General features: G+C 46.4%; 2 protein-coding genes across 2 annotated transcripts in view; both read left to right on the top strand.

Moving 5' to 3' along the window:
• guca1b (guanylate cyclase activator 1B) overlaps positions 1-6,506 on the top strand; it is an 18,596-nt gene extending 12,090 nt beyond the window's left edge. Inside the window, exon 4 of the mRNA XM_072278965.1 lies at positions 6,379-6,506. Within this exon, the coding sequence (XP_072135066.1) occupies positions 6,379-6,506 (128 nt within the window). The remainder of the gene's footprint in view (positions 1-6,378) is intronic.
• Positions 6,507-35,477: 28,971 nt separating this feature from the next.
• On the top strand, positions 35,478-97,730 carry LOC140210119 (uncharacterized). Its single transcript, XM_072278963.1, has 5 exons — positions 35,478-36,191; positions 68,708-68,817; positions 75,881-75,974; positions 79,208-81,329; positions 96,520-97,730. Exons 1-5 carry the CDS (start codon positions 36,092-36,094, stop codon positions 96,620-96,622), a joined length of 2,529 nt encoding a protein of 842 aa, XP_072135064.1. The 5' UTR covers positions 35,478-36,091; the 3' UTR covers positions 96,623-97,730.
• The last annotated feature ends 29,496 nt before the right edge of the window (positions 97,731-127,226 follow it).

Genomic DNA, 127,226 nt, shown 5'->3' with positions numbered 1-127,226 from the left:
GGTGGAGTAGACTCAATCAGACAAATAGTCTAATTCTGCTCCTATGTCGCATGGCCTTATGGTCTAAAGAGAAAGTGATTAGTGTTGTGCTGGTTGGTGAACTGAATTGTAGAAGGGAAATCACTGTTCCTGATGGTAATTGGAGGATGTCATTGTGCAGGGACTGTGATTGGAGGATGTCATTGTGCAGGGGGACTGTGATTGGAGGATGGCATTGTGCAGAGGGATTCTGATTGGAGGATAGCATTGTGCAGAGGGACTGTGATTGGAGGATGTGATTGTGCAGAGGGACTCTGATTGGAGGATGGCATTGTGCAGAGGGACTGTGATTGGAGGATGGCATTGTGCAGAGGGACTGTGATTGGAGAAGGCAGCATGGTGCAGAAGAACTGATAGTGATGGGAGAAGTTGTGGTGCAGAGGGGCTAACTGTGACTGGAGAAGATGGTGCCGAGGGATCGATGGTGACTGGAGAAGACAGCATGGTGCAGAGGGATTGACGTAGCAGCACTGCTGAAAGGGTTGCCTAATGTGAGTAGACAAAACAAGGCAGCTGAACAAAGTGGGTGTGGAACATGGATTTCCCTGGGTCCAGGTTCCAACTTGATCTCAGACACTGTCTGCGTGAAGTTTGCATACTCCCCCTGTGACCATGTGGGTTCACCTGGATGCTACGGTTTCCTCCGATGTCCTGCAGAAACAGGAACAGCTTCTTCCCCTCCACCATCTGATTTCTGATTTAGGAACAGCTCCTTCCCACTGCCATCAGGTTTCTGGCTGGCTGCATCACCAGCTGGTATGAAAGTGCCAAGGCAGAGGATCAGATAAAGTTGAGGGTTGTAAACTCAGCCAGCTCTATCATGGGCACTAGCTTCCCCACTAGCGAAGAAATTTTCAGAAGGCCAGGCCTTGCAAGGCAGCGTCCATCATTAAGGACCCCCGTCTCCCAGCACACGCCCTCTTCTCATTGCTACCCATCAGGGAGGAGGTACAGGAGGCTGAAGACCCACACTCAACGATTCAGGAACAGCTTCTTCCCCTCAGCCATCAGATTTCTGAACAGTCCATGAATAGAACCTCAGTACTTCGTTCTCTTTTTGAGCTAGTTATTTCTTAATATATTTCTTCTTGCAAATTATTATATCTTTTATTGCAGTGAACTGCTTCTGCAAAACAATAAATTTAATGACATCTGTCAGTGATTATAAACTGGATTCTGATTCAGACATGATCGTAGATAACCTGACAACTGTAATTACTACCTAGGGCGGTTAAGTAGTAAAAATACCAGAAGGGAGTGTTGTCGGGGAACTGTGAGAAGGCAGGGGTCGATTTTGCACATCAAGGCCCATTCAGCCAGAGCCATGGATCTGAGAGACCTCTGGGGAAGTTGAGCAGGGCTTGGTTTTTACCCAGCACCTTTCTGATGGCAGGTCATGAAACTGAAGCATTGACTCCTGTTTCTCTCCGAACGGACGCCGCCTGACCTGCTGAGTGTTTCTACCGTTTTCTGTTTTTAATTCAGACTTTCAGCACCCACAGTTTGTTGATTTTCATTGACTTGAGTGTAAGAGCCTGCCAAAGGCAATGTGGGCGGAATGTACTTTAAACTCTCAAGTGTAAAAGTTGTTGGGAAAATTACAAACTCCAATTCTGAGAGAAAGAGAAACAGATTGAGTTTTAAAAAAGAACTGAGTTTTATAAACAAAAACAACAGGAACTCCACGCCCTCCGCACTAATCCTAACCTTATTATTAAACCCGCCGATAAGGAGGGTGCTGTTGTAGTCTGGCGTACTGACCTCTACCTTGCCGAGGCACAGCGACAACTTGCAGATACCTCCTCTTATTTACCCCTCGATCGTGACCCCACTATGGAGCACCAGGCCATTGTCTCGCACACCATCACCGACTTTATCCACCCAGGGGATCTCCCATCCACTGCTACCAACCTTACAGTTCCCACACCCCGCACTTCCCGTTTCTACCTCCTACCCAAGATCCACAAAACTGCCTGCCCTGGCCGACCTATTGTCTCAGCTTGCTCCTGCCCAACCAAACTCATTTCTGCATACCTCGACACAGTTTTATCACCCCTTGTTCAATCCCTTCCGACCTATGTTCGTGACACTTCTCACGCTCTTAAACTTTTCGATGATTTTAAGAACCCTGGCCCCCACCACTTTATTTTCACCATGGATGTCCAGTCCCTATATACTTCCATCCCCCATCAGGAAGGTCTCAAAGCTCTACGCTTCTTTTTGGATTCCAGACCTAATCAGTTCCCCTTTACCACCAGTCTGCTCCGTCTAGCGGAATTAGTCCTTACTCTTAATAATTTCTCCTTTGGCTCCTCCCACTTCCTCCAAACCAAAGGTGTAGCTATGGGCACCCGTATAGGTCCTAGCTATGCCTGCCTTTTTGTTGGCTTTGTGGAACAATCTATGTTCCGTGCCTATTCTGGTATCTGTCCCCCACTTTTCCTTCGCTACATCGACAACTGCATTGGCGCTGCTTCCTGCATGCATACAGAACTCGTTGACTTTATTAACTTTGCCTCCAACTTTCACCCTGCCCTCAAGTTTACCTGGTCTATTTCCAACACCTCCCTCCCCTTTCTAGATCTTTCTGTCTCTGTCTCTGGAGACAACTTATCCACTGATGTTTACTATAAGCCTACTGACTCTCACAGCTATCTGGACTATTCCTCTTCTCACCCTGTCTCTTGCAAAAACGCCATCCCCTTCTCGCAATTCCTCCATCTCCGCCGCATCTGCTCTCAGGATGAGGCTTTTCATTCTAGGACAAGGGAGATGTCTTCCTTGTTTAAAGAAAGGGGCTTCCCTTCCTCCACTATCAACTCTGCTCTTAAACGCATCTCCCCCATTTCACGTACATCTGCTCTCACTCCATCCTCCCGCCACCCCACTAGGAATAGGGTTTCCCTGGTCCTCACCTACCACCCCACCAGCCTCCGGGTCCAACATATTATTCTCCATAACTTCCGCCACCTCCAACGGGATCGCACCACTAAGCACATCTTTCCCTCCCCCCCTCTCTCTGCATTCCGCAGGGATCGCTCCCTACGCAACTCCCTTGTCCATTCGTACCCCCCATCCCTCCCCACTGATCTCCCTCCTGGCACTTATCCGTGTAAGCGGAACAAGTGCTACACATGCCCTTACACTTCCTCCCTTACCACCATTCAGGGCCCCAAACAGTCCTTCCAGGTGAGGCGACACTTCAGCTGTGAGTCGACTGGGGTGATATACTGCGTCCGGTGCTCCTGATGTGGCCTTTTATATATTGGTGAGACCCGACGCAGACTGGGAGACTGCTTTGCTGAACATCTACGCTCTGTCCGCCAGAGAAAGCAGGATCTCCCAGTGGCCACACATTTTAATTCCACATCCTATTCCCATTCTGATATGTCTATCCACGGCCTCCTCTACTGTAAAGATGAAGCCACACTCAGGTTGGAGGAACAACACCTTATATTCTGTCTGGGTAGCCTCCAACCTGATGGCATGAACATCGACTTCTCTAACTTCCGCTAAGGCCCCACCTGCCCCTCATACCCTATCCGTTATTTATTTTTATGCACACATTCTTTCTCTCACTCTCCTTTTTCTCCCTCTGTCCCTCTGACTATACCCCTTGCCCATCCTCCGGGTCCCCCCCCCCCACTTGTCTTTCTTCCCGGACCTCCTGTCCCATGATCCTCTCGTATCCCTTTTGCCAATCACCTGTCCAACTCTTGGCTCCATCCCTCCCCCTCCTGTCTTCTCCTATCATTTTGGATCTCCCCCTCCCCCTCCCACTTTCAAATCTCTTACTCACTCTTCCTTCAGTTAGTCCTGACGAAGGGTCTCAGCCTGAAACGTCGACTGTACCTCTTCCTAGAGATGCTGCCTGGCCTGCTGCGTTCACCAGCAACTTTGATGTATGTTGCTTGAGTTTTATAAATCTCGCCAAGCAGCGGCCCTGACGTGTCAAAGCTCCCCCTGCTGCTGCGAGTGCAGAGGTGCAGGGCGATCGGGTGCTGGTGAACTGGTTTACACTCAATGCTGTATGTCTCAACACTCAGTTTCTACTTCATTCGGTACCTCCTGTACCTCCTGTACTTTATAAGGTGGCCACTGAGTATGCATTGGTATCGGTTTATTACTGTCACATGTATACATTCTTGCATGCTGTTCATACGGATCAGAATCAGAAGCAGGTTTAATATCACCGGCATATGCCGTGGAATTTGTTAACTTTATGGTAGCAGTACAATGCAATACATGATAATATAGGCAAAACTGTGAATTACGGTAAGTTAAATTAAATAAGTAGGGTAAAAATAGAAGTAAGAAAGAAGTGGGGTAGTGTTCATGGATTCAACGTCCTTTCAGGAATCGGACGGCAGAGGGGAAGAAGCTGTTCCTGAATCGCTGAGTGTGTGCCTTCAGGCTCCTGTACCTCCTCCCTGATGACAAGAGGGCACACCCCGGGTGATGGGGTCCTAAATGATGGATGCTGCCTTTTTGAGGCATCACTCCTTGAAGATGTCCTGGATACTACAGAAGATAGTGCCCATGATGGAGCTGACTGAGATTACAACCCTTTGGAGATAACTTTGATCCTGTGCAGTAGCACCCCCCGACCACACCATACAGTGATGCAGCCAGTCAGAATGCTTTCCATGGTACACTTGCAAGTGTTTTTGGTGACATAGCAAATCTCCTCAAGCTCCTAATGAAATTAGCCACTATCTTGCCTTCTTTACAGCTGCAGTCGGGACCAGGTTAGGTCCTTAGGGACACACACAAAAAATGCTGGTGGACGCAGCAGGCCAGGCAGCATCTATAGGAGGAGGTACAGTCGACGGGGTCTCGGCCCAAAACATCGACTGTACCTCTTCCTATAGATGCTGCCTGGCCTGTCGCGTCCACCAGCATTTTTTGTGTGTGTTGCTTGAATTTCCAGCATCTGCAGAATACCTCGTGTTTGCATAGATCCTTAGAGATATTGACACCCAGGAACTTGAAATTGCTCACTCTCTCCACTTCTGATCCTTCCACAGTCCATTGAGGTAGAACAAGGGAAAACAATGACATCATGTAAAATAAAGTGTGTGTCTTCAACCTTCTGTATCTCCTCCCTGATGGTAGAAATGACAAGAGGGCGTGTCCCTGGATGGTGAGGATCCTCGGCGCTGAACGCTGCCCTCTCGAGGCAGTGCCTCTTGAGGATGTCTCTGACGGCAGGGAGGGTTGTGCCTGAGATGGAGCTGGCCGAGTCAACAACCTTCCCCGGCCCCTCGCAGTCCTCCACATTGGAGCCTCCACACCAGGCTGTGGGCAACCAGTCAGAATGCTCTCCACTGGACATCTTCAGACACCTGCGAGGAACAGCAAGACGGCAATCCTCGCTGAGGAAGGGCCCAACACACGTAGCATTTTAGTTTTGCTAAATATGACAAACCGTAGATCCTCATCCACCTCAACTCTGAACTGATTTCACAACGGACAGGCTCACTATCAACAACTCTACAACTCTCGGTCTCAGTATTATTTATTTACTTTTTGCATGATTTGTCTTCTTTTTCGGATTGGTCAGTCCTTGTTTATGTATAGATTTTCATAAATTCTGTTGCACTTCTTTACTTCCCTGAAAATAGCTGAAAGAAAATGAATCTCAGTGTGTAGTAAGTCATGACAGAATGGTGGAGCAGACTCAATAGGCCAAATGGCCTAATTCTGTTTCCACGAGGAATTCTGCAGATGCTGGAAATTCAGGCAACACACATCAAAGTTGCTGGTGAACGCAGCAGGCCAGGCAGCATCTCTAGGAAGAGGTACAGTCGATGTTTTTTTGTGTGTAATTCTGTTTCCTATGTTTTTTGGTAAGGCTGGATTATTTTAAGACCATAAGATGTGGGAGCAGAGTTAGGCCATTTGGCCCAATGAATCGGCTCTGCTATTTCATCATGGCTGACCCATTTCCCTCTCAGCCCCAACCTCCTATCTTTGCCCTGTATCCCTTCATGCCCTGACTAATCACGAATCTATCAGCCTCTGCCTTAAATATACCCAAAGACAAGGCCTCCACAGCCATCTGTGGCAATGAATTCCACAGATTCACCACCCTCTGGCTAAAGAAATTCCTCCCCACCTCCATTCTTAAAGGGCACCTCTTTATTCTGAGGCCGTGTCCTCTGGTCCTAGACTCTCCCAGCATAGGAAGCATCCTCTCCACATCCACTCTATCAAGGCCTTTCACCATTGGATAGGTTTCAATGAGGTCCCCCCTCATTCTTCTGAATTCTATGAAGTACAGGCCCCGAGCCATCAGACAGACTTCATATGACAATTCTGATGCTTTCCTTTCTCCAGGCCACCTGTCTTTGGATGAGTTTATCGATGGAGCTCGCAAGGATAAATGGGTAATGAAGATGCTGCAGATGGACGTGAATCCCGGTAGTTGGATTAATGAGCAGAGACGGAAAAGTGCTTTGTTTTAATCGTGCAGTAAAATGCCACAGGATTTGACAAATTTGTAAGCACTTAGATGTAGGAATATATAATACAAGCAGTGGTTAGTTGGTTGTGTAGAATACTGCAAGTCCAGTTCATTGGCGAGAACTAGGCCCTCGAGTCGCAGGGTCGCCTGTTTCAGCCGCCCAGGAGAAGCGACACCGGAGGAGAGCAGAGGTCTCTGTGGGCCTGCTGGAATCCCTGCTGGAATCCCGCTGGTTTGGGGGACTGGCCCCTCCCATCGGTGCCGCACCCCCCAGTATTTGCTCAGTGCTGCCCCTCCAGTGTTCACTTGATGCTAACCCTCAGTTGTTTGCTCGGTGCTGCCCCCCAGTGTTCGCTTGACGCTAACCCTCAGTTGTTTGCTCGGTGCTGCCCCCCAGTGTTCGCTTGATGCTAACCCTCCATTGTTTGCTCGGTGCTGCCCCCCAGTGTTCGCTTGATGCTAACCCTCAGTTGTTTGCTCGGTGCTGCCCTCCAGTGTTCATTCAGTGGAAGAACAAGCTGGACCAGGATAACTTACCATCAATCTACAACAGGCCATGCCACGCAGAGACTTGGGCTATATTTTTTTTTCTATGTGACTGTATGTTTTTCTGCTGTCCTTGTCATATGTGCTATTCATGCTATATGCTATGTGTTGTGGGTAATGTGATTTACACCTTGGCCCTGCAGGAACACAGTTTTGTTTGGCTGTATTCATGTATGGTTGAATGATAATTAAATTTGAACTTAAACTTGATCCACCTAACACACCAATTTTTTTTAAAGAAATGTTCCTCTTAGAAACTCTGTGATGTGGAAGAGGTGAATCACAGGAAGGTAAATTCATTGATTTCTTTTAGTGTCTTTTGAGCATACATGTATGCAGCCTTATTAAACACATTCTGTGTCCTGGTTCTGTTATTCTGTTACCATGGTCACTAGTGTTAAGGCCAAGCAACCCTCTAGTATTGATCTTTTGTTAGTCTGAGGGGCAATGCGAGGAAATGGGTTTTCTACTTACAGAGATGTTCTGTCGAATAGTCAAAGCCTGTACAATTGTGGAAGCAATGGTTTAATCAGGGCTTTCTAAGGACAGTTGGATTACCACTTGAGACAGAATCTTCCTGACTGGAGAGAAACGGAACTGAAAGGATTGCTCTACTGGGAGCTGGAACAGGAACAGTACTGAATGACCTCATCCACTGTACTGCAGCAGTGCAAAGATGATTGGATTTTATAAAATTGTTATCACCGTCAACAACTTTGAAAAGCATTGAACCCGGACACAGAACTACAGATACAATGACATGGGCCTGTCACCAAAGGTCTTCATCACTTTTGAAAAGGATTTTTAAATTTTGAAATGTAAATCACATGACTGCACTCAGTGAGATGATGGTTTGGTGATATTGATGAATCAATAATCTTTCTGACCTCCCTGAGGACCACAGAAGCTGCTGCTGGGCCCCATATCATTGACTTAGTTGGAGGTGACTGAGTTTTGTGAATGAACGTGTACTTTGTTAATAAAATTAATAAAATGTTTTTTTATGACAAACGAGCATTATTTTCATCTGTGGATTTGAATCTAAAGATGACTTGTGAACTTCCAGGCCCCCACAGTGAGTGAGAACGCCATTCGGCCCTCTGACCTAACTCTCCATCAGCTCAGGCCTACCTCCGCCCGATATCCGCTCAACCATCTTCCACATCCTTGATCCCTTCTCAGCAGGAGTTGGTGTGATGCTGGTAATCACAGTCCAAGTTCCCCATCTCCAGATGTCCTCACCATGCCTCCCCCTCCTCACCCCCCTTCCAATGTCCTGCCTTACCCCTACCTCCACACCTCTCTCCTCTCCTCCTCTCCCCATCCTCCATGCCCCTCCTCTCCACTCCACTCCCCCAACCTTCCCTCCCCTCCATGCCCCGAGGAATAGAGACAGCAGAGAAACAGGCTCTTCGGCCCATCTAGTCCATGCTAAACCATTAGCCTGCCTAGTCCCATCGACCTGCACCTGGACCATAGCACTTCATACCCCTCCCTTTCTTGTACTTGGCCAAGTTTCTCTTAAATGTTGAAATTGACTCTGTGTCCACCACTTCCTCTGGCAGTTCATTCCACACTCTTGCCACTCTCTGAGTGAAGGAGCTGCCCCTCTTGTTTCCCTTAATCGAGGCAAATGCAGAAGGTGAGGGCCAGTTGCCTGCTTTTTTATCACTGGGGGGTCACTCTGCTGTGGAGAGGGGAGACTGCCTTTCGATTGCTGGGGGATTGCTCTGCTACGGAATTGTGATATTCTGTTACCCAGGTTTCTGTGGTTTGGACTATACACCTTTCTTTTAGTCTAATAGTTTTTTATATTCTGTGGTTTCCACCTGATCTCTCTCTTTTTTTGTGTGTGCGGGGGAGTAGGATTTGGGGGTCGATGTGCTGCTCTGTTTTTGTTCGTTCTTTTGTGCGGGGAGGAGGGATTTGTTTCGTGGCTGTCTGCAGGAAGATGAGTCTCAGGGTTTATTTGTAGTATTCATGCTTTGATAATAAATGTACTTTGAAAAGCTCTCTACTTTGATATGCCACAACACACACAAAATTCTGGAAAGCAGTGGCCAAGACCCTTCACCGGGACTGGGAAGAAGGTGGGGGTGGGGGTGGGGAATGAGTACAAGTTGGCGGGTGATAGGTGAAACCAGGTGAGGGGGAAGGTGGGTGGGTGGGGAAGGGGTGAAGAAGTAAGAAACTGGGAGGTGATAGATGGGGAAGGTGAAGGGCTGAGGAAGAAATGATTTGATAGGAGAGGAGAGTGGATCATGAGAGAAGGGGAGGAGGGAGGGAATCAGAGGGAGGTGATAGGCAGTCGAGGGAAAGAGAAGGGGTGAGATGGAAAACAGAATAGGGAATGAAAGGTGACAGGAGGGAGAAGGGAGTAATTTCTAGAGGGTGGAAAAATCGATGTTCATGCCATCTGATTGGAGGCTACCCAGACAGAATATGGGGTGTTTCTCCTCCAGCCTGAGTGTGGCCTCATCGTGGCGGTAGGGGAGGACGTGGACTGACATGTCGGAATGGGAATGGGAAGTCTAATTGACATAGGTGGCCGTGGGAAGTCTCACCTTTTGTGGCGGATAGATCAAAGGTGCTCGACTTTTATACGGCATCACCTTGAAATCTTTTTGCTTTCCTAGTTACTGGCGGAAGCTGCCCGGCCAGTGTACTGTGCGTCATGTGTGAGTACAGCCAGGTCCCGCAGACTGACATCCCCCTCACATTCACAAAACTACGGGACAGTGGTGTGGTCATCAAGCGCGATCGCTCAGTGGTAAGCACATCGCTTTACCGTGCCAAGCACCACCGATATGGGTTCAATCCCCGTTACTGTCTGCAAGGAGTGTGTACGTTCTCCCTGTGACCGCAAGGATTTCCTCTGGGTGCTCTGGTTTCCTCCAACATTCCTAAGACATACAGGACAGGGGTAGAGAGTTGTGGGCGTGCTATGTTGCTGCAGGTGAGACTTGCGGGCTGCCCAGCACAATCCTCACTGATTTGATTTGAGGCGGACAATGTACATGCGACAAATAAAGCTAATCTTCCTGGACTGGAGGGTGGAGAACATCAGGAAGAGGATCATGAAGATATCAGAGATTGAAGATGCAGCTGTCTGGAGCCAAAAGAAAAGCAACAACAAATTGCAGGAGGAGCTCAGTGGGTCAGAATTAGAATCGACTCAGACATCCTCTGTACAGACAGATGGATGGTCTCATCATTTATGAAACATAAATAAACTTCCAGAAATAGTAGGGGACAGAGGGTCCAGTGAGATGGAGGAACTGAGCGAAATACATGTTAGTAGGGAAGTGGTGTTAGGTAAATTGAAGGGATTGAAGGCAGATAAATCCCCAGGGCCAGATGGTCTGCATCCCAGGGTGCTTAAGGAAGTAGCCCAAGAAATAGTGGATGCATTAGTGATAATTTTTCAAAACTCGTTAGATTCTGGACTAGTTCCTGAGGATTGGAGGGTGGCTAATGTAACTCCACTTTTTAAAAAAGGAGGGAGAGAGAAACCGGGGAATTATAGACCGGTTAGCCTAACGTCGGTGGTGGGGAAACTGCTGGAGTCAGTTATCAAGGATGTGATAACAGCACATTTGGAAAGCGGTGAAATGATCAGACAAAGTCAGCATGGATTTGTGAAAGGAAAATCATGTCTGACGAATCTCATAGAATTTTTTGAGGATGTAACTAGTAGAGTGGATAGGGAAGAACCAGTGGATGTGGTATATTTGGATTTTCAGAAGGCTTTTGACAAGGTCCCACACAGGAGATTAGTGTGCAAACTTAAAGCACACAGTATTGGGGGTAAGGTATTGGTGTGGGTGGAGAGTTGGTTAGCAGACAGGAAGCAAAGAGTGGGAATAAACGTTGGAATTTAGAAGATTGAGGGGGGATCTGATTGAAACGTATAAGACCCTAAAGGGATTGGACAGGCTAGATGCAGGAAGATTGTTCCCGATGTTGGGAAAGTCCAGAACGAGGGGTCACAGTTTGAGGATAGAGGGGAAGCCTTTTAGGACCGAGATTAGGAAAAACTTCTTCACACAGAGAGTGGTGAATCTGTGGAATTCTCTGCCACAGGAAACAGTTGAGGCCAGTTCATTGGCTATATTTAAGAGGGAGTTAGATATGGCCCTTGTGGCTACGGGGGTCAGGGGGTATGGAGGGAAGGCTGGGGCGGTGTTCTGAGTTGGATGATCAGCCATGATCATAATAAATGGCGGTGCAGGCTCAAAGGGCCGAATGGCCTACTCCTGCACCTATTTTCTATGTTTCTATCAGTAGCATTATACTGTTTACTTTTTAAACTTGCGTCACAAATGTACCTTATGCTAATTGTCAATTATTAGGAATTTATTACCAAATTAACAAATATTTTATTATTTGTTAATTTATTTGTGGTGATATCACTTGTGTTGTATGTACGATTGTGCATCTTGGTCCGGAGGAATGTTGCTTCGTTTGGTATATCTATCTGGTTGAGTGACAATGAACTTGACACTAAATCAGGATAATTGTCCACTGGCTCAGAAACTGCTATTAATTGAGATACAGTGAGGTGTAGACCATTCCAGCCCTTTGAGCTCCACTGCCCAGCATTCCCCAATTTAATCCTAGTCTAATCACGGGACAATTTACAATACTCAATTAACCTACTAACCCATACGTCTTTGGACTGTGGGAGGAAACTGGAGCACCCGGAGGAAACACACGCGGACGCGGGAAAACGTACAAACATCTTATGGGCAGTGACGGGAATGGAACCCGAGTCACCTGTACTGTAAAACATTGTGTTAGCCATGCTGCCCTTTTTTCTTAATGAGAGAAGTCAAGACTTTAAACATCACTCAGGGAATTTCTAAAATGGCCAACTGTGAGGCTCTGTTCAAAGTTCAAAGTTCAAAATACATCTGTCATCGAAGTACGCAAACTATATGCAACCTTGGGACTTGTCTTCTTACCGGCAGCCACAAAACAAAGAAACGCAACAAAACCCATGAAAAAAGACCATCAAACTCTCAATGTGTGAACAAAGGAACAAGTCGTGCAATAAAACAAATAAGTCTCAGAACTAAAGTTCATGAAAGTGCACCTGCAGCCCCAGATCCAGTTCATTGCAGCAGCCGCGCCCGGAGCCCGTTAGTCGTAGGCCACAGCTTCTGTTCCGCGCAGAGACGAGTAAACCTCATGGAGCAGCGAGCTGAACGCCGGCCCGTCCCTCACCTCTGACCCCGACACCTCGACCATTTCAATCTGCTCCTGCACTTAAATCAGCCAAACATCGGCCTGTGCCTCACTCTCGGGCCCCGGGCCCCGGACCCCACCACCTTGATTTGGCTTTAATACAAAGAACGAATAAGATGAAGAAAGACTACGGAGAGCTCCTCGAAAATGATTGTTGAGGGGAGCGTTTGATGGTTCTGGGCCTGTACTCACTGGAATTCAGAAGTATGAGGGGTGACCTCATTGAAACCTATCAAATGTTAAAAGGCCTTGAAGGAGTGGATATGGAGAGGATGTTTCCTGTTGTGGGGGAGTCTAAGACCAGAGGGCACAGCCCCAGAATAGAGAGGTGTCCATTTAGAACAGAGATGAGCAGGAATTCCTTTAGCCAGAGAGTGGTGAATCTGTGGAATTCACTGCCACAGGGGCTGTGGGGGCCAAGTCATTGAGTAGATTTAAGGCAGTGGTTGACAGAAATTCTTGATTAGTCAGGGCGTGAAGTGACACGGGGAGAAGGAAGGAGATTGGGGCTGTAGGGAAACAGATCAGCCGTGATGAAATGGAGGAGCAGACTTGATGGGCTGAATGGCCTATTCTGCTCCTTTATCTTCAGGTAATGAATCAGGAAGCGTAAGTGGTGTGGCACTACGGTTTCGGGTTTTTGTCAATTCCTAGACACATTTCCCGTGCACTGATCCTTGCTGCATACAAAATCCTCCCCATTTCTCCTGTAGTGTCATAAGATTACAGCCTCTCCATTGTGTGAGACTCTACGGTATATTACAGCATCTGGAAGACAATACTCCAAAAGGTCAGGCACGCCTGGATTATACATAAACACAACAACACTTAATCCTTTCCCATGGCCCACACAATGTGTTATGGTATCATCACGCAAGAATATCATCTAGCACTTTGTACTCTCGATAATAACATGCCTGAGATTAATAAACATTTGTTCCTATTCAAATACTAGTTACCAAGTTTCATTTAAAATGTACAGTATATCCTGTACTATTTTTCAAATTTGCTTAGGGTAAAATTTACCAGGATAGAGTTACCAAGTTTTATTTTAATCAGAGTATAATTGTGGAGGGAATGAATACTTAGAACTACATGGAATATAGAGCATAGAATATAGAATATGGAACATAGAAAAATACAGCACAGTACAGGCCGTTTTGCCTACAATGTCGTGCCAACCTCTTAACCCGCTCTAAGATCAATCTCACCCTCTCCTCCCATATAGTTGTCCTTTCTTTTACATCCACGTACGTCCAGGAGACTCGAAGAATCTCTTAATCACCCCTAACGTACCTGCTTCTGCCACCACCCCTGGCAGTGTGTTCAATGCACCCACCAGTCTGTGTAAAAAATTTAACCCTAACATCCCTCTACAATCACCCTACAAGTAAGCCCCCTTGTATTAGCCCGGCAAACACTGAGAAACTACAAGAAAACAGAGTCAGCTAATGCCAGAAAATTTTACTGAACAATTACATGCATAGGGGAGATTATATAAAAATACAAGTAAGCAACATTTGTTTATTACGTGCCGTGTCGTATGACAAGGGCGATCATGGTCTTCCCATGACCATGATTGTTCTTGGCAAATGTTTCTACAGAAGTGGTTTGCCATCGCCTTCTTCTGGGCAGTGTCTTTACAAGACGGGTGACCCCGGCCATTATCAACACTCTTCATAGATAGTCTGCCTGGCGTCAGTGGTTGCATAACCAGGACTTGTGATACGCACCAGCTGCTCATACGACCATCCATCGCCTGCTCCCATAGCTCTTGTGATCCTAATCGGGGAGTAAAGCAGGTGCTACACCTTGCCCGGGTTGACCTACAGGCTAGCAGAGGGAAGGAGCACCTTACACCCCCTTTTGTAAAGATGCATTTTCACCCCGCTACCATACAAGCATAGGAAAGTTAAAATACAGTCCTACAGCCCAACCCAACACTTGGGACTCCTCTAGTCCAAAGGTCTTTGTGGATTCAACAGGTGCCTTGTCCAACAATGAACACCCTGTTCCTGCCTCCTTACGATATGTGTTATAATTTTACTTCAAGAATGTTCTCTAATGAACTCGAGAGGAATTTGGAAAGAACACAAAAGCGAGTTAGACCTGTTTCTGGTTTCATGCACACCCCAAGCTCAGCACAGAATCGGAAGGAATGCAAGTGAACGGCTGGACTGGGGGGTGTGTGGAGAGAAGAAGCACCTCTGGTGCTGCAGGAGGGAAAGGAGGTGCCTGGGGTTGACCGGCGGAGAACATACAACAGTACAGCTCATTAAAAGGAGGCCCTTTGGCCCGCTATGTTCTGCCGACCTTACAAACCTTCTCTAAGATCAATCTCAAACACAAGAATGTCCGCAGATGCTGGAAACCCAAAGAGACACACACAAAATGCTGGAGGAACTCAGCTGGTCCGGCATCATCTCTGGGCCATTTCGGTCCAAGTGCCCCGCAGAAGGGTCTCAATTCTGCCTGACCTGCTGAGTTTCTCCGGCATTTTGTGGGATTTGCCTAAGATCAGTCTAACCCATCCCTCCCACCTTCACTTTTCTTTCATCTCTATACCTTTCTAAGAGTCTCTTAAATGTCCCTAATATGCCAGCCTCTATCGCAGCCTCTGGCGGGCTGTTCCACACACCCACCATTCTCTGTTGAAAGAATCTACTACCGACACCGCGCCCCCCCCCCCGTGCTTTACTCCAATCACCTTAAAATTATGGCCCCTCATGTTAGTCATCCCCACCCTGGGAAAAAGCCTCTGGCTGTCCATCTGAACTACACCTTTCAAGCCACCTGTCATCCTCCTTCTCTCCAAGGAGCAAAGCCCTAGCTGACTGAACCTATTCTCGTAAGACATGCTCCCTGTCCCCGCCACCCCCCACAGGGAACAGTGCGGAGAGGAGCCTTCATCAGGACAGATCCAACGGAAATTGGGAGATAGGTGGGGGTGGAGACAGTGGGATAATAGAAGGATAATAGAATGGAGGGTATACAGGAGGAAAGCTGGGAAAGGAACTGACAGCTGGTGTTTTGCTCCAAAAAGTAGAGGGGGGAGGGGTGACAGAGTTGTGGATAATCAGACGATGCCCTATTAACAAGAAGCAGCCGTGGGGTCACCTGTTGTTGCCACCCAGGAAAGGAGACACCAGAGGTGGTGTGGGAGAAAGCAGAAGCCTCTGCGGACATTGTTGGAATCTGTCCTGGGTTGGGAGATGGCCCCACCCATGGGTGCGGCTCTCTGGTGTTCGCTCGATGCTGATCTCCAATGTTTGCTCAGTGCTGCCCTCTAGTATTTGCTCGTTGCTGCTCTCCAGTAGTCGCTCGGTGCTGCTCCCTAGTGTTCACTCAGTGCTGATCTCCAGTGTTCGCTAAGTGCTGATCTCCAGTGTTCGCTCAGTGCTGCCCCCTAGTGTTTGCTCATTGCTGCTCTCCAGTGTTTGCTCAGTGCTGCCCTCTAGTGTTTACTCAGTGCTGATCTTCAGTGGTCGCTCAGTGCTGCCCCCTAGTGTTTGCTCATTGCTGCTCTCCAGTGTTCGCTCAGTGCTGCCCTCTAGTGTTTACTCAGTGCTGATCTTCAGTGGTCGCTCAGTGCTGCCCTCTAGGGTTTGCTTGTTGCTGCTCTCCAATAGTCGCTCAGTGCTGCTCCCTAGTGTTCGCTCAGTGCTGATCTCCAGTGTTTGCTCAGTGCTGCCCTCTAGTGTTTGGTCGTTGCTGCTCTCCAGTAGTTGCTCGGTGCTGCCCCCTAGTGTTCACTCAGTGCTGATCTCCAGTGTTTGCTCAGTGCTGCTCCCTAGTGTTTGCTCGTTGCTGCTCTCCAGTAGTCACTCAGTGCTGCTCCCTAGTGCTCATTCAGTGCTGGTCTCCAGTTTTCACTTGCTGCTGCCCTCTAGTGTTCACTCAGTGGAAGACAAGCTGGACCAGGACAACATCCCAAGCACCATCAATCTACAGGCCATGCCAGTCAGGGACTTGGGCAATATTATTTTAGTGTGACTGTGTGTTTTTCTGCTATTGTGACTATGTGTGCTGTGCTGTGTGCTGTTGGTACTGCGCTTTGCAACTTGTTCCCAGAGGAGCGTTGTTTCATTTGGCTGGATACATGTCTGGTTGAATGATAATTAAAGTTGAACTCACTCCCACTTCCCACAGAACAATAACATGACCTCCTAATTTCCAAGTGATTTATCTGCCTGAGTTTACAATCACTGCTGAAGAGAACCCAAGAGACATTTTAAATAGCGAACCATTATCGCTGACTCCCTCCCTCACTGGGCCGGGACAGCACACAGAGAGAGAGCAATCATCCACTACTGTGTTCTTAATGTCAGGGCAACACTGTTCGATTTGGGTCTAAACTGCTAGATCAATTGTTGTTTTTCTTCCAGTTTAATATTATGTTTTCTTCTGTGTTTTTAAATCCCTTGTTCATAAATGTTCAGGAGATTTTCAGTAATTTGTAGTACAGTTGATTCTGTATTTTTGCAGTTTGTCTGTGAGCCTGAGATAACATTTGCAGCTAAGTCAGGCCTGTTCCTCATTTCACAGGCTCTTCTTATCAGAGAAAACATCCTTATCGAACCAGCTGCACCTAGTTTACAGCAAAAAGAGAGAACATGGTCTGCAGTCCTGTAGTTCTTGCCTTCTCTCCTTACTTGCCTTTTCCTTTGGCTTGTTACTGGCTGCTGTGTAGTACAGGCTGACTCTGTCTAGAATAAACACCAAATAAAACAGATGAAACCCTCGGACATTCAGCTATGGCCAGTGACCTGCCGTGACCCTCGGCAACCCTCGGAGACCCTCGGACTCTCATAATCCCTTGGACACTCAGTAACTGTCAGACAGTGGCCATCAGACCGTCAGTGACACTCGGTCCCTGAGTGACTCTCCACGATCGCCAGACACTCAGAGACCCTCAGACCCTCAGCCTTCCAGACCCTCAGACCTTGGGTGGTTATTGGAACCTAAGTGATCCTCAGAGACCCTCAGTGACCCTCGGACACGTCCCTTCCCCAGCCACACCCGCAGCCTCACCGCCATCTCTGCGACCACAGGATGGGGAAAGCTCTCCCATGAGTCCTGGCCCTCTACACTCCATTTGGTTTCCCCCCACCCCATTGTCCTGTGCTTGAAAAGACAGGAGACGTGGGTGTGCTCTGGGCAGGGGTCTGGAACTTTGGATCAACTGGACAGTGTCCAATCCTGGGTATGTGCACGTCACCCCTCCTCTAACCATGGGGAGTCACTGAGCTGTTCATCCAATGAGTGCTGGTGGGGGATGAGGTGGGTGCACAGCAAGATCCCACACAAGGCTTGGGACGGTGGCCAATGGCAGGTGTCTGAAGAAAAACTCCATCCCAACTCCAAATGGCCATTTGGCCCCAAGTGTCCATGCCAGCTTCCCGCCAGAGCACTCCCATCAACCCCACCCCCTCCTCACGCCCCCCCCCATGACCCCTGTAACATTCTCTTTCTCATGCATATGCCCGACAGCGCCACACCCTGGGGGTAACTTACAGCAACCTGTCTGGACTCTGGGATGTGGCAGGGAATCAAGGCACCCTGGGGATCCTGACCAGACAACGCCCAAGGTCAGAATTGAACCTGAGACAACAGAGCTATCGGGCAGCAGCCCCCATCACCACTGTGTCACCCGGCACCTCTCCGAAGCTGGTCAGCACTTAGCTTTAACATCTCACTCTCCGAGAGCACGGAGCTCCCTCTGTCCCGTCCCGCACTGGAGGGTGAACTCAGGTTCTGGTGGAGTCGCTGGACGGTCCTGGGCCCACCATGTTGAGGATCAGGGAAAGGTCTGACCAACACATCCAATCCTGACAGGCTGCCCTCTTCTCTAAATGCTCAATGCATCGTAATTCATTTCCCATTTCCACACCGATATCTCTGTCCAGGGCCTGTTCCACTGCCAAACTGAGGTCAGATGCAGATTAATGGGGTAACAACTGATATTCTGCCTTGGTATTCTCCAAAATGAATCAGGAACATTGTATTTCTTTAACTTCTGATCTCGGAATGAAAGCAACAATCTCTCACTCAACACCTGTAAAATTAAAGAGCATTTCAGGCCAGGAGAGGAGGGTGAACCTGCACCACGCTACACTGGGGGAATCGACAGTGGAGAGAGAAGCACTGGCCTTAAATTCCTGGGTGTTGACATGTTGATTGACCTGTCCTAATGGATTATTCATTGTGTGATCATACTTTGTCGGCATATATCATCTTTTATTAAGACTTTCACACTGTCAACTGCCAGGAATGTCAAACAGTGAAGGGGTGGTTAATTGGAAAAACTGAAATGCAAATTCTCCTTCTTATTATTGACATTTGAAATGGGCGGTGTAAAATTGGAACCTACTGCAGGTGGTAGTAGGAAGTAAGAAGCTCGAGCAAAGCCAGGCAGGGGCTCAGCACATCACGGAAGCCAGCCTCCCCCTCCACAGGCTCCTCTCACTGCCTCAGTGAGCCCAAATCAAAGACCCACCCACCCGGAACATTCTCGCTCCTCCCCTCTTCCATCGGTCAGGAGGTGGAAGCTCCCGGATACACTTCATCTCCCCACCCCCATGCATTGCCACTTTACACTGACACTCCACACCTCATACCTGCACTGACACAGTCACTTACACAATACCCTAAGTGTGGCCTGACCAGTGTCTTATACCAAACACTGGTGCAACCACTCAGCAAAGAAACATAGAAACATAGGTGCAGGAGCAGGCCATTCGGCCCTTCGAGCCTGCACCGGCATTCAGTACGATCATGGCTGATCATCCAACTCAGAACCCTGTACCAGCCTTCTCTCCATACCCCCTGATCCTTTTAACCACAAGGGCCATATCTAACTCCCTCTTAAATATAGCCAATGAACTGGCCTCAACTGTTTCCTGTGGAAGAGAATTCCACAGATTCACCACTCTCTGTGTGAAGAAGTTTTTCCTAATCTCAGTCCTAAAAGGCTTCCCCTTTATCCTCAAACTGTCACCTCTCGTTCTGGACTTCCCCAACATCAGGAACAATCTTTCTGCATCTAGCCTGTCCAATCCCTTTAGGATTTTATACGTTTCAATCAGATCCCCCCTCAATCTTCTAAATTCCAATGAGTATAAGCCTAGTCGATCCAGACTTTCATCATATGAAAGTCCTGCCATCTCAGGAATCAATCTGGTGAACCTTCTTTGTACTCCCTCTATGGCAAGGATGTCTTTCCTCAGATTAGGGGACCAAAACTGCACACAATACTCCAGGTGTGGTCTCACCAAGGCCTTGTACAACTGCAGTAGTACCTCCCTGCTCCTGTACTCAAATCCTCTCGCTATAAATGCCAGCATACCATTCGCCTTTTTCACCGCCTGCTGTACCTGCATGCCCACTTTCAATGACTGGTGTATAATGACACCCAGGTCTCGTTGCACCTCCCCTTTTCCTAATTGGCCACCATTCAGATAATAATCTGTTTTCCTGTTCTTGCCACCAAAGTGGATAACCTCGCACTTATCCACATTAAATTGCATCTGCCATGAAATTGCCCACTCACCCAACCTGTCCAAGTCACCCTGCATCCTCTTAGCATCCTCCTCACAGCTAACACTGCCGCCCAGCTTCGTGTCATCCACAAATTCCCTCATGTAAGCCATTAATGTTTGTTGTAAACAACTGGGGTCCCAGCACAGAGCCTTACGGTACCCCACTAGTCACTGCCTGCCATGGGACATCTGTAGAAACTTGCTGAAGTCTTTGGTAACTTAGCAAATCTCCTTGATCTTCTACTGAATTGCAGCCACTTGCATTTTGATTTTTGTTTTGTTCTGTTACAGTTGTGTGTGGAATGATCTATCTGGCTGGCAGCTTTTCACCCTGTCTCAGGGCTTGTCACTGTAATAAACCGATTTCCAGTCACCAAGTAGAACAAACTCAGCTCCTACCAGTCTTTTCTTCATAACTGAGGCGTCCAGCCCAGCCAACGTGCTGGTGGATCTCCTCTGCGCCGTCACACCCTTCCTGAAGAGATCCTGCAGATGCTGGAAATATTGGGCAGAGCACTCTAACGGGCGGCATCAGCATCTGGTATGGGGAGGGGAGGCGGGGGGGGGCCACTGCACAGGTTCACAGTGAGCTGCAGAGAGTTGTAAACTCAGTCAGCTCTATCATGGCCACTGGCCTCCCCAGCATCCAGGACCTCTTCAAGGAGCAGAGCCTCAAAAGGTCTGCCATTAAGGACCTGGTAAGATGGGGGCATGCACAGGCGCAGCGGCTCCTCGTGGGACAACCAAAGGTGCTTTTTTTTTCTCTGTTAAATGTATTTTTTACGATCTCAAGACGGTGCTGGGCTCCAACGGCTTCGGATGCCGCAGGTCTAGGCCATTAGTGAGCTGCTGTTGATCAGAAGAGCTGGCCGGGGTGTCCAGGGTGTCAGGGGAGCTGGCCAGTGTTTCAGAACTAGAGCCCGAGGAGTCGGACTGGGTTTGGATAAGCTGGCCTGGGCACAGACTGCGTTGCTGCCTGCTTCTCAAAGCCATTGGAGTTGGTGCCAGAAGGCGGCAAACGGTGTAACCATGGGTGATTGCCTTGGATCTGATTGCAAGACCCTGTGTGGACAGTGATAACGCTCGACGCTGGGGGCCTGTTTCCCTTGTTTGGCGGGACGACAGGCAGCATGGGAGCTGTGTGGTCTGGGTGGTAGCGGGGACAAGGCCTCGAGCCCGGAGGAGAGACGCCAGAGGCAGTGTAGCATGGCGTCTGTGCTTGGTTGGCGGGGTGTGGTGAGGTCTATACAACTGGTGCTGCCCTCCAGTGTCTGATCAGTGGAATGACAGGCTGGCTTGCAGCAGCTGTACACCGGTGGTAATCTGTAAAAACAACCTGCGGGATGTGTTGCTCGGGGTCTCGGACTAAATATCTGCTTATTTTTGCATGTCGATGTTTTTTTTTTGCTCACTGCTTTGAATGTGCTGTGTATGTTTTGCACCTTGGCACCAGAATACGCTGTTTCATTCAGCTGTGTCCATGTATGGCTGAATGATAATTAGAAGTGATTTTTTAAAAAAATAGATTTGATTAGGACATGCCCTTTTCTCACTGCTACCATCAGGGAGGAGGTACAGAAGCCTAAAAGCACACACTCAACAACTCAGGAACAACTTCTTCCCCTCTGCCATCCGATTTCTAATAGGCATCCGTTAGTCTCGTGAGACCATGCATTTGCGCCTTGGAAGGTTTCCAGGGCACAGGCCTGGGCAAGGTTGTATGGAAGACCAGCAGTTGCCCATGTTGCAAGTCTCCCCTCTCCACGCCACCGATCTTGCCCAAGGGAAGGGCATTGGGACCCATACAGCTTGGCACCGGTGTCGTCGCAGAGCAATGTGTGATTAAGTGCCTTGCTCAAGGACACAACACGCTGCCTCAGCCAAGGCTTGAACTAGCAACCTTCAGATCACTAGACGAACTCCTTAACCACTTGGCCATGCGCCACATTCCTAAATGGACATTAAACCCATGAACACTACCTCACTACTTTTTTTGGATTAACTTATTTAATTAAACATATCTTACTGTAATGCACAGATTTTATCATTATGTTGCCACATAACAACAAATTTCACAACATAAGCCGATGATATCAAACCTGATTTTGATTCTGAGAAACTCAGCAGGTCAGGCAGCATCTATGAAGGGAAATAACCAGTTGATACTTCAGGCCGAGACCCCTCGTTGGGACTGGAAAGGAAGAGAGCAGAAGCCAGAATAAGAAGGTGGGGAGAGAGGAAGGAGTACAAGCTGGCAGGTGATAGGTGAGACCATGTGAGGGGGAAGATGGATGGGTGGGGGTGGGGGTATGAAGCTGAGGCTGGCAAGTCCAGGAATGGAGGTCAGTCAGAACTTCAGATGTTGGATTTCAGCAGTCCCTGAGATTAGAGGTCTGACTAGGTCTGGACGTCGAAGGCCGAGAGCATGGGATCCCAATTCTGAGTTCCGTGGACCCCTTGCTTAATGGTGTTGGTCCATGGCATCAAAAAGGTTGGGAAACCCTGGTCTAGATGTTGGAGGTCCAAAGGTGGCCTGTGCTGGGGTTGGAGGACCAACACTGACAGGTCCAGAGGTCGGGATGTCCTGACATGTTACGGGGTGTAGGAAGGGGCTTATTTTGCGGTCGTTGTGTCGGTCTTCTTGTATGTTGGCTGCGCGTTGGTCCACTGAACGTTATGTTGGCGTCAGGAAATGAGGAGGCACTTGTGGGCTGTTCCCGGCGCATCCTCAGACTGTATCGGTTGCTAACGCAAACAACGCGTTTTGATTCTTAGTGGCGGATGCCACTGTCTTAAGGCATCACCTCTTGAAGATGCCCTCGATGGAGGGGAGGTTTGTGCCCGTGATGGAGCTGGCTGAGCTGACACCTCTGTGCAGCCTCTTGGAGCTACCACACCATGCACGATGCACGTCCTCCTCGGTACATCTGGAGAGACTTGCTAGAGTCTGTGGTGGTAGATTCATTCCCCTCAAGCTCCTGAGGAGATGAGCCCACTGTCGCATTCTTTGTAATTGCAGCAACGTGCTGGGCCCAGGATAGATCCCAAGAGGTGTTGACACCCAGGAACTCGCAGCTGCTTAACCTCTCACTGCTGACTCCTCGATGTGGACAGCTGTGTGTTCCCTCGACTTCCCCTTCCTGAAGTCCAGAATGAGTTTCCTGGTCTTGCTGCCAGTGAGTGCAAGGCTGCTGTTGCGAGCTGATCTACCTCACTCCTGTACCCCTCCTCGTCACTATCTGAGATTATACCAGGAACAATGGTGTCATTTACTCAAGGCATTTGTGGTATGTTGTAATGAATAACCTTAATGTAATAAATTCATTATATTCTCCTCTATCACAAGTGTGTTTAAAGCCTGTATGAAAAAATTCAAAGTAAAGTAGATGGTACAGTCAGTGGGTGGAACGTGAATGCCACAGTTCCAGTGAGGGTTCTTCCACACTCTCACCAATTGAGTCAGTGCATGACAACATGAGCAACATAACCAGGTCACCCCAAGCCCAAGGCAAGCAAACAAAATCCTTCTCCTTCCCCGAGCATTGCCCTGAAGGATCTGAGAGGGCCTGTTCTCTCGGTGCTGCTGCGAAAAGCTTTCAATGATTTGGGGTGTGGAGAAGCCTGTGTGGGAGGCGTGTGTGATCTTGGTTAGAGAGGAGAATGGCATGCACCTCAACAGGTCAGACTAAGGAACACGCAAATCATTGTGAAGTGTTGCACAAAAAAACATTGTTTCCGATGGATCAAAGCAGGAACACAAGGAAAAGCTGGGGTAGGCCATTCGTCCCCTCCGTCCTGCTTTATCATTTAATATAATTGCATCTGGGTTTTTTTCTTACATTCATCAGGTTCCTGAACTGACTTGAACTCTCTTTCAGCAGCAGAACTCTACAGATGACCTCTCGCACTATCATGGACTTCTCTCAGATTGTGTTTTCTTTTGTAATAATGTCTTGTAGTTTGTTTTGTAAAGTATAATTTATGTTGATTTACACTCTGTTTGAACCCACATACCCGAGACGCTGTTGCAAGCTTTTCTTTGTACCCGTGTCTCACTGTATCTGTACAGTGTACCTGTACCTGTGTCTCACTGTACCTGTACCTGTACTTGTGTCTCACTGTACCTGTACAGTGTACCTATACCTGTACCTGTATCTCACTATACCTGTACCTGTGTCTCACTGTACCTGTATCTGTGTCTCACTGTACCTGTGCTTCACTGTACCTGTACAGTGTACCTGTACCTGTGTCTCACTGTACCTGTGCACATGTCAATAAACCTGACTTGAGTTCACTTTGCCTCAACTTTCCTGTACAAAAAAACAAAACCTCATAATATCCAAGAGTGTACTCAGTGACTGAGTCCCTGAAAGGTAAGATAAAATAAGATAGGCTTTATTTGTCACACATATAGTACTATGTACATATATATAGCCAGGATGCCTAAGAGTTTTGCGTGGTACTGTACTTGTCAGTGTGGAGCAGAGAGTGAGTTTATAAATTTGGAGGGAGCAAAGGATGTTGGGATTGGCGAGGGTGGAGTGCTGTGGGAGGGGTGTGGGACAGGGGGCAGAGAAGGAGTGTCTGGTGGGGGGGTGGTGATGTGGGTGGAGACACACCCACCCCTGAGACACCAGACAAGGTCATTTGATTTCAAACAATTGGTTTATTGATCGCTACAGAATGTCTCTCTGGTGCTTCCCACCCTCTCCCCTCTCCCTTCTCCTTTTCCCAACCATGATTCCCCTCTCCCTGTCCCCTTCCCACTCTCAGTCCACAATAGAGACTCAGATCAGAATCAGGTTTATCATCACTCACATCATGTCATGAAATTAGTTTTCTTTTGTGGCAGCAGGACAGTGCACTACATACAATTACTACAGGACTGTGCAAAAGTGGGAACCGGAGTATCCGGAAAAAACCCTCGTACAGACTCCTTACAGATACCATCGGAATTGAACCCCAAACTCTGACACCCCGAGGAGCCGTGATAGCGTCACGCTGACCACTACGAAGGCTTATTCTGGCGCCTTCCCCTGCCCTTCCCAGTCCCGAAGAAGGGTCTCGGCGCGGAACGTTGACGGTTTGGTCATTTCCATGGATGCTGCCTGACCTGCTGAGTTCTTCCAGTACATTGCACGTGTTGCCATCAAACACTCTATACACAGTTTCAAATTAAAATGCCATTATTACTGTTTACAACACACTCCAGCCCCTGAGGGGAATTTTTACTCATCTCGGTCCTGAGCAATGAAGCAAACTATGTGAGTGTGAGACTCCCAGTTGTAGATACTACAGCAAGGGGAATTAACATCTCCCGATCTACCCTGTCAAGCCCACCAAGAATTCTGACGCATAGTGGGATCACCTCTCGGCCCTCTAAACTATTGGCCCAATCTGCAACGACAAAGCCACTACCCCTGAATCAGTCTTGTGGCTCTTTGCTGAACTCCCCCCATCACAACACAGGTTGTGAGTCCGGATACCACTCTCCTCTACAGTGAAACCTATTCAATATTGAAAGGCCTGGATGGAGTGGCCCCCCAAGACGTCCACAACCTTGTCATGGGGTCTGGAGACTCGATGACCTGGAGTCAGGCAGGGCCCTGTGCTTTGGCTCTTGGCGGGATCACCCATGCCAAACAGGTCAAAGGTCAGAGGCCAGACCAAGAGTGGTCCACCGGGGTTTCAGCTCAGGGCTAACAACCCCGAATGGCCAAAAACAAATTGTTACAGAAACAGCAGTGAAGAATCCTTCCGTACAGACAGAAATGGAGGACCTGCATTGCTGCCCTAAACACCCGAGGCATAACGGCAGCAGGAAAAGTAAGTAGATAGAGTAGACATTGAGGGGATGTTTCCTATTGTGGAGGAAACTAGGACCAGAAGGCACAGCCTCAGAATTTAGAACAGAAATGAGGAGGAATTTCTTTAGCCAGAGGGTGGTTAATTTTACATATTTATATATTTATTGAGATACAACGCTGAATAGGCCCTTCCCGGCCTTTGAGCTGTGCCACCCAGCAATCCCCCGATTAAATCCTAGCCTAATCACAGGACAATTTACAATGACCAATTGACCTACCAACCAGTGTGTCTTTGGACTGTGGGAGGAAACTGGAGCTCCCAGAGGAAACCCACACGGTCACAGGGAGAACGTACAAAGTCCTTACAGTCAGCGGCAGGTGGTGAGTCTGTGGAATTCATTGCCACAGATAGCTGCGGAGCTAAGTCACTGGATTTATTTAAAGTGGAGAGTCACAGGCTCTTGATTAGTCAGGACATCAAAGGTTGTGGGGAGGTGATACGGGAATGGGAGTAAGAGAGATAATGAATCATCCTTTCCACATCTACCATGAAATTCAGATACTCCCCAGAGCCCAGCAGCCCAGGGCAGCACAGTAACATAGTCATTAGTGTAAATGTAAATCAGTTCTGGTGAAGACGATGAAGAGTATTGGCCTGAAACATCGGCTCGTTATTCCTTTCCATAGATGCTGCCTGACCTGCTGAGTTCCTCCAGCGTTTTGTGTGCTCTTTAAAAACAGAGCTTTATTTTGCTTTCTCAAATATTTATCTAGCTCCCTCCTGAGACCCTCTTGAACTCTTGTCCACACCACACTAGACAATGCACTCGAAATACCAGCCACTGAATCCTGTGGTCTGACATGGGGCCATTCAGCCCCATTACTTCTGAAGGTAGCTCGATGAACATGGGGTTAAGCAGTTGTTTCCAATTGTAAAGAGCATCGAGAGCTCAATTACCCTGCGAGGTTGGAAAACTTCCCTGCAATCCACAGGAATGTTCTAATTAGTTTAAGATGGGAAGTGATTAAGTAGAAATTCAGTTCCCAGGCCCAAACTACCCACTGAACACCATGTAAACAAACTAACCCACACAAAATGCTGGAGGGACTTTTAAGATGCTTGGAAGCAGTTACAGAGATGATGTCAGGGGTGAGTTTTTCACACAGAGAGTGATGGGTGCATAGAATGCACTGAAGGCGGTAGAGCCAGATACAATAGGGTCTTCTAAGAGACCCTTAGATAGGTGCATGGAGCTTAGAAAAATAGAGGGCAATATGGTCAGGAAATTCTAGGCAGTTTTTAGAGTAGGTTACATGGTCAGCACAACATTGTGGGCTGAAGGGCCTGTAATGTGCTGTAGATTTCTATGTTCTATGTTCTAGGAACTCAGCAGGTCAGGCAGCATCTATGGAGAGAAATAAAGTGTGTATTTAATATTTCAGTAATGTTGGAATAATCTTTAAATATATTGTTGATTAAGCATTCTTTGTTTGTTTAAATAATTCATTATAGGTTATATGTAAAAATAAGTGAATTAGATACCTCATGACACTACCACGTGATACGTGCACATCTTGCTTTAAGTAAAAACAAAGCACATTACTTGGCTCCCGGCTCTCTCGTTTTCCTTTCAGTTGGTTTAAAGCTTTAAGGTTACAAAATGCAGCATAAAGAGTCGAAGTTTCGGGCTGAGACCCTTCATCGGGACTGGAACGGAAGGGGGAAGTCACCAGAGTAAGAAGGTGGGGGGGGGGGGGAGGAGTACAAGCTGGCGGGTGGTGAGTGAGACCAGGTGAGGGGGAAGGTGGGTGGGGGGGGGAGGGGAAGAGATACAAGCTGGTGGGTGCTGGGTGAGACCAGGAGAGGGGGAAGGTGGGTAGGAGGGTGTTTATAGAAACAAACTGTTATGAATCAGGGTAAATGATCAGAACGTTGCACTGATTTCAGATGTGAGCATTTTTATTCCTAAAATGCCCAGAGGACATTTCTCTTGGACATCAGGAATAAGGTCATCCCATTGCATACCACTTCCCCGAACAGGTTTTAATTTACATCTGAATAAACTTTATTCGTAATGAAAAATTATTTGCAAGAATAAACTGCACAATGTCTTTCCATTCTTACATCCATAATCAATGCATTAAGTCGTGTCTTGTTACATTCCAGAAAACCAAGAGGACTGCAGCCACTTGCTACAATAATGTAGAACGACACCTCTTTAACTGGGACACCATGGGGGTTCTGGCACAGGCAAGCACAAGTATTTTTAGAAGCATGTTTCTCTTCTAATAACTCAGTAAACAAGCATATCAAAATAGACGCCATCTACTAACCCATAAGAGCCAAAGAAATGTGAGCCAAAAGAATTCAAAGGTCAACTGAGGGAGTAGCCAGTCAGGACTGAGGCAAGTAAAAGGGGGCCTATATAAAGGCAAGCACTCCCAGAGAGAAACACCATCAACTGTTCACTGACTGGTGATGAAACGTCTGCAAGCTAATTGCTAAGCTCGGTGAACACCTCAATGTCAAACACTGTTACAATAATTAAGGGACCTCCTCATTTAACCCAGCCCCTCACTCTCCGGCAGCACAAGGACCCTGCACTATTGCCCTTCCCCACCGAGCCTTGCGATGGCCGCAAGGAGCTTCAAGCCGTAGACACATACTGCTGACTGGCACCAGACCAGGCTGCCCGCGTACGTGCTGAGGGATGCACTTCCCTGAACAGGTTTGCTTATCTACTTTTTGTAATTAATACAGGTCACGTAGTCGCATCTCTTATCTGCTTTCGATTTAGAACCAAAACCATTGCGTCCAGGTGAGCTGTTCCTCAGAGAGAAGACCTTTCCACCTCCAGGAATGCATCGAGCATTTCATGCACAAACACGGTTTTAAATTCACCTGAAAATTTCATCAGCTCTATATCTAAGCAGACCAAAGTGATGAATTCGGAAGAATGGCTTTAAATTCACCTGAAGATCTCATCAGTTCTATCAAAGAAGGCCAGGATGATAGTGAAGGCACATCAGAAGGACAATGTCATGATAATCTTTGGGGATTTTAACATGAAAGTGGATTGGGAAAACTAGGCCAGTACCGGACCTCAAGAGAGAGAGTTTGTTGAATGCCTAAGGGATGGCTTTTTAGAACAGCTTGTTGTTGAGCCCACTAGGGGATCGGCTGTGCTGGACTGGGTGTTGTGCAATGATCCGGCTATGATAAGAGAGCTTAAGGTTAAGGAACCCTTGGGGAACAGTGATCACAATATGATCGAGTTCACTTTGAAATTTGAGAAGGAGAAACTAAGTTCCAATGTGTTGGTATTTCAGTGGAATAAAGGAAATTACAATGGCATGAGAGGGGAACTGGCCAAGGTTGACTGGAAAGGGACACTAGCAGGAAGGACAGCAGAGCAGAAATGGCTGGAGTTTCTGCGAAAAATGAGGGAAGTGCAAGACAGATATATTCCAAATAAGAAGAAATTTTTGAATGGAAGAAGGACTCTACCGTGGCTGAGAAGTGAAGTCAGAGCCAAAGTAAAGGCAAAAGAGAGGGTATACAAGGAAGCCAGAGCTAGTGGGAAGATAGAGGATTGGGGAGTTTTTAAAAACTTGCAGAAGGAAACTAAGAAGGTCATTAGGAAGGAAATGATGAATTATGAAAGGAAGCTGGCGACTAACATCAAAGAAGATACTAAAAGCTTTTTTGAGTATATAAAGGGTAAAAAAGAGTTGAGGGTAGGTATAGGACCAATAGAAAATGACACTGGAGATACTGTGATGAGAGACGCAGAGACGGCAGAGGAACTGAATATGTATTTTGGATCAGTCTTCACAGTGGAAGACATCTGCAGTACGCTGGACATTCAAGAGTGTCAGGGAAGTGAAGTATGCACAGTGAAAATTATGACTGAGAAGGTGCTCAGGAAGATTAATGGTCTGAGGGTGGATAAATCTTTTGGACCGATGGAATGCACCCTTGGGGTCTGAGGGAAGTAGCTGGAGAGATTGCAGAGACATTAACAATGATCTTTCAAGAATTGATAGATTCTGGCATTGGACCGGATGACTGGAAAATTGCAAATGTTACTCCGCTATTTAAGAAGGATGGGAGGCAGCAGAAAGGAAACTATAGACCTGTTAGCCTGACATCAGTGGTTGGGAAGTTGTTGGAATCGATTGTTAGGGATGAGATTACAGAGTACCTGGAGGCACATGACAAGTTAGGCCAAAGTCAGCATGGTTTCCTGAAAGGAAAATCCTGCCTGACTAACCTACTGGAACTTTTTGAGGAAATTACAAGCAGGGTAGACAAAGGAGATGTAGTAGATATGGTGTACTTGGATTTTCAGAAGGCCTTTGACAAGGTGCCGCACATGAGGCTGCTTAGCAAGATAAGAGCCCATGGAATTACATGCTAGCATGGATGGAGCATTGGCTAATAGGCAGAAAACAGAGAGTGGGAATAAAGGGATCCTATTCTGGCTGGCTGCTGGTTACAGGGGTTGGTTAGGACAGCTGCTTTTTAGTCCCATGATTTGGACTATGGGATTAATGGATTTGTGGCTAAATTTACCAATGATACAAAGATAGGTGGAGGAGCGGGTAGTGTTGAGGAAACAGAGCCTGCAGAGAGAGTTAGATAGTTTCGGGGATTGGGCAAAGAAGCAGCAAATGGAATACAATGTTGGAAAGTGTATAGTCATGCACTTTGGTGGAAGAAATAAACAGACAGACTATAATTTAGATGGGGAGAGAATTCAAAATGCAGAGATGCAAAGGGACTTGGGAGTCTTTGTGCAAGATACCCTAAAGGTTAACCTCCAGGTTGAGTCGGTTGTGAAGAATGTGAATGCAATGTTGGCATTCATTTCTGGAGGTACAGAATATAAGATCGGGGATGAGATGTTGAGGCGCTATAAGGCACTTGTGAGACCACTTGGAGTACTATGTGCAGTTTTGGACTCCTTATTTTAGAAAGGATACACTGACATTGGAGAGGGTTCAGAGAAGATTCACGAGAATGATTCCAGGAACGAAAGGGTTACCATACGAGGAACGTCTGGCAACTCTTGGGCTGTATTCCCTGGAGTTCAGGAGAATGAAGGGGGATCTCATAGAAACATTCCAAATGTTAAAAGGCCTGAACAGATTAGATGTGACAAAGTTATTTCCCATGTTAGGGGAGTCTAGGACAAGAGGGTGCAACTTCAGGATTGAAGGACGTCCATTTAGAACAGAGATGTGGGGAAATTACTTTAGTCAGAGGGTGGTAAATCCGTGGAATTTGTTGCCACGAGCAGCTGTGAATGCCAAGTCATTGGGTGCATTTAAGGCAGAGATAGATAGGTTCTTGATTAGCCAGGGCATCAAAGGGTATGGGGAGAAGGCAGGGGAGTGGGGATGACTGGAAGAATTAGATAAGCCCAGGATTGAATGGTGGAGCAGACTCGATGGGCTGAATGGCCTACTTCTGCTCCTATATCTTATGGTCTTATGGTCTTATGATGAATTCTGAAAAATGGTTTTAAATTCAGCTGAAAATCTCATCAGTTCTAGCTAAGCAGACCAGGGTGATGAATACAAAATTGATTTTGGTGTCACTCATTCCATGTTCTCTCAGAGTGATTAGTTATGGCTGTCATTTGGCTGGTAACTTAGAAAACGTTCTAATGATCTGAAGACACAAGCTGATCCTTGACTCAGCCATTGGTCATTAAAAAAATCTTTTATGAAATAAATATGCAATTTAAAAATTCCTCTGTCCATAATGGTGACAGTGAAATTATGGAATTAGCTGAAAAACAAGCAAGTAGTGGAAATTAAAACTAACGAAGAGCCTTTCATAAGACCTTAAGACATAGGAGCAGAATTAGGCCATTTGGCCCATTGAGTCTGCTCCACCATTCCATCATCATCCTTATTGTGTGTAATGTTGCCATTCGATCATGGCCGATTTATTATCCCTCTCAACCCCATTCTCCTGCCTTCTCTCTGTAACCTTTGATGCCCTGAACAATCAAGAAGCTATCAACTTCCACTTTAAATACACCCAATGACTTGTCCTCCACACTGTCTGTGGCAATGAATTCCCCAGATTCATCACCCTCTGGCTAAACAAATCCTCCTTGTCTCTGGTCTAAATGGACATCCCTCTATTCTGAGGCAGTGTCCTTTAGTCCTGGATCTACCTACTATTAGAAACATCCTCTCCATGTCCACTCTCTCTAGGCCTTTCAATATTCGATAGGTTTCAATTAGATCTCACCTCCCCCCCCCACCCCCCCGCCACCATTCCTCTAAAATCCAGTGAGTACAGGCCAGGGCAGTTGTGTTCATTAATGAGGGAGAGAGCAGAGCACACATCAGCACAGAAGTGGTTTGCCATTGCCTTCTTCTGGGCAGTGTCTTTACAAGACGGGTGACCCCAGCCATTATCAATACTCTTCAGAGATTGTCTGCCTGGTGTCAGTGTCGCATAACCAGGACTTGTGATCTGCACCAGCTGCTCATACGACCATCCGCCACCTGCTCCCATGGCTTCACATGACCCTGACTGGGGGGCTAAGCAGGTGCTACACCTTGCCCAAGGGTAACCTGCAGGCTAACAGAGGGAAGGAGCGCCTTACACCTCCTCTGGTAGAGACGTATCTCCATCCCGCCATCCAAATCTATAATATAATCCCGTTGTTGTTTTCCCTTGTCCTACCTCAATCCAGTGTTGCTCTGAAAGGATCTGTCAGGATGGCCAAGGTTTTTAATGTCTATTTTCTCCTTGGTGTTTACTGGAGAGACTAACATCAATGCCAAAGAAATAAGAGGAATGGGTAGTGAGGTCTTGGAACATGTGCATATTGAGAAGAACGAGTATTTGGAGCCTTGAAGTGCATTAAGGTGAACAAATACCCGGGGTCTGACCGAGTAGAATCCCAACTTTCCGGAGGCCCGGGAAGAAACCATGGAGGCCCTTGTAGAGATATTTACTTCGCTGTTGGCCTCTGTCAAAGTTCTAGATGACTGAAGGGTGGCTAATGTTGTTCCATTATTCAGTAAGGGTAGTAAGGACAGGCCACTTGTAGGGAAGTTATGGGAGGGAATTCTGAGGGTCGAGATCAATCTTCAATTGGATAGTAAAGGCCTGATCAGGAATAGTCGGCAAGCTTTAGTGTGAAGGAGGCCATAACTTTGGAGTTTTTGAAGAGATGACTAAAGGGTTACCTTTAGGTAGAGCAGGAGGTGTTACCCATATGGACTTTGACAAGGTCCTGCATGGGAGACTGATCAGGAAGGTTCAATTGCATGGGCTCAGGGCGAACTAACGAGGTAGATTCAGATTTGGCTCGATGATAGGAAGCAAAGGGTAATGGTTGAAGGGTGATACTCTGACTGGAGGCCTGTGACTAGTGCGGTGACCCAGGGGCCAGGGGACCTCTGTTATTATTTATGTAAATGATTTGGATGTGAATACACCTGGAAAGATCAGTACGTTTGCCAATGACACTCAACCAGAGGGCACAGATACTAGATAAGGGATGAGAGATTTTAGAGACCCCAGTGGCAATGTTCACTCTAAGGTGTGCATGCACACACATCTTTAGCTATTGTGCACAAGGGAATTTAAACCGTGCTCAAAAGGTTGTCACCTTCTACCTCGTTGGCATGTTTAGTATATTTCACGATCGTACATGATCCCACTTCCTTTTCCGGTATCTGATGCGGACAGTGCTGACAACGTGGAGTTTGTGATGATTTGTCTGCAGATTTTAGAACTGGTGTATTTATACTGATTTTATTGAAAATATTATTGAATCACCACCTCAAATTCCAAAGAAGCAAAGGGTGTGAAGTGCAAAAAACTGCTAGTTCATTTAAAGCGGAATGACTCAATGAGACAGTAGAAACCGCTACACTGAAAGTTCATGAGGTCAGGAACATGCAGCTGTGAGAAATATTTCTGTACAAAACAGAAGCTGGTGCTACCCTCATGGATTGTCGTGATGCAAAAGTTGCTGGAGAACTTCCAGCGGGAAGAAGTGGAGTGATATTTGGAAACTTGACATCTTAAGGCATCGTTTAGCAAGCAAATCACATACCGACGGTGTGCAAAAGCTCCAGCTACAGGCCTGCTGTGTATGTTTTGTGAGAGTGCAGATGAACGAGGGCGAAAACAATCAAACTCAGAGGAGATCAACGTTTTTATTAGCTAGCTATTAAAATGAATACATCTATATATAAAATTCAGCGCACATATATTGCTGTCTCTGGGCAAAAAATTTCACAGCTCAGGATTTTTGCACACACTGGTCATTACAAATTATAGAGGGAACATTACCAAGAGGAAACTTCTTTGCACAGAGGGTAGTGAGTACCCAGAATGAGCAGCCAGAGGAAGTGGGTACAATTGCAACATTGAAGAGTCATTTGGATAGGTACATGGAGGAGAGGGGCTTGGTGGGCGATGGGCCAAATACGGGCAACCTGGATTAGCAGGGAGGAGTTGGGCCGAAGGGCTGTAATACTCTGTGACTCGTCCAAAATAATGCTTTACACTGTAGCGACAGAACTGCAAGAAGTCTTAGACACACATATATATAGATAGCGTGCCTAAGACTTTTGCACGGTTCTGTATTTGTCAACATGGAGCAGAGAATGAGTTTGTAAATCTGGCGGGAGCAAAGGGTGTTGGGAATGGCAAGGGTGGAATGCCATGGGAGGGGTGTGGGACAGGTAGCAGAGAAGTGCCAGTGGCAGGGGTGGCACAGGTGCAGACACACCCAGCCCTGAGACACCGGGCAAGGTCATTTGATTCCAAACAATTAGTGTATTGATCATTACAGAATGTCTCTCTGTTGCTTCCTGCTCCCTCCCCTCTCTCTTCCCCTTTTCTCAACCACGATTCCCCACTCCCTGCCCCCTTCCCACTCTCAGTCCTCAATAGAGACCCAGATCAGAATCAGGTTTATCATCACCCACTTATGTTGTGAAATTTGGGGTTTTTTTTGGGGCAGCAGTGCAGTGTAAATCATAAAATGACTACAGCACTGTGCAAAAGTCTTAGGCACATATATACAGTATATATAGCTTGGGTACCTAAGCCTTTGCACATTACTGTGGATGCGACAATGCTTATTCGCCACATGTACATTGAAACATTGCAACACACAGTGAAATGGATCATTTTGTGTCAATGACCAACACAATCTGAGGATGTGGTGAGGGCAGCCCGCAAGAGTCACCAAGTTTCCAACACTGACACAGCATGCCCACAACTTACTAACCCTAGCCCGTAGGTCCTCGGAATGCAGGAGGAAACCAGAGCTCCCGGAGGAAACCCACACAGCCATGGGAGAATGTACAAATTCCTCACAGAGAGCAACAGAAGATGAACCCCAGTCAGTGACCTCTGGTGCTGTGAAGTGTTATGCTTTTGTGTAGATAAACCCATCCCAAATTATATTAGATTTCCAGCATCGATGTTAATTTCTTTTATCTTCTCCCCTAACAAAGCCATATTGCATACAGTACTTTAATGGTGTCCATAGCCTGTGTATGCAGGTACGCCCAATAACTTATCATCCTACCACCCAGCTTCACCTATCACTTTCCAGCTAGTCCTCCTCCCCCCTCTCTGGAGTCTTCCTGCTTCCTTTCCAGTCCTAAACGGTCGTGACTCAAAACGTCGACTGTTTATTCCTTTCCATAGATGCAGCCTGACCTGCTGAGTTCCTCCAGCATTTTGTGTGTGTCGTGTCGCTCTGCATTTCCAGCATCTGCAGACTTTCTCCGGTTTTTGACTAATCCCTGCCCTGGGAGGGTGGACAGACGTCAGGCGCTCACTGTCCAGGGCAGGAACCGCTCCGGAATCTGGAGTATTCTCGGAGATGATCACGCTGAGCCATCTCGCTCAGAACTCTGGAATGTAGACGATCAGGTCCCCGGCTGGTTTCCCCAGCGCTCTCCGGTGTCGGCTGCGAGGGGGCAGTGCAGATACTGTACCGTGCAGCTCAGAGGCGAGTGGCGTCGTCAGAGAGGCAGGCACTAGGACACGCGAGTTTAGAGAGGGCGGAGGAACAAGGTAGTTTTCAGGGAGGGGAAGGGAAAGGTAGTTGAAAGAGAGGGGAGGCTGAGTTTAGAGAGGAAAACAGTCACGGAGAGCGAGTTTAAAAGGGAGGGGAAGAAAGAGTGAAGGAGATTGCCGGAGATTTCAGAGGAGAGAGACTGAGTTTGGGAGGGGGGGAGAGCGAATAGAGGGGCGGTTTAGGGAGAGGGAGACGGCTTAGGGAGAGAGTGTGTTTACAGAGAGCTGAGCTGGCGTGAGGAGGGAAAGTGACTGACTGACGGGCAGGCGAGGTGCGCTGCAGGTGCGGAGGGACTGGTTCGCGTCCGGCTCCGGCTCTGGTTCTGGTTCTGGTTCTGGAAGCGATGCGCTGCAGCGCGGACGTGCGGCGATGAGAAAGTCGGGGCCGGGAGAGACCCTGAGCCGGCTGTTGCGGAGGCGGAGCTCGCCCTCGCTGTACACGGTGGCCCCGGTGTCGGACCGGGAACCTGGTGAGTGGAATCCGCCCCCCGAGGGTGGGGAGGGTGGGCCCGGAGCGCTGATGCGAGTTGCGGGGTCCCGGGGAATGCGGGGTGTGTGTGTGGGGGGGAGGTAGGTGTTGCGTACCGCGGGGTTTCCGTATCGCGGTGTTCCCGGGGGGGGGGTGTCTCTGGGTTTATGACGCAAATGGTGTGTCTGATTGGTATCGCGGGGTTCACGGCGCAAGTGAGGAGGATTAACTGCGTATTGCGGGGGGATTTGCATGTCGCGGGGGCCCCTGCACGGAAAGTTTACATGTTGCGGGTCGCCGGATCCCGGCGATCGAAGTGTCGTAGCCGGGTCGGTGGCTGGAATTTCCCACACGTTTTATCTCGCGGCCGAATTTGCGGTGGTCGCCGAGTCCGCTCGTTGGACGAAACTCCCCCCTGTTGGTGTCCGGAGACTCCCTTTCCCTGGTCTGTCCGCTGTGTCCCACGGGGTCTGCCTGACCCCTTTCCCACCCAACCAAAATTTCACTTGAAATAGATAAGGCGTGCATTTTTATAGCGCCCTTTTACGGCCTCGGTTTTCTCAGATTTGTACCGCCCAGGACTACCTACAAAATCTAGCCACTGTTATAATGAAGCGTACGTACCAGACTACAAGTCCATAGCAAGCTCCCAGAGTTGGACTTTATAGTTTGAAGATTCATTGAAGGGGTGGGTGTAGGTCTCCGTAAATAAGAAAGAGGTACTGGACACCTCAGTGGGCATACAGATGGGTGAATCCTCAGGACCTGGATGTGCTGGCGTTGGAGAGGGTGCACAGGAGGTTCAAGAGAATGATCCTGGGAATGAAAGGGTTAACGTATAAGGAGTGTTTGATAGCTCTGGACTTGTGATCGCTGGAGTTTAGGAGAACGGTTCTGAGGGTTCCCCCTCAGCCGCCAGACTCTTGAATCGAAGGGGATAACTTCACTTGCTGCATCATTGAAATGTTCCGACAACAAATGGACTCACTTTCAAGGACTCTTTCATCTTCTCAATATTCATTGCTTATTTATTTATTATTACTATTAATTTATTTTAGTATTTGCACGGTCTGTTGTCTTTTGCGCTCTGGTTGAGTGCCCAGTTGGTGCCTGGATTTCATTGATTCTATTGTGATTATTATTCTAATACTGTATGGGTTTATTGAATAACCTCACAAGAAAGTGAAACTCAGAGTTGTGAATGATGATAGAACATAGAACATAGAATAGTACAGCACAGTACAGGCCCTTCGGCCCACAATGTTGTGCCGACCCTCAAACCCTACCTCCCATATAAGCCCCCACCTTAAATTCCTCCATATACCTGTCTAGTAGTCAATTAAACTTCACTAGTGTATCTGCCTCTACCACTGACTCAGGCACCAACCACTCTCTGAGTAAAAAACCTTCCTCTAATATCCCCCTTGAACTTCCCACCCCTTACCTTAAAGCCATCTCCTCTTGTATTGAGCAGTGGTGCCCTGGGGAAGAGCCACTGGCTATCCACTCTATCTATTCCTCTTATGATGTGCGGGCTTTGATAATAAATTTACTTTGCACTTTGAATCATGGGGGGTGGGACGGGATCTCATTGAAACCCATCAAATAGTGGACATGGGAAGGGTGGTTTCCTACATTGGGGCAGTCTAGGACCAGAGGACACAGCTTCAGAATAGAAGATGTCCCTTTAGAACAGAGATGAGGAGGAATTTCTTTAGCCAGAGACCGGTGAATCTGTGGAATTCATTGCCTCAGATGACTGTGGAAACCAAGTTATTGGGTCCATTTTGAAATGGAGATTGATAGGTTCTTGATTAGTCAGGGTATCACAAATTACAGAGAGAAGGCAGGAGAGTAGGGTTGAGAGGCATAATAAATCAGCCATGATGGAAAGACAGAGCAGACTCAAAGGGCCAAATGGCCTAATTCTGCTCCTATGTCTTATGGATGAAATTTATTGCACACAGCTATGGGAAATAAGGGAGGAGATTTCTGGGGCTCTGTTTAAGATGTTTTAAATCCTTTTTGAACACCAGTGAGATACCAGGTGACTGGAGATTCAGATTCATTGAAGCATACAGTGAAATGTGTTGTTTGTGTTAACAACCTACACCCAAATATGTGCTGGGGGCAGCCTGCAAGTGTCGCCACACATTCTGGCGCCATCGTGGCCTGCCCACAATGCTTGGTAAATCAGTGCAGAGCACAACAAGCAGTAAAACAACAACAGCAAAATGAGCCCCTTTATGTACACACACTGTCCTCCTATTCCAGGACAGGTCCAGACTCCAGGCTTCCAACATCAGGTTTGACTTCCACACCTCTGATCGACCGTCGGGCTTCGAGGATGGCAATACGGCACCACTTTGCAAGTAGGAAAAAGCCTGATGACTGTAGTAACATCAGTGATAGGGAAGGTACTGGAGATATTAATGATCTCTTGGGAAGGCAGGGACAAACAATGTGGCTTTGTGAAGGGCAGATCTTGCTCAGTAATTTGGTTGAACTGTTTGAAGAGCAGACAGATGTTGATGAGGGCAGGGTAGTAGATGTGATCTACGTGGACTTTGGTAAAGCCTTTGACAGCTACCACGTGGGAAACTGGTTCAAACGGCTGGGACCAATTGGATCCAGGTCAAGTTAGCAAACTGGATCCAAAATTGACTGGGCAATTGACAGGGACAGCACGGGAGGGAAGCGGTTAACGGTTACCTTAATGCTGTGACAGTGGTACGGTAGTGTCGTGATTAGCATGACGCTATAACAGTGGTACAGTAGGGCAGCAGTTAGTGTAATGTTATAACAGTGGCACAGTTGTGGCTCGCATAACGCTGTAACAGTGGCACGGTAGCGTAACACTACAACAGTGGGGCAGTAGTGTAGCGGTTAGTGGCTAGCATAGCGTTATAATTGTGGCACGGTAGTGTTTAGCTTGTCACTATAACAGTGGGACGGAAGTGGTTAGTGTAACATTATAACAGTGGCACAGTAGTGAAGCGGTTAGCGTAATGTTATAACAGCGCCAGTGGTAAGATCGGAGTTCAACTCCTACTGCTCGCTGTAAGGAGATTGTATGTTCTTCCTGTGACTGCTTGGATTTCCTCTGGGTGCTTTGGTTTTCTCCCACATTCGATGGAGGTACAGGTTATGGTTGGTAGGTTGTGGGCATGCCATATTAACACTGGAAGCGTGCCAACTCTTGTGGGCAGCCCCCATCACATCCTTGGACTGTGTGGGTCATTTAGAAACATAGAAACATAGAAAATAGGTGCAGGAGTAGGCCATTCGGCCCTTCAAGCCTGCACCGCCATTTATTATGATCATGGCTGATCATCCAACTCAGAACACCGCCTCAGCCTTCCCTCCATACCCCCTGACCCCTGTAGCCACAAGGGCCATATCTAACTCCCTCTTAAATATAGCCAATGAACTGGCCTCAACTGTTTCCTGTGGCAGAGAATTCCACAGATTCACCACTCTCTGCGTGAAGAAGTTTTTCCTAATCTCGGTCCTAAAAGGCTTCCCCTCTATCCTCAAACTGTGACCCCTCGTTCTGGACTTCCCCAACATCGGGAACAATCTTCCTGCATCTAGCCTGTCCAATCCCTTTAGGATCTTATACGTTTCAATCAGATCCCCCCTCAATCTTCTAAATTCCAACGAGTACAAGCCCAGTTCATCCAGTCTTTCTTCATATGAAAGTCCTGCCATCCCAGGAATCAATCTGGTGAACCTTCTCTGTACTCCTTCTATGGCAAGGATGTCTTTCCTCAGATTAGGGGACCAAAACTGCACACAATACTCCAGGTGTGGTCTCACCAAGGCCTTGTACAACTGCAGTAGTACCTCCCTGCTCCTGTACTCAAATCCTCTCGCTATAAATGCCAGCAAAACATTCGCCTTTCATTTCATTCGCCTTACCATTTCACTGCATGTTTCCTCGTTCTGATGGACCTGTGAAGAATAGTGCTGATGAATCAGTGCCAAGATGAGGAGCAACACTTTATATTCCGTCTGGGTAGCCTCCAACCTGATGGCATGACTATCAATTTCTCCTTCTGGTAATAAATGTTTCCCTTCCCATCCCCTCTTTTATTCCCCACTCTGGCCCCTTGCCTCTTCTCACCTGCCTTTCACATCCCTCTGGTGCCCCTCCTCCTTCCCTTCCTCCTACAGTCCACTCTCCAACTATTGGATTACTTCACCTGCAGCCCTTTACCTTTCCAACTCTTCACCTATCACTTTCTGACTAGCCTCGTTCCCCTTCCTCCACCTTTTTATTCTGACCTCTTCCCCTTTCCTCCAGTCGTGAAGAAGGGTCTCTGCCCGAAACGTTGACTGTTTATTCATTTCCATGAATTCTGCTTATCCTGCTGAGTTCCTCCGTCATTTTGTGTGTGCTGCTTTGGATTTCCAGCAGCTGCAGAATCTCTTGTGTTTAAGAGATGTTAACAGTTTGGAGTGTAGTATTAGGATAGAAAGAGATGTCGATGCGTTGGTGAAAGGGGCTGAGAAATGGCAGATGAAGTTTAATCCCGACGAATGTAAGGCAGAACATTTTTGGAGTACTGATCAGGCCATGATATATATCTTGAGTAGTAGATTCTTGGGGAGTACTGAGACATTGAGAGACCTTGGAGTACATCGATGCTTTATTGAAAAACCAGTGCAGGTAGATAATGTTTTGTAACTTCAGAACATTAAATTAATTCAAAAAGAAGACTCAGGAGTCCAAAATGTGAGCATAACTTCGTTACTTTAAGTGAGGTGCACGCGTGTCACATGGTAGTGTGATGACTTATGCCATTCATGTACTTTTACGTGTAATCTGTAATGAATTACGTAAATGTATTGTTTGATTCTTTGTTGTTTACAAGATTACTCAAACATCAAGTAGACGACAGGTAACAGTGAGGAAGTCAGATTCGGATTGATCTATCACATGTACATCGCAACATACAATGGAAATGTGTCATTTGCATTAACAACCAACACATTTAAGGGGGCAACAACAACAAAATAAAATATCAGCAAAACAAGCCCCTTACCCACCCCCCCCAACTCATCCACTCACTCACACATTGAGTCAGACCTCCCACTCTAGAAGCCTTGGACTTGCACGGACCTCCAAGCCCAGGACTCGCTGGCCTCCACCCTCAGTGCCTGCCGAGCCGACCTCGAACCTGGATTGACATGGACCTCCGAGCCCAGGACTCGCTGGCCTTGGGGGGGTGGGTGGTGGGTGTTTACCAGCCACATGCCTCCTGTCCACCTTCATTAGTTGGGACATGCAGTACAAGAGTAGGCAGGGTACGCTGCAACTTGATGAGACCTCAGCTGGAGAACTCCGCACAGTTCTGGTCACAAGGATGTGACAGCCGTGGAGAGTGTCTAGAGTCTCACCATGACATGGCCTAAAATGGAGCAGTTCAGATATGAGGAGATTGGAGAGGCTGAGTTCATTCCCCTTGGAGCGGAGGAGGGTTAAGAGGGGATTAGATTGAATTACATAAAATTGTGAGTATAGGTGGGTTGGGCCAAATAGCCTATTTCTAGGAGTCTTTGACTCTGACTAATTAGCGATGCCCAGGGAACTCCCTGCAATCTGACATAATCCTTCGAGATCCACTGTGACGGACTGGAGCTGGGTTTACATAGTTAATCTCTGCCGCTTGCATCTCATTCTCCGGTGTATAAGGGGTACTCTGACAATGTCATCAACTCGAGTTTGCCGACTCTGCCGTTTTCCAGAATTTCCCACACGGGAGCTCTGCGTCAAGATCGTTTAATTAAAGCGAGTTTGGAGACTTGATGAAGTCGTTAATCCTGAGAGGTTAGTTTTAATAACCTGGGCAGCCTGTTCTCTGGAAATGACATCACGGAGAGCGGGAACACACAAATCGGCAGACGCTGGAACCTATAGCAAAGCACAGTCTGTTGGAGGAGCTCAGCAGGTCAAGAAGCATCTGTAGAGAGGGAATTCACTTCAACCTTTCAGGTCCAGACCCTTCATCTTTACCTCTGTCCAAATGAAGAGTCTCGACCCAGAATGTCAACCATCTGTTCCTTTCACAGATGGCACCTGATTTGCTGAGTTCCTCCAGCAACTCCTGTTTTCTTTTTCGCTTTGGGAGAAGTTTAATAAGGAGTGTTGAAGGTTAAAGATTAGCTTTATTTGTTGCACGTACATTGAAACATACAATGAAATGTGTAATGTGCGTCAAATCAAATCTGCGGGGATTGTGCTGGGCAGCCTGCAAGTTTAGTGAAGAGCTTACCATGGGTGAGTAAAGTTAGTGAACAGACCTCTGGCCTGGACAACTTTCACCAAACCAGGAGACTCCTCAATCTGACAAACACAAAATGCCGGATGAACTCAGCAGGTCAGACAGCATCCTTGGAAGTGAAGAAGCAGTCTGAAGTCTCCAGTCCTGGTGATAGCCCTGTCATTCCCTCGGTAGCCTCCCTGTTGTAGTACGGCGACCAGACCTGCAGACACGACTCCAGCTCTGGCCAACTCTTGTTGCCTGCCGATCTAGACATGAGCCACAACCCAACAGGAAGATGCTTAAGGCAAAGCACATAAAGTGCCAGAGGAACTCAGCAGGTTAGGCAGCATCTATAGAAATGAATAAACAGTTGACTTTTCAGGGCGAGATTCTTCGGGACTGAAATGGAAGGGGAAAGACACTAGAATAAAAAGGTCGGGTTGGGGTGGGGAAGGAGGATAGCTAAAAGGTGATAGGTGAAACCAGGTGGGTGGGAAAGGTAAAGGGCTGAAAATGGAGGACTCTGATAGGAGAGGTGAGTGGAAGAAGGAGGGTACCCAGGGGAGGTGACAGACAGGTGAGAAGAGGTATGGGGCCAGAGTGGGGAATAGAAAAAGAGGGGAGGGGAGAGGGAATTTTTTTTACGAGAAAGAGAAATCGATATTTATAGCATCAGGTTGGAGCACTTTTTGGTCAGGCTTTGACTGCCAAAAGCCGCTTTAATGATTGCAGTGTCAGCTTCATAACGTGCCAATATAGTGCTCAAATATTTCCCAACAAACTCTGCTGAACTTGACCGTGGCGGCACAGTAGCGTGCTGGTGAGCACAATGCTTTACAGTGGCAGGTTCAATTCCCACCGCGGTCGGTAAGGAGTTTGCATGTTTTTCCCGTGACGGCGCAGGTTTCCTCCGGGAGCTACAGTTTCCTCCCACAGTCGAAAGATGCACCGGTTGGTAGGTTAATTGGTCGTTGTAAATTGTCTGGTGATTAGGTGAGGGTTAATTCGGGGGTTGCTAGACAGTGCAGCCTGAAGAGCTGGAACTGTCTATTCCACACTATCTCAATAAGTATAATATAATAAAAACTAGCTGACTTCTGAGTAACATAACTTAAATTTCTATAACTGTTCATGTATCAAGAGCATCCTGAGCAGCTGCATTCATGGCCTGGTTCGGAAATTGCACCGTCTCGGATTGCAAGACCCTGCAGTGGATAGTGAAGTCAGCTGAGAAGATCATCGGGGTCTCTCTTCCCGCCATCACAGACACTTACGCTACACGCTGCATCCGCAAAGCAAACAGCATTATGAAGGACCCCACGCACCCCTCATACAAACTCTTCTCCCTCCTGCCATCTGGAAAAAGGCACTGAAGCATTCGGGCTCTCACGACCAGACTATGTAACAGTTTCTTCCCCCAACCCAGAGCCTGGACTGACACCAACCTACTGCACCCTCTACTGTGCCTATTGTCTTGTTTATTATTTATTCTAATGCCTGCACTGTTTTGTGCACTTTATATAGTCCTGGATAGGTTTGTAGTCTAGTGTAGTTTTTGTGTTTTTTCTTACGTAGTTCAGTGTAGTTTTTGTATTGTTTCATGTAGCACCATGGTCCTGGAAAACATTGTCTCATTTTTACTATGTTCTGTACCAGCAGTTATGGTTGAAATGACAATAAAGGTGACTTGACTTGACGATGGTCAGATGCACTTCCTTGTTAGTGCTGAGCAGGAGTTTAGTGAGGTATTTCCTACTTACCTGAACGAGCAGTTCCAGTGGAGGAGCATCCACTGTGCCCCTACAGTGGAGAGCACGCAGCGTAGGGGCTAGCACAACACCGTTGTGACCTGGGTTCAATTCCCACCACTGCCTATGAGGAGTTTGTATGTTCTCCCCTTGACCGCGTGGGTTTCCTCGGTGTGCTCTGGTTTCCTCCCACATTCCAAAGGTGCATGGGTTAGGGTTGGTATGTCGGCGCTGGAGGTGTGGCAAGTCTTGGGGGCTATCCCCCCCCCCCAGCGCGTCCTCGGACTGTGTTGGTTGTTGACACAAATGCCTCATTTTGCTGTATGCCTCGATGTTTGTGTGACTAATAAAGCTAATCTTTAAAAAAAATCTCCATCTTCAATGTACTAGAGGGCATAGGTTTAATCTGAGAGAGGAGGGATTCAATAGGAACCTGAGGGGCAACTTCTTCCTGCAAAGGGTGGTATCTCTGTGGAACGAGCTGTCAGCAGAAGCGGTTGAAGCAGGAACGTTAACAGCATTTAAAAGTCAATTGGACAGGTAGATTGGTAGACAAGATTGAGAAGGTTCTGGACCAGACACTGGTAGATGAGACTATTTTGGATAGGCATCTTAGTCTGCATGGACCAGATGGGCCAGAGAGCCTGTTTCAGTGCTGTATCTCTCTGTGCTCAGAGGCCACTTTATTATGAAGCTCCTGTACCTAATAAGTTGGCCACCGAGTCTACGTTTGTGGTCTTCTGCTGCTGTAGCCCATCTACTTTAAGGTTCGATGTGTTGTGCGTTCAGAGATGCTGTTCTGCACACTGCTGTTGTAACAAGTAGTTATCTGAGTTGCTGCCACCTTCCTGTCAACTTGAGCCCATCTGGGCCATTCTGCTCCGATCTCTCTCATTAACAAGGCGTTTTTGCCCACAGAGCTGCTGCTCACTGGCTGTTCTTTGCTATTTACACCCTCCTCTGTGAACTCCAGAGACTGTTGGCGTGTGAAACTCCCAGCAGATCAACAGCTTCTGAGATGCACCAACAATCATTCCACGGTCAAAGTCACTTTGATCACATTTCTTCCCCATTCTGATGTTTGGTCTGAAAAAGCAGCTGAACCTCTTGACCGTGTCTGCGTGCTTTTATGTATTGAGTTGCCATGTGATTGGCTGATTGGATATTTGCATTAACGAGCAGCTGTATAGGTGTATCTAATAAAGTGGCCACTGGGTGTATATCAAAACAAATTTAGTAACAAATTACATTTATGTCACAATATACAACCCTGAGATTCATTTTCTTGCGGGCATGCTGAAATAAATCTATAGAATAACAACCATAACAGAATCAATGACAGATTGTCCAACTGGGGCATTCAACCGGAGAGAGCAGAGGACAACAACCAGTGCAAATACAAAATTAAAGAAATAATAATTTAAAAAGCAATAAATATGGAGAACGTGAGATGAAAGAGGCCTTGAAAGTGAATCCATGGATTGTGGGAACAGTTCAATGATGGGGCAAGAGAAGTTGTGTGAAGGTATCCCCCCTGGTTCAAGAGTCTGATGGTTGAGAGATCATAATTGTTCCTCAACTTGCTGGTCCGATCCCTGAGGCTCTTGTACCTTCTTCCTGATGGCAGCAGCGAGGGGGAGCATGTCCTGGGTGATGGGAATATGATGTACGGATTACGTTGGGAGAAAGTTAGTAAATGTAAGTCTGACTGGGCTGAATGGCCTGTGGCTATGAAACAAATGTTGGTTCATTGAGACCAATATCTGTCCTTTCCTTTAGCAAGCAGAGTTACACCCAGTTTCCCAGACGTGATGTGACTGATGCATTATTCAGCAGCATACCAATCTTTTTTTGTACTTCTCCCTCTGCCAATAAAGCTAATAGTTTGTTTGCCTCTTCTCCCAGTTGAGTGTGTATATTACACAGTGCTTAGTCGCTCAGGTTGCCTGGGAAACGTGCATTGCAATGAGCAAACTGCGCTGTAAACCCCATGAGATTTTAAGCTATTAAGTATCAACTAATGTTTGATTATTTATAATGATCACCCTCGCTCTGCAGTTCGGGGATTTGTGCATCAATGCGTGATGTGATTTATTTTTGATAGAGTTTATAAAAAAATAGGTTTGTCAATTATGTAAGAGTCAGCCAAGAAAATTCCTACAGCAGCCGAATATGTTTTCCTGGTCACTTGATTATTATGTGCTGTGTCGTATGACGTGGGCGATCATGGTCTTCCCATGACTATGATTGTTCTTGGCAAATTTTTCTACAGAGGTGGTTTGCCATTGCCGTCTTCTGGGCAGTGTCTTCACAAGACGGGTGACCCCGGCCATTATCAATACACTTCAGAGATTGTCTGCCTGGCGTCAGTAGTCACATCACCAGGACTTGTGATAAGTACAGGTCCTGGTGCAGGAATTAGAATGCAGTGGGCGAGGAACAGGAACAGGTTCTGTCTGTTCTTCACTAAGACTGTGGCTGATCTGATTTCTGAACCAGATGTATGCCGAGTAAATCTTCGAACTGCTTTTAATGCTTCCTTAAATAAGGAGCCTACAATTCTATCTAGCCCTCCAGATGTGGTCTTACCAATGTCTGCTCTAACTGAGGCGCATCCTGTCAATATTAGGCTTATGCCACCACCCCCACCCTCTGTCCCTTTTCTGTCTCCTCCTGATCTACCCAGTTCCTCCAACACTCGCCCAAACCCCCATCATCCTGTTTCTCTCCCTTCCCACCCCCACTGTTCCCATCTGTCCATCATCCCCACACCCCTCCCACTGGGTCCCCTCCTCCACTGTTCCCATCTGTCCATCACCCACACACTCCTTCCACTGGGTCCCCGCCCCCCACTTCCCATCTGTCCATCACCCACACACTCCTCCCACTGGGTCCCCTCCCCCCCACTGTTCCCATCTGTCCATCACCCACACACCCCTCCCACTGGGTCCCCTCCCCCCACTGTTCCCATCTGTCCATCATCCCCACACCCCTCCCACTGGGTCCCCTCCTCCACTGTTCCCATCTGTCCATCACCCACACACTCCTTCCACTGGGTCCCCGCCCCCCACTTCCCATCTGTCCATCACCCACACACTCCTCCCACTGGGTCCCCTCCCCCCCACTGTTCCCATCTGTCCATCACCCACACACCCCTCCCACTGGGTCCCCTCCCCCCACTGTTCCCATCTGTCTGTCACCCACACACTCCTCCCACTGGGTCCGCTCCCCCTACTGTTCCCATCGGTCCATCACCCACACACTCCTCCCACTGGGTCCCCTCCCCCCACTGTTCCCATCTGTCCATCACCCACACACTCCTCCCACTGGGTCCCCTCCCCCCACTGTTCCCATCTGTCCATCACCCACACACTCCTCCCACTGGGTCCCCTCCCCCCACTGTTCCCATCCGTCCATCACCCACACACTCCTCCCACTGGGTCCCCTCCCCCCACTGTTCCCACCTGTCCATCACCCACACACCCCTCCCACTGGGTTCCCCCCCCACTGTTCCCATTTGTCCATCACCCACACACTCCTCCCACTGGGTCCCCTCCCCCTACTGTTCCCATCCGTCCATCGCCCCCACACTCCTCCCACTGGGTCCTCTCCCCCGCTGTTCCCATCTGTCTGTCACCCACACACTCCTCCCACTGGGTCCCCTCCCCCCACTGTTCCCATCCATCCATCCATCGCCCCCACACCCCTCCCACTGGGTCCAATCCCCTCACTGTTCCCATCTGTCCATCACCCACACACTCCTCCCACTGGGTCCCCTCCCCCATCCCCACTGTTCCCATTTGTCCATCACCCACACACTCCTCCCACTGGGTCCCCTCCCCCCACTGTTCCCACCTGTCCATCACCCACACACTCCTCCCACTGGGTCCCCCCCCCCAACTATTCCCATCTGTCCATCACCCACACACTCCTCCCACTGGGTCCCCTCCCCCCACTGTTCCCATCTGTCCGTTACCCACACACTCCTCCCACTGGGTCCCCTCCTCCCACTGTTCCCATCTGTCTGTCACCCACACACTCCTCCCACTGGGTCCCCTCCTCCCACTGTTCCCATCTGTCCATCACCCACACACTCCCCCCACTGTTTTATTTTCACTCCCGGCCATTTCTGGCATCTCCTAGCTTGAGTGCTTGAAGCCACAGTGAGCAAAACAGTTCTGGATTGTCTTGCTGCTTATTTCTTGCCAGCTATCAAAAATCACTGGTTTCTGAACACAAACACGCACAACTGATGCTATTTAAAAGCTGTTCACTCTAAGCCCAATGTAGTGTCTAACAGCCACACAATTGGACGTGACTGATGCAAGCTAGAAGCTTCGGCAGGCATCTCCTCTGCTGTCCCAATTAAGCAGCATAGTGTCCCAAATAAACGAAGGGAATCCCGGCTATATTCTTGATTAGTTTTTGTTCTTTAAGATTTGTCCCAAATAAGTGCCTGCCCAATTTTATATATATTTGTCTTTTTTTTAATTAGTATGTTTTGCACTGTAAAGCTGCTGCAAATTTCATAACATATGCCAATAATACTAAAGCTGATTTTGGCATCTTCCCCCAGTGAAGAGTCTCGGCCTGAAACTTTGACAGTTTATTCCTCTCCATACTGTAGGTACTGCCTGGCCTGCACTGTTCTGTGTGCGTTTGTCAAATATCTCTGCCATCTCTTGCCATTTAGATAACTTGCTATGTGTTTCTGCCAGCAAGTCATCTCCCGTTTTCCCATGCTGAACTTCACGTGCCAGGTCTTTGCCCATGCCAGTGACTCATATGGGTGGAGAGAAAGGCAAGGACCTAGTGTATGTTCTCATCTCTGCAGCTTTTTCAGGGATTGTATTCTCAGACTGTTCCTGCCTTTACTCATTAGTTCCTAGGCTTGATTAGTCTACATCTCTGTCGAAATATTATCCATTGTAGGAGATCAAACCAGATATTTTCAGAAGAAACAGTTAATTTCTTAAATGATACGATTGTACCTGCCTCAACCACTTCCTCTGGAGCTCGTTCCATATACTCACCATCCTCTGGGTGAAAACATTGCCCTTTAGGCCCCTTTTAAATATTTCCCCTTTCACCGTAAATCAAAGGTTCCTAACCCTTTTTTTATGCCATAGACCAATATCTTTAAGCAAGGGGTCTGTGGACCACATGTTGGGAAATCCTGCACTAAACCTATGCCTTCTAGTTTTGGATTCTCTACCCTGGGAGGTGAGTGGCAAGGTGGAGATACATCTCTACCAAAGGAGGTGTAAGGCTCTCCTTCCCTCCGTTAGCCTGTAGGTCACCCTTGGGCAAGGTGTAGCACCTGCTTATCCCCTCGATCAGGGTCATGTGAAGCCGTGGGAGCAGGTGGTAGATGGTCGTATGAGCAGCCGGTGCAGATCACTGGTTATGCGACCACTGACGCCAGGCAGACAATCTCTGAAGAGTATTGTTAATGACTGGGGTCACCTGTCTTGTAAAGATACCGCCCAGAAGAAGGCAATGGCAAACCACTTCTGTCGAAAAATTTGCCAAGAACAATCATGGTCATGGAAAGACCACGATCGCCCAAGTCATATGAGACGGCACGTAACGAACAAATGAACCCTGGGGAAAAGATTGTTACAATCCGTCTTTTTCAATGCCTTTTCATAACTTTATAACCTTCTTTAATATAATCTTCATTCTCCTGTCGGTGTTCGATTCCTGCTGCTTTCTGTAAAGAGTTTGTGTGTTTCTCCCTGTGACTGTGTGAGTTTCCTTCGAGGCACTCCTTTCCTCCCACATTCCAAATGTGTACGGGTTAAGATTAGTAAGTTGTGGGTACGCTATCTTTGCACTGGAAGCATAGTGATGCTTGCGGACTGCCCCCAGCATATCCTCACTTATTTGATTTGAGGGAAACAATGGATTTTACTGTGTGTAAAGCTAATACAACCTTCAAAATCTGGTTTATTATCAGTGACATATGTTGTGAAATTTGATGTTTTTGGCAGCAGTACAGCATAAGTCTTTGAAAGACAACTTTCTTCCTCATGCCCATCTGAAATGGGCAGCTCCTTGTTCAAGAACAAAGCTCCCTTGTTCTAGAATTAGTCATATTTATTATCACTGGCATATCTCATGAAACCTGCAGCACAGTACAATACGTAACAATTACTTGAAGTTACAATAAGAAATATAAAAAAATAAGTTGTGTACAAAGAAAGTAAAATAGTAAGGTAGAGTTCATGGGTTCATGGTCCATTCAGAAACCTGATTTCGGAGGAGAAGAAGGTGTTCATGAATCTCTGAGTGTGGCTGTTTAGACTCCTACACATCGTCCCTGATGACTGTAACGAGAAGAGAGCATATCCTAAATGGTGAGGGTCCTTAGAGATGGCTGCCACTTTCTTGAGGCATTGGCTTTTGAAGATACCATTGAAGGGAGGAGGCTCGAGTTGGCTGAGATTACATCCCTTTGCAGCTTCTTCCGATGCTGTGCATTCGAGCCTCTATACCAGATGGTGATGCAACCAGTTAGAACACTCTCCACCGTACATTTATAGAAACTTGCTGGAATCTTCAGTGACATACAAAAAGTTCCCAAAATTTTAATGAAATGTCATGGTTCCTTTGTGATTGCATGAATGTGTTGGGCCCACAACAGATCCTCTGAAATGTTGACACCCTGCAACTATACACTGGGTGCTGTTTAAATGTGGGGAGGGTCCCATTCCAGAACCCCCTCCCCCCTGGGTGAAAATTTTCTCCTCGTTTCCTCTCATACCTTTTCTGATAATAGTTTTAATTCTCTGCCGCTTGATAGTCATAGCCATAGTCATAGTCATACTTTATTGATCCTGAGGGAAATTGGTTTTCATTACAGTTGCACCATAAATAATTAAATAGTAATAAAACCATAAATAGTTAAATAGTAATATGTAAATTATGCCAGGAAATAAGTCCAGGACCAGCCTATTGGCTCAGGGTGTCTGACCTGCCAAGGAAGGAGTTGTAAAGTTTGATGGCCACAGGCAGGAATGACTTCCTATGAGGCTCTGTGTTGCATCGCGGTGGAATGAGTCTCTGGCTGAATGTACTCCTGTGCCCAACCAGTACATTATGTAGTGGATGGGAGACATTGTACAAGATGGCATGCAACTTAGACAGCATCCTCTTTTCAGACACCACCGTCAGAGAGTCCAGTTCCATCCCCACAACATCACTGGCCTTACGAATGAGTTTGTTGATTCTGTTGGTATCTGCTATCCTCAGCAGCCTGCTGCCCCAGCACACAACAGCAAACATGATTGCACTGGCCACCACAGACTCGTAGAACATCCTCAGCATCGTCCGGCAGATGTTAAAGGACCTCAGTCTCCTCAGGAAATAGAGACGGCTCTGACCCTTCTTGTAGACAGCCGCAGTGTTCTTTGACCAGTCCAGTTTATTGTTAATTCGTATCCCCAGGTATTTGTAATCCTCCACCATGTCCACACTGACCCCCTGGATGGAAACAGGGGTCACCGGTACCTTAGCTCTCCTCAGGTCTACCACCAGCTCCTTAGTCTTTTTCACATTAAGCTGCAGATAATTCTGCTCATGCCATGTGACAAAGTTTCCTACCATAGCCCTGTACTCAGCCTCATCTCCCTTGCTGATGTATCCAACTATGGCAGAGTCATCAGAAAACTTCTGAAGATGACAAGACTCTGTGCAGTAGTTGAAGTCCGAGGTGTAAATGGTGAAGAGAAAGGGAGACAAGACAGTCCCCTGTGGAGCCCCAGTGCTGCTGATCACTCTGTCGGACACACAGTGTTGCAAGCACACGTACTGTGGTCTGCCATTCAGGTAATCAAGAATCCATGACACCAGGAAAGCATCCACCTTCATCGCTGTGAGCTTCTCCCCCAGCAGAGCAGGGCAGATGGTGTTGAACGCACTGGAGAAGTCAAAAAACATGACCCTCACAGTGCTCACTGGCTTGTCCAGGTGGGCGTAGACACGGTTCAGCAGGTAGACGATGGCATCCTCAACTCCTAGTCGGGGCTGGTAGGCGAACTGGAGGGGATCTAAGTGTGGCCTGACCATAGGCCGGAGCAGCTCCAGAACAAGTCTCTCCAAGGTCTTCATGATGTGGGAGGTCAATGCCACCGGTCTATAGTCATTGAGGCCGCTGGGGTGCGGCATCTTTGGCACAGGGACGAGGCAGGACGTTTTCCACAGCACAGGAACCCTCCGGAGCCTCAGGCTCAGGTTGAAGACATGGTGAAGTACTCCACATAGCTGAGGGGCACAGGCTTTGAGCACCCTGGTACTGACACCATCCGGTCCTGCAGCGACTTTGGGCAATAGGTCTTTTCTGTTCATGTAATAAACCTCACTGAAGCCGCCTTCCCCTCTGTCATCAGTTTTCAGAATGGACAATGAACCCATGTACACTATCTCACTGTAGGTTTTACTTCTTTGTTTGCTCTCTTTGCACTGATTTAATTTCAGTTTATATATACAGTACTGCGTGGTGGGATGGAGATACGTCTCTACCAAAGGAGGTGTAAGATGCTCCTTCCCTCCGCTAGCCTGCAGGTCACCCTTGGGCAAGGTGTAGCACCTGCTTAGCCCCCGATCAGAGTCACGTGAAGCCACGGGAGCAGGTGGTGGGTGGTCGTATGAGCAGCCGGTGCAAATCACCAGTCCTGGTTATGTAACCACTGACACCAGGCAGACAATCTCTGAAGAGTATTGATAATGGCTGGGCTCACCCGTCTAGTAAAGACACTGCCCAGAAGAAGGCAATGGCAAACCACTTTGTTAGAAAAATTTGCCAAGAACAATTATGGTCATGAGATCATGATGACCCATGTCATATGACATGCACTTGATGATATACTTATACATAAAAACATATATACATATATGATATTGATTGTAATTTATAGTTTATATTATTATGTATTGCAATGTACTGCTGCCGCATAACAACAAATTTCATGACATATGCCAGTGATATTAAACGTGATTCTGAATCTCACAGAAACTTTCCCTCCGCCTCCTTAATTCTATATAAAACACCCCCAGCCTCTCCAGTCTTTCCTTGTTGCTACAATTATCTGGTCCTCATCAGTCCTCTCCACACCCTCTCCTGTGCGATTGCAATTTTCCTACACTGTGGTGACCGGAACTGTAAATAGTGTTCGAGCTGCAAGAGATTTCGATGCTGGAATCTGGAGCAACAGCCAATCTGCTAGAGGAACTCGGCGGGTGTGTGGGAGGGGTTGGGAATCTCCACCCAGCGACCCTCTCCACTCCCAGAGCTGACGCAGCCTTTCATCCCGGCGTGGCGACAGTTCCCTCCACCTCGCAGACGCTGCTCGACCTGCTGCTCTTCCAGCAGATCGTGTGCGGCCACAGATTCGGAGAGCCAGCTGCCAGCCTGACTAGTGTGGCGTACAGCTCTAGCAGGACCTCCTGCCCTTGCCTGCCTCAGCTTGTGAAGAAAAACAAGACATACATGTTTTTAACCACTTACCCACTTGACCAGCTGTGGAGGTATGCTCCAGGACCCCAGTGCTCTTTCGCATCTCTGTATGCCCTACGTGTATTGAATATCATTTTGCACACCCTTTTCCAACTCTGAATTAATTTCCATTTAAGACCATAAGACATAGGAGCAAAATCAGGCCATTCAGCCTGAGTCTGCTCTGCTATTTGACCATGACTGATTTATTTTCCCTCTCCTGCCTTCTTGTTTGATGCCCTCACTATCAGGAACCAATCAACCTTATCTTTGAATATGACCCTTTATAAATTTGCCATTGTCCTGCCCCGGTCACTGATATCCTCTTTGCACCTTGCTGTCCACAGACTCCTGCACATCAGTACCGTTGAGGTCAACGAGATGTAGCTGGTGGGGTTGGGTGAGGAGGGTGGTTAGTCCTACCAAGATCTGGGATTCTGTCAGTCCGGGGTGATCCCGCATTTCTGGTTCTTGTCTCTCTTTCCCCCTCACTCCCAATCCAAGACCCCTAATGTGTCCAGTGTAAGTTCAATAAACAACACATGGTCATCCATCTGCACATTACAGCTATGGCGACATAGTGTTCTGACAGCGTTGGGTAAATCCTATCACATTTAATCTCCACCCTATCACATACACTTCTGCTGTTCTATTCCCAACTCCCCTCTCCCTCCCTCTCCCCTTGATCTCTTTCTGTCCCTTCCCTCCCCCTTCTCTCTCTACCCTCTCCCCCTCTCTCTCATCCACTCCCCTTCTCGCTTTCCACTCCTCTTCCCTCCTTGTCTCTCCCCTCCTCTTTCTCTTCCTCTCTCCCTCTCTGTCCTTCCCTCTCACCCTCCTTACCCCTCCCTCCCTGTCCCAATCTCCCCCTATTTCTCCCCCTCCCTCCCTCCTCCCACTCTCTCCCAATCTCTGACTTTCCACAGCTCTGTCTGAGACCTTTGGGCACAAAATGTTCACCTTGTTTCTCTCCCCCACGGAGGCTGCCCGTCTTGCTGAGCATTGCCAGTGTGCCCTGGCTCTGTTTCGGATTTCTGGCATCTGCGGCTTGGGCTCCAGAAGGGACCGTGTAAACCAGCTCATGAAACCAAATCTCAAACCAATCTCAGTCTCTGCTTCCGTGATTTTTCCCCTTCCCCTCTTGACAGGAATGACTGCCCTTCAGACTCTTCCCATTTTAGTCTTTCCCTTGTGGCCTTGACCCAAACCCACCTCCCTCCCAACACTCACCTCTCCCCGACATCCACATCCCACCTCCCACCTTCTACCTTCTACCCTCTAAAGCCATCAACTTTACATTTAACTATTCCTCATTCTGATAGAAGGCTATCAACCAGAAATGTTTAGTCTCTAATCACATACTTGGACATCTTTCCTTGTTTGCTGTGAGCCTGTTGTACACAACTCCTTACTGATTTACCCGGTTAGACTCCATTCTTGGCTATGGCAAACATTTCCAGTCAGACTAGATTGAATCTCTCTCTCACCCTCTGACATGCTCTTCCGATGAGCTAATATTTTTAGTTTAGCAACATTTTTCAGCCTTCTGTTCACAGAAGATGCCAACATTCGAGATGGTTTCCATTTCTGCATAATGAGCCACACTAACATTATCTTTGCAAGTTCCTCCTGCAGATTGTTTGTTGGTCTAGATTCCAGCACCTGCAGTCACTTGTGTCTCCATGCTGACGTTATCTTGGGTTTAACCTTGCTTCAGCGTAGAGAAACACGCACAAAATGCTGCAGGAACGCAGCAGGGCAGGCAGCATCTACAGAGAGAAATAAACAGCCCATGTTTTGGGCTGAAACCCTTCACCAGTCCTGATGAAGGATCTCAGCCCAAAACATTAACCAGTTATTCCTCTCTCTGGATTTAGTTATTTGTTCATTGAGATGCAGGAAACTGGAGCACCCGGAGGAAACCCACGTGGCCACAGGGAGAATGTTCAAATTACACACGCAGCGGTGGGAATCAAACGCAGGTCACCTGTACTGTAAAGCATTGTGCTAACCACTCTGCTCCCGTGCTGAGCTCCTCCAGCATTTTGTATGTGTTTCACATAGGAACATAAGAACATAAGAGATAGGAGCAGAAGTTGGCCATCTGGCCCGTCGAGCCTGCTCCACCATTCAATCAGATCATGACTCATCTGTGCCTACCTGCCTTTTCCCCATAACCCTTAATTCCCCTACTGTGCAAAAATCTATCCAATCTTGTCTTAAAGATACTTACTGAGGTAGCCTCCACTGCTTCATTTTGCTCTGCATTTCCAGCATCTGCAGATTCTCCTGTTTCCTCAGTGCAGAGAGTAGTCTTATCACAAGTGCACACATCTCAGTGTTTAAACCTAGGCTTTTTGTATCAAATTCAGTTGCATGAGAAACAGCCTGTCAACATCTAGTTCTCCTGAACTATGGGATCCTGCCAGGAAGAACATCTTTCCCTTCCCCCTATCTGCTGCTGCCCAGAGGGACTGCTCTCTCTGTGACTCCCTTGCCCATTTGCCTCTCCTGCAACGGGACAAGTGCTGCACCAGTCCCTACACCTCTCCCTCACCACCATTCAGGGCCCCAAACAGTCCTTCCAGGTGAGGCGACACTCATCCGCAAGTCTGCCCTGGGTCATCCACTGTACCTCTACATTGGTGAGCCCCAACACAAATTGGGGGACTGCGTCATCAAGCACTTGTCCCATCGGCCACACTTTTCAGTTTGACTTCCTATTCCTATTCTGACATGTTGGTCCACGGCCTCCTTTACTGCCACAATGAAACCGCACTCGGGTTGCATGAGCAACACCTCATGTTCCCTTTGGATGGCCTCCAACCTGACATCTTTGATGAACATTAATTTCTCCAACTTCTGGTAATTCCTTCCCCTCCTAGTTCTCTTCCTTTCCATTCACCAATCTGGTTCCCCTTCTACCCCTTCTCCTCACCTGTCTCTAGTGACCCTCCTCTTTCCCTTTTTCTTCCATGATCCACTGTCCTCTCCAATTAAATTCGTTCTCCTTCAGTCCGTTATCATCTCCCCGCTTTATGCCCCTTCTTCATCCCCCTACGTCCATAGATCGCTCGAAGTTGCTGCACAAGTTGATCAGGTGGTTAAGAAGGCGTATGGTGTGTTTGCTTTTGTCAGTCAGAGAATTGGGTTCAAAAGCCCCGAGGTAATGTTGCAGCTCTTCAGAACCCTGATGAGACCAAATTTGGAGGATTGTGTTCATTTCTGGTTGCCTCATTATAGGAACGGTGAGGAAGCTTTAGAGAGGGTGCAGAGGAGATTAACCAGGATGTTGCCTGGATTAGAGAGCATGTCTTATGAGTACAGAATTAGAATCAGGTTTAATATGTCATGAAATTAGTTGCTTTGCGACAGCGGTACATTATAATCGTCGTTGTCGTGGCTATCCTCCGAGGTCAAGGATGATGGTCTTCGTTCTGAAGAAGTGGCCCACAGAGCAAAGACGCCTCTCCGTGGACTGTCACCTTGTCGTGGTGGAGAAGCTTGTGTGGTCCTGAGATCCCGAGAGCAATGCCGTCTGGAGCTATGCTCCTGGTAGGGTCACCCATGGCGGTAAGGTCGAGGGTGAGGTCCCTGACAAAGAGCAATCCAACCAAGACCTCAACAGTGGAACAGGCGGACGAAGTTACTTCGAACTGAACGGCTGTGAAGGCGGATGAAGGCTGCAACAAATCCATCAGCTCCAGTCGTCGTGGTTTCCATGCCATTGGAATCGGTTGGTTGATTTGTGAAGTATCGTGTGCTTCTTGGAGTGCAACATCAAGTACATGTTAAACATTGTAATACTTAGTAAATGAAAACTATAATTTACAATAAGTATGCATAACAAATAAATTAAATAAAGGTGCAAAAGGAGAGGGTGAGGTGGTGTTCATGGGTTCAGTGTCCATTCAGAAATCTGATGCCAGAGGGGAAGAAGCTGTTCCTGAATCATTGAGTGTGTGTCTTCAGGCTCCTGTACCTCCTCCCTGATGATAGCAATGAGAAGAGGACATGTCCTGGGTGATGGGATTCCTTAGTGATAGATGCTGCCTTTTTGAGGCATCATCTTTTGAAGGTGTCCTCAATGCTAGGGAGGCTGGTGCCCATGATGGATCTGGCTGAGTTTACAACTTTCTGCAGCTTTATCTGATCCTGTGCAGCGGTCCCTCCATACCAGACAGTGATGCAACCAGTTAGAATGCTCTCCTCTGTACATCTGTAGAAATTTACGAGTGTCTTTGATGACATACCAAATCTCCTCAAACTAGTAATGAAATGTAGCTGTTGTCATGCTTTCTTGTAACTGCATTGATAAGTTGGACCTAGGATAAATGCTCAGGATGTTGACACCCAGGGACTTGAAACTGCTCTCCCTTTCCAGTTCTCATCCCTCGAAGTGGGCTGGTGTGCATTCCCTCAAGTTCTTCTTCCTGAAGTCCACAATCAATTCCTTGGTCTTACTGACATTGAGTGCAAGGTTGTAGCTATGACACCACTCAAAAGGCTGATCTGCCTCACCCCTAGGACCAAGCTAGGGCTTTTCCCTTTGAAAAGGAGAAAGAAGTGATGTGACTTGATGGATCTGTACAAGTTGGTAAGAGACACAGTTTGAGTACCTCAAGTGAATTTCTACCCCAAGCTCCAACCAAAATAGACAGAAGGGAGAACCATTAAGCTGCTGTATCTGTAGAGTAAATAATTCCTAGGGAGGAGCTGAATGGAGATGAACAAACTAAAAAGATGGCTGGATAACTAACAATTCAGGAACTAAGCGTTATAAGACCATAAAGACCATAAGACATAGGAGCAGAATTAGGCCATCTGGCCCATCGAGTCTGCTCCACCATTCAATCATGGCTGATCCTTTTTTTTTAAAATCTCCTGCTCAACCCCAGTTCCCAGCCTTCTCCCTGTAACCTTTAATGCCATGTCCAATCAAGATCCTATCAATCTCTTCCTTAAATACATCCAACGACCTGGCCTCCACAGCTGCTTGTGGCAACAAATTCCACAAATTCACCACCCTCTAGCTAAAGAGATTTCTCCACATCTCTGTTTTTGAAAGGGCGTTCCCTTATCCGGAGGCTGTGCCCTCTTGTCCTAGACTCTCCCACCACGGGAAACATCCTTTCTACATCTACTCTGTCTAGGCATCTCAACATTCAAAAGGTTTCAAAGAGATCAACCCTGATCCTTCTGAATTCTAGCGAGTACAGACCCAGAGCCATCAAACATTCCTCGTATGTTAATCCTTTCATTCCTGGAATCATCCTTGTGAACCTCCTCTGGACCATCTCCAATGCCAGCACATACTTCCCAAGATGAGGGGCCCAAAATTGTTTGCAGTACTCAAGGTGAGGCCTCACCAGTGCCTTATAAAGCCTCAGCATCACATCCTTGCTCTTGTATTCTAGACCTCTTGAATAATTGCCAGAAAGGAAGGGAGAGGAGGTAATACTGGGTGAAGTGCCACTATCTGATGGCAACGTCAGCATGGCAGTGGGTAAAATAGGGGGCGCCCTCGTGGCGTGACACTGTTACAGCTCAGGGCATTCCGGAGTTTGGAGTTCAATTCCGGCGCCATGCTGCGAAGAATCTGCACGTTCTCCCTGTGGAATGCATGGGATTTTCCCTGGTATTCCGGTCTCCTGTCACAGTCCAGTGACGTACCAGGCTGGTTAATTGGTCGTTGTAAAATTGTCCCGGGGTTAAGTCAGGATTGTGGGGTTGCTGGGGAGGCGTGGCTCGAAGGGCCATAAGGACCCACTCTGTGCTGATTCGCTAAATAAAAGGCTGGCACAACATTGCAGGCTGAAGGGCCTGCGCTGGTCTATGTACCGGAACAGTTTAGCACAGTTGTTTAGTCATGGGGTGTGAGGCTGAGAGGTGAGCAGGGAATTGGAATGAACCAGCGAGCGGTGACTTGGGGACTTGCGTCCTCCGGGCTATTAAAAATTTTAAACAGTTAATTTGTTGTTATTTGAGCTCTTTATTCACGCTTGGTTTAGATGCCAGAAGATCTGCACTTTCATCTTCAAAGTGGCAGTGTGGAGGGAGTGGCGCCTGCTCGCCAAGTTCCAAATGTTTGCTGAGGTTTCGGTATCATTTTTGGCCTGTAGAGTCACTGGCAGTCGTCAGCCTGATTTACAGCCTTGTTCCCTAAAGGGCGTAGCCATTTATTAAACCAAGGGTTTGAAAGGTCACTCTTGTTAAAGGTTTTTTGTTGGAATCTGCAGGAAATTCTGTAATTGTAATCCACGGGCATTTTTGCCCTGCCCACACTTTAGAATCGATGTTTATTCCAGCAGGGAGAGGAGTTTTCATAAGGTGATTAGACAGAGGAACAGAATTAGGCCATTCAGCCCATCAAGTCTTTTCTGCCATTCAATGCTGATTTATTACCTTTCTTCTGCCTTCTCCCCTGAAGCTACGATGCCCCAACTAATCAAGAACCTATCGACCTTCATTTTAAATCTACCCAATGACTAGCATCTGTGGAAATGAATAAACAGTCGACGTTTCAGAGCGACACCGCTCTTCAGGACTGGAAAGGAAGGGGGAAGACGCCAGAATAAAAAGGTGGGGAGAGGGGAAGAGGGATAGCTAGAAGGTGATAGGTTTAGCCGGGTGGGTGGGAAAGGTAAAGGACTGAAGAGGAAGGAATTTGATAAGAGAGGAGAGTGGACTATAGGAGGAAGGGAAGGAGGAGGGGGCCCGGGCGGAGGTGATAGGCAGCCGAGAAGAGGTAAAAGGCTGGGGTGGGGAATCAAAGAAGAGGGGAGGGGCAAGGAAAAGGGATCCCTGCCCCGCCAAACATCAGGGAATTCTCAACCCTCCTGCACACCACCTGTCATCAAACGTGGCTCCGTCCGTGCAGAGGAAAGTACCGCGTCAGTCTCAACTTCTGAACTCGAAGCCAGTAGCGTGGCACCGTGCAGGACAGGCAGTGGCCAGTGTTGGCACAGCAAGCTCCCTCAACCTGCATTGTAATGGTAAACCATTGGCTTAAGGGATCATCGCTAACCCAGGGGCCCGGGATCTCTCCATCAGCAGCTTTCCAGTGACACCACAGGATTTTACACCTACTGAGAGCGGGTGGTTTGAGAAGAGAGGCAGACGGTGCTTCTCCCCACCACAGCAGTGCAGAATATCCCCCCTCCTCTCCCCACCCCTCATACTATTTCCCTGCCTCTGAAACAAGCTATGATTCCCGTGGATAAACCATGTGTCAGGTTCCTGGTGCAGATTGGAGTGACGACAAGATTGATTCACCTCCTCCTGATGAAATCTTGGGCCTACAGTGCCCTCTGTACCTGGGGATGAACGTGAGGGGCTAGAACTACGAAAGCAGATTACTATCTAAAGGAGAGGGGAAGAAGCAGTGAGACCTGGGTGTTCCTGTGAATCACTTGCCGAGGACAGGCACACAGGTGGTTAAAGGCATATGGCCTTCACAGCAAGAGGAAATGAGTTCAGGCGTAGGGATGTCTGACCACAATTGTACTGGGTGTCGGCTGAGACCACACCCTGAGCACTGCGTACACTTCTCTCTGGGTCTAAGGGAGGATGTTTGTCCTAGTCAGGTAGCTCGCCGACGGTTCACTAGACTGATGGGATTTGAACCATTGGGACTGCATTCACTGGAGTTCAGAAGGAGAGCGACTCTTACTAGAACTTGTAATTACCCTGCGCAGGAGAGGAGGGACTCGGTGCAGGGAGGACTTTGCTTATGCCTGGTAGTTTGGAGGGTGTGGGGCTGGGGGGGGTGGCGGTCACAGTGTAAGGATATTGGGTCGTCTTTTTAGGACTGAGATGCAGAGAAGTTTCCTTAGCTGATCTGTGGCAACCTGTACGAGTCTCCCCACGGAGGGCAGTCTAGGCCAAGTCATGACAGAAGTCTGAAAACCTAAGGCATGTTGGAATGTGGGGGGGGGGCTTGGGGTGGGGGGAAGAGCAGGAACATGGGGCTGAATCTGTTTGATCGTATTAAAGGCAAAACGTGCCTGTTGGGCCGAGTGGCCGACACTGTTCATTTCTGTGTTTTTTGGTTTACTGTCAAAGGGAGCTGTGGAGACACAAGAGACTACAGGTAGGACATAGAACAGAACAGGCCTTTCAGGCCGTGATATTGTGCTGACCTATTAACCTACTATGAGATCAATCTAACTCTTCCCTCCATTTGTCTTTCATCCATGTGCCTATCTTGGAGTCTCTTAAATATCCCTAATATATCCACATCTCTGCCATGCCTGCAGAGAATTCCACACACCCAACCACTCTCAGTGTAAAAAGTAAATATCCCTCTGACATTCCCTCCATGGACCTTTTTCCAATCACCTTAAAGTTGTGCCCCCTCATATTAGGCCATTTCCACCCCGGGGGGGCGGGGGGGAGTCTCTGGCTGTCCACGTCATTTATGCCCCTCACCCTCCTGTACACCTCGATCAAATCACCTCTCACCCTCTTCTCCAAAGAGTAAAGCCCATGAGGTGCAGGAATCTGAAGCAGGGGTTACCAGCCTGGGGCCCATGAACCCTTTGGTTAAAAGTAGCAGTCCATGGCATAAAAAAAGGTTGGGAACGCCTGTGGGCCAAGCTGCATCTGTGGGGGTAGGAAAGCAGCTTCTATGGTCAGGGCCCCCACCACCCAGGCCATGCTCTCTTCTCGCTGCTGCCATCAGGAAGAAGGTACAGGAGCCTCGGGACTCTCACCACCAGGTTGGGGAACAGTTACTGCCCCTCAATCATCAGGCTCTTGAACCAAAGGGGATAACTTCACTCACTCTCTTCATCTCATTCTCGATATTTATCTTTCATTTATTTATTCTAAGGGTTCAAGGGTTAATTTATTATCAAAGTATACAACTCTGAAATTCTTCATCCCTGGGTAGCCATGAAACCAAGAGAGAAAAGAAGAGAAATTGACCCCCAAATCCCCCTCCCTGCACAAAAGAATGAACAAAAAATGGAACAGACACATCAGTACATAGTTTCATGATCGTTCCAGGAGATGTCAACTGAAGGAGTGTTGTGCGCAGGCTCCATCTTAACTGGAAGTATTATTATTATTATCATTATTATTATAATAAGATATTAAGTGTTGGCACGTGGTCAAGTGGTTAAGGCGTTGGTCTAGTGATTTGAAGGTTGCCAGTTCGAGCCTTGGCTGAGGCAGCGTGTGTGTCCTTGAGCAAGGCATTTAACCACACATTGCTCTGCGACGACACCAGCGCCAAGCTGTATGGGTCCTGATGCCCTTCCCTTGGACAACATTGGTGGCGTGGAGAGGGGAGACTTGCAGCATGGGCAACTGCCGGACTTCCATACAACCTTGCCCAGGCCTGCACCCTGGAAACCTTCCAAGGTGCAAATCCATGGTCTCACAAGACTAATGGATGCCTATAATATTATTATTATTATTATTATTATTCTTTCTTTTTTCAATTCGCACAGTTGGTTGACTTTTGCACAATGGTTGAACATCCAGTCCGGTGTGGTCTTTCATTGATTCTATTGTGTTTTTTATTCTATCATGGATTTATTGTGTATGCCCGCAAGATAATGAATCTCAGGGTTGTATATGGTGACAACTATGTACTTGGTTAATAAATTTATTTTGAACTTTTTTCAGTAACCTTATAACACCGTGATAGAGTTTGGCCTTGAGCCTGGTGATACATGTTTTCAGGCTTTGTATCTTCTGCCTGATGAGAGAAGGTTGAAGAGAGAATGTCTGGGTTTGGGGTCTTTCATCATGTTGGCTGTTTTACCGGGGCAGTGAGAGGTACAGACAGAGTCCATGGAGGTGAGACTTGTTTCTGTGATGTGCTGAGCTGTGTCCACAACTCTCTGCAGTTTCTTGTGGTCACGTGTAGAACAGTTGACGTACCAAGCTGTGATGCATCCAGATAGGATGTGTTCTATGGTGTATTGACTAAAAACTGGAGCGTGTGAAAGTGCACATGCCAAATTTCTTTAGCCTCCTGAGGAAGTGGGAGCATTGGTGAGTTTTCTTGACCGTGGTGTCTACGTGGTTGGACCAAGACAGCCTATTGATGATGTCCACTCCGAGGAACTTGAAGCTCTCTTGACCTCAGCACCATTGGTGTAGGCAGGAGTGTGTGCACCACCCCCACCACGTTCTAGAAGTCAATGATCAGCTCCTTTGTGTTACTGGCTGGATGGTTTGCTATGCAATGTCCATGATGTTCACTGTCAAAGTGCAAGGTGAATTTATTACCACCTAATAAATGACGTTAATGTCCCCATATACTACTCTGAGATTCATTTTTGCAGGCATTTATAAATGTAAAGAAATACAATAAAATTTATGAAAAGCTATGCCTAAAGACTGACAAACATTCAATATGCAAAAGAAGACAAACTATGCAAATAAAAATATAAATAATACTGAGAACATGAGTTGTAGAGCCCTTGAAATTGAGTCTGTAGTTTGTGGAGCAGATTTGGAGTTGAGGTGAGTGAAATTATCCACGTTGGTTCAGGACTCTGATGGTTGAAGGGTAGTAACTGTTCCTGAACCCAGTTGTGTGGGACCTAAGGCTCCTGTATCTATCTCCTGCCCAATAGTAGTAGCGAGAAGAGATCATAGCCTGGATGGTGTGGGTTTTTGATGAATGTGGCTTTCTTGTGGTAATGCTCCATTGTAAATGTGCTCAGTGACAGAGAGGGCTTTGCCTGTGATGGACTGGGCTGTATCTATCACTTTCTGCAGGCTTTTCCATCCTTGGGCATTGGTGTTTCCATACCTGCTCCTGATGAAACCAGTCAGAGAGTCACGAGCTGAACACGGGCTGGTGAAAATATTTGTTGGGGAGGCTGTGGGAGGGAGTGTTGGAGCTTGGGGCTATTAATGGTGGAAGCTGAGATGTGGAGGAGGTCCAGATGTTGGGAGGATTTTTATTGGTGTAGTTGGACCAGTGGGTTAACAGTGAAATGGCGTTGTATCGTATGTTCAGTTGGTCCCCAGCACAACGCTGTCACTCTGACGCTGATGAGTAGATCTGCTCCCTCTCTCAACCTCTGAACATCCTGGCTCCCCTAACACATACCACTGGGCATTGTCCGGGCCACTCCTGGACTTTCACCCGGAAGCATCAGACACTCGTTAATTTAGGGACCATTTCTTCCCCTCTGCCATCAGCTTTCTGAACACCACCTCGCTGTTTTGCTCTTCTTTCACTACTTCTGAAGTTTAATATATTTTCCTAGTGAAACTTTCAGTAATTTAAAAAAAATATATTGCAATGTACTGCTGCCACAGTACAACGAATTTCATGACATATGTCAGCGATAATAATCTGATTATGATTCATTGTGTAGGCAGAGGGGATTAGTTTAGTTAGACACTTGCTTACTAATTTAGTTACTTTCTCAAAGACATTGTAGGCTGAAGGGATTTCTGTATTCTAAATGCCCTACTTCTTGTGGGTCAGATTTAGATTCATTTATTTATCACATGTACATCAAAACATACAGTGAAGCACGTTAACCACCAGTGCACCTCGGGATGTGCTGGGAGCGGCCTCGCAAGTGTCACCACATATTCTGGTGCCAATGTAGCATACCCACAATGTTCAGCAGAACAACACAAACAACAACAACAGGATCAGAATCAGGTCTAATATCACCAGAATATGCTGTGAAATTTGAAATTTGTTAACTTTGTGGCAGCAGTGCATTGCAATATATAATAATAGCAAAAAACTGAATTGCAGTGCGTGTGTGTATATATATAAAATCATTAAATAAGTCGTGCGGAAAGAGAAATAAAAAAAGTGGTGAGGTAGTGTTCATGGGTTCAGTGTCCATTCAGAAATCGGATGGCAGAGGGGAAGAAGCTCTTCCTGAAGGGTTGAGCGTGTGCCTTCGGGCTCCTGGACCTCCTTCCTGATGGTAGCAAAGAGAACAAGGCATGACCTGGGTGATGGGGCTCTTTAATGATGGACGCTGCCTTTCTGAGGCATCGCTCCTTGAAGATGTCCTAGATACTACGGAGACTAATGCCCATGATGGAGCTGACTAATTTTACAACTCTGCAGCTTATTTTGATCCTGTGCAGTGGCACCCCCATAACAGACGGTGATGCAGCCAGTTGGAACGCTCTCCACGGTACATCTGTGGAAATCTGAGTGACTTTGGCGACGTACCAAATCTCCTCAAACTCCTAAGGAGATATAGCCGCTGTCGTGCCTTCTTTGTAGCTGCATCGATATCTTGGATCCAGGATCGATCCTCAGAGATATTGATACCCAGCAACTTGAAATTCAACAAAACAACAGCAAACAAGCAAGAACAAAAATAGGGAAACAAGCCTCTCTCCCATCCTCCCACCCATTCGCACATGAAGAGCAGTTCAGGCAGACAATATGGTGTAAGGTCATAATGAGGTAGGTTCTGGAGTCAAGTGGAGGGGAGAGTAGGACAGAAGAGAGGCACCACGATTGGTTGGACAAACCATGATTTATTCAAAGATGAAATGAGCTCATTTGTTCATTATGTGCCATGTCATATAACGTGGGCAATCATGGCCTTTTCATGACAGTGATTGTTCTTGGCAAATCTTTCGACAGAAGTGGTTTGCCATTACCTTCTTCTGGGCAGTGTCTTTGCAAGACAGGTGACCCCAGCTATTATCAATACTCTTCAGAGATTGTCTCCCTAATGTCAGTGGTCGTATAAGCAGGACTTGTGATGTGCACCAGCTGCTCATACGACCATCCACCACCTGTTCCCATGGCTTCACATGACCCTGACTGGGGGGACTAATCAGTACCTAACCATGACCTGCAGGCTAGCGGAGGGAACGAGCATCTCACACCTCCTTTGGTAGAGACTTACAACACCATAAGACATAGGAGCAGAAGTAGGCCATTCGGCCCATTGAGTCTGCTCCACCATTCAATCCATGGGCTGATCCAATTCTTCTAGTCATCCCCACTCCCCTGCCTTCTCCCCATACCCTTTGATGCCCTGGCTAATCAAGAACCTATCTATCTCTGCCTTAAATGCACCCAGTGACTCGATCTTCCAAACTGCTCGTGGCAACAAATTCCACAGATTTACCACCCTCTGACTAAAGTAATTTCTCCGTATCTCTGTTCTAAATGGACGTCCTTCAATCCTGAAGTCATGCCCTCTTGTCCTAGACTTCCCTACCATGGGAAATAACTTTGCCATATCTAATCTGTTCAGGCCTTTTAACATTTGGAATGTTTCTCTGGGATCCCCCCTCATTCTCTTGAACTCCAGGGGAATAAAGCCCAAGAGCTGTCAGACGTTCCTTGTATGGTAACCCTTTCATTCCTGGAATCATTCTCGTTAATCTTCTCTGAACCCTCTCCAATGCCAATAAATCCTTTCTAAAATAAGGAGCTCAAAACTGCACACAATACTCCAAGAGTGGTCTCACGAGTGCCTCATAGAGTCTCAACATCACATCCCTGCTCTTATATTCTGTACCTCAGGAAATAAGTGCCAACATTGCATTCACTTTCTTCACCACCGACTCAACTTGGAGGTTAACCTTTAGGGTATCTTGCACAAGGACTCCCAAGTACCTTTGAATCTCTGCATTTTGAATTCTCTCCCCATCGAAATAATAGTCTGCCTGTTTATTTCTTCCACCAAAGTGCATGAACATACACTTTCCAACATTGTATTTCATTTGCTACTTCTTTGCCCATTCCCCTCAACTATCTAAGTCTCTCTGCAGGCTCTTTGTTTCCTCAACACTACCCGCTCCTCCACTTTGTACCATCGGCAAACTTATCCCCAAATCTATTAATCCTATAATCCAAATCATTGACATACATCGTCAAAAACAGCAGTGCCAACACTGACCCCTGTGGAACTCCACTGGTAACCAGCAACCAGCCAGAATAGGATCCCTTTATTCCCACTCTCTGTTTTCTGCCGATCAGCCAATGCTCCACCCATGCTAGTAACTCCCCTGTAATTCCATGGGCTGTTATCTTGCTAAGCAGCCTCATGTGCGGCACCTTGTCAAAGGCCTTCTGAAGATCCAGGTACACCACATCTACTACATCTCCTTTGTCTACCCTGCTTGTAGTTTCCTCAAAAATTGCATTAGGTTAGTCAAGCATGATTTTCCTTTCAGGAAACCATGCTCACTTTGGCCTATCTTGTCATGTGCCTCCAGGTACTCCATAATCTCATCCCTAACAATTGATTCCAACAACTTCCCAACCACTGATGTCAGGCTAACAGGTCTATAGTTTCCTTTCTGCTGCCTCCCACTCTTCTTAAATAGCGGAGTAACATTTCCAGTCATCCAGTACAATGCCAGAATCTATCAATTCTTGAAAGATCATTGTTAATGCCTCCACAATCTCTCCAGCTACTTCCTTCAGAACCCAAGGGTGCATTCCATCAGGTCCAGGAGATTTATCCACCTTCAGACCACTAAGCTTCCCGAGCACCTTCTCAGTCGTAATTTCCACTGCACAAACATCACTTCCCTGACACTCTTGAATGTCTGGTATACTGCAGACATCTTCCACAATGAAGACCGATGCAAGATATGCATTCAGTTCCCCTGCCATCTCTGCATCTCTCATTACAATATCTCCAGCGTCATTGTCTATTGGTCCTATATCTACCCTCAATTCTCTTTTACCCTTTATATACTTTAAAAAGCTTTTAGTGTATTCTATGATATTAGTCACCAGCTTCCTTTCATTATTCATCTTTTCCTTCCTAATGACCTTCTTAGTTTCCTTCTGCAAGTTTTTAAAAGCATCCTAATCCTCTATCTTCCCACTAGCTTTGGCATCCGTGTATGCCCTCTCTTTTGCTTTTACATTGGCTCTGACTTCTCTTGTCAGCCCCACCCCGACATCCTGGATGGGATGATTAGACACCTTCTCCTGATCCTTGCATGGGAATGGGTTTGGGAACAGTTGTGAACTTAAGAATTTGAGTGTCTGTGATTGATGTTTGTGGTCTGTTCTTGTTTTCAGATAAACTGAATGAGATCTCAGTGCTGACGTCTGGGGAAGGGGCACCAAATGCAATCGTGGACTCCGGAACTGCGAAAGTGAAGCAGAGACCGACTGTCAAGCTTGGCATTGTAATGTTTCATCTCAGTTCCTATTTCCAACTTTCACTGTACAGCAAAATACAGATCGTTTTACCTTCCTGTCATTCACTGAAACCCTGATTCTGATATGGGTCTCTATTGTGGACTGAGAGTGGGAAGGCAGCAGGGAGAGAGGAATCATGGTTGGGAAAAGGGGAAGGGAGAGGGGAGCACCAGAGAGACATGCAGTAATGTTCAATAAATCAATTGTTTGGAATCAAATGACCTTGGCTGGCGTCTTATTAGGGTGCAGAACCGTCCCCCCCAATTCCTGCCACTCCTTCTCTGCCACCTGTCCCCCACCCTTTGTCATTCCCAATACCCTCTGCTGCAACCAGATTTACAAACTCGCTCTCCACTCCACGCTGACAATTACAGTTCTATTCAAAAGTCTTAGGCACGTGCACATAGCTAGGTTGCCTAGGACTTTTGCAAAGCGCTGTATTTATCAACGTGGGGCGGAGATTGAGTTTGTAAATGGTGAGGATGGGGCGCCATGGGAGGGGTGGCAGAGGAGGATTGATGGAGCGTGGGGGTAGGGGCTGCACAGGTGCAAGACACACCCAGCCCTGAGACACCAGGCAAGGTCATTTGTGTGTGTTGTATGTATGTGTGTATATATAGCGATAGATATGTAGATAATATGTGTATGTGTGTGTATATATATATATACACACACACTGCTATGCTATCGTGCCGCTCTGTTTCTGTAAGACTCTGACTCGGATTCATTTTCCTTATGACATAGCAGTCCACTCAGCCCATCAACTCTCTACTGGCTTTTGGTCCCATGCACCTCCCCACTTATTCCCCTGTAATCTATTCTGTCCCACGTTCTCATAAACTCCCACCGCAATTCTATCACCCACCCACACGGAGCTATTCACACTGGCAATTAACATCCCCCCCCACTCCCTCCTCATCCCCCCCACCCAGATTCTATCACCCACCCACATGGAGCTATTTACATTAACCAATTAACATCTCCCATCCCTCCCCACCACCCCCACCCAGATTCTATCACCCACCCACACGGAGCTGTGTATTTACACCAGCCAACGAACATCTGATAATCCAGATAATTATATCCTGCATGTCTCTGGGATGAGGAGCAACCCGAGAGAGCTTGCAAACTCCACACAGGCATTCTGTCCTGCTGACTTTTGTTACTGTAGCCCCCCTGACCACCCTCAGGGTCGCTCGGCTCGCTGTCGTCTAGGGAAACAGCCTTCGGCCCCGCCAAACTGGGTAATAGTTTGTGTGGATGCTGTGTGATGTACCCCACCCCGCCCAAATAACAGACAATACACCAGATGCTATTAAATGATTTACAGTTTATAGATATTGCTGGAACTATATAATTAATAGAGAATAAAATATAAAAGGAAAATAAAAGGCACCACACTTATCAAAGTTCAATCTCTTCGTGCACAAACAGTTGGAGCTCAAGACCCTCCTTCTTCACCCTGCAACCCCTCGGACCACCTCGACCGGCCGCCTGGGACCAACAACGGTGGTTGACCAGACGCTCCACCCGAGTCCATCTCCGTCTCCCCCCCTCGTCGAATGCCCCGCTCGGGGTCCGACCCCGTTAGTGAACTCACAGCACCTGGTCCATCCTCTGTCTCTCTCTCTCGCTTTCTGCCCCAAAACCCCGTGCATACAATATCTTCAAATACACCAAAAACATAACAACTATCCCAATTGGTTCATAACATCTTCTTATCAGTAACGTGATTCAACAAACTGCTGGCGGGAAGGATTTCCTTAGCGTTTAACATAACAAAGAAGCATTCCCAAGTATAACATAACAAAGAAGCCATTTTAATTAGCCTACACAGTAACATAAGAGATGAAACCCCCTTACATTACATTGGGTTGTGGCTTATAAGTGGAAAGAGAGGGAGAGAGAAAGATGGATGGATTTATGTCTGTGTTTGTGGGCTATTTGGAACTCTGATGGAAGAATGAAAGAAGCTGGTCCTGAATTGTTGAGTGTAGGTCTTTGGGCTCCTGCGCCTGCTCCCCAGTGCTCGTAACAAGAAGGAGGCAAGTCCCAGATAGTGAGGACCTTTAGTGAAAGGTGCCACTTTCTTCAGACACTGCCTCTTGAAGATGGCCTCGATGGTGGAGAGGGCTTTGTGACTGGGTGAACTAGGCTCACACAACACGGACCCAGAAAGGCACACTGCGTAAATACCTCACACTGACTGACCTTGCTGTGCCAATGGCCTCACAATCTACCTCATTATGACCTTGCACGTTATTGTCTAACTACGCTGCACTTTCTCTGTAACTGTAACACTTTATTCTGCTCTTTGTTCCTGTTTTCTTCCCCCGTGCTACCTCAATACGCTGTTGTAATGAAATTATCTGTAACGATGTCCTGAGAGTGGGGAACGAGCTGCCAGCACAAGTGGTGCATGCAAGCTCGATTTCAACGTTTAGGCAAAGTTTGGATAGGTACTAGGTGGCAGGGATATGGATGGCCACGGTCCCGGTGCAGGTCGATGGGAGTGGGCAGTTTAAATGGTTCAGCATGGATTAGATGGGCCGAAGGGTCTGATTCTGCGTTGTACCTTTCTATGACCCTGCAATGCAAAACAAAGCTTTTCACTGTGCCCAGTGTATGTGAGTAAACCAACTCCAGTACCAAATCCATGTGAAGGACCAGAAATTCATCTTAATCACTCACAGTGAAACATGTGTAGGCTTTCAATGTGTGCACTTCCATTCACTGGCTGAAAACGGGGAAGTTTTTATAAGCAGTGGCAGCTACTGCCAGACCCCTTTACAACCAACCCACCCGCCCGGCTCCTCTCCTCTCCTCTCGCTAGCCTAGCGGCTTGCATAACAGTGCCCGCCATCATGGTTCAAGCCTGCTGTTCTCTGTAAGGAGTTTGTACGTTCTGCCCATGACCTTGTGGGATTCTTCTGCCTGCTCCGATTTCCTCCCACATTCCAGGTTGTACATTCTGCAGTGTTCTAAATATTCACAAGGGTTCTAGTGAAAGGCCGGTGATTCATTGATTGATTGATTATTTATTTATTTATTACGGGACAATGCACGATGACTAATTAACCCAACAACTGGTACTTCTTTAGAGGAAACCCACATGGTCATGGGGTGAATGTACAGACAGCAGTGGGAATTGAACCTGGGTCGCCTGTACGGCAAAGCCTTGTGCTACCATGCCACCCTAAAGCATTCAAAACTTTCTCTCTCCACGGATGCTGTCTGACCTGCTGGGGATGTTCCACACCCTTATTTGACTGTAGACTTCGGCTGTTGAATTTATTGGGAGTTGAAATTGGACAAAAGCCCTCAGGGAGTCTGTAGGCTGTGTAAGAATTTGCCTGTGAGTTATGGTGGTAAATGAGGTTACACCAATCATCAGTGAGTAATTAGTTATGGAAACACAGTTTATTTTGCAATGCGGCTGTTAGGGAAGTCACCAGTGAAAGCTACTGAATAAACTGATCAAAGGTTACAGAGAGTTAAAAGTGAACGCGTAAAATCCCTTCCTACCGTGAAAGGTGATCTAATGCGACCAATATGACATATCTGACACCAGCCTGTCTGAGCTCATCTCCAATTGAAAGCCTGATTTTGCAATGCCCAGACTGGATTACAGTAATAACCACCCTATACCACACTCCCATGTCCACTCTCCAGAGGCTTGAGTTCTCCAAAGTCTGCCAGCAAAGCCCATCCCTGCTACCCCATGTGACTCCACTAAATAACAATGTACTTTAACGTTTATCTATATCTTCAGTTCATGATTTCACTCAGCTCCATCACTGTAATCGACTCCAGGACTGGACGCCCCTTAAGTATCTTTCCACTGCTTTCTGATGATCTCAGACCATCAGTTTCCTGTTGCTGAGATTGGTCATGTCAGTGTCCTCAGCCCCCAGTCCTGGCATTTCTTTCCCTCAGTCTCCACACCTCTTCCTTTTTTTTCTTTTCTCCCCTCCCCCTTCCCCTATTTTTCTTTCCCATCAATCTCCCCAGTCTCTTTCTCCCCTCTGTCTTCACCTCCTCTTCACCCCCTCCCCTATTGACTACAACCCTCCCCTCTTCACCCCTTCCCCTATTGACTACACCCCTCTTCAACCCCCTCATCACCCCTTCCCCCTACCATCTACACCCCTCCCCTCTTCAACCACATCTTCACCCCTTCCCCTACTGTCTACACTCCTCCCCTCTTCACCCCCTCTTCACCCCTTCCCCTATTGACTACACCCCTCCCCTCTTCACCCCCCTTGTCACCCCTTCCCCCTACCGTCTACACCCCTCCCCTCGTCACCCCTTCCCCCTACCGTCTACAACCCTCTCCTCTTCATCCCCTCTTCACCCCTTCCCCCTACTGTCTACACCCCTCCCCTCTTCACCCCCTCTTTACCCCTTCCCCTACCATCTACACCCCTTCCCCTATTGACTACACCCCTCTCCTCGTCACCCCTTCCCCCTACCGTCTACACCCCTCTCCTCATCACCCCTTCCCCCTACCGTCTACACCCCTCCCCTCTTCACCCCTTCCCCAACTGTCTACACTCCTCCCCTCTTCACCCCTTCCCCTATTGACTACACCCCTCCCCTCGTCACCCCTTCCCCCACCATCTACACCCCACCCTCTTCACCCCCCTTCACCCCTTCCCCTACTGTCTGCACCCCTCTCCTCTTTAACCCCTCTTCTCTCCTTCCCCCATTGACTACACCCCTCCCCTCGTACCCCTTCCCCCTACCATCTACACCCCTCCCCTCTTCACCCCTTCCCCTGTCTACACCCCTCCCCTCTTCACCCCTTCCCCTACTGTCTGCACCCCTCTCCTCTTCACCCCCTCTTCACCCCTTCCCCTACTGTCTGCACCCCTCTCCTCTTCACCCCCTCTTCACCCCTTCCCCTACTGTCTGCACCTCTCTCCTCTTCACCCCCTCTTCACCCCTTCCCCTACTGTCTACACCCCTCCCCTCTTCACCCCTCTCACCGTACCCCCCAGCTACAGTTTTTCTCACCTGACTTGGTATCAGCTCACGACCTGTCATCCGTTGTTTGGTAACCTTCCTGTGAAAAGCTGTGGGAAGTTTTGATATGGGCAAGGTTGGAAGTAACTCCACATCACTGCACTGTGAGATTATGATCAGTAGTTTACAGAACAGAGTAAGGTCATCACCGAAAGAATGAACTAGTTCATAAAACTTTTAAGACTGTCCTGAAGCAAAACCCAAATTAACTTTTTAAAAATACTTCTGAAGCAAATCATGAGGGAGGTGAAGGCAAAGGGCCTAGTTAAAGGCATCCAGAGGTTGGTGACGATGGAGCCGACGTACCGAATGCCGTCATTGGGTTGGGGCAGGATAAACTCCCCCTTTTGTTGCTGTGGGAGTTCAGTGAAATGGCATCAGTATGTTGTTTGTTGCTGGCTGTTGTCAGCTCACTGACAGTCAGCAACACACGTTTTTTGATGGTCACAGAAAACTGCAGCACAGAAGCAGGCCCTTTGGCCCATCTAGACCATGCTGAGCTGTCATTCTGCCTAGTCGACTGGACCATAGCCCTCCATCCCCCTCCCATCCAAGTACTTATCCAAACTTCTCTTAACTGTTGCAAACCCACTTCTGCTGACAACTCGTTCCACACTCTCACCACCCACTGAGTGAAGAAGTTTACTGCTCAAGTTCTTCTTAAATATTTCACCTTTTGCCCTTAACCCATGACCTCTAGTTCTAGTCTCAGCCAACCTCAGTGGAAACAGCCTTGTTCTATTTACTCTATCTATAACCCTCATAATAGTCAAATCTCCCCTCATTCTCCTCTGTTCCTCCTAAGGGAAAATAAAGTCCTAACCTATTCAATATTTCCTTATAACTCAGGTCCTTAAGTCTGGCAGCATCCTTGTAAACTTCCTCTGTATTCTTTCAGTCTTGTATCTCTTCTGTAGGCAGGTGACCAGAACTACGTTCCCTAAATTTGGTCTCACCAACGTTTTATAGAACTTCAGCAAAATATCCCATGTCCTATACTCAGTATCCTGATTCATGAAGGCCAATCTGCCTACCTGTGATGCCACTTTCAATGAATTATGCATCTGTGTTCCTAGGTCCTTTTGTCCTACTGCAGTCCTCAGTGTCCACCTTTCTGTAGCCCTCAGAGTTTGGTATATCTCTGTCAACTACCCCCTCGTTCTCCCTCGCACCAGAAAATAAGTTAGTGACTTCCTGTTATGCTGTTGGCGTTTAGGGCAGCAATGAAGGTCCTCCATCTCGGTCTGACCTTGCCCATCATCTCTGTTGTACCCCAAGAATGGTTCAGGGTCCTCAATTCTGCCTCTACGGTACAGCACCAATTTGTCTTTGTCTCCCGCATTTCCTCTGCCTTTCAAGTATCCAATGAAGTGTTGTCTTGATGATGGAGAGTGCCTCTATTCTCATCATGTGCCCAATCCATCTCTAACGCTACCTCACGATGATTTGTGGCCATGTCCTCGTGTTGACAGTGAAGGGGCAGGGCGAGGCTGGAGATTTTTCTTGGGCAGAAATTACAGAGGCTCATGGTGTGGAATGACGACACCTTGGCAAAATTGTTCTTTGTCATGCACCAACGATTAAAATGCCAACCTATTCAATCTTTTCCTATTACTCAGGCCCTCAAGGTGGGATCAGGAGATGTGAAATTGCTCAGCAGGTCAGATACAGTCTGCAAAGAGAGAAACAGATAATATTTTAGGCTGAAGACCTATTCTTGGAATGGGAGGGGGCTGAGAAGAACTGAAGGGACGGGTTGATCCACAGAATGTGTCTGTCTGAAGTGGATCAGGAAGTGTCTCCACTACAAACAGAATCCGTTTTAAAATGACATTGAAGAAGTTGGGCAAAGTTTGTTTTTGTTCCCGGTTGGGTGGGAACCACCCTCCCCACCCTCCAGTTCTGTCAAAGCTGATGGAAGGGAGGGGGGCCCATACCACTGGGCTGTTCCTGCCTCCAGCACTTGCGATAAAGCGCTAAGAGCCAACGGGTGCAAACGAAGTTAATGCTAACTTTCTGTTACAGCCTTTCCTTGATCGGCCAAAACCTGCAGTGCCAACTCCAAACCTGCAAGATCAGATATTGCTTTCGATGATCCCAAGAACAATGATTGTCACAGGTACGGTATATATTGGTGGAAAGGTTCTAACTGCAACTCAGTTGATGATCGCCTCACTATAGGAAGGATGTGGAAGCATTGGAAAGGGTACAGAGAAGATTTACCAGGATGCTGCCTGGTTTAGAGAGTATGCATTATGATCAGAGATTAAGGGAGCTAGGGCTTTACTCTTTGGAGAGAAGGAGGATGAGAGGAGACATGATAGAGGTGTACAAGATAATAAGAGGAATAGATAGAGTGGATAGCCAGCGCCTCTTCCCCAGGGCACCACTGCTCAATACAAGAGGACATGGCTTTAAGGTAAGGAGTGGGAAGTTCAAGGGGGATATTAGAGGAAGGTTTTTTACTCAGAGAGTGGTTGGTGCGTGGAATGCACTGCCTGAGTCAGTGGTGGAGGCAGATACACTAGTGAAATTTAAGAGACTACTAGACAGGTATATGGAGGAATTTAAGGTGGGGGTTATATGGGAGGCAGGGTTTGCGGGTCGGCACAACATTGTGGGCCGAAGGGCCTGTAATGTGTTGTACTATTCTATGTTCTATCCACGCCAGCACCACTAGACTCCAAAACAGCTACTTTCCCTGAAGCCTCAGGCTGATCAACACCTCCACCCGTCATCCCACCCCAACACCCTGACACGCACACACTACGTGCACATCACCTCGTGCAGGAGATCCCAACCCGGGGTCTACGGACCCCTCAGTTAATGGTAGGGGTCCATGACATAAAAAAAAGCTCGGAACCCCTGACCTGGTGTCACTTTATTTACATACAGTCTGTATATCTAAGAGTTATTTGTACATTCTGTTTTATAGGATAGCTTTTTAATTTATTCTGTTTTTTATTGTGTTCTTTATGGTTATCATGTTTTTTGTGCTGCATCAGATCCAGAGTAACAATCATTTTGGTTTCCTTTACACTCGTGTACTGATGAAGTACAATAAACCACCTGAAGCCTTGAATTGTGATCCTGAAGAATGTTGAGTCAGCTTGGGCTTATTACAGATGCAATACGACACCCCGTATAATAGTTCCACCTTCAGCAAGCAGACGTACGGAAGTGTGGCAGAAGTAGGTCAGGGCGTTCACCGGTTCGGGGAGGGTATCAGCAAAACCTTCAGGGATGGGTCCATGGATTGGAAATGCTCGGGAGGTCGTGCACCAAAATGGGGCGAGCTTGGACGGCGGAATGGTCAGTATGGACCAGAGCCTGTTTCCATGCTGTATGACCACAAACCTTTATTTAAAAAAAAGAACAAGGTTAACATTTAAAATAAATTCAGGAAGAAGTTCAAAAGGAACCTTATTCGAATTAGATTAGTAAGGCGATTAAGTCACATGAATTTCGATCTTCTTTACCGCGACTCTCCTTGGCTCCTCTTCAAAGTTCAAAATAAATTTATTATCAAAGTACATATATGTCACCATATACAACCCTGAGATTCGTTGTCTTGCAGGCATACTGAATAAATCAAAAGAATATAATAACCATAACAGAATCAATAAAAGACCACACCAACTTCAGCGTTCAACCAGTTGGCAAAAGACACCAAACTGTCAAATACAGAAAGAAATAAAAAATAATATTAAACAAGTAAGCAATAAATATCAAACACATGAGATGAAGAGTCCTTGGAAGTGAGTCCATAGGTTTTTGGAATGTGTCTGTGATGGGGCAAGTGAAGTTATCCCCTTTGGTTCAAGAGCCTGACTGTTGAGAGGTAATAACTGTTCCTGAACCTGGTGGTGCGAGTCCTGAGGTTCCTGTACCTTCTTCCTGATGGTGGTAGTGAGAAGACAGTATGTCCTAGATGGTGGGGGTCTCTGATGATGAATGCTGCTTTCCTGCAACAATGTTTCATGTAGATGTACTCAATGCTAGGAGGGGCTTTGCCCGTGATAGACTGGGCTGTGTCCACTGCTTTTTGTCGGATCTTCCGTTCAAGGGCGTTGGTGTTTCCATACCAGGCTGTGATGCAGCCAGTCAATATACTCTCCAACACACATCTGTAGAAGTTTGTCAAAGTTTTAGATGTTGCTGAATCTTTGCAAACCCCTAAGGAAGCGGAGGATCTGTTGAGCTTTCTTCATAATAGCACTTACAAGCTGGGCCCAGGGCAGGTCCTTCAAAGTAACAACACGGAGGAATTTAAAGTTGCTGACCCTCTCCGCCTCTGATCCCCTGATGAGGACTGGCTGATAAACCTCTGGTTTCCTTCTCCTGAAGTCAATAGTAAACTGCTTGGGATCAGTTTATTGGGGTTAGGGGAAGGTGGCCCAGGAGACGGGGTGGGTGCAGACAGTGTGAAACGGGCTGAATGGCCCATTCCTCGGCTGGGGGTTGTCAGCGGAGATGTGGGCCTGTGAAACCCGCCGGTAGCCGGGACAGTGGGGGAGGGAAGCAGCGAGTCAGAAACTAACAAAACAGTCTTTGTCCGAGACAATGGTGGGGGAATGTAGACTGGATGCGCACTCCCCTCCCCTTCTTCCACAGGAAATATTGGTTTTCCTATCAGTGTGAATGGGCCACACGTCACCTAGCTTCACTTTATGTACGAGGGGTGATTGATAGGTTCAATGGCCTAAGGTAGAAGGGATGAGTTATACAGCTCTCATTACATGAACATGCAGGTCAACTCTTTGAGTGAGATTTAGAAAGCTTGAAGTTAATAACTCATCTCTTTCTACCATAGGCCACGAACTTATCAATCACCCCTGATGTGTTATTAACTGATGAGTTATTAACTTCAAACTTTCTGCAAAATCACTCAAAGAGTTGAACTGCATGTGCATGTAATGAGAGCTGTATAACTCATCTCCTTCTACCTTAGGCCACAAACTTATCAATCACCCCTGCTGTGGACACTTTCTGGAGGTCCAAGATCAGTATGCTCCATGACCACTGGACTAAGTGTGTACATGTAGGGGGGGACTATGTTGAAAAATGAGTGTGCTAGGTTTTCTAAGATTGACTCCTTCAACCTTAGGCCACAAATTTATCAATCACCGCTTGTATACAGTGAGTCTATGTATAGAATTTGTACATTGTCACTTATAGGGTTTTCAAAATTTTTTTATTTATTGCGCTTTTGTATCAGATTCTTTATGCTTACCGTGATCTTTGATCTGCATCAGACATGGAGCAACAATCATTTTGTTCTCCTTTACACGTGTGTACTGAAACAGTTTTGAATCTGGAACATGAACTCATCACAGTGTTCCTATTCCACAGGTAATGACGGGAAGTCCGGCATTGACCAACCGATCCTCGGAGGCTACGGCAACGGAATCGCCGGCGCAGACGATGAGTGGATCCCACCCCCTCCTCCCATGGCTCCCCCACCTCCCCCGCCACCTCCAGTGCAGAGTCCGCACAGCGGCCACCTGCCGTACGATCTGACCGTCCCGCCGCCACCCAACATGGCCCCACCCCCGCCACCCCCTCACCTCTCCAGCCACCTGCAGCAGCACCCAAACCTCCCGGCACCCAGTCCACTCCCTGACAACATCCACCTGCCGGCCCCAGCAGCGATTCCCCTGGCACCCCCACTGTCCGCTCCCCCAGCACCCCCCCTTTCTGCTCCCCCAGGACCTCCGCTGATGGCCCCTCAAAAAACCCTTCCAACAACTGGCCATTACCCCAGGGCAACCCCCCCTGTTCTTCTGCCAAGTGACTACGTTAAGGTGCACAGTGAAACCTCAAGGGCCAGTCACATTAGGCCCCCTAAAAAACAGCCCCCTCCTCCCCCGCAGAGGGATCTAACGCACCCCCCGAAACCTGAGCGACACCTGCCATTTGGACCCAACTCTTCGCAGATCGCCATCTCGAACACCATTTCCTTTCTGGCTGACCCACCTGAGCCATCAAAGGTTGCATCCACCTTCAACCCCAAGGCGACAGCGAAGCTCTACGGATTCTCCGATCCGGTTAATGGGCCGGAAGCCTCGGCGGAAAGTGACCGCAAGGTGAGAGGCAAATCTACGATCGTCATGCAAGATGCCAAGCCCTTCTCAGTGGAGTCTGCTGTGCACCAGAAGATGGTGATGGAAGGAAGTGGTGAATATCCAGTCATGAGCAAAGCACAGGCAGATTCCAGTGCGTCCAGACCGCAGAAACCAGCTCGCAGGAGCCAGGCAGTGGTTCAGCCCAAATCGGGACCAAACATTCCCGCCTACCTGCCTGTGGACTACCTTGTCTCAGGTCCGACTGAAAACCATTGGAATGGTAATGCTGATGTTCAACAGGCGGGCTCAAACCAAGTCCAGGATTCAAACAACAATCAAACTTTCACCAATCTGCCCATTTCTGGGAAACCGAGGGAAGAAGAGAGAGGAGAGTCCAGCGAAGCGAGTGACTTTGGAAGCCGGAGTTCCTCAGGAAGTGGCTTGTCAGATTTCCCGTATGTCAAGTTGAGTGCCCCGGCAGCCAGAACCGCAGATTTACCAGATTCTTTGTCAGAACCAACTCAACGGGGCTTGAAGCACAGTGCTGAAGCACGCTCACCGCTGGCCCTTCTAATGGCTGCCAAGCAGCGAGACCTGAAAAACAAAACTCCCAAATCTTCCTCGGATGCCCCGACCCTATCCATGGGGGGCACTCGGTACATTAAGTCAACCAATCCAAATTCGTTCCAAATCATGCCACGATTGACTTACCAGAAGCAGTTGTTACTGGGAGAGCAAGACATTACGACACCAAGCGAGGATGGAGATGGTGACGTTCCTCCCGGAGGTGCAGAAAGGAGCCTGAACTTGTCTGAGTTTTCCTTCCCCAGGGTTGCTGAACTCGAGAGCTCCCACAAAGACGAAGACATGTCCTCACTCTTGCTTCCGCCTCCTCCTCTCTTCAGTGACGAAGACAACGAAGAATTCCCACTCCCGTTCCTGCCGCCGCCTGCGGAATTTTCCAACGACGATGACAATGGGAGTGCTTCCACGGAATCGGAGCGAGAAGGAAGCAGGTCAGACAGCTCTAGCCCCTCTGTACAAGGACCTACCTATGAAAGGGGTGGTCGCTGGACATCCCCTCACCGTAACAGCCCAGCCAGTGTAAGCACCCACCTCACTAACAGACCATCAATAAATGCATCATCTTCTGTCTCAAACTCCAATGGATTGAAGCCATTACTGGCACCAAAGCCCAGCAACGCAGCCCTGAATACAGGTTCCAGCAAACTTCATATTTCCAACCACCTTCTGGCTAAAGCACACGACAGAAATGTGCCAAGACTGGAGCAGAAGCAATCAGAGGCTAGAATATCACCGAACGGTCTGTTGGCGAAGAGTAATCTTATTGGTGAACTGCAGTCCAAGGTGCAGACTTTAAGCACCCAGTCAGATGCGGGGTCTAAAAGGTGAGTTTGGTCATCTGCTAGAGATAAGCAACTTCTACCTGTGTTTCAGGGAAGTTCTTTTACATCTCTTTACATCCTGTACATCTGAACTCCTGAATAACTCATCGAATCCAGTGCTTGAGGAGTTGACTAACTTCTACCTGTGTTTAAAGGAGGTCCTTTACATCTGTGAGGTTCTGGTGCAGTGCTGAGGGAGAGAAACAGCACACCAGGACACAACCGTGCAAAGCATGAATGCTTACCAGCTTGTACTCCTTCTCCATGCCCCACCTTATTCTGCTTCCTTTCCCCTTCCTTTCCAGTCTGGGCCTGAAACATCGGCTGTGTGTTCTGCTCCTTAGATGTTGCCTGATCTGCCGAGTTCGTCTGGCATTTTAGAACATAGAACAGTACAGCACAGCACAGGAATTGGTCCTTCGGCCCACAATGTTGCACTGAACCAGCTAAAAAGTAAATCATCAACCTCCAAAAACTAATCCCTCCGACCTACACAATGTCCATATACCTCAATCCTCCTCACCTTCATGTGTCTAACTAACCGTCTCTTAAAAGTCTCTAATGTATTTGACTCCACCACCATACCAGACAGTATATTCCAGGCATCCACCACTCTCTGAGTAAGAAAACTTACTCCTCACATCCCTCTTGAACCTACTCCCTCCTACCTTCAACGCGTGCCCTCTGGTATTGAACATCTCCACCCTGGGAAAAAGATGCTCCCTATCTATTCTAGCTAGGCCTATATTGCATAGTATTTGTTGCCAGACTTCTACGCTATCCACAACTCCACTAATCTTGGTATCATCCACAAGCTTACTAATCCACCCTTCTACATGTTCATCCAGGTCATTTATATACATTACAAACAGCAAAGGTCCCAGCACAGATCCCTGTGGAATTCTACTAATTACAGACCTTCAGTTCGAATAAGTCCCTTCAATCACTACCCTCAGTCTTCTATGCGCAAGCCAGTTCTGAATCCCAGCAGCCAGTTCACCGTGGATCTCATCTATCTTAACCTTCTGGATTAGCCTCCTGTGAAGGACTTTGTCAAACACCTTACTAAAATCCATGTAGACAATATCCACTGCCCTACCCTCATCCATCTCTCATCGTCTTGTCAAAAAAACTCAAATCAGATTGGTAAGGCACGACCTGCCCCACACAAAGCCATGCTGGCTCTCCCTGATTAGGCCAAGTGTTTCCAAATACTCATATATCCTACCCCTAAGAATTTTCTCCAGCAATTTCCCTAACGACGTGAGACTCACCTGTCTATAGTTCCCAGCATTTTCCCTTGATCCCTTCTTAAATAGAGGTACAACATTAGCCCACTGCCAGTCCTTTGGGACCTTGCCTGTGGCCAGAGAGGACGTGAAGATACTGGTCAAAGGCCTAGCAATCTCGTCTCTTGCCTCCTTCAATAACCAGGGGTAAATTCCATCAGGCCCTGGGGACTTATCCACCTTAGTACTCATTAGGAGGCCCAACACTTCCTCCTCCTTGACCTCAGCACTGATCTCCTGGTCCTCCATATCCTTTGCCTTGGTAAATACTGACACAAAGTACTCATTAAGTATCTCACTCACATTCCCGCATCCAAGCAAGTGTTCCCCTTGTTATCCTTGAGTTGGTCCTACCCTCTCCCTAGTTATCCTCTTGCTCTTGATGTATATATAGAGTGTTTGGCATTCATCTTATTTCTAATTGCCAAGGATTTTTCATGGTCACTTCTGGCTTTCATAATTCCCTTCTTTAGTTTTTTTCTGGTTTCTTTATAACCTCATGCGCTCCATTTGATCCCAACTTCCGAAGCTTTATATACTTCTTCTTCTTCTTGACTAAATTCATCATCTCTCTGGGCATCTCTAATTTTTCCACCCTTGTCCTTCCTGCTAACAGGAATATACCTTCAATATACTCTGTGCTATAGATCTTTAAGCACCCTCCACATGTCTGCTGTGGATTTGCCAGAAAAAAAGTGTTCCAATTAATTCTTCTTAGTTCTAGTCTAATGCCCTTGTAATTTGCCCAACTCCAATTTAAAACTCTTTATCAAGGACCATACCTATCCTTATCTATAGCTATCCTGAAAGTTAAGGAGTAGTGGTCACTGTTCCCTAATGGCTCACTCACTGAAAGATCAGTCACCTGGCTGGGCTCATTACCCAACACCAGGTCCAGTACAGCCTCTCGTCTCGTTGGACCGTCCCATATTGATTTAGTAAACCCTCCTGGATACACTTAACAAATTCTTGCCCACATAAACCCCTCGTACTAAGAAAGTCCCAGTTTATATTAAGGAAGTTGAAACCTCCCGAGACAACCACCCTATTGTTTTTACACATTTCCTTAATCTGCTTACATATCTGTGTGTTTTATGTGTTGCTGTGGATTCCCTGCATTTGCAGATTCAAAGGTTGTGGGGAGAAGGCAGGGTAATGGAGTTGAGAGGGAAAATAAATCAGCCATGATTGAATGGTGGGGCAGAATTGATGGGCTGAATGGCCTAGTTCTGCTCCTATGTCTGATGGACTCCACCAGCTGATTTCTGAACGGCCCATGTCCACTACCTTGTCATTCCTTTTAAGTTTGTAATTTATAGTAATTTTATGTCTTTGTACTGTACTGCTGTTGCAAAAAGAACAAATTTTACATCATCATAATCGGTGATAATAAACCTGATTCTGATTCAAATCTGTTTCAATCGCACAGAAGCAAAAACCTTTCACTGAGGCTGCGTCCACACTAGACCGGATAAATCCGTAACCAAGCTTTTTCTCTTCGTTTTGACCCTCCGTCCACACTGAAATAGCGTTTTCCTCCCCCGAAAACAGGGCTTTTCTAAAACGCGCTCCAGAGTGTTTAAATCGGAAAACGCCAGTTGGGCGTTGTAGTGTGTACGGGGTAACTGGAGGTTTTAAAAAACCTGTCGTCCCTTTCATCGGTGAAGAGACTATGGCTGTAGGAAATGTTTCCAGGGTGACCCTTCTGTGGGAGTGGGGAAGATGTTGGTGGGGCCACCCGGGGGTCTGTGTGTCTGTATGTGTAGCTATTGTAGTGGCTGTGAGGCTGGTATTGTGGCAGTGAAAAGTACTGGGGAGAGCCATCATATTCCTCATCATTGCAAATCCCACTGCAACAGAGTTAGTCAGTTTTTCAATGTTCGTCGTCAGCCGGGTCATACTGTCTGTGAGCTCCCTGTCGGTTGCCTCCATACGCTCCTGTATTTTTTCAGTTTTAAGTCCTCCTGCGCGAGGGCCAACAGCTGTCCGTCGTTTGGCAATTTCCTTTTAAGTTTCTCTAGTCTGTAACAAATTAAAGAGGCTAGGCGTGAGGAGGTTAGTTCACAACAGGGGGATGGGAACCAGTGCAGAGAGACAGAGGGGTGTAAAGTGAGGGTAGAAGCAAAAAGTAGTAAGGAGAAAAGTAAAAGTGGCAGGCCGACAAATCCAGGGCAAGCATCAAAAAGGGCCACTTTTCAACATAATTGTATAAGGGCTAAGAGAGTTGTAAAAGAGTGCCTGAAGGCTTTGTGTGTCAATGCAAGGAGCATTCGTAATAAGGTGGATGAATTGAAAGTGCAGATTGTTATTAATGATTATGATATAGTTGGGATCACAGAGACATGGCTCCAGGGTGACCAGGGATGGGAGCTCAACGTTCAGGGATATTCAATATTCAGGAGGGATAGACATGAAGGAAGGGGAGGTGGGGTGGCGTTGCTGGTTAAAGAAGAGATTAACGTAATAGAAAGGAAGGACATAAGCCGGGAAGATGTGGAATCGATATGGGTAGAGCTGCGTAACACTAAGGGGCAGAAGACGCTGGTGGGAGTTGTGTACAGGCCACCTAACAGTAGTAGTGAGGTCGGAGATGGTATTAAACAGGAAATTAGAAATGTGTGCAATAAAGGAACAGCAGTTATAATGGGTGACTTCAATCTACATGTAGATTGGGTGAACCAAATTGGTAAAGGTGCTGAGGAAGAGGATTTCTTGGAATGTATGCGGGATGGTTTTTTGAGCCAACATGTCGAGGAACCAACTAGAGAGCAAGCTATTCTAGACTGGGTTTTGAGCAATGAGGAAGGGTTAATTAGCAATCTTGTCGTGAGAGACCCTTGGGTAAGAGCGACCATAATATGGTGGAATTCTTCATTAAGATGGAGAGTGACATAGTTAATTCAGAAACAAAGGTTTTGAACTTAAAGAGGGGTAACTTTGAAGGTATGAGACGTGAATTAGCTAAGATAGACTGGCAAATGACACTTAAAGGATTGACGGTGGATATGCAATGGCAAGCATTTAAAGGTTGCATGGATGAACTACAACAATTGTTCATCCCAGTTTGGCAAAAGAATAAATCAAGGAAGGTAGTGCACCCGTGGCTGACAAGAGAAATTAGGGATAGTATCAATTCCAAAGAAGAAGCATACAAATTAGCAAGGGAAAGTGGCTCACCTGAGGACTGGGAGAAATTCAGAGTTCAGCAGAGGAGGACAAAGGGCTTAACTAGGAAGGGGAAAAAAGATTATGAGAGAAAACTGGCAGGGAACATAAAAACTGACTGTAAAAGCTTTTATAGATATGTAAAAAGGAAAAGACTGGTAAAGACAAATGTAGGTCCCCTACAGACAGAAACAGGTGAATTGATTATGGGGAGCAAGGACATGGCAGACCAATTGAATAATTACTTTGGTTCTGTCTTCACTAAGGAGGACATAAATAATCTTCCAGAAATAGTAGGGGACAGAGGGTCCAGTGAGATGGAGGAACTGAGTGAAATACATGTTAGTAGGGAAGTGGTGTTAGGTAAATTGAAGGGATTGAAGGCAGATAAATCCCCAGGACCAGATGGTCTGCATCCTAGACTGCTTAAGGAAGTAGCCCAAGAAATAGTGGATGCATTAGTGATAATTTTTCAAAACTCTTTAGATTCTGGACTAGTTCCTGAGGATTGGAGGGTGGCTAATGTAACCCCACTTTTTAAAAAAGGAGGGAGAGAGAAACCGGGGAATTATAGACCAGTTAGCCTAACGTCGGTGGTGGGGAAACTGCTGGAGTCAGTTATCAAAGATGTGATAACAGCACATTTGGAAAGCGGTGAAATCATCGGACAAAGTCAGCATGGATTTGTGAAAGGAAAATCATGTCTGACAAATCTCATAAAATTTTTTGAGGATGTAACTAGTAGAGTGGATAGGGGAGAACCAGTGGATGTGGTATATTTGGATTTTCAAAAGGCTTTTGACAAGGTCCCACACAGGAGATTAGTGTGCAAACTTAAAGCACACGGTATTGGGGGTAAGGTATTGATGTGGATGGAGAATTGGTTAGCAGACAGGAAGCAAAGAGTGGAAATAAACGGGACCTTTTCAGAATGGCAGGCGGTGACTAGTGGGGTACCGCAAGGCTCAGTGCTGGGACCCCAGTTGTTTACAATATATATTAATGACTTGAATGAGGGAATTAAATGCAGCATCTCCAAGTTTGCGGATGACACGAAGCTGGGTGGCAGTGTTAGCTGTGAGGAGGATGCTAAGAGGATGCAGAGCGACTTGGATAGGTTGGGTGAGTGGGCAAATTCATGGCAGATGCAACTTAATGTGGATAAATGTGAAGTTATCCACTTTGGTGGCAAAAATAGGAAAACAGATTATTATCTGAATGGTGGCCGATTAGGAAAAGGGGAGGTGCAACGAGACCTGGGTGTCATTATACACCAGTCATTGAAAGTGGGCATGCAGGTACAGCAGGCGGTGAAAAAGGCGAATGGTATGCTGGCATTTATAGCGAGAGGATTCGAGTACAGGAGCAGGGAGGTACTACTGCAGTTGTACAAGGCCTTGGTGAGACCACACCTGGAGTATTGTGTGCAGTTTTGGTCCCCTAATCTGAGGAAAGACATCCTTGCCATAGAGGGAGTACAAAGAAGGTTCACCAGATTGACTCCTGGGATGGCAGGACTTTCATATGAAGAAAGACTGGATGAACTGGGCTTGTACTCGTTGGAATTTAGAAGATTGAGGGGGGATCTGATTGAAACGTATAAAATCCTAAAGGGATTGGACAGGCTAGATGCAGAAAGATTGTTCCCGATGTTGGGGAAGTCCAGAACAAGGGGTCACAGTTTGAGGATAAAGGGGAGGCCTTTTAGGACCGAGATTAGGAAAAACTTCTTCACACAGAGAGTGGTGAATCTGTGGAATTCTCTGCCACAGGAAACAGTTGAGGCCAGTTCATTGGCTATATTTAAGAGGGAGTTAGATATGGCCCTTGTGGCTACGGGGGTCAGGGGGTATGGAGGGAAGGCTGGGGCAGGGTTCTGAGTTGGATGATCAGCCATGATCATAATAAATGGCGGTGCAGGCTCGAAGGGCCGAATGGCCTACATCTGCACCTATTTTCTATGTTTCTATGTAACTGGACAAACGCGTACCAAGTATACCGTTTCCTCATTGCTTCTTTTCTGTAGATGTGTCCTACGCATGCCCAGTAGGAGGAGATTCGCCCAAATACCCGTTTTAATGTGGACGGAGGTATTTTCAAAAATGCCTGGTGTGGACGCCTATCGTTTTTACACGAAACCGGCGTTTTCAAAATTATCCGGTCTAGTGTGGACGTAGCCTGAATCACCATGATTGAATGGTGGGGCAGAATTGATGGGCTCCTATGTCGTATGGTCTTTGGGTGAGGTGTTAAGCTGAGCTCCTAATCACTGGGTCAGGAGATGGCTTTCTGTAACAAAGATGCTGCGCTGTTCTGATGAAGAACAGAAGTGGTGTTTGGTGTTCTGGTCCATGCTGACCTCGCAATCAACAGTCCTCAAACAAACAGGGTGGAATAGGTTTATAATTGTCACACGTACTGAGGTAACAGTGAAAAGCTAGTTTGGTGTGTTGTTCATACAGCTCATTTCCTTTCACAGTCCATTGAGGTAGCACAAAGGAAAAAGCAATAACAATTCAGAATGAAGTGCTTCATAACAGAGGCAGGTGTGAGGTCACTACGAGGTGTGACTACTGTTTAGGACATCTCTTAATTGTTTGCTTTTTGATTAAGGGGAAGAATCAAAAACTATAAATATTCATAATGAAAAGTAATTTTTATCACAAAGTTCAAAGTAAATTTATTAACAAATATCACGTATACGTCACCATAGATTCATTTTCTTATAGGCATACTGAATACATCCATAATAGAATAATCATTATAGAATCAATGATAGACTGCACAGGGCATTCACCCAGTCTGCAAAAGACAGCAAACTGTGCAAATACAAAAAGAAAGAAATAATAATAATAAATGAATAAGTAACAAACATCGAGAACATGAGGTGAAGAGCCCTTGAAACTGAGTCCATAGGTTGTGGGAACAGTTCAGGGTTGGGGCAAGTTGAGTGAAGTTATCCCCTCTGGTTCAGGAGCCTGATGGTTGAGGGGTAATAACTGTTCCCTGAACCTGGTGGTGTGAGTCCCTGAGGCTCCTTTACTTCCTTCCAGTGAGAAGAGAGCATGGCCTGGGTGGCAGGGGTCCCTGATGATGGATGCTGCTTTCCTGCCACAGCTCTCCGTGTAGATGTGCTGAATGGGGGAGGGCTTTACCGCTGACGGACTGGGCCATATCCTCTACTTTTTGTAGCATTGTCTGTTCAGGAGCATTGGTGCTTCCATTCCAGGCTATTTTTGCAAATAGTCATAAATAACATTTAACATTTATTGTGGAAACATCATTTTTTTAAACTTTTGATTACCAAAGCTAAGTAATTTATTGAAGAATGTAAATAAAGTGAAATGTTTACTTTTAGACTCTTTGCCCTTTTCTGCTGAGAAGTGATCAGTGGCAGATCTTAATTCAGTGAGTGACGCTGAACTGGAGACTGGAGAATTGTGCATGTAAAGAGTACTACCAGAAGACCATGAGATTACTGGAAAATGACACGGCCAAAATCCATAAAAACATTTCACAGAGTCTCTGTAGCCTATAGATTTCCTATTTATATGGTATAATAAAATACATAAAATATAATCTATATATAATCTAATTTGGAAGAGGTACAGTCGACATTTCAGGCCGAGACCCTTCGTCAGGACTAACTGAAAGAAGAGCTAGTAAGAGATTTGAAAGTGGGAGGGGGAGGAGGAGATCCGAAATGATAAGAGAAGACAGGAGGGGGAGGGATGGAGCCAAGAGCTGGACAGTTGATTGGCAAAGGGGATATGAGAGGATCATGGGACAGGAGGCCCAGGGAGAAAGAAAAAGGGGAGGGGGGGAAAACCCAGAGGATGGGCAAGGGGTATAGTCAGAGGGACAGAGGGAGAAAAAGGAGAGAGAGAGAAAGAATGTGCGTATATAAATAAATAACGGATGGGGTACGAGGGGGAGGTGGGGCATTAGCGGAAGTTTGAGAAGTCAATGTTCATGCCATCAGGTTGGAGGCTACCCAGACGGAATATAAGGTGTTGTTCCTCCAACCTGAGTGTGGCTTCATCTTGACAGTAGAGGAGGCCGTGGATAGACATGTCAGAATGGGAATGGGATGTGGAATTAAAATGTGTGGCCACTGTCCCATGTTCCTCTCATATCCCTTTTGCCAATCAACTGTCCAGCTCTTGGCTCCATCCCTCCCCCTCCTGTCTTCTCCTATCATTTCGGATCTCCCCCTTCCCCTCCCACTTTCAAATCTCTTACTAGCTCTCCTTTCAGTTAGTCCTGATGAAGGGTCTCGGCCCGAAATATTGACTGTACCTCTTCCTGGAGATGCTGCCTGGCCTGCTGCGTTCACCAGCAACTTTGATGTGTGTTGCTTGAAATTCCAGCATCTGCAGAATTTCTCGTGTTTGCACGTATAATCTAATTTGGTCTACTTATGGCATGACTTAATACCTGTGAATGTTGATTATACGTATTTATATAATTTGGTATATTCGATTATATTTTATTATATATAATGTTTGTCTTTAGTTGTGACTTTTAATTTTGTCTCATTTTATGACGATATTGATTTATTATACATAGATATATTTATTGAGATAGAATACGGAATAGGCCCTTCCGCTCTTCAAGCCATGCTGGCCAGCAATCCCCCAATTTAATCCTAGCCTAATCACAGAACAATTTACAATGACTTATCAATGTGCACATCTTTGGACTGTGGGAGGAAACCGGAGCACCCGGAGGAAACCCACATGGTCACGGGGAGAATGTACAGACTCCTTACAGGCAGCGGTGGGAATTGAACCTGGATCGCCTGTATTGTGCTGACCACTACGCTACCATGCAATCTATGTTTAGCATTTTGAGCCTGCATCTTCATGTATGAAAAGTGCTATATATATATATATAGTTATTATTCTTATAGCTGGTAAAGCCTGAGGTACGGGCTCATTAATAGCAAGCACACTCATTTCTCAATTGCCAGGAACTTTCAGACTATTCTCGTGGTGTTTAGTATTGTGGCTTTCAGGAGATTTCATAGATATTGCTGTGTAGCCATAATTGTTTAATGCTATTGTGTAGTGACTTTGGGATGATACCATTTGTAGATATTACTATTAGGACAGTGTGTACCCTGTTCATGTTCCATAGCCTTTCAATTTCCTCTTTTAATTCAGCATATTTCTGGTGTTTTTCCAATTATTGATTTCTGTAAGTAATGTGTGTTTGGAATGGCTATGCCTATTAAGTAAGTTGTTCTTGCTTGTTTATCCTGTATTATATCTGGACAGTTATTATAGATTATCTTATCTGTAATAACAGATCAGTCATAATATGTGTAGGATTATTATTATTACTGTTATAAGACCATAAGGTATAGGAGCAAAATTAGGCCATTTGGCTCATCGAGTCTGCTCTGCCATTTCATCATAGCCAATCCATTTTTTTCTCTCAGCCCAATCTCATGCCTTCCCCCACCATCTCTTCATTCCCTGACCAGTCAAGAATCTATCAACTTCTGCTTTAACTATACATAAAAACAACCTTCACAGCTGCCTGATGCAAATAATTCCACAAATTTGCCACTCTCTGAATAAAATTCAGAAGAAAATTCCTTCTCATCTCTGTCCTAAAAGGATGGCCCTCTTTCTGAGGCCGTGTCCTCTGGTCTTAGACTCCTCCTCCATAGGAAACATCTCTCCACATCCACTCTATCAAGGTTTCATTTGATAGGTTGCAATTAAGTCACCCCTCATTCTTCTAAATTCCAGTGAATACAAGCCCAGAACCATCAAACGCTCTTCATATGACAAGCTGTTTAATCCTGAAATCATTTTCATGAACCTCCTTTGAATCCTCTCCAGTTTCAGCACGCCCTTTCTAAGATATGGGGCCCGAAACTGCATACAGTACTCAAAATGAGGCCTCACTAGTACTTTATAAAGTTTCAACATTACGTCCTTATTTTTATATTCTAGTCCTCTTGAAATGAATGCAAACATTGCACTTGCCTTCATCACCACAGACTCAACCTGCAAATTAACCTTTAGGGAACTCTGCACAAGGATTCCCAAATCCCTTTGTGTCTCAATTATTTTTGTATTTTCTTTCCATTTTGAAAATAGTCAACCCTTCCATTTCTTCTACCAAAGTGCATGACTATACGCTTCCTAACACTGTATTCCATCTGCCATTTCTTTGCCCATTCTCCTAATCTGTCTAAGTCTTTCTGTAGCCTCTCAACTTCCTCAAAACTACCTACCCCTCCACCTATCTTCATATCTCTGCAACTTTGTAACAAAGCCATCAATTCCATCATTGAAATCATTGACATATAATATAAGAAGAATCGGTCCCAACACAAACCTCTATAGAACACCACTAGTCACCGGCAGCCAATCAGGAAAGACTTCCTTTATTCCTACTCTTTGCCTCCTGTCAATCAATCACTGCTTTATCCATGCTGGTATCTTTCCTGTAATACCATGCAGACTCAAGTGTGGCACCTTGTCAAAGTCCTTCTGAAAATCCAAGTACACAAAGTCAACCAATTCTCCTTTGTCTAACCTGCTTGTTACTTCTTCAAAGAATTCCAACAGATTTGTCAGGCAAGACTTTCCCTTGAGGAAACCATGCTGACTATGGCCTATTTTATCATGTGCCTGCAAGTACCCCGAAACCACATCCTTAACAATCGACTCCAACATCTTCCTAACCACTGACGCCAGACTAACTGGCCTATAATCTCCGTTCTTCTGCCTCTCTTTCTTGAAGAATGGAGTGACCATTATAATTATTCTAGTCTTCCAGAACCATTCCAGGATCTAGTGCTTCTTGAAAGATCATTACTAATGCCTTCACAGTTTCTTCAGTCACCTCTTTCAGAACCCTGGAGTGTACACCACCTGGTCCACGTGACTTATCTACCTTCAGACCTTTCAGTTTCCCAAGAACCTTCTCTCTAGTTTTGGTAACTTCACACACTTCATGACCCCTGATACCTGGAACTTCCACCATATTGCTAGTGTCTTCCATAGTGAAGCCTGGTTATACATTAGAGGGGCTAATGTCAAAGGAAAGAGGTGCTTTTTTTTAAATACAGGGTGGTGGGTGCCTGAAATGTGCTGCCGGGTTGAATTGACTTTATTTCTTGCATCCTTCACATCTATGAAGAGTAAAAATCTTTATGTTACGTGTCCATCTAAATGTGCCATGTGCAATCATAGTAATTTATAATAATTTATAATAAATAGAACAGTCAATGTCATATATAGTGCACTCAAATCAGCGAGAGTTCATCAGTCTGATGGCCTGGTGAAAGAAGCTGTCCTGGAGCCTGTTGGTCCTGGCTTTTATGCTGCGGTACCGCTTCCCAGATGGTAGCAGCTGGCATAGATTGTGGCTGGGATGACTTGGGTCCCCAATGATCCTACGGGCCCTCTTTACACACCTGTCCTTGTAAATGTCCTGAATCATGGGAAGTTCACAACTACAGATGTGCTGGGCTGTCCGCACCACTCTCTGCAGAGTCCTGCGATTGAGGGAAATACAGCTCCCATACCAGGCAGTGATGCAGCCAGTCAGGATGCTGTCAATTGCACCTCTGTAGAAAGTTCTTAGGATTTGTGGGCCCATACCAAACTTCCTCAACCATCTGAGGTGAAAGAGGTGCTGTTGTGCCTTTTTCACCACACAGCTGTTGTGTACAGACCACGTGAGGTCCTCGGTGATGTGGATACCGAGGAACTTGAAGCTGTTTATCCTCTCAACCCCAGATCCATTGATGTCAATAGGGGTTAGCCCGTCTCCATTCCTCCTGTAATCCACAACCAGCTCCTTTGTTTTTGTGACATAAGAACATAAGAAATGGGAGCAGGAGTAGGCCTTCTGGCCCATTGAGCCTTCCCTGCCATTAATAAGGTCATGGCTGATCTGTCCGTAAACTCAGCTCCATCTACCTGCCCTTTCCCCATAACCCTTAATTCCCCTACTATGTAAAAACCTATCTAACTTTTTCTTAAGTATATTTAGTGAGGAAGCCTCAACTGCTTCCCTGGGCAGAGAATTCCACAGATTCACCACTCTCTGGGATAAACAGTTTCTCCTCATCTCTGTCCTAAATCTTCTCCCCTGAATCTTGAGGCAATGTCCCCTAGTTCTAGTCTCACCTACCAATGGAAACAACTTTCCTACTTCTATCTTATCTATCCCTTTCAAAATTTTGTATGTTTCTATAAGATCCCCTCTCATTCTTCTGAACTCCAGAGAGTATAGTCCCAGGCGACTCAATCTCTCCTCATAGGATAACCCCTTCATCCCTGGAATCAACCTGGTGAACCTCCTCTGCACTACCTCCAAAGCCAGTATATCCTTCCTCAAGTATGGAGACCAGAACTGCACACAGTACTCCAGGTGCGGCCTCACCAGTACCCTGTATAGTTGCAGCATGACCTTCCTGCTCTTGAATTCAATCCCTCTAGCAATGAAGGCCAACATTCCATTTGCCTTCTTAATAACCTGTTGCACCTGCAAGCCAACTTTTTGCATTTCATGAACAAGCACTCCCAAGTCCCTCTGCACAACAGCATGCTGCAATCTTTCACCATTTAAATAATAATCTGCTCTTCTATTATTCCTTCCAAAGTGGATGATCTCACATTTACCAACGTTGTATTCCATCTGCCAGACCTTGGCCCACTCACTTAACCTATCTATTTCCCTCTGCAAACTCTCCACATCCTCTGAACAATTTGCTTTTCCACTCAGTGTCATCGGCAAATTTTGCTACGCTACACTCAGTCCCCTCTTCCAAATCATCAATGTAAATGGTAAACAGCTGCGGGCCCAGCACCGACCCCTGTGGCACCCAACTCACCACTGGCTGCCAACCGGAGAAACACCCATTTATATCAACTCTCTGCATTCTATCGGTTAACCAATCCACTGTCCATGCCAATACACTTCCTCCGACTCCATGCATCCGTATCTTATTTATAAGTCTCTTGTGCGGCACCTTATCGAACGCCTTCTGGAAATCCAAGTATATGACATCCGCCTGTTCCTCTCTATCCACTGCTCTCATTATGTCCTCAAAGAACTCCAGTAAGTTTGTCAAACAGGACCTGCCCTTTCTGAATCCATGCTGCGTCTGTCTAATGGAACCACTCCTTTCTAAATGTTTTGCTATTTCTTCCTTAATGACAGCTTCAAGCATTTTCCCGGCTACAGATGTTAAGCTAACTGGCCTTTAGTTACTCGTCTTTTGCCTACATCCTTTTTTAAAAAGTGGCGTGTCATTTGCTGTCTTCCATTCCGCCGGGACCTGCCCAGAGTCTAAAGAGTCTTTGCGACATTGAGGGAGAGGTTGTTTTCTTGACACCACTGTGTCAGAGAGATGACTTCTTCCCTGTAGGCCACCCATTTATTGTTTGAGATAAGGCCAATCAATGTAATGTTGTCGGCAAATTTAATTAGCAGATTGGAGCTGTGGGTGGCGATACAGTCATGGTAATATGGGGAGTAAAGGGGGGGACTCAGTACGCAGCCCTGGTGGGGGGGGTAGAGGCAGATACATTAGGGACTTTTCAGAGACACTTAGATAGGCATATTGTGTAGACAGAAGGGATTAGTTTAGCTGGCTATTTGAGTTGGCACAACTTAGTGGGCTGAAGGGCCAGCTCCTGTGCTGTGATGTTCTAAATTCTCTAGCAACATAGAAACATAGGAAACCTACAGCACGATACAGGCCCTTCAGCCCACAGTGCTATACCAGATTCTCGCATCCAGCTATTATCATCATCATTACGTGTCGTGTCGTATGATGGGGGCGATCCTGGTCTTCCCGTGACCATGATTGTTCTTGGCAAATTTTTCTACAGAAGTGGTTTGCCGTTGCCGCCTTCTGGGCAGTGTCTTTACAAGATGGGTGACCCCAGCCACTATCAATACCCTTCAGAGATTGTCTCCCTAATGTCAGTGGTCACATAACCAGGACTTGTGATGTGCACCAGCTGCTCATACGACCATCCACCACCTGCTCCCGTGGCTTCATGTGACCCTGATCGGGGGGCTAAGCAGGTGCTACACCTTGCCCAAGGGTGACCTGCTGACTAGTGGAGGGAAGGAGTGCCTTACGCCTCCTTTGGTAGAGACATATCTCCCCAACACCCATGAACCCAAATACAGTAATCTCATTCACCCACATTAGGTCTGGAGTCTTCTATGCCTTGAAATTTATATAATTATGTATAATTCATACATTTATACAACTTGATTATACAAAATGATTCTCGCCAACTTTTCATTTTAAAGATAGGTTTTCACACTTCGACATTAGCAATCTCTGTAGAATTTCTAAAAGTGAAGGTGTCCTGAGTTTTATCTCACTGGGAATTATGAACTAACTGTGTACATAGCACTGGTAACTGAGCCAGTTCACCTTGTCACTCTACTGTATTGATGATAAGATTTGGTACATGTACAAAGTTTAAAAGAAAGTATGAACACATGAAATTCTGCAGATGCTGGAAATCCAGAGCAATGCATACGAAATGCTGGAGGAACTCAGCAGGTCAGGCAGCACCTACGCAGGGCAAAATGTGTTTGGAGCTGGCAGGTGTTCAGTGAAACCAGGTGACGGGAAGGTGGGATGTGGTGAGAAGGTGGGTGGGGAGTGGCGAAGTAAGAAGTTGGGAGGAGGTAGTTGGAAAAGAAAATGCAAGCTTTTATAAATCTTTTTTGTTTCTTTCCAGCTTCCACAGTACAAAATTTTCACAATTTCATGGAAAGACCTTCACGGTCCGACCTGGTACAAAACAACCAATTACTGTGGTCGGCACTTCAACCACCAAATGAGCAAGCAACTAATCTGCCATGAAAGATATTTTCTGGCAGCTTCATCTAGACATCAGCTTGTTAACCGGAGGATGGTGCCAACGGCTTCAATTTTCCTGAGGAGAGGTCAAAAATCCTGCTGACCTGATGAGATGGGATGCCAGTGTGCAGAAGATATTTTTAGCACCGCTTGTATTGAACTGAGGATTATATAAGGTGTATGTTCTTGACAACTATATTTATTGAAGTATCTTTCTGCACATTTTCCCTTTTACTGGTTGTACAACACACAAACACTAATCTGTGTAGTATTTTAGCATGGTTCTGGCCCATAATCTTATAACCTATTGATTTAACCTAATTCCCATGTAAACTCCACATAGAAAAAGTACAATTTTTGGCATATAATCAATCAAATCTCTTTTTTTTCCCACTTTTTGAACCACTGTGTATACATCATGTAGGCCTGTTTTTAAGCTAAGCATGTAACCAATGAAAATGTTCTGTAATATATTAAATTATTTATTTTTATTACAATTTACTTCTCAGTAATTAGGTATTAACTTGTACAATGTATCCGTCTCCGGAGCTAAGTCTGGTGAAGTGAGTCTAATTTAATGGTGCAGATCGTTAACGATTGCTGTTTGCTTAGCCTGTTCTACAATCCTCATGTAATTAAATGACAAAATTGTTCACCTTATAACTTGTGTTAAAAAAATCGCAATGGAAAGAAATATCTTTAGCTTGGGAAAGGGGTTAGCAGAAAGTGCCCTGTATCCAACCAGAACTTTGATATGTAAATTACAAGATCAAATGGAATATTTTTACTAAATGTTATCTTTTGTATAAAAATCAAAATATAACAATGTATTGTATATTTAGGCAAGTTTGCATGAATCTCTTAACTTTACTTCCTCTCTCTGTAATAGACTAAGTCTGTGAAAAATGCTTTGAACAAAGATGTTGTCCTACACAGGAACATCCCTGTTCCATTTTAAAAGGTCAATTAACAGTTTGGTAGGTCAGACTGATTAAGCACTTAGTGTGCAAGGCTCTCAACGTTTACAAAGCCTTTGCCCTTCTACATTAGTAATGTTTGCTGTTGATTAAATATATAACGTCTCAAACATTGGTCAAGAATTTTGATGATTTTTTAAAAAAAGTCAAAACTGTTTAACTGCTTCAGCCATAATGCCATATGTATGCCCCAGTTATTACCGTGCTTTTGGTATCATGGGTAAAATGTGATTTTATACTGCCTGCCTTTCACTTCTTGATGAATGGGAGAACTCCAAACCAATCAGCCTGCATCGTTCTGACATGCATGGATGTCCCAGTAACAAGACATGGGGCATAGAACAGCACAGGAACAGGCCCTTTGTGCTGAACCAATTAAACGAGTAATTAAATGCCTTATGTTAATTCTTTCTGCCTCTGTGATGACCTTATTCCCCAATTTCCTCAACATTCAAATGCCTATTTAAGAGCCTCTTGAATTGTTTTAACCACCCGTTACACCACTGGAGTTTAAGGCAACAATGAATGTCCTCCATCCGTCCAATGTCCATACCATCACACATTGATAAAGAAGGATTCTTCAGTGCTGTTTCCATAATAATTTTTTTTGACCAGTCAGGGTTGTTAGCCCTGAGCTGAACCCCTGATCCTGGAGGACCAGTGGACCACTCTTAGTCTGGCCTCTACTCTTTGACCTGTTTGGCACGGGTGACCCTACCAAGAGCCAAAGCATAAAGCCCTGACTCCAGCCAACATAGCTCTCCGGGTCATTGAGGGACGCAGGCGTCCAAACCCAATGATAAGGCTGTGGCTTGCTTGAAGGAGCAGCTCGAATACCCTTTTGAATTTCTCTCCACCACAATCACCCACCATTCTCATTTAAAAAGAACTTGTCCTGCACATCTCCCTTGAACTTACCCCCTCTCACCTTACATATAAGTCCTCCACAATTGTCAAATCCAAACTTCTATTAGAAATAAGAGAAGTTCATGCTTCAGAATATTGATGTTGAGGTTACCGGCTGTAAGGTCAGGGTTCAATTCCCGCTGCGGTCTGTAAGGAGTGTGTACCGTGTGGGTTTCTCCTGGGCGCTGTGCTTTCCTCCCACATTCCAAAGAATGACAGGTTAGGGTAGGTGAGTTATGGGCATGCTTGTTGCCGCCAGAAGTGTGGCGACATTTGCGTTGCACGACCTTCGCTGATTTGATTTAATGCAAGTGACGCATTTCACTGTATGTTTCAATGTACATGTGACAAAGAAAACTAATCTTAGATCTTGCTTTAAATGACATCTTTTTGCCCAGTGGGTCCTGTTGTTACGTGATGAAAGGCTAACTTTCTTTGTGTGGAGACTATGCGTGAAGCTACTAGGTACTTTTGTATCGGTGGCCATCCTCCTTCTCTCAGTCTGTGGATGTAGTTGCACCACACATCTCCCGCTCTTCAATGCCTCTGCCCAGCTCTTTGCCTTCTAGGCTTGTGAGTCTGAATGTGATCCCTATATGGACTTCATTTTTTTTTTCACAAACAGAACTCACTAAGTTTCTGAGTCTGACTCTTTCTTCTGTAGAACTGAAAACTCGCCTCTTGCCCAGAAGCTGTTGGGTTTCAGACAAGTGCAGACAGCTGGACCTACGGTTCCCGTAGTGCACCACTGACAGAGAAAATCTATTTGATGGGCTGAATGGCATAATTCTGCTCCAATGACTTACTGTCCTAAAACAGGTTCCATTTATCTTCGCAAAGTTTTCAAAGATCTATGGCAAGAAAGAGCAGGGTTCGTTCTGCATTCCCCTTCCCCATATCATAAGCAATGACAATCCTGAGTCAGCATTACTGAAGTACAAATCGATGAAGGGTTTTGACCCAAAAAGTCCTTTCTTTGTTCCTCCCTATAGATGCTGCCTGACCTGCTGAGCTTCTGCAGCGTATTGATTCAGATTTGAATTTCAAATCCCACAAAAAGAAAGTGACCAGAGCAGCATTTTTACACTTAATATTGCAAAGCTATGCCCGTTTCTGTCAAGTAATGATGCTGAGAAGTTCATTCATAGTCATAGTCATAGTCATACTTTATTGATTCCGGGGGAAATTGGTTTTCATTACATAGTAATAGAACCATAAATAGTTAAATAGTAATATGTAATTTATGCCAGGAAATAAGTCCAGGACCAGCCTATTGGCTCAGGGTGTCTGACGCTCCAAGGGAGGAGTTGTAAAGTTTGATGGCCACAGGCAGGAATGACTTCCTACGATGCTCAGTGCTGCATCTCGGAGGAATGAGTCTCTGGCTGAATGTACTCCTGTGCCCAACCAATACATTATGTAGTGGATGGGAGACATTGTCCAAGATGGCATGCAACTTAGACAGCATCCTCTTTTCAGACACCACCGTCAGAGAGTCCAGTTCCATCCCCACAACATCACTGGCCTTACGAATAAGTTTGTTGATTCTGTTGATGTTTGCTACCCTCAGCCTGCTGCCCCAGCACACAACAGCAAACATGATCACACTGGCCACCACAGACTCGTAGAACATCCTCAGCATCGTCCGGCAGATGTTAAAGGACCTCAGTCTCCTCAGGAAATAGAGATGGCTCTGACCCTTCTTGTAGACAACCTCAGTGTTCTTTGACCAGTCCAGTTTATTGTCAATTCGTATCCCCAGGTATTTGTAATCCTCCACCATGTCCACACTGACCCCCTGGATGGAAACAGGGGTCACCAGTGTCTTAGCTCACGCCTTTATATCAAACGGAGAGATCATTGTAAGGCACTTTTCACTGGCTTTCCAAAGCAATCTACTGACAAACTCCAACTCATTCAGACAGCTGCTGCTAGACTTTTAACAAAACCCAGGAAGAGAGAACGTATCGCTCCCATCCAAACTACTCTGCATTGGCTTCCTGTATCATTTAGAATTGATCTTAAAGTTCTCTCACTTGTTTTTAAAGCTCTCAATGATCTTGGGACCAGACAACATCACAGAATCATTTTCATTTTATAAACCTGTTTGAGTTCTCAGGTCTTCTTCCACTCTCTCTTAAAATTAGATAATCTTCCTCAATAGATAATTGGCAGGTCAGCTTTTTTGAACTACACTCCTGAACTGTGGAACTCAATAACCTAAAACCATAAGGGATGCAGACTCAGTTGACACTTCTAAACTCCAGCTCAAAACCTATTTATTTAACCTCACTTTTGACTACCATCTTTTTGTCTTTTATTTTCATGTTTGCACTTTATCCCATTGTAAAGCACTTTGAACTGCATCTGTTTAAAAAGTGCTCCATAAATAAAGTATATTATTATTATTATGTTAATCTGGATTTCCAATATCTGCAGAACCTCTCGTGTTTAAGAGATATGTATAAGTCATGGATGTAGGATTAGGCCATCAAGTGTGCTCCACCATTTGATCCTGGCTGATTTATCGTCCCTCTCAAACCAATTTTCCTGCCTTCTCCCTGTACTCTTTGATGTTCTTACTAATCAAGAACCTGTCAACCTCTGCCTTAAATATACCCAATGACTTGGCCTCCATAGCCATCTATGGCAATCAATTCCACAGATTCACCACTCCCTATCTAAAGAAATTCCCCCTCACCTCAGTTGTAAAGGGACATCCTTGCATTCTGAGGCTGGGCCCGCCAGCCCTGGACACCTCCCACTATAGGAAACATCCTCCCCACATCCAGCTTTATCGATTAGTTTTATTTGTCGCACGTGCACCGAAGCACACAGTGGAAGACATCGTTTTTGTCAAGGACCAGTACAGTCTGAGGATGTGCTGGGAGCAGCCCACAAGTGTCGCCACGCTTCCAGCGCCAACGGAGCCTGCCCACGACTCACTAACCCTGGACTGTACGCCTTTGGAAAGAGGGAGGAAGCTGGAGCACCCGGAAAAACCCATGCAGTGAGGGGGAGAACATGCAAATTCCATACAGACAACAGCAGGAACATAATATTGCATTATAGAGTCATGGAAAGGTACAGCACTGAAACAGGCTCTTTGGCCCATCTAATCTGTGCCAAACCATTTAAACTGCCTACTCCCATTGACCTACACCTGGACGATAACCGTCTATACCCCTACCATCCACCTACCTCTCCAAGCTTCTCTTAAACTAAGCATGCATGCACCACTTGTGCTGGCAGCTGGTTCCACACTCTCATCACCCTCTGAGTGAAGAAGTCTCCCCTCATGTTATATAACCATAACCATATAATAATTATAGCACGGAAACAGGCCATCTTGGCCCTTCTAGTCCGTGCCGAACTCTTACTCTCACCTAGTCCCACCGACCTGCACTCAGCCCATAACCCTCCATTCCCTTCCTGTCCAATTTAACTTTAAATGACAGCGAACCTGCCTCCACCTCTTCTGCTGGAAGCTCGTTCCACACAGCTACCACTCTCTGAGTAAAGAAGTTCCCCCTCACGTTACTCTTAAACTTTTGCCCTTTAACTCTCAACTCATGTCCTCTTGTTTGAATCTCCCCCACTCTCAATGGAAAAAGTCTATCCATGTCAACTCTATCTATCTCCCTCATAATTTTAAATACCTCTATCAAGTCTCCCCTCAACCTTCTACATTCCAAAGAATAAAGACCCAATTTGTTCAACCTTTCTCTTAAGTTCCCCTTAAACTTTTCACCTTTGTTGTGTTACACCTTCAACAATCACAGGTTGGGGTTCAATTCCTGCCACTAATCGTAAGGAATGTGTATGTTCTCCCCGTTGGCCGTGTGGGTGTCCTCGGGTGTGCCAGTTACCTCCTGCATTCCAGAGGTGTACGAGTTAGGGTTACTAAAATGTTGGGCATGCTACATTGGCGCCGGAGGCATGGCAACACCTGTGGGCTGCCCCCAGCACAATTCTTGGTCTAAAATTTGTAAAATATTAGCCTTATTTGTTACATGTACATCGAAACGTAGAGTGAAAATGGATCATTTTTACGTCGTTGACCAACACAATGCAAGGATTGACAAACTGTGTTGATTGTTAACACAAATGACGCCTTTCACTGTATGTTTTGATGTACAAGTAACAAATAAAGCTAACCTTTATCACTCAGTCTTTGTTTGGAAGAAGTTACTCTATGCATGGAGGGTGCCCTGCCCCAATATTACAACACCGACTGTAGATAAAAAAAAACATTCTTTACGAGCAGGTAGGATCAAAGGCTGACAGGTTCCCAGAACCTCATAGGCTGCATCGTAGTCATTCAGGAAACAGCTCCAGAGATGGTGAATGTGGTAGTTGTAATCTAACAAAATGAGACCATAAGCCCATAAGACGCAGAAGCAGATTTGGGCCACTCATAGAACATAGAATAGTACAGTACAGGAACAGGCCATTCGGCCCACAGTGTTGTGCTGAACCAGCTAAAGTCAAATGAAAAACGTCCAAACATTAATCCCTCCTACCTACACCATGTTCATTTACCTCTAACTTATTTATATCCATTTGCCTATTCAAATGTCTCTTAAAAGCCTCTAAGGTACTTGCCTTTACCACCACACCAGGAAGCGCATTCCAGGCATCCACCACTCTCTAAGTAAAAAAAACTTATTACAGTACTCACATCCCCTTTGAAATTACTCCCATTCACCCTCAATGTATGCCCTCTGGTATTAGACATTTCAGCTTTGGGAAACAGTTACTCTCTGTCCACTCTTATCTGTGCCTCTCATAATCGTATAAACTTCTATCAGCTCTCCTCTCAGCCTCCAACGCTCCAGAGGAAACGACCCAAGTTTATTCACCCCCTTGTGATAGCACCTGCTTTCTAATGAGTCTGCTCTGTCATGGCTAATCATCATAGCTAATCCATTTCCCTCTCAACCCAGGAGGACGGTGAGGGTCGGGAAACTGCACACGCAACGTCGTCGCTATTCAAGAGAGCAGGGAACTGTAGGCCAGTTACCCAATGCCCATTGTTAGGTAGACACTGGACTACATTGATAGTGCAGTCATTGGATTGATTGGGCAGCCAGCACCTTTGTGTCCCAGAGTGGCAATAACTAATACAAAGGGGGCACCATTTTAAGGTGATCGGAGGGAAGTATAGGGGAGGATGCCGGAGGTAGATTCTTTACATGGAGAGCAGTGGGTGCATGGAACGCACTGCCAGCGGTGGTGGTACAGGCAGATTCGTTAGGAGCATTTAAGAAATTCTTTGACAGTACAGTACATAATGAAGGAAAATGAAGGATTATGTTGGCGGGAAGAGCTAGATTGATCTTGGAGTAGTTTAAAGGGTCTGGACCGTGTCTTTTGTAACTCCGAAACATAAAACTAACCGAAAGTAAAATGCAGAGCTGGGAATAATGTGTGTACTCTAGTTTCATTTTTACTTTAGTGAGGTGCACACTTATGATGTGGTGTCATAATAACGTAGGACATTCATGTATTTTTATACTTAACCTGGACTTCAGAAGGGTAAAGTGAGGGCACGCACATGCCAGTCCTTACTGAGGGATCAGAAGTGGAAAGGTTGAGCAAGTTCCAAGCTGTCAAGATCTCTGAGCATCGATCCTGCGCCCAACATATCGATGCAGTTACAAAGACAGTATGCCAGCGGCTATGTTTCATTTGAGGAGATTTAGTACATCACCAAAGAAACCAGCAAATTTCTACAGGTGTACCATGGACAGCATTCTAACTGGTTGCATCTGGTATGGAAGAGTCACTGCACAGGATTGAAGGAAGCTGAAGAAAGTTGTAAGTTCAGTCAGCTCCATAATGGGTATTAGCTTCCATAGTGTCCAGGTCATCTTCAAAGGGTGATCCCTCGAAAAGGTAGTATCCATCATTAAGGACCCCCATCTCCCAGGACATGCCCTTTTCTCATTGTTACCATCAGGGCTGAGGTACAGGAGCCTGAAGGCACACACTCAATGATTCAGGAACAGCTTCTTCCCCTCTGCCATCAGATTTCTGATTGGTCATTGAACCCATGAACACTGCCTTACTACGTTTTTTTCTCTTTTCACACTATTTATTGAATTTAATGTATATATATACCTACTATAATTTACAGTTTTTTTATTCTTATGCATTACAATGTACTGTTGCCACATAACACCAAATTTCACAACATATGCCGGTGATATTAAAACTGATTCTGAATTATGCAAACAACAAAGAATGTTGAATCAAACAATATTTACAATATTACTCAAATATTAAATACACAATTCTGTGCTGTACATTGTTGAGGTAGTAACTGCAAAACAATGAGTCAATCATGCAGTGATTACTACGGATGTGTGCCCTCTAATTGGTAAAAACCCTGTGGCCTGTTTCCATGCTCTGAGTATGTATGAAGGATTAGCTCACAGATGAAACACAGCTGGAATAAATTTATTTTTTTAATTTTTTTTAAGATTATGAGAACACTCAGTCCTCTTTTATTGTCATTTAGAAATGCATACATGCATTAAGAAATGATACAATGTTTCTCTGGAGTGATATCACAGAAAATAGGACAGACCAAAGACTAACACTGACAGAACCATATAATTATAACATATAGTTACAGCAGTGCAAAGCAATACCATAATTTGATGAAGAACAGTTCATAGACACAGTAAAAAAAAAAGTCTCAAAGTCCCGAGTCGATCGACTCCAGAGTCCCCGATAGCAGGCGGCAAAAGGGAGAAACTCCCTGCCATAAACCTCCAGGCACCGTCAACTTGCCGATGCCTTGGAAGCAGCCGACCACAGCCGACACTGAGTCCATCCGTCTGAAAACTCCGGGCTTCTGACCAGCCTCCTGAGCACCATCCTCTGCTGAGCGCCTTCGACCTCTCCCCGGCTGCTGAAACACGCAAAACCGAGGATTTCGGGGCCTTCTGCTCCGGAGATTCCAGTTACCACACAGTAGCAACGGCAGCGAAGCGGGCATTTCAGAAGTTTTCCAGCTGTTCCTCCGTGCTCTAACGTCTGTCTCCATCAAATCAGGATTGTGCACGGTCCCCTACTTGACAGATAACAGACATCACCACCGAAGTGGCTGCGTGCGCTGCCGTTGCACCGCCATCTTCTCTCCCTTCCCGGGTCACTTTTTGGATCAGTGGCCAGTGTCTGGAGTTTGCGGTGGAAAGGATGAGCAGTTTCAAGTTTCTGGGTGTCAACATATTGATACAATTACAAAGAAGGCATGCCAACGGCTGTAGATCATCTGGAGTTTGAGGAGATTTGCTATGCGTTAGTGTTGGGCACGTGGTCAAGTGGTTAAGGTGTTCGTCTAGTGACCTGAAGGTTGCTAGTTCGAGCCTCAGCTGTGGCAGCGTGTTTGTGCCCTTGAGCAAGGCACTTAACCACACATTGCTCTAGTGTCTGTGCGAGGAATGGCGCCCCACACAGACTTCCAATCTGCATCCTGTAAGGCACGAAAATGCCCGACGCAGGCCTCTCATGGTCTGAGTCGACGTTACTGCTATGTCACCAAAGAATCTAGCAAATTTCTACAGATGCACAATGGAGGGTGTTTTGACTGCTTGCATCACCGCGTGGTATGACCATGAGACACAAGCTATAGGAACAGAATTAGGCCATTCACCCCATCATGTCTGCTCTGCTGTGTGGAGCCTCCGACGCACAGGGTCGAAGAAAGCTGCAGAGGGGTTGTATACTCAGCCAGCTCCATCATAGGCATGAGCACCCCCCGTCACCCCCAACCCCACCCCCATCTCTGAGGCCACAGTCAAAAGGCAATGCCTCAGAAAGACAGCATTCATTATTAATGACCCCCAGCACCCAGGACACGCCCTCTTCTCATTGCTACCATCAGAGAGGAGGTACAGGATTCTGAAGGCGCACACTCAACTGAGGAACAGCTTCTTCCCCCCTGCCATCAGATTTCTGAATGGACGTTGAACCCATGAACACTACCTCACTACTTTCCGTATTTTGATCTGTTTTGCATTACTTATTTAATTTAACTATGTATATATAGTTACTGTAATTAAGTTTTTTTTCTGTATTATCATATATTGCATTGTACTGCTGCTGGAAAGTTAACAAATTTCGCACCGTATGCCAGTGATATTAAAGCTGATTCTGATTCTGATCTTGTTGAGGAGCAGTGGGACAGCAACCCTCCTGGGGAAACTTGAAGGCGACAGAGAGAAGAGAGGAAATTGGGGTTGAGAGGGGAGATAAATCAGCCATGATGGAATGGTGTTTCAGGAGAGATGGGCTGAATGGCCTACTTCTGTTCCTGTATTTTATGGTCTTACGGATGAGAAAAGAGCAAATGAAGTGTTTATCTCTCCTTCTGTTGCACCAAATCAAACGAAACTGCTTCTTGTTATTAATTCCTCCGGTATCTCTGCTCTCACAGAAATAACCCGAAGCTTGGCTGGAGGCCAGCTTTAAGGAGGACTCTGCAAGGGGGGAGAGTGGTGAGTGACAATTAGAGCTCGAACCAGAAGAGGGGGAAGGAGTGGCACTAGGGCTGCAGTCAGGGTGGGAAGGTGGAGAAGGTAGATTGCGGGACTGCAGGAATTCAGAAATCGAGGTGTGGCCGCAAGCGAAGGGATGAGATAGGAGGTTAACGAACCAACTCTATTCTGCATGAATATCTTTCAGATAAGCAGCATTAAGGTGCATGCTTCCAAAATAGCTCCACAGAAGGATATGTTCCCTTGAAGCTGGTGGGTGCAAGGTTGCAGAGTAGCTGAAATGCATCTGTGCACATAGCCTTTGTTGTTGCACAGCAGGAGTTTTCTTTTATATCATGTCAAAATTAAAGAGCCACGCAGTTTTCAGGCTGCATAAGTATTTCCTGTTCAGAGCAATGGCTGGTCCATGCAGCTGTAAAAAAAAAATGAGAGGGAATGTTGGATATATAGGTCTATCTGTAAATAAAATACAGAAATATTTATTAAGTCACAGAACACTACAGCACAGAAAAGGTCCTTCAGCCCATCTAGTACATGCTGAACTATTATTCTACCTACTCCCATCAACCTGCACCAGGGCTATAGCCCTCCATTCCCCTCCCAATAATGTACCTCTCCAAATTTCTCTTTTATACTTTACTTATAATAATTAAAATAAATAATTTACTTTATTTATTTAGAGATACAGAGCGGAACAGGTCTTTCCAGCCCTTCAAGCTGTGCTGCCCAGCAACCCACTGATTTAACCCTGGTCTAATCACAGGACAATTTATAATGACCTACTAACTGGCACATCTTTGGACTGTAGGAGAAAACTGGAGCAGCAGGGGTAAACCCACATACTCATGGGGAGAACGTACAAACTCCTTACAGATGGCCCCAGAAATGAGCTCCAAATTCCAACACCAGGAGCTGTAACAGTGTTGCACTAATCGCCACACTCCCACGGTGCCCGAAACAGAAGTGTCGCGATCAGACCCACATCACCATTTGGCAGTGGTAAATGTCATAACTAGCGATTCTTTCTACTAAGAGGAGCCTCTGGTCTTCAAGCTGACTAAACTCAGCTGGAATTGATAATTGGTTTATTATTGTCACATGTACAGTGAGAAGCTTTTGTTTGCGTGCCATTGTGGAAATATTTCTGTAACCCTAAGTCTTCAAGACTTTATAGATTTCTTTGTAAAATAAAATGTGACAAAATGGAACCTATGTGATCTCAGAGTGCTTTGCTGGTTTGGATGGAGGCTTACAGGAAGTCTGTGTGTGTTATATGGCAACGGAATGTGTTGAGAACAGAGAAAAACAGGACACAGCCGTCATGAAGAAAAAAACCTCAAAAGGCAAATGGACTGAATAAAGAACAGATGTCATGAACCAGCGACAGATCCAGATAAAGTGTTGATGAATTATTGGACTTTGTAAATGTACAAAATGGTTTGTTCTGATCGAAGCTACTTTCCAAACGACTTAACTTATGGAGGTAGATCTCCCCTTGCGAGTAATAAAATGCGCTTATAATTTGACCCACTCTAAATTTGTTGTAGTTTGTTACTGTATATTAGGTACACAATACCATCCAGATAGATCTTTCAAAACATAAGGACACTGAGGTCATACAAAAAGAGAAATGGTAACAGAATGCAGAATGTAGGAAGTGTGGTGCAGGTAGGGGGACAAGGTGAACATTGTTAGGAATTATTAAAGTCATAGTATTGAGAATTAAAATAGTGCAATGATTATAACTGATGTAATGGATTGCGGGGTCTCGACCAAAGGAGGTGTGAGGTGCTTCTTCCCTCCACTAGCCTGCAGGCCACCACTGGGCAAGGTGTAGCACCTGCTTAGCTCCCAACCCCTCGATCAGGGTCACGTGAAGCCATGGTTTTGTGAGCAGCCAGTGCATATCACCAGTCCTGGTTATGCGACCACTGATGAGAGGCGGACAATCTCTGAAGAGTATTGATAATGGTTGGGATCTCCCATCTTGTAAAGACACTGCACAGGAGAAGGAAATGTCAAATCAGTTCTGTAGAAAAATTTGCCAAGAACAACCATGGTCATGGAAACACAACGATCGCCCACGTCAGACGACATGGCACATAATGATGAATAACCAACGAATGAATGACTGGCCGGTATTTGGAAAGGGGTAATCTCCATTAGGGGGCAGATCTGCTGGGTGCTGCGGTGCTGTACAATGGGTCTGGTGGGCGGCTAGGTCAGAGTTTGCCAGTAATCGGAGAAAAGGTGTCGAGGGTGGAACTTGCTGGGTCTTGCAGGACTGTAGTGTCAGTCTGGCTGCTGCATTGGTTGGATTTTGCCAGTAGGGATAATAAAGTTTGAGAGGGATAATAAATCAGCCTTGATGGAATGGCAAATGACCTAATGTCTTGCAGTCTTAAGAGAGCAGTTTGCCAGCAGTCACCCAGCTCCAACACCAGATTATCCCAAACAGCTTTTTAAACATATCAGAGGATCATGAAGAAGGCACACCAGCAGCTCTATTTCATTACAGCTTTGAGATTTGGTTTGTTACCAAACACTTTAGCTAATTTCTTCAGATGTACCATGGAGAGCATCCTAGCAGTTGTATTGCCGTCTGGTGTGCAGGTGCCAATGCGAAAGGTAGGAAAAAGCTGCAGACCAGCAGGAGTCTCCGGACCTCTCGGTTAATGGTGAGGCTCCAGGGCATAAAACAGGTTGGGAACCCCCTGCTGCAGTGGGTTGTAACCTCAGCCAGCTCCATCGTAGACCCAACCCTCCCACCATCAAGGACAGAGTCAAAAAGCAATGCCTCAAAAAGGTGGCAGCCATCACTCAGGACCCTAATCATCTGGGACTTGTCCTCTTCTCAATACTGTCACCGAGGAGGAGGTACAGGAGTCTGAAGCCCCACTCTATGTTTTAGGAACAGCTTCTTCCCTTCCACTATTGGATTTCTGAATGCGCTATGAACCCATGTACACTATTTTTCTTTTTACAAATTTTAATACACTATTTCTCTTTTGCACTATTTTTGACGTAACTTATAGAGTTTTAATGTTTTGCACTGTACTGCTGCCACAAAACAGCAAATTTCACATTTTAATGGAGTACAATTTCATAATATAATATAATTTCAACATATGTCAGTGATAATAAACGTGATTCTAACATTGATCAGAGTAGGTACCACTAATCAGGCCAAAACTCGAACTGGCCTTGAGGAGGAGGTAGGAGTCAACTCCTCGAACACTGCGGATGATTGCATTGCCAGCTATTATTCCAGATTGCGTAATTCACAGCTGATAATTTCCCCTGCTGCTGCAGTGGGGATTAATCTTATCGGTCCTGTGAGATAAGGGTTGCCCTAGCACGTCCTGTGTCGGGTGTTGGTTCGTTGTTAAACTGCGCTCTCTAGCAGTGAGTGCCAACATTGCAGCCCAACGCAGACCCCGTGCAGAAACAACATGTGACCTAAGTGATGCAAATCTTTGGCTGAACATAACGTCACGGCCATTTACTTCAACTCAGAATAGCAGAGCACAAGGAAGAACCACTGGATCAGGCCATTCAGCCCCTCATTCTCCAGCATTCAAAAATATAAGGGAGATGAGGCTGAGTACAGGGCTACGGTAGGAAACTTTGTCACATGGTGTGAGCAGAATTATCTGCAGCTTAATGTGAAAAAGACTAAGGAGCTGGTGGTAGACCTGAGGAGAGCTAAGGTACCGGTGACCCCCGCTTCCATCCAGGGGGTCAGTGTGGACATGGTGGAGGATTACAAATACCTGGGGATATGAATTGACAATAAACTGGACTGGTCAAAGAACACTGAGGCTGTCTACAAGAAGGGTCAGAGCCGTCTCTATTTCCTGAGGAGACTGAGGTCCTTTAAGAACTGCCGGACGATGCTGAGGATATTCTATGAGTCTGTGGTGGCCAGTGTGATCATGTTTGCTGTTGAGTGCTGGGGCAGCAGGCTGGGGTAGCGACGCCAACAGAATCAACAAACTCATTCGTAAGGCCAGTGATGTTGTGGGGATGGAACTGGACTCTCTGACGGTGGTGTCCGAAAAGGGGATGCTGTCCAAGTTGCATGCCATCTTGGACAATGTCTCCCATCCACTACATAATGTACTGGGTGGGCATAGGAGTACATTCAGCCAGAGACTCATTCCACTGAGATGCAACACAGAGCGTCATAGGAAGTCATTCCTGCCTGTGGCCATCAAACTTTACAACTCCTCCCTTGGAGGGTCAGACACCCTGAGCCAATAGGCTGGTCCTGAACTTATTTCCTGGCATAATTTACATATTACTATTTAATTATTTATGTTTTTATTACTATTTAATTATTTATGATGCAACTGTAACAAAAAACAATTTCCCTTGGGATCAATAAAGTATGACTATGACTATAATGACTGATCTCTTAGCTCAGCCTTATGTCATAGAATCAGGCAGGACAGAATTAGGTCCTTCGGCCCAACTCATCGATACTGATCCATACCATATCTAATCCCATTTGCCCCTGTTTAACACATACCGCCTCCAGGGGTTCCCAACTTAGGGTCCATGGCATTAGAAAGGTTGGGAACCCTTACCTTAAACCTTCAAACCAATTTAATTGGTTTTAAATATTGTCTATATACCTGCTTCAAGCACTCCTTCTGGTAGCTCGTTCCACATGCTGACCACTGTTTGGGTGAAAAAGTTGCCCCTCAGGTTCCTTTTTATCACTGATTTAAAACCTGTGCCCTCTAGTTCTTGATCCCTCAACCCTGGGGAGAACACCGAGTATGTTTACCCTATCTACACCCCTCATGATTTTAAATGCCTCTATAAGGTCATCCCTCGGTCTCCTACACTCCAAGGAATGAAGTCTTCCCTGTCCAACCTCTCCCTATATCTCAGTCCCTCAAGTCCTGGCGACATGTCTATAATCTTTTTTCTGCACTCTTTCCAATTAACAACGTCTTTCCTATAGGAGAGAAACAAAAACACAACCCATTGCTCCAAGTCACAATGTGCAGCGTCACCAACGTTTTGATTCAGTTAGCATCCGCCAGATCAGTCGGTCTTTCCATATAACATAAAAAGACACCATTTGGCCCACAAGACTTCGTTACCTCACAACACATTCCTTTCCTCTATTAATTTTTCTCAGTAACCTTTTAACGTGGAGCACAGATTCAACATTTAAGTTTGGATAGGTACATGGATAGTAGGGGTATGGAGTGCTTGTTGATGGGAGTAGGCAGTTTAAATGCTTTGGCATTGACTAGATGGGCCAATGGGCCTGTTTCTGTGTTGTACTTTTCTATGACTCTATAGAACATGGAATATTATAGCACAGTACCTTTTAACTTACTCCAAGATCAATCTAACCCTTCCCTCACACATAGCCTTGTATTTTTCTACCATTCATGTGCCTATCTAAGTGTCTCTTAAATGTCCCCCAGTGTATCTGCCTCTACCATTATCCCTGGCAGTGTGTTCCACGTACCCACCAGTCTCTCTCTGTAAAACAAAAAGTATCTCTGACAGCCCCCCAATACCTTCCTGCAGTCTCTTTCAAGTTATGCCCTCTCCTATTAGTCACTTCCGCCTCGGGAGAAAGGCTGACCACGCTATCTATGCCTCTTATCATCTTTTACACCTCTATCAAGTCACTTCTCTTCCTCCTTCACGCCAGAGAGAAAAACCCTAACTTACTCAATCTTTCCTTATAAACAAGTTCTCCCCACATTCCCATCAGTTCCCTGCAGATTCTAACACAAATCTAGAGTGGCCAATTACCACTTGACTTGACTTTGACCTTGACCTTTCGGAAGGTCAGTGATGGATCTCTGCAGTTCAGAATTTGGTAGCAAATGATAAAGATCTACCAGTGTCTGGGATAAGAAATTCCTTCTCATCTGTCATGAAAGCCAGCTCCTTATGTTGAGCTTTGGCTTGTATTTCCAGAGCCATCACCCACCCATGCACGGTACTGGCAGGGTGACGTAGGGGTTAGTGCCAATGATCTCAATCAGGGTTCTTTTGCCACCGCTCTCTGTCAGGAGATACAGCACAGCAACAGGTCCTTCAACCCATGAGGTTGTGCCAAAGTAACTTTGGGCAACACGGTAACATTGCGGTTACCAAAAGTGCCAGTGACGCAGATTCAATTACATTACTGCCTGTAATTTCTCTCTTGAGGCTACATGGGTTTTCTCTGGGTGCTCCGGTATCCTCCCACATTCCGAACACGCACGGGTTAGGGTTAGTAAGCTGTGGACTTGCCATGTTGGCACCGGAAGAGTGGCAACACTTGCGGGCTGCCTCCAGCACATCCCCAGACCGTGTTGGGCATTGACGCAAATGACGCATTTCACTGTATGTTTCAATCTTTTGAGGTACATGTGACAAATAAAGCTAATTTTCAATCTTCTTCAATCATGATTGAGTAGTTTGGTTTAAGCTTCCTCTTGAGATAGAATATTTGTTATATTAGACCAGAGTTTGAGATTAAATATGTATATGTAGATCATATTGCTAGAGGTTTGGAAGCTTACAGTGAACTAAAATAATAAATGAAGCATATCTTCCAGCCCAAAGTTACACATCCGAGAGGGAAAACAATTGCAATTCAATGTTGAATGGATTAGAATTAGACTCAGATTTATTATCAGAGACCAATGTGGTGAAACTTGTTGTTTTGCAGCAGCAGAACAGTGCAATACACAGTTACTTCAAACTGGAATTATACTGTATATCTCATGTTGAGTGTTTGCTCGGCCGAAGGCAAGCTCTATTGTGATCAAATTAGACATGCCGTGAGTTTGGACTCTTTTATTCTGTGATTGTGATACTATTTGTGCTTGCAACCTTCTGTGTGCTTTGTGCTGTGTATGACTGTTGATACTGTGTTTTGGACCTTGACCCCAGAGTTATGCTGTCTCGTTTCAGAATCAAGTTTATTATCACTGGCATGTGTCACAAAATTTGTTAATTTAGCAGCAGCAGTTCAATGCAATACGTAATATAGAAGAAAAATAAATAAATAATGTATGGAGACAAATGGTGGGAGGAGAAAAAGCAGCGTGCCGCGCGTGCGCAGCCCTCCGGTGAAAAGTTATATCGTATCTGTTAAATAGCGGCAGTGGACAATTCTGATTTGATGGAGACAGACGTGAAAGCACAGAGGAACATCTGGAAAAATTTCTGAAACGCCTGTTCGCTGCTGTCGTTACTGCGCGGTCGGGAATCTTTCAGAGGGAAGGCCTCAAAATCCCCGCCTCTGCCTGCAGTTGGTGACCGAGAAGGAGGTCGAACCGTTTAGATACAGATGGTGCTCAGTACTCGGTGTCGGAGAGCTGATCAGAGCTCGAAGTTTTCGGATGACTCAGAATAGGACCGTGGTCGGGTATGGCAGGGAGAGTTTTTCTTCCTTCTCCCGTCTGCGTGAGATGTGGGATATTTGAGAGACTTTGAACTTTTTACTGTGCTCATGGACTTTTTCATCAAGTTATGGTATTGTTGCACTGTTGTAACTATATGCTATAATTATGTGGTTTTGTTAGCTTTTTTCAGTCTTGGTCTGTCCTGTGTTTTGTGATATCACACCGGAGGAATATTGTATCATTTCTTAAAGCATGCATTACTAAATGACAATAAAAGAGGACTGCGTATCTTCATAATCTAATCTAATAATATATTCATGAGCATTCATGTATGGTTGAATGATAATTAAATTGAATTGAATACACACACACACATTATTTATATATATAGATAAATATAAAATTAAGTAAGTAGTACAAAAAGAGAACAAAAATCATGAGGTAGTGTTCATGGACCTTCAGAAATCTGATAGCATTGGGGAAGAAGCTGTTCCTGAATCACTGACAGTGTGTCTTCAGGCTCTCTGATGGTAGTAATGAGAAGAGGGCATGCCCTGGATGGTGAGAGTCCTTAATGATGGATGCCACCTTCTTGAAGCACCACATTTTGAAAGCAGAGAGAGGCCGACAGTCAACATGTCCATGAGAGGGAAGTTTCAACCACGAAGTGTGCTTCTGACAGGTTAGATCAAGGGGGATATTAGAGGAAGGTTTTTTACTCAGAGAGTGGTTGGTGCGTGGCATGCACTGCCTGAGTCAGTGGTGGAGGCAGATACACTAGTGAAGTTTAAGAGATTACTAGACAGGTATATGGAGGAATTTAAGGTGGAGGCTTATATGGGAGGCAGGGTTTGAGGGTCGGCACAACATTGTGGGCCGAAGGGCCTGTACTGTGCTGTACTATTCTATGTTATACGTTCTATCTTATGTTACGTACCCCGTAACTGGGTTGCCAAACCAGCAGAAATGGATCACTCAGTTAGAGTCTGGATTACAAGAACTAAGAAAGTTTTATTAAAGAAACAAGCAACACAGTAATCGACAGGATAATAAATGCAACAGTTCAGCAATGATAAGCACACATGTGCACAGAATTAAGATAACAGCATCAATCAAGCTCTGTCGTTGTCTAGGGGTAAATGACCAATTTCAAAGTGACACAAAGTTCAGTCCAATTTAGTTCAGTTCACAGTAATCGTTGCCATGGCGATGGACAACGTGGGGGGAGGGAGAGAGAGAACGAGAACGACTGATCATTCAGAACGGCTTCCACTCACAGACCTGCGATATTGCTCACAAGCAGCTTTCGGGCGGGTCCTTTGTGATGTCACCTGAGGTCACCGACTGTGACCCCTCCTCCAGATGTGGTCGATCCTCTGCAGTGAACCCGGCACCCAAGCGAGGGTGGACACACACCGGGTTCCCGCTGATCGTACCTTTCCACCCTGTGCGTTTAAGGCTGATCCCCCGATCAGCCGTCCAAGAGCTTCCCACCGACTCGTGAGAGGTGAACCGCTTCCAGGGTCTCGTTACCTTGAGTGTCGTGTGTGCCCTGCCTTAGCGAACCTGTCCCTTTTTATCCCCCTGCTGGGGTATCGCCTGTCCATCACTTCAAACAGTTCAGGGTTCAAAGGGGGAGCCGCTCTAGACAGCTCTCTCTCCCGTCCCTTCATTACACATCTCCAAATCGCCTGTCCATCACTTCAAACAGTTCAGGGTTCAAAGGGGGAGCCGCTCTAGACAGCTCTCTCTCCCGTCCCTTCATCACACATCTCCAGACGCTGCTCCATTGTTCCTTATCTCTCCCTCCCCTGAGGACAGGTGGCAGACCAACTGCTGATGCCACTGATGCTAACCCAGGCCAGCAAACATCTTAATTTATGTGTATTCTCGTCACAGTTCTATATCAAAATGTAAACACGCGAGATTCTGCAGATTGCTGGAAATCCTTTGCAATGCACACAAGTGCTGGAGGAACTCAGCAGGTCAGGCAGCATCTGTGGAGGGGAATAAGCATTTGGGCCAAGATCCTTTGTCAGGACTGAAAAGGGAAGGGGGAAGACAGCATAATAATAAGATGAGGGGAGGGACAGGAGTACAAGTGGGCAGATGATAGGTGAGACCAGGTGAAGAAGAAGGTGGGAAGATGCCTTACTGCTGAATCTCAGATTCAGAGTCAGATTTTTTTAAATTAAATGTACATCAAAACATACAGTGAATGTGTCATTTGTGTGAAAAGCCAAAACAACCTAAGGATGTGCGGGGGTGGGGGGCACAAATGTTACCACACATTCGGCCACCAACACAACGTGCCCACCATGTTGAACAGAACAACACAAACAACAACAACACCAACAGAAAGAAACAAATAACAACAGCAAAACAAGCCTCTTTACCACTCTCCCGCCCATCCATCCACTCAAACAGACAGGCACAGGCCCCCTCTTTCCCTCTAGGCCTTGTCCCCGAACTCTCAGGAGGTACTGGGCCTTCAACCTCCAGTCCCTGGCCGTGACTCACAACACTGGGCATCCAAGTTCTAGTCCCTGGCCCCAGACCCACAGACGTCAGGCCTCTGACCTCGGGCTCTCCTCAGTCTTTGCATGTTGCCATGGCAAACGGGAATATATTCAACTGGGTTTATTTTTACACAACAGCTCATAGACAGTAGGATCACTCCCCAAATATGGAATGAATTTCACATACGCAGAGTAAACATCCACTAATGTTCCCCAGCCATATTTGCCATGTACATATGATGTTCTAATGATAGTGCAGCTTTCTTACAATTCTATAAATAAATCTGACCACAGTTTGTTACTCACGATTCAGTAACAGTGAGTCATCAGTTCACCATTAAGCAAGTCTCCGTGCAGCTGGATTAGTGACACACCGAAATACTGTAAACACAGGAGATTTTGCAGATGCTGGAAATCCAGAGTGACACACACAAAACGCTGGAGGAACTCAGCAGATCGGGCAGTATCTATGGAGAGGAATAAACAAGTTGATGTTTCAGGCCGAGGTCCTGGTGTAAGAGGGAAAAAAAAGGTGGTGAGGTTCATGGGTTCAATGTCCATTTAGGAATCAGATGGCAGAGGGGAAGAAGCTGTTCTTGAATCATTGAGTGTGTGTCTTCAGTTTCCTGTAGCTCCTCCCTGATGGTAGCAATGAGAAGAGGGTTTAAAATCACTAACAAATATCATGAAATCTGTTATTTTGCAGCAGCAGTGCAGAGCTCTACATAAAAATAAACAGGGTGCAAAAATGGAATAATGAAGAATCGTTCATGGATCATTCACAAATAGGAAGGCAGAAGATAAGAAGCTGCTCCTAAAATCTTCAAGCTCCTATCCCTCCTCCCTGATGGTAGTAATGAGAAGGGGGCATGTCCCAGGTGGTGAGGGCCCTTCGTGATGGATGCCACCTTATGAGGAGCCATGTCTTAAAAATATCCATAAGACATAGGAGTACAATTTGGCCATTTGGCCTGTTGTCTGCTCTACCATTCAATCTTGTCAGAGTTACCATCCTTCTTAGTCTCATTCTCCTGCCTTCTCTCCGTGATCTTTGACACCTTAACTAATCAAGAACCAATAAACCGAGGCTTTAAATATATCCAATGACTTGGCCTACACAGCAATCTGTAGCAATTAATTCCACAGATTCACCACCCTTTGAAGGAATTTCACCTCATCTCTGTTCTAAACAGAAGTCCCTCTACTCTGGTCCTAGTCTCCCCCTCTATAGGAAACATCCTCTCTGTATTCACTGTATCAAGCACTTTCAATATCCAATAGGTTTCAGTGAGATCCCCCCACCCATTCACCTAAACTCCAGCGAATACAGGACCACAGCCGTCAAATGCTTCTCATACATTAACCCTTTCATTCTCTGAATTATTCTTGTGAACCCTCTCCAATGCCAGTGCATCTTTTCTTAGATAAGGGGCCCAAAGCTACTCAATATGGTCCATCTGTGGTCTGATCAATGCCTTATAAAACAACAACATTAAATTTTTGCTCTTATATACTCTTATAAATGAATGTTAATGTTGTATTTGCCTTCCTTACTACCAACTCAACCAGCACCAGCTCCATATCAACCCTATTAATATCCCAAACTCTACAAAATACAAACACATTTATGGAGTCATAGAAAAGTACAGCACAGAAACAGGCCCTTTGGCCCATCTAGTCCATGCCGAACCAATTAAATTAGCTACTCCCACTGACTTGCACCCAGACTATAGCCCTCCACACCACTACCATCCATGTCCCTCTGCAAACTTCTCTTAAATGTTGAAATCAAACTTACATGCACCACTTGTGCTGGCATCTCATTCCACACTCTCATAATATTCTGAGTGAAGAAGTTTCCCCTCATGTTCCCCTTAAACTTTTCACCTTTCACCCTTAACCCATGACCTCTAGTTGTAGTCCCACCCAACTTCAGTGGAAAAAGCCTACTTATATTTATCCTATCTATACTCCTCATAATTTTGTATACCTCTATCAAACCTCCCCTCAGTTTTCTACGTTCCAAGGAATAAAGTCCTAACCTATTCTAGTTTTTCTTATAACTCAGGTCCTTCAATCCCAGTTCCTCAAAACAACAACCTAAAGATTAGAGTAATTCCTGGTATTAGTCTAATCATTCGAAATTGAGAGGTTTATAAGATTATGAGGCATAGATAGACAGCTGGTATCTTTCACTTGGGGTCAAAATCTCTCATACTAGAGAGCATTTATTTCAAATTCAGAGGGGTAATTTCAAAGGAGATGGGCAGGGAATTTTTTTTTGTAAATTTATTTTTTACTGAAGTTCATCATCAAACAAACATTTCCATAAGATGTATTTCAGATACTGTACATATATATCATATAGTCATATTTGTCACAAATCTCCACATAATATTTATCTGAGGTATACACTTATAGAAAGGAGAGGAAAGAAAGAACAATCGAAAGAAGAAAGCTATGTACAAGTAGGGAGTGATCTTTTTTTACAACATATTCATTAACTTGTGAGAATAAAATCAGGCCTATGAGGAGTTATGTAGTTAAACCATTTTTCCCAGTATGAATCAAATTGTTCCAACTTATGATTAACAGATGTTGTTATCTTCTCCATTTTGTAAATGTCCTTTGTAATTTCCATCCATACATTTAAAGTTGGGCTCTCCTGTGATAACCATTTCCTGGTAAGGGTCTTTTTACCAGCCACCAGCATTAAATATTTATCTCTTTTCAACCATTCTTGAGGAATGCACTGTCAGGGCTGGTAGGGGAGGTAAGTACGATAGTGACTTGTTTGTAGGGTTGTTCGCCAAGCCTGGAGGTTAGGTCGCAAACATTTCATCATCAATCAAGGTGGCATCATCAGTGCGCAACTGAGTGCACGCGTTCATATTGGTCTAACTCGCTGTCGCGCTGGCCGTGAGTCTCCGCTGGGTCCCAGCCAACCGGATAGATTAGATAGGAACATGAACGTGCTGAGAGTGGATAGATATGTAGGTCGAAAGGATTAGTTAGATTAGCTTTAGTCGTTGAAACATACAGTGAAGTGTGTCGTTTGTGTTGATGACCAACACAGTCCGGAGAAGTGCTGGGGGCAGCCCACAAGTGTTGCCATGGTACGTCCACAGCTTTCCAGCACTAACCCCTGCGTGTTTGGAATGTGAGAGGAAACCGGAGCACTCAGCAAAAATCCACGTGGTCCCAAGGGAGAAATTACAGGCTCCTTACAGACAGCGGTGGAACTGGACCTAGGTCACCGGCGCTTCTGGTAACTGCGATGTTACCGCATCGCCTAACGTTATTTTGGCACCAGCTCAATGGGCTGAAGGGCCTGTTGCTGTGCTGTACTGTTCTATGTCCATCTCCACTGTGTTTGCATTCTCTCTTAAACAAGGAGACCAGTATTGTACGGTATTTCATGTGTGGTCTCAGGTCCCATACAAAGCTGCCTGCTTTTGTATTTAAAAATGAAACTAGATAATGAGAAGGGAGGGAGGGAACATCGACTCAGAGGTCTGCGTTGGGCATTTTCATGCCTCACAAGGCGCAGATTGGAAGTCTGTGTTGTCCTCGCACAGACACTAGAGCAATGTGTGGTTAAGTGCCTTGCTCAAGGACACAAACACGCTGCCACAGCTGAGACTCGAACTAGTGACCTTCAGATCACTAGAAGAAAACCTTAACCACTTGGCCACATGCCCAGCACAAGATAATGAGAAAGCGATGATCAAACCTCTGATTTATCATTAAAAATGACAATGGGCTATGGGTTGCACGGTAGCATAGCGGTTAAGGTAACAGCGTAACAGCGCCAGCACCCGGGTTGAGTTCTGACCTGTCTGTAAGGAGTTTGTACATTCTTCCTGTGACCACATTGGTTTCCTCTGGGTGCCGCGGTTCCCTGCCACATTCCAAGGACCCACAGGTTAGGGCTAGTGAGTTGTGGGCATGCTATGCTGGCGCCAGAAGCATGGCGACACTTGTAGGCTGCCCCCAGCACATCCTCGGACTGTGTTGGTTGTTGACACAAACGATGCATTTCACCATGTTTCGGTGTACCTGTGACTTACCCCCTTCTGCCCACGGGATCGAAGAACGCAGTAAGCCCGTTAAGTCAGGGGTTAATCAGGTAGGCCAGTATCATGAACACATATTAAGACGTCATTTTTATCTTGAGAATATTGGACAGCTCGGCAGTGTAGTGTTTAGCTCAATGCTTCACAGTACCAACGAAAAGGGTTCAATTCCCATCACTGCCTGTAAAGAGTTTGTACGTTTTCCCTGTGACTGTGTGGATGTCCTCTGAGTTCTCCCACTATCCAAAGACATACCAGTTGGTAGGTTAATTGGTCATTGTAAATTATCCTGTGATTATTCTAGGATTAAATCTGAGGATGGCTAGGTAGTGTGCCTTGAAAAGCCAGAAGGGTCTATTCCACACTGTATCTCAATCATCATCATCATCGTCAGGTGCCGTGCCCAGTTTGAGCTTTGACTGCCATGGCCCACACACTCCTGTTTCGGGTCAGGTGGATCAATTCATTGGAATTCATTTCCAGTTCTCTGACTGCTGCCTCCATCATCATTTGTCTTTGTCTTCCTCTTGCTTTCTTCCCTTCAATCTTTCCCATAATTACCGTGCATTCTAACTCCTCTTTCCTAATCACATGTCCAATGAAGTTACGTTGCCTTTTCATGATCTCATACATTATTTTTGTGTTTGCTCTGTTCATGGCATCGTCGTTAGATATTTGTTTCGTCCATGATATTCTTTGCATCCTCCTCAAAAACCACATCTCTGCATCTCAATAAATAAATAATATTTTATGGTTGGCCACAAGTAACAAGTAAGTTGCACTGAGAGGAGTGTTTTAGCAATTAAAATGGATATTAAATCACCTAAAGCAGGGGTTCCCAACCGTTTTTATGTCATGGACCAATACCATTAACCAAGGGGATTGTGGACCCCAGATTGGGAACCCTTGCCTTAAAGCCACAGGAACACATCGCAAAATGTAATCTACCACTCTGGTTCTTATTTATTGAGACCCAGCTTACTAATGAACATTTTACAAAAATTTGCAGGTGCTGGAAATCTGAAACAGAGAGTGCTGAATATACTCAGCAGGACAAGCCACGCCTGTGGAAGGAGAGATGAAGATGAAACATTCATCGGTTGTCTCTCCACAGATGCTGTCCAGTCTGCTGAGTTCAGCACTAACTACAGTGACCCCTTGTTCAACAGCGCCATCTTCAGGCTCTCCTCAGGAAGCGCTTAATGTCCGTACGGGAGACGGTACTGATAAGCAGGGGGCACCCAGTGCTAACAGCAGACACGGTAACTGTAGTCACACCTCCAGAATTAAGATGGGTTTACACCTTAACTATCAAGGCCAATACTTCAGAGCAGTGTATTGAAAAGTGCTTTCTACTGAGGGAGATTTTTAAAATTTTATTTGGAGATACAGTATCAAGCCCTTGCAGCCCAATAACACCCGTGTTCATCTTTGGAATGTGGGAGGAAAGTGGAGGTCACAGAGAGAACGTACAAACTCCTGACAGACAGTGGCGGGAATTGAACCGGGGCTGCTGGTGTCACGTTAACCATTGCACTAGCGTACCCCAATGACAAACCAATATCCCTCCTTCTTGTACTTGTGCCGGCTAATATTCCTTCCATTCGCCCCTCTTCCCACCCCCACCTTCTTACTCTGGCTTCTTCCCCTTTCCTTTCCTGTCCCGATGAAGGGTCTCAGCTCAGAACGTTGGCTGTTTATTGTTCATGGGTGCTGCCTGGCCCGACGAGCTCCTCCAGCATTTTGTGCGTGCGGCTCAATATTTCCAGCACCCGCAGGATCTCGTGTCTGTTCTTCATCGGCTCCCCAGTATCCATCTCGAATGTTCACTTGATTCATCATCAGCTGGTCGGGAGACCTCCTCATCAGTCTGCTCCTGGGCCTTGCTGAGGTGACCATTTGCCGGTCCAGGCAGTGAGGCCACTGAGGGCTCCAGCCAAGGCAAGCGCCCGCCCTTTACTGATAACTGATAATTAATCAATCTGTAACTGATTATCTCTGGAGGAGCCTGCAGCGTCCCAGACTCTCTGGAGGCCTTCAAGGGTTGGTGTCACAGAGGATGGCGTGCATCCTGGACGAGTGTGGTGGCATTTTCATTTGAATTTTGAATATATTGTTGGAAATATGCACATTATAAATATGTAAATAAATCTTTTCTTTGAGAAGACAGCTTGCCCACGTCATTGCCTAAGTCACACACAGTCAGAACTTGAAGACATCACACAGTTCATTATCATCTTGGAACTGTTTACTGGAGGAGGTGATCAACCTGAAATTCAGCTCTAGTTTAATTGATGCTGCCTGATCTGTTGAGTATGTCCAGCATTTGTTTTTTTTTTAAATTTAATTGTAGTATTTTTATGGGTTTCAAACACTTTGGGCATATCTTCACTTATTGAGATACATTGTGGAATAGACCCTTCCGGCCCTTCAAGCCGCACCACCCAACAATCTCCTGATTTAATCCTAGCCTAATCCCGGGACAATTTACAATGACCAATTAACCTACCAACTGGTACATCTTTGGACTGTGGGAGGAAACTGGAGCACCTGGAGGAAACCCTACGTGGACGCAGGGAGAAATTGCAAACTCCTTACCGGCAGTAGTGGGAATTGAGCCCCGGTTGCTGGTACCACTACGCTACTGCGCCACCCCGCGGTCTGTCGTGGCTCGAAATCATTTCAATATGTCAGGGGAAGGTAGTGATAGGCAATGAAGATTAAACGTAAGGGTCTCGGTCTGAAACGTTAACTGTTTATTCCTCTCCATAGATGCTGCCCGACCTGCTGAGTTCCTCCAGCATTTTGTGTGTGTTGCCTTGGATTTCCACATCTGCAGAATCTCTTGCTTATAATTTGCTGCTCCGCTGCGAAGTCTCTACGAGGTATGTCTACTATGAATGAGTTTAATTTTTCTTTTCGACGGGGGTTCAGTGAGACCCTATCCGACTGCTCCCCCTCTGTGATCTCTGATCACCCGCTGGTTTGTACTCCTTCCCCTACCCCACCTTCTCATTCTGGCTTCTTCCTCCTTCCTTTTCCGGTCCCGGTGAAAGGTCTCGGCCTGAAACATCGACTGTTTATTCCCCTCCACAGATGCTGCCTGACCTGCTGAGTTCCTCCAGTATTTTGCGTGTGTTGCTCAAATTGAGAGATTCGTTTTATTTTGTCATACGTACAGCAAAACAAAGTGAAATGCGTCATTTGCAGCAATGACCAACACAGTCCAAGAATGTGTGGGGGGCAGCTCACAAGTCTCGCCAAACTTCCGACGCCAACGTAGCATCCCCACAGCTAACCCTAACCTGCATGTCTTCGGACATGCGGTCACAGGGAGATTGTACAAATTCCTTGCAGTCAGTGGCGGGATTTGAACCCTGATCACTGATTAGAGCGACTGTACTAGTGTTACACTAACTGCTACACTACCACACCACCGGTAAGTATTGGCATTCCCACAGTCCAGAGAAGAATAGAGAAACACTGTAAACAATGAGCAAAACATGCTTAACAACACACAAAAAATGCTGGAGGAACTCTAAATCACGGAGGGGACAATCCCTGCAGAAAGCAGAGAGGGGAAGGTAAAGATACTTTATACTTCATTGTCACCAAACAATTGATACTAGAACATACAATCATCACAGCGATATTTGATTCTGCACTTCCCGCTCCCTGGATTACAAATATTAAATATTAAAAACAGTAAAAATTAGTAAATATAAACATTTAAATTATAAATCATAAATAGAAAATAGAAAAATGGAAAGTAAGGTAGTGCAAAAAAACCGAGAGGCAGGTCCGGATATTTGGAGGGTACGGCCCAGATCCAGGTCAGGATCCGTTCAGCAGTCTTATCACAGTTGGAAAGAAGCTGTTCCCAAATCTGGCCGTACGAGTCTTCAAGCTCCTGAGCCTTCTTCCGGAGGGAAGAGGGACGAAAAGTGTGTTGGGTGGGTCGTGTCCTTGAGTATCCTGGCAGTACTGTTCCGACAGTGTGCGGTGTAAAGTGAGTCCAAGGACGGAAGATTGGTTTGTGTGATGTGCTGTGCCATGTTCACGATCTTCTGCAGCTTCTTCCGGTCTTGGACAAGACAACTTCCATACCAGGTTGTGATGCAGCCTAGAAGAATGCTTTCTATGGTGCATCTATAAAAATTAGTGAGGGTTTTAGGGGACGGGACAAATTTCTTTAGTTTTCTCAGGAAGTAGAGGCGCTGGTGGGCCTTCTTGGCAGTGAACTCTGCTTGGTTGGACCAAGTCAGGTCATTTGTGATATTGACCCCAAGGAACTTAAAGCTTTTGACCCGTTCCACTTGCGCACCACCGATGTAAATTGGGTCATGCGGTCCGCTACTCCTTCTGAAGTCAACAACCAATTCCTTCGCCTTGCTGACGTTGAGGGATAGGTTATTGTCTTCGCACCATGCCACCAGGTTCTTAATTTCCTCTCTGTACTCAAACTCATCATTACCCGAGATACGGCTTACAATTGCTGTGTCATCAGCAAACTTGTATATTGAGTTATATTCAGTGGCAGGATCCCTCTGGAGATGGCAAAAGTTATGGAGGATCATGTAACATACATAGAAGTTGCTGGTGAACGCAGCAGGCCAGGCAGCATCTCTAGGAAGAGGTGCAGTCGATGTTTCAGGCCGAGACCCTTCGTCATGTGTTGGGTGCGGAGGTTGAGGGGCTGGTAGATGAGGATAAGAGTTTATGTTAAGGTGGGGTGAGTGTGAATATTCGAGAAATGGAGATGTGAGGGAAAGCAGCATCAATAGTAGAAAGAGAGGGCACCGTTCTTTAAAGAAGGAGGACATCTCTGATCTCCTGGAATTGAAAATAGTGTCCTGTGAACAGATGCAGCACAAGCAAGGGAACTGAGAAACAGGAATAGTGTGGCGGCTCGCCCACGCGTGAAGCGAACCAGCTCCAGCAGTCACGGGCGAGTCAGCAGCCCGCGGCAGCCGAGAGGGCTCGGAGTGCGGGGCAGACCTCGGCCCGGAAGCCGACGTCACTTCCGCCCCGCAGAGAGCGGGGGCTGCTGGGAGCGGGCGCAGAAGCGCGCACAGATTGAAACCCAAAGCAGCTGAACCCGGCCCTGCTGGACTCAGGATGTTGTTTTCAGTCGGCGCGTATCAGCGCGACCGCGTCGCTGACCCCGACGGTATTTGGACCCAGCACGAACGACTCGGCTCTGCAGAACGCAGTTCCCCTTGAGCTGCCGACCTTTTCGACCGCCCAACCCGTGGTCTGGTTCGCGCAAGCCGAGGCCCGGTTCCAGCTCGGGCAGGTTGTCTCGGACGCCACCAGGTATTACTACGTGGTGGGCGCCCTCGACCGGGAGACAGCGGGCCGCGTTAGCGACTTTCTGCATCAGCCCCCGGCGACAGGCAGGTACGAAGCGCTCAAGGCCCTGTTAATCCGCACGTTTGGCCTCTCCCGCCGCGGTTACTGCACATGGACGGCCTGGGCGACCGGGCGCCGTCAGCCCCGATGAGCGACATGCTAGCTCTGGCAGGCGGCCATAAGCCTTGCCTGCTGTTTGAACAGATCTCCTTGGAGCAAATGCCAGAAGACATCCGCCTCCTGCCAGCAGATGAAGACTTCAGCGACCCCCGCAGGGTGGCTGCCCGTGCGGACGTGCTCTGGTGCGCCAAACAAAATGGCAGAACCACCATCGGAATTAGTGCTGCCCGGTGCTGCCGAAAGCCCGGCCCTCCCACACCCCAGCAGCGGAGCACCGAACACCCACACCAAGGGACGGCACCGCTTCTGAGTCCTGGTGCTTTTATCATCAAAGGTGGGGTTCCGGGGTCCGCCGCTGCCGACCGCCATGCTCGTTCCAGGGAAATGCCAGGACCAGCCTTCGCTGATGGCTACGGCAGCTGGTCACAGTGATAGCCTCCGCTACGTTTGGGACAAGCTCTCTGGGCCAAGATTCCTGGTGGACACGGGGGCGGAAATCAGTGTCCTAACCCCCTCGAGCCACGATACCCGAACTAGAAGAACAGGACCGGAACTTACGGCAGCCACCAGCAGCACCATCCGCACCTACCACACCAGAACCATCCCCTTGCAGTTCTGTTCCAGCCACTTTACATGGACATTTACGCTGGCCGCAGTATCACAGCCATTGATGGGTGTGGATTTCCTCATGCACTGCCTGCTTGTGGATTTGAAGGGACGACAATTGGTCAATGTGAAGACGTTCCAGACTTTCTCCC

The sequence above is a fragment of the Mobula birostris genome, chromosome 14 (genome assembly GCF_030028105.1).
Source record: "Mobula birostris isolate sMobBir1 chromosome 14, sMobBir1.hap1, whole genome shotgun sequence".
Taxonomy (NCBI): domain Eukaryota; kingdom Metazoa; phylum Chordata; class Chondrichthyes; order Myliobatiformes; family Myliobatidae; genus Mobula; species Mobula birostris.
Note: the sequence above shows the minus strand (reverse complement) of the source record. Positions and strands in the feature narration are given on the sequence as shown.

Bases quoted from the DNA above. Each gene is read 5' to 3' on its own strand.
- LOC140210119 (XM_072278963.1), top strand. From the start codon at position 36,092: ATGAGAAAGTCGGGGCCGGGAGAGACCCTGAGCCGGCTGTTGCGGAGG. The intron at 68,818-75,880 runs GTAATGTTTCAT...TTTCTGTTACAG, and splicing joins CGACTGTCAAGCTTGGCATT to CCTTTCCTTGATCGGCCAAA. The intron at 75,975-79,207 runs GTACGGTATATA...CCTATTCCACAG, and splicing joins AAGAACAATGATTGTCACAG to GTAATGACGGGAAGTCCGGC.